Here is a 130,993-nt window from a genome sequence, read left to right as displayed (position 1 = left end):
CCATAGACTCGGGTCCTATCCGGGGGGGGGAGAGTCTCGTACTCTCAGTCGCTTCGCGCCACGGAAACCGGCAGATTTTAACTTTTTAGCCAGCCGGCCGAGCTCTCTGGGGCAGGCGAGCCTCCAAACCCTACAACAAAATCAGGATTGGGTTCATAATCCCCGGAATATTATTCCCGGGATGTCCGGACTGTCTTACGCAGAGACGTTAGAGAGACTGGGCTTGTACACGCTGGAATTAAGGAGGGTGAGAGGGGATCTGATTGCAACATATAAGATTATTAAGGGATTGGACAAGATAGAGAAAGGAAATATGTTCCAGATGCTGGGAGAGTCCAGTACCAGAGGGCATGGTTTGAGAATAAGGGGTGGGTCATTTAGGACAGAGTTAAGGAAAAACTTCTTCTCCCAGAGAGTTGTGGAGGTCTGGAATGCACTGCCTCGGAAGACGGTGGAGGCCAATTCTCTGGATGCTTTCAAGAAGGAGCTAGATAGGTATCTTATGGATAGGGGAATCAAGGGATATGGCGATGTCAGGAACCGGGTATTGATAGTAGATGATCAGCCATGATCTCAAAATGGCGGTGCAGGCTCGAAGGGCCAAATGGTCTACTTCTGCACCTACTGTCTATTAACTTAGCAGCGGCAGTTCAATGCAATATATAAATATAGAAGAAAAAATAATGAATAAAATATAAGAATATTAATAATAAATAAACAAGTAAATCAATTATGCATGTTCAATGGATTCTTTAAAAACCGTGCAAGAACGGAAATGCTGTATATTTTTTTTCAAAAGAAGTGAGGTAGGGTTGCGTTCCTCCGGGAGAAGACCGCACCCTGGACCGCTCCTGCAGGCACATGTCGGAGGAAGAGGGCTGCACGTCCTGGGAGAAGAATTTGTGGTGGCAACAGAGTTCATATTGCCGGTTGCTCACTTCGACAGCAGACTCGACTGGAAAACCAACAATAAGGCCACTGGCAGGGAGGGGGTGAGCTGACCCTAATTTCTAAGGAAGCTGAGATCTTTCACTGCGTGCAGCCGGATGTTGGAAACACCCCCGCAAGAACTCAGCAGGCCAGGCAGCATCCGCGGAAAAGAGTAAACGGTCGGGCTGGGACTCTCCATCGGGCACCGGTGTGGGACGCGACGGGAAGGCAAGGAGATGAGGGGAGGGAAGGGAAAGGGGATGGGGAATAGAGGAGGAGGTGGGGGGGGGGGTGGCGTAACCGGAAGTTCAACGAAGTCGATGTTCACGCCAGCAGGTCAGAGGTTACGCAGACGGTATGTAAGGTGTCGTTACTCCAACCCGAGTGCGGCCTCATCCCGACAGCTTGGGAGGCCGTGAACGGTCGTATCGGAAGGGGAAGCGGAATTAAAATGGGTGGAGATCTTTTACCAGTGTGTTGCCTGTTGGGTGCGGTCTTCTCTGCTGCCCCGTATCGGGGGTGTTATGCCCGCAGCCCCCTCCTTTGTGAGAATCGCAAGAGCACTAGTGGGGGGGGGGGTCAGTAGACCCAGGAAATGGGAGAGAGACGTGCCGGGTGCCTCGTTCCCCGGCGATGCAAAATAACGCGACATTGACCGTTGTCTCCTGGAGACCACGTTTGTGGATTGGGGACTATGCTACGCGCAAGCCCTCAGGCAAAGTGGGCTGGTTGAGAGAGAGATTGCATCATCCCGACCTGATTGACATCGGAGACCCCGTGAGGAAGTATAAAAGAGGGTCTGGGGGAACAACCCCTTCAGACGCACCAGAAGAAACGCTAACGATCCCGTAGTAGCGGGAAGCCATTTGAAGGAAGCCACGTGCGTTCGGTTCCCTTGCCTGGTGGCGGGTACCACAGAAACCATGTTCTTGAACTAACCCACGGGGAACCAACATTTCCCTATTCAACGGATTTGCTTCATTAAAGACCCGGGCAAGTTTCTTTTCTGACAAATCTCTCTCTCTCCAACAAGTGAAAACCCAGCGGTCCCAAAAGGCTGAAACCTGCAGGAACTGAGTGACTTTTATATTTCCATCGGACAATATATTATCCCCTAGACAAACGATCGAGCTGTTTCTTATTGATGGTTATTATTATACCCACGCTTTTAGATTGAGTAGTGACGATGTATATTATCTGAATGTTTATATTAATCTTATTTTTGTGCCCCTTTATAAATAAAGACTTTTAAAAATAGTACCATCAGACTTTGATGGATCTCTCTATCTTTGCTGGTTAGTGACCTAGTTACGGGGTACGTAACGGGGGACCAGCATTGGTGCCGGTGATGCGGAAAGACCCAGATAAACTCATCGAGAAGGCTGGATCCGTCCTCGCCTGCAACCCCGACTCTCTTCTGCATTTGTGGCGGAGGGGAGGTCACCAGACATCGCGGACGACCCGGCACGTCCTCTCCACGACCGACCGGCAGGCTCATTCAGCTCTGCCGTCAGGAGGACGGTTACAGAAAACCTTCCCCGCCAAGTGCAAGAAGTATCGACTGCAGTTCATCCCTGTGAGGCGGGGGAACACAGCACAGTGCAGTCGTCTCTGCTTTACCATCTCACACATCATAGCGGGCAGCCGTCGATTCCCGGGGATTATCGGCTCCCAATCGCCCACCATCGAGAACAACTACCACAAACGCTGCCTGTGCAGGGCGAGAAACATTATCAAGGATGCATCTCACCCTAACCGTGGACTTTGTACTCCCCTCCCATCCGGTCGGCGCTACAGGAGCCTCCGCTGCCTCACCAGCAGGCTCAGGAAGAGCTTCCTCCCTCAGGCTGTGTCCCTACTGAACCTCACATCACAGCGCTGAGCGGTATTGCACCCATATTGGACTGTCTCAGTACTTAATATTGTGTGCTGTAGTACTTACTTTTTTGTAAATAACACTATTCTTTTGCACTCCTGGTCAGATGCTAACTGCATCTCACTGGGTTTGTACCTGTGCTTGGCACAGTGACAATAAAGTTGAATCTATTCCAATCTGGTCAAGTCAAGACACTTTTTATTGTCATTCCGACCATAATTGCTGGTACAGTACACGGTAAAAATGAGACAATGTTCTTCAGGACCGTGGTGTTACATGACACAGTACAAAAACTAGAGTGAACTACGTAAAAAAACAACACAGTGTTATGAATGAGGAGCAACTCAGAGGGGCCGAAGGGTGCAAAGTCGCCCCCCCCCCCCAGAATCGCAAAATCGCTATTATTATTTCGGGTCTGATACCAAGGAAATGAGAGCGATAACACCAAAGGCAGTTGTTATTGATCACAGCTCATGTAAATTAATGAGACAGAGGCCCACAGGTTGGATTGTCTCCTATCGACAAAAGAGAGATTACTGCTATTGTCTCTTGGAGAAGGATTGTTTGTTGATTCGATTCATTGAAACCCCCCAGGGGGCAACCAGAGTGGGCGGGGTTTGATGGGTTGCATCATCCCAACCTGATTGACACCTGAGACCCCGTGAGTGGGGATAAAAGTGAGGTCTGGGGAAACACCCCTCAGACGCACCAGGAGAGACGCTACGAGACCGGTGGGGGCTTGTGTGTGTGTGTGTGCGCCCACCCTTGCCTGGGTGACGAGTCCTCCACGGAAGAACGGTCCAGCTAAAGGACGGAGGGGTCATACGTGAGTGGCCACAACAACAACGCATCGACGGATCAAGATCGTAAAGGAAAGTCGGCACGTCAATAGCTGTTACTGTTCTCTCTCTCTCTCCAACAATTCAAACACCGCGACCAACAACTACCGCAGCCTGCATGGACTGAACTGGACTTTATATTTCCATCAGACAATTCATTATCCCATAGACAACGACAGAGCTTATTTCTTATCGATTATTATTATACCCACATTTTTAGGTTTAGTATTGATGATGTATATTATCTGTATATTTGCGTTGATATTATTTTTGTGTATTTTTACTAATAAATACTGTTAAAAATAGTATCATCAGACTTCAACGGATACTCCTATCTTTGCTGGTGAGACACCCAGTTACGGGGTTCGTAACAACAGAAAAAAAACAACTACACCAGACTACAGACCTACCCCGGACTGCATAAAGTGCACAAAACAGTGCGGGCATTACAATGAATAATAAACAGGACAACAGGCACAGTAGAGGACAGTACGTTGGTGTCAGTCCAGGCTCTGGGTATTGAGGCATCTGATGGCCTGGGGGAAGAAACTGTTACACAGTCTGGTCGTGAGAGCCCCAATGCTTCGGAGCCTTTATGGGTAAGCCTAGTAATTTCTGAGGTGGGGACATGTTCAGCTCAACTTTGTGAGCTGAAGGGCCTGTATTATGCTTTTGGTTTTCTATATGTCTGTGTTTTCCACTTAATGGCCTGGTTTGGCCCAGCATTTATCGTTTTCTTTTCCCTTTCACACTGTTCGCATTAAACTCTGTGAACTATCGACCACTTCAGTGTCTCTCATTCCCTGCACCAGGGCCGTCTCCCAACCACAGAGACAAGGAGACAAACCTTATTGAATTTTTTGAAGAAGTTATGAGGAATGTTGACGAGGGTAAGGCAGTGGATGTAGTCTATATGGACTTCAGCAAAGCCTTTGACAAAGTTCCACATGGAAGGTTAGTTAAGAAGGTTCAGTCATTAGGTATTAATGCTGGAGTCATAAAATGGATTCAACAGTGGCTAGATGGGAGATGTCAGAAAGTATTGGTGGATAATTGTTTATCGGGATGGAGGCCGGTGACTAGCGGGGTGCCTCAGGGATCTGTTTTGGGCCCAATGTTGTTTGTAATATACATAAATGATCTGGATGATGGGGTGGTAAATTGGATTAGTAAGTATGCCAATGATACTAAGGTAGGAGGTGTTGTGAATAATGAGGTGGATTTTCAAAACTTGCAGGGAGATTTATGCCGGTTAGAAGAATGGGCTGAACGTTGGCAGATGGAGTTTAATGCTGAGAAGTGTGAGGTTCGACATTTTGGCAGGAATAATCCAAATAGAACATACAGAGTAAATGGTAGGGCATTGAGGAATGCAGAGGAACAGAGAGATCTAGGAATAACTGAGCATAGTTCCCTGAAGGTGGAGTCTCATGTAGATAGGGTGGTGAAGAAGGCTTTTGGAATGCTGGCCTTTATAAATCAAAGCATTGAGTACAGAAGTTGGGATGTAATATTAAAGTTGTACAAGGCATTGGTAAGGCCAAATTTGGATAATTCTGGTCACCGAATTAGAGGAAAGATATCAATAAATTAGAGAGAGTGCAGAGACGATTTACTAGGATATTACCTGGGTTTCAGCAATTAAGTTACAGAGAAAGGTTGAACAAGTTAGGTCTCTATTCATTGGAGCGTAGAAGGTTGAGGGGGGATTTTATCGAGGTATTTAAAATTCTGAGAGGGATAGACAGAGTTAACGTGAATAGGCTGTTTCCATTGAGAGTAGGGGAGATTCAAACGAGAGGACATGATTTGAGAGTTAGGGGGCAGAAGTTTAAGGGAAACACGAGGGGGTATTTCTTTACTCAAAGAGTGATAGCTGTGTGGAATGAGCTTCCTGTAGAAGTAGTAGAGGCCAGTTCAGTTGTGTCATTTAAGGTAAAATTGGATAGGTATATGGACAGGAAAGGAGTGGAGGGTTATGGGCTGAGTGCGGGTAGGTGGGACTAGGTGAGATGAAGAGTTCGGCACGGACTAGGAGGGCCGAGGTGGCCTGTTTCCGTGCTGTGATTGTTACATGGGTGCCCTGTTTCTTGTTCCGTTGGTCGTGGACTGGACATGGACAACAGTCTGGTGACCTCCCCCCTCCGCCACGAATGCAGAAGAGAGTCGGGGTTGCAGGCGAGGACGGATCCAGCCTTCTCGATGAGTTTATCTGGGTCTTTCCGCATCACCGGCACCGATGCTGGTCCCCCCCCCCCCCCCCCCGATACGGAGCAGCAGAGAAGACCGCACCCAACAAACAGCACACTGGGTAAAGATCTCCACCCATTTTAATTCCACTTCCCCTTCCGATACTGTCGGGATGAGGCCGACACTCAGGCTGGAGGGACGACGCCTGAGGTTCGGGGGAGAACTGGAATTGTTTCATCATGGTCACCTGTACGGTGCCTGAGATCCTCCAGCAGACAGAGCTGGAAGCTATGGGTGAAAGGTGAAAGTGCTGGTCCATATACCCATCCGGGCCGGGCAGCATCTACGGTAAGGAGTGAACTGTCGACGTCTCGGGCCTACACTCTTCATCGGGACTGGAGAAGAGAGATGACAGGAGCAGAGGAGGAAGATGTACAAGGCGGTAGGTGATAGGTGAAACTTAGAGGGGGAGAGGGGGTGAAGTAAAGAGCTGGGAAGTTGGTTGGTGAACGAAATAAAGGGCTGGAGAAGGGGGAGTTTGATAGGAGAGGACAGAAGTCTGATAGGAGAGCTGGGAAGTGAATGGTGAACGAGATACAGGGCTGGAGAAGGGGGAGTCTGATAGGAGAGGACAGAAGTCTGATCGGAGAGCTGGGAAGTTGGTTGGTGAATGAGATACCGGGCTGGAGAAGGGGGAGTCTGATAGGAGAGGACAGAAGTCTGATAGGAGAGCTGGGAAGTGAATGGTGAATGAGATACCGGGCTGGAGATGGGGGAGTCTGATAGGAGAGGACAGAAGTCTGATAGGAGAGCTGGGAAGTGATTGGTGAATGAGATACCGGGCTGGAGAAGGGGGAGTCTGATAGGAGAGGACAGAAGTCTGATAGGAGAGCTGGGAAGTGAATGGTGAACGAGATACAGGGCTGGAGAAGGGGGAGTCTGATAGGAGAGGACAGAAGTCTGATCAGAGAGCTGGGAAGTTGGTTGGTGAATGAGATACCGGGCTGGAGAAGGGGGAGTCTGATAGGAGAGCTGGGAAGTGATTGGTGAACGAAATATAGGGCTGAAGAAGTGGGAGTCTGATAGGAGAGGACAGAAGTCTGATAGGAGACAGGGAAGTTGTTTGGTGAACGAGATACAGGGCTGGAGAAGGGGGGTGTCTGATAGGAGAGGACAGAAGTCCGATAGGAGAGCTGGGAAGTTGGTAGGTGAATGAGATACCGGGCTGGAGAAGGGGGAGTCTGATGGGAGAGGACAGAAGTCTGATAGGAGAGCTGGGAAGTGATTGGTGAATGAGATACAGGGCTATAGAAGGGGGAGTCTGATAGGAGAGGACAGAAGTCTGATAGGAGAGCTGGGAAGTGAATGGTGAACGATATACGGGGTTGGAGAAGGGGGAGTCTGATAGGAGAGGACAGAAGTCTGATCGGAGAGCTGGGAAGTTGGTTGGTGAATGAGATACCGGGCTGGAGAAGGGGGAGTCTGATAGGAGAGGACAGAAGTCTGATGGGGGAGCTGGGAATTTGGTTGGTGAACGAAATAAAGGGCTGGAGAAGGGGTAGTCTGATAGGAGAGGACAGAAGTCTGATAGGAGAGCTGGGAAGTGATTGGTGAACGAGATAAAGGGCTGGAGAACGGGGAGTCTGATAGGAGAGGACAGAAGTCTGATAGGAGAGCTGGGAAGTGACTGGTGAACGAGATACAGGGCTGGAGAAGGGGGAGTCTGATAGGAGAGGACAGAAGTCTGATAGGAGAGCTGGGAAGTGACTGGTGAACGAGATACAGGGCTGGAAAAGGGGGAATCTGATAGGAGAGGACAGAAGTCTGATAGGAGAGCTGGGAAGTTGGTTGGTGAATGAGATACCGGGCTGGAGAAGGGGGAGTCTGATGGGAGAGGACAGAAGTCTGATAGGAGAGCTGGGAAGTGATTGGTGAACGAGATACAGGGCTGGAGAAGGGGGAGTCTGATAGGAGAGGACAGAAGTCTGATAGGAGAGCTGGGAAGTGATTGGTGAATGAGATACAGGGCTGGAGAAGGGGGAGTCTGATAGGAGAGCTGGGAAGTGATAGGTGAACGAAATACAGGGCTGAAGAAGGGGGAGTCTGATAGGAGAGGACAGAAGTCTGATAGGAGACAGGGAAGTTGGTTGGTGAATGAGATACTGGGCTGGAGAAGGGGGAGTCTGATGGGAGAGGTCAGAAGTCTGATAGGAGAGCTGGGAAGTGATTGGTGAATGAGATACAGGGCTGGAGAAGGGGGAATCTGATAGGAGAAGACAAAAGACCGTGGGAGAGAGGAAAGTGGGGAGGAGCACCAGAGGGAGGTGATGGGCAGGAAAGGAGATAAGGTGAGAGGGAAAAGCAGATGAGGACGGGTGATGGTGAGGGGGCATTACCGGAAGTTTGAAAAGTCAATGTTCATGCCATCAGGTCAACCTGAGTGTGGCCTCATCGCGACGGTAGGTGGACTTGTCGGAAGACAGTGGAGGAGGCCATTCCCACTCCATTAGGAGAGGGTCGAAGGCCATGGTAGAAAGACAAGGGGGGGAGGAGCACCAGTGTGAGGCAATAGGCCGAGGAGATAAGGCGAGGAAGGGGAAAGGCGATGGGGAGAGCCTGATCAATCTGTTACAATTGAGGTGGTACAAGGTTCAAGACTAATAAGATGCAGAATAAAGTGTAGCGGCTGGGGAGAAGATGGACAATGAAGTGCAGGGTTAACCAGGTCAGGGATCTGTCTGATGGTGCTAGAGGATCACTTAATCATCTCATGACCTGGAGTCTGGGGTGATGTGGTTTCAGGCTGACGTATACCTGGTTCTAAGGACAGCGGGGAAAGCTTTGAAGGAGGATGGATGGAGGAATGAGCTGACCGATGAAGTGGTTAGAGGGGCACAATTGCAATACCTTCAAAGACATGCCAATCGGTTGATAATATTCAGAAAGACATGGGCCAAACTGGACCAGAGCACCTAGCTGTGTTTTGCACGACACCATGAGCGTTTGCTGAACCAGTACATGGAGCACCAGGCCACAGGGGCTGCCCTTCCTTCCTTTCTTCTGTTCCAATAGACAATAGGTGCAGGAGTCGGCCAGTTGGCCCTTTGAGACAGCACCACCATTCAATGTGATCATGGCTGATCATCCACAATCAATACCCCATTCCTGCCTTCTCCCCATATCTCTTCACTCCACTATCTTTAAGATCTCTATCTAACTCTTTCTTGAAAGCATTCAGAGAATTGGCATCCACTGCCTTCTGAGGCAGAACATCCCACAGATCCACAACTCTCTGGGTGAAAAAGTTTTTCCTCAACTCCGTTCTAAATGGCCTACCCCTTATTCTTAAACTGTGGCCTCTGGTTCTGGACTCGCCCAACATCGGGAGCATGTTTCCTGCTTCTAGTGTGTCCAATCCCTTAATAATCTTATATGTTTCAATCAGATCCCCTCTCATCCTTCTAAATTCCAGTGTATACAAGCCCAGTCGCTCCAATCTTTCAACATATGACAGTCCTGCCATCCCGGGAATCAACCTCGTGAAGCTACGCTGCACTCCCTCAATAGCACGAATGTCCTTCCTCAAATTTGGAGATCAAAGCTGCACACAATACTCCAGGCGGGGTCTCACCAGGGCCCTGTACAGCTGCAGAAGGACCTCTTTGCTCCTGTACTCAACTCCCCTTGTTATGAAGGCCAACATGCCATTAGCTTTCTTCACTGCCTGCTGTACCTGCATGCTTGCTTTCAGTTCCGAGGCGTAATTGTCGGTGGAAAATCTCAAAACCGTTCTTTGATTTTACCTCGGCTTCGGTGCCATCCGCCGGATTTTAGCTTTCAGTGACGTCAATTCGATCGCCTCGTGATTGGCCGCCCGCCGCGGTGGGCAGCCAATGAGACAGTGGGAGACACGTGGGATGATGGACACGAGACTGGTGCCTGTCACCGCCGTCTCGTGATGCTGCACCCAGTGGAAGCCACGGCGGCCAATATGAGGTCGGCGACGGCCGCGACTGACCAATAGCAGCGGGCGATTCCACCCAAGTCCCGCCCATTCGTCGGCCAAGGAAGGTGGAACGCCCCTGCCCTTCTACTCCGGTTGCGTCACTGCAAGCTGAGCGAACGTTTACGGAAAGGCGCCCGAAGGAGTGGGGGCCCCGCCTACCTCGCCTGATCGACGTGGCCTTCGGTCCAATGAGGGGCGCCGCTCAGGCGGTCGGCCTGACGGACGGCCGAGCCGGGCCAATGAGACGCGGGCCCGGCCCCGAGTGACGCAGGCGCGGTCCAGTCGGCGCCGGGGGGCGGGCGCGACGGGCGGCCAATGAGCGGGCGCGGTAGGCAGGACGCGGCCTAGCGGCGGAGAGTGGAGACCGGGCGGCCGGGGGTCGAGACAGCGGAGCCGGAGGCCAGGGGACCCGGGGGTGGGGGGAGCGCAGAGCGCCCCAGCCCACCCTGCCCGCCGACAGTCACCGAGGATGACGGAGCTGAAGTCGCCGTCCGACACCTACAAGGGCTGGCTCTTCAAATGGACCAACTACATCAAGGGCTACCAGCGCCGCTGGTTCGTGCTCAGCAACGGGCTGCTCAGCTACTACAGGTCGGGGACACCGGGCCTTCGCGTCGCGGGATTGTGCGAGGGGCGGAGGGGAGCGAAGGGGGGGGTTGCAGCCTGCGGCTCGGGGGGAGGGAGGGGAGGCAATTGTGGGGGGGGGGGGGTTGGTGGGACCCTGGAGAGGGAGAGGAGGGTCCCTGTGGGGAGGGGGTCACCGAGGGGGAGAGAGCCAGCGGCAGGAGGGTAGAGGCTGGGAATGGGAGCAATACAGCTTGCAAGGAGGTGGGGGTGAGTCCCTCGGTCCTTGAGTTAATATAGGGAGGCTAGCTGGGTAGGTAGGAAGGAGGGCAGGGGACCCAGGTAGAGGTGAGGGTCCGGTTGGAGGGAGGGGGGGGGACAGGTAAAGTACAGAGTGACTGAGGTTGTAGAGGGTCAGCCCGTGGAGATAGGGTCACCTGAGGTGGGATACAGGATCAGGGAGGGTGCCCCAGAGGGACGGGCAGCGTCCCCTCCATCGGTTGGTGGTGGTGGGGGGGGGGGGGGGAGAGAAGAGACACGAGAGGTGAGTGGGAACTGGCTGGGAAAGAGGGTTTAGTCCTGGGGTGGTGGGTAGGGGGAGGGTGCTGGCCCAGAACAGGGGGAGTAGGAACCCGATCAGGGAGAGACGGGAACAGTGCCAGGCGGATGAGGTGGAGGGCGAGGGGAGAGTTTGCGGGTCTTTCTGGAGGAGGGAGGAGCTGGCGGGGGGGGGGGGCGGAATGGGGATTGGGGTAGTGTCAGCTGTGAGCCAGATGCAAGGGGCGAAGGTCGCAGTGGCTGGAGCAGGGGAGGTCGTGGTGTTGGGAAGCCCCGAATGGGAGGGGGAGGAGGGAATGTCCATGGCTGGGTGGGGGGGGGGGGGGGGTTGTCTTTGGTGTGGAGGTCAAGTCGTCGTGTGCTTTTAAAGTGGAGGTTCTGGATTGGCGAGGGCGTCAAAGTGCGTGGGGGGAGGAAGGCGGGAGAATGGGCTTGAGAGTCGTGAAGGAACTGCAGGGGAGACTCGATGGGCCGAGTTGCCTGGTTCTGCTCCTCTGACTTGAGCTGCCTTGCCGGGGCGGTGGGATGTGTCCGCAGAGGGGAGGCCGGCCTCCGCCGCGAGCTGAGCTGTGCACCACCCCTCCCAGGGTTCTCTGCGGTTTCTTGTGAAACAAAAAGTTGGCCGAGGGTCGGCGGGGCCGTTCCAAGTTTCCAGGGTCTTCTGAGGAAGTGTAGGCGAGCCTCCTCCTCCTTGCCTTCTTGAGCTGTGGAAGGTCCCTTCCTGCAAAAAGAAAGGGGAATGTCGCTTTCCCCTCGCCACTCAACTGAGTTGCCCGAGCCTCAAGCCCAGAGTTGCACCCTGCCATCTCCCGTTCCCTTCCTCTGGGTGAGGACCGGCCAACAGCTGTTTGGCTCTCAGGCGAGTGGTGTCTCCCCCAAGAGCAAAAACTCCCGTCTGTGTGGTTGTCCCTCTGCGCAGCCAAACCCCGGGGCTGTGCCGGGAGAGATTGTCATTAAAGGCAGAGCAAATTCACGGTCAGAGGACCGTGCCCTGCCCAGAGACTCAATATCCTTGGAGGCATTTTACTGGAGTGTAAAGAAATACAGGAAGGGGGGGATTTATGGAGAGCTGTGTTTAAATACTGGCAGACGACCAAAGGGCAAAACAAAACAAATTGTGCAAATGGTTTTAAAAAAAAACGAGTCCTGAGAACGTGAGGTTTGGAGAACCTGTGAGTAAGTCTGGAGGTTGCGAAATCGGCCCAGAGCTGTGGTGAGAGAAGTTAACCAGACTGGTTCATGAACCTGACGGTTGAGGGGTAATAACTGTTTCTGAACCTGCTGGTGTGGGTCCTGAGGCTCCTGTACCTCCTTCCTGATGGTTGAGGGGTAATACCTGTTCCTGAACCTGGTGGTGTGGGTCCTGAGGCTCCTGTAACTCCTTCCTGATGGTTGAGGGGTAATAACTGTTCCTCAACCTGGTGGTATGAGTCCTGAGGCTCCTGTACCTCCTTCCTGATGGTTGAGGGGTAATAACTGTTTCTGAACCTGCTGGTGTGGGTCCTGAGGCTCCTGTACCTCCTTCCTGATGGTTGAGGGGTAATAACTGTTCCTCAACCTGGTGGTGTGGGTCCTGAGGCTCCTGTACCTCCTTCCTGATGGTTGAGGGGTAATAACTATTCCTCAACCTGGTGGTGTGGGTCCTGAGGCTCCTGTACCTCCTTCCTGATGGTTGAGGGGTAATAACTGTTCCTCAACCTGGTGGTATGAGTCCTGAGGCTCCTGTACCTCCTTCCTGATGGTTGAGGGGTAATAACTGTTTCTGAACCTGCTGGTGTGGGTCCTGAGGCTCCTGTACCTCCTTCCTGATGGTTGAGGGGCAATAACTGTTCCCGGACCTGGTGGTGTGGGTCCTGAGGCTCCTGTACCTCCTTCCTGATGGTTGAGGGGTAATAACTGTTCCTCAACCTGGTGGTGTGGGTCCTGAGGCTCCTGTAACTCCTTCCTGATGGTTGAGGGGTAATAACTGTTCCTCAACCTGGTGGTATGAGTCCTGAGGCTCCTGTACCTCCTTCCTGATGGTTGAGGGGTAATAACTGTTTCTGAACCTGCTGGTGTGGGTCCTGAGGCTCCTGTAACTCCTTCCTGATGGTTGAGGGGTAATAACTGTTCCTCAACCTGGTGGTATGAGTCCTGAGGCTCCTGTACCTCCTTCCTGATGGTTGAGGGGTAATAACTGTTTCTGAACCTGCTGGTGTGGGTCCTGAGGCTCCTGTACCTCCTTCCTGATGGTTGAGGGGCAATAACTGTTCCCGGACCTGGTGGTGTGAGTCCTGAGGCTCCTGTACCTTCCTGATGGTTGAGGGGTAATAACTGTTCCTCAACCTGGTGGTGTGGGTCCTGAGGCTCCTGTACCTCCTTCCTGATGGTTGAGGGGTAATAACTGTTCCTCAACCTGGTGGTATGAGTCCTGAGGCTCCTGTACCTCCTTCCTGATGGTTGAGGGGTAATAACTGTTTCTGAACCTGCTGGTGTGGGTCCTGAGGCTCCTGTACCTCCTTCCTGATGGTTGAGGGGTAATAACTGTTCCTCAACCTGGTGGTGTGGGTCCTGAGGCTCCTGTACCTCCTTCCTGATGGTTGAGGGGTAATAACTGTTCCTCAACCTGGTGGTGTGGGTCCTGAGGCTCCTGTACCTCCTTCCTGATGGTTGAGGGGTAATAACTGTTCCTCAACCTGGTGGTATGAGTCCTGAGGCTCCTGTACCTCCTTCCTGATGGTTGAGGGGTAATAACTGTTTCTGAACCTGCTGGTGTGGGTCCTGAGGCTCCTGTAACTCCTTCCTGATGGTTGAGGGGTAATAACTGTTCCTCAACCTGGTGGTATGAGTCCTGAGGCTCCTGTACCTCCTTCCTGATGGTTGAGGGGTAATAACTGTTTCTGAACCTGCTGGTGTGGGTCCTGAGGCTCCTGTACCTCCTTCCTGATGGTTGAGGGGCAATAACTGTTCCCGGACCTGGTGGTGTGAGTCCTGAGGCTCCTGTACCTTCCTGATGGTTGAGGGGTAATAACTGTTCCTCAACCTGGTGGTGTGGGTCCTGAGGCTCCTGTACCTCCTTCCTGATGGTTGAGGGGTAATAACTGTTCCTCAACCTGGTGGTATGAGTCCTGAGGCTCCTGTACCTCCTTCCTGATGGTTGAGGGGTAATAACTGTTTCTGAACCTGCTGGTGTGGTTCCTGAGGCTCCTGTACCTCCTTAATCTACTCCACGATCAATCGAACTTTTCTCTCCCCAAAAGCCCTTCAGTTTCCTTTTACTCAGTAATAAATTTAGTAGTTAATGTTGGATTAGGATCGAAACTCTTCTCCCTCCTGCCGTCTGGGAAAAGGCTCCGAAACATTCGGGCTCTCACGACCAGACTGTGTAACAGTTTCTTCCCCCAGGCCATCAGACTCCTCAATACCCAGAGCCTGGACTGACACCAACTTACTGTCCTCTACTGTGCCCATTGTCCTGTTTATTATTCATTGTAATGCCCGCACTGTTTTGTGCACCGTATGCAGTCCTGGGTAGGTGTGTAGTCTCGTGTAGTTGTTTTCTGTGTTGTTTTTACGTTGTTCAGTCTAGTTTTTGTACTGTTTCATGCAGCACCATGGCCCTGAAAAACGTTGTCTCGTTTGTACTGTGTACTGTACTGGCGCTCAGGGAGGTGTATGGGCTGGCTGCGGCCGATGTCGGTGGGCGGAGCTTTACCTGTGATGGGCCAGGCGTAGGTCCACCACCTCTTCGAGACTTTCTCTTCCTTCGGGCATTGGAGCTTCCGGACTGGGCTGCGATTCAGTCAGTCAGATTCGACGGATCTTTGTGAAGGAGCAGCCAGCCTCTGCACAGGACCCTGGTCAGACCCCAGGTGGAGTACCGCGCTCAGTTCTGGTCGCCCCACTGCAGGAAGGGTGTGGAAACCATAGAAAGGGTGCAGAGGAGATTTACAAGGACGTTGCCTGGATCGGGGAGCGTGCCTTATGAGAATAGGTTGAGTGAACTCGGCCTTTTCTCCTTGGAGCGACGGAGGACGAGAGGTGTGTAAGATGATGAGAGGCATTGACCGTGTGGATAGTCAGTGGCTTTTTCCCAGGGCTGAAATGGTTGCCACAAGAGGACACAGATTTAAGGTGCTGGGGAGTAGGTACAGAGGAGATGTCAGGGGTAAGTTTTTCACTCAGAGTGGTGAGTGCGTGGAATGGGCTGCCGGTGACGCTGGTGGAGGCGGATACGATGGGGTCTTTTAAGAGACTCTTAGATAAGTCTAGAAGAGACTCTTAGATAAGAGCTTAGAACAATAGAGGACTGTGCAGCAAGGGGAATTCCAGGCAGCTTCTGGAGTGGGTCACATGGTTGGCATGACAACCCGCAATCAGGGTATGCTAACGTTGGTCAGAATAAAGGGCCGGGACTGGACCCCAGTCCGTGTACTTATCCGTTGCTCCGAGCCGCTGTGCAGGTCAGGAGGGGTTGCTGACCGAAATCGCCCAGAGTTCACCGTCGGAAAACGGGCTGGAAGCTGGGTGCGAGGTGGCTTCGGGGGGGACGGAGGACTGGAGCAGGTCGGCGCCGAGCTGAATTGAACCGGCTCGGCAGATCTTCCGAGGTGGCTGGCGGGCAAGCCCACCGACGCCTGCGGGCGGAGAGGGTGTCCAGTGGGACTTAATGCAGACCGGGGTGAGGGCCGGCGCTTCGGCTGGGACAGCCAGGGTAGGTCTTAGACGGCGAGAAGGGCAGTGGAACAAAGGGACCTGGGAACGCGGCTTCACGGTTCAATGAAGGCGGCGTTGCAGGTAAGGTAGGGTCGTAAAGGAAGCTTTGGCCTTGGTGAATCAGAATCAGGTTTCGTATCACCGGCGTGTGACGTGAACTTTGTTAGCTTGGCAGCAGCAGTTCATTACGATGCAGAATCCAGCAGAGAGCGAAAAAATAATAACAAACGAGTAAATCAGTTGCGTTTATTGAATAGATTTTAAAAAGTGCCAAGCCAGAAGTATTGTACGCAGGTTCCCCCCACTACCCGAAGGTCGAGCGTTCCTGTGAAACCGTTTGTAAACCAAAATGTCGTAAAGCGAAGAAGCTGTTGCCATTAATTTATTTGTGGGAAAAATTTTTGAGCCTTCCCAGACCCAAAAAATAGCCAACCAAATCAAAGCAAATAACACATAAAACCTGAAATAACACTAACATATAGTAAAAGCAGGAATGATATGATAAATATACGGTCTAAATAAAGTGGAAATATTGTATGTACGGTGTAGTTTCACTTACCAAAATCGGGAAGACACTGAGCCAAAATCGATTTGGAGGAAAAAAAATCGGCACGTACACGCGCCTATGCAATTACACGCATGCGCGCACAACTGCCCGCACGAGGCTTCACGGTCACTGTAGTCTTTCTCGGGGTAAACTCACGTATAAAGCGGGCGTCTTTTTCTCGTAAAAGCGTAAGTCCTCTTTGGTTGGCGAAAACGGGTACCGATGCGGGTCTTTTGTAACAGCGAGCTGTCAGAAAGCAAACATTCGAGAAACGAGGCCACCTGTATGGGAAAAAAAAAGTGAGGGAGTGTCCACGAGTTCAATGTCCATTCAGGAATCGGATGGCGGAGGGGAAGAAGCTGTTCCTGAATCTCTGAGTGTGTGTCTTCAGGCTTCTGTACCTCCTACCCGATGGTAGCAGTGAGAAAAGGGCATGTCCTGGGTGCTGGGGGTCCTTAATAACGGACGCTGTCTTTCTGAGACACCGCTCCCTGAAGATGTCCTGGGTACTTTGTAGGCTCGTACCCGAGATGGAGCCGACTAGATTTGCAACCCTCAGCAGCAGCTTTCAAAGTATCGAGTGCAGGAGATGGGATGTTATGTTGACGTTGTATAAGATGTTGGTGAGGCCCAATTTGGAGGATTGTGAGTGGTTTTAGTCACCCACCTGCAGGAAAGATGTAAATGAGGTTGAGAGTTGTGGAGAAGATTTACGAGGATGCTGCTGGGTCTGGAGGACCCGAGTGAAAAGGGAAGATGGGGTAGGTGAGGACTTTATCCCTTGAAGTGCAGGAGGCGAGGAGGGTCGGCCTTGCTCAGTAAACGGCAGGGCACTGAGGAGTGTGGCCAGCAAAGGACTGCAGGCCCAGAATTCATTGGAAGCAGTGTCGCGGGCAGCCAGGGCTCATAAAGAAAAGCTTTTGCCTTCGTAGATCAAAACGTGGAGTGCAGGAGATGGGACGCTGTGTTGACGTTGCACGAGACGTCGGTGAGGCCTAACGTGGAGTGTCGTCTGTGTTTTGGGTCAGCTTACCTGCAGGAAAGTTATTGGAGTTCAAAGGAAGTTTGCAAGGCTGCTGACAGGGCTCGAGGACCTGAGATATTGGGACGGGTTGAATTGATTGGGACGTGATCCCCTGGAGTGCAGGACAATGAGGGGACAGATTAATGAGGAATACAGACAGGGTAAATGCTCGCGGGCTTTTTCCCCTCCATTTGGGTGAGTAGAACTGGAGATCGTGGGTTAAGGGTGAAAGGTGAGGTAGTTAAGGGGACCCTCTCTCGCTCTCTCTCTGTCTCTGTCTCAGCCTCAGCAGGTCGGGCAGCATCTGTGGAAACAAGCAGTCAACGTTTCGGGCCGAGACCCTTCGTCAGGGCTACGTCTCGGCCCGAAACATTGACCGCTCGTTTCCACAGATGCTGCCTGACCTGCTGAGTTCATCCAGCATGTTGTGCGTGTTGCTCTGACCCCAGCGTCTGCAGTGTACTTTGTGTGTTTTTTCTCTGTCTCTCTCTCTCTCCCTCTCCCTCCCTGTCTCTCTCCCTCTCCGGGACCCTTCTCCAGCACTGGGTTGGGTTTCGGAGGGATACGATTCAAGGGGCACGGCGGTGGACTGGGCAGAAAGCTGGGCCGGCACAGACTAGATGGGCCGAAGGGTTGCGCTTCTCTGGCGGGCCCGGCTTCTGCCGTCCTGCGGTGGGTGCTCTGTGACGGCGCAGGCAAGCCCATCTGCCCCTCTGCCTGCCCGGATGTCTCCCAAGTGCTCCTGCAGTCCCTCCTCCTACCCTCCCAGCAGCCCGTACCGGCGCCGACCGCGCCCCGTGTCGGCTTCCAGGAAAGGCACACTGCCTGGTAAATGTTTAAATGTCTGCCTCAAACCTCGGCCCCCTGCTGTTTGACTCCTGCAATGCGGGAGGGAGACGGAAATAAAAGGCTCTGATTACCTTTGTTTGCTCAAGGTTCAATGCCAATTCATCAGGGTTCAGAGTCAATTTATTATCCATGCGTCACCGCACGCCAGCCTGAGAATCGTGTCCTTGCGGGCGTTCGCGGCAGAACGAGGGGGCGCAGTTCCGCTCGGTGAAAATCGGAGAGTTGACGAGCAGCCTATCTGCAAAGCTGGTGGGAGTCATCTCCCACGCCCGGTGCTCCCGGTGCGGCCTCCTGTACGTCAGTGAGACCCGACGCAGACCGGGAGACCGCTTCCCCGGGCGTCTACGCTCCCCGCCGGATTTGAGGCCTCATTTCAAGAGATGGCGAGGCCTCACCTTGAGTATTGTGAGCAGCTTTGGGCCCCTCGTCTTTGAGGAGATGTGCTGGCGTTGGAGAGGGTCCAGAGGAGGTTCACAAAGATGATTCCGGGAGTGAGAGGGTTATCACACGAGGACCGTTCGGTAGCTGTGGGGCTATACCGGCTGCAGTCCAGAAGGGTGAGGGGGGATCTCATTGAAAGCTTTCGAATGTTGAGCGGCCTAGGCAGAGTAGATGTGGAAAGGACGTTTCCCATGGCGGGAGAGTCCAGGACAAGAGGGCACAGCCTCAGGATCGAGGGGTGCCCTTTCGAAACAGAGATGCGGAGAAATTTCTTCAGCCAACGGGTGGTGAATTTGTGGAATTTGTTGCCACGGGCAGCTGCTGTTGGGTGTGTTTAAGGCAGAGATTGATAAGTTCATGATTGGACATGGAATCAAAGGTTATGGGGAGATGGCCGGGCACTGCGGTTGAGGAGGAGATTTAAAAAAAATAATAGAAGGGATCAGCCGTGGAGCAGGCTTCTTGGGCCGGATGGCCTCATGTGCTCCTATGTCTTACGGTCTAAGAAGTGGGATCTCCCGGTGGCCACCCATTTTAATTCCACTTCCCATTCCCACTCCGACGTGTCCATCCACTGTCGGGATGAGGCCACACTCGGGTTGGAGGAATAACACCACCTCAAAATCCGTCCGGGTAGCCTCCAGCCTGATGTCATGAAGATCGATTTCTCAAACTTCCGGTATTGCCCCCACCCCCCCTTCACCGTTCCCCTTCCTCTTTTTCCCTCTCTCTCACCTCATTCCCTTGCCCGCCCGTCGCCTCCCTCTTGCGCTCCTCCCCCCCTTCCTTTCTCCCACGCCCTTCTGTCCTCTCCGATTATACTCCCCCTTCTCCAGCCTCCTATCTCTCTCACCCGTCGACTTCCCAGCTCTTCACTTCACCCCACTCCCAGGTTCACCCGTCGCCTTGTGTTTCCCCCCCAACTTTTTCACTCCAGCTGCTCGCCTTCTACTCCCGGTCCTGCCGGAGGGTTTGCGCCCCGAAACGCCGACTGTTCCCCCTTTTCCGCAGATGCCGCCCGGTCTGCTGAGATCCTCCAGCGGTTTGTGTGTGTTGCAAAAGACAGAATGCAAAAAGAAAACGAACCAGTAAATAGTAGTAATGAATAAATCAGTGAACGGGACCCTTGAGATGAAACGTCCGTAGCATTGAGACCATGAGTTGTCGAGTCCTCGGCAGAGAACCCGTCGGCTGCAGAATCGGTTCAGGGTTGAGGTGAATCAAGCTATCCATGCCGGTCCAGAAGCCTGATGCCTGAGGGGAGATACCTGTCCCTGAGCCCGGTGGTGCTGGGCCTGAGGCTCCTGTATCCCCTTCCTGAGGGCAGCGGCGTTTGTAGATGTGCTCGGCGGTGAGCGGGGCTTTTCTCGCGGCAGACTCCGCCGCCTTTCGACGGCTTCTCCGCTCCTGCTCGCCGGCGTTTCCGCGCCGGGCCCTGGCGCCAGCCGGCCCCTCTCCTCTCCGCCCGTGGGAGTCGGTCGAGAGCTTTGGCTGACGTGCCGAGTTTGCGGAAGCTCCCGGGGCAGTCGGTGGTACGCGCCAGATGCCGTCTAATCCGGGCCCGTTCCGCGTCCCTGTCTGCCTTCCCAGCTGGCGTCCTGATCTTGGTGCCGACTGGGAAAGAATGGAAGACGCGGGTGTCGGGAGAGACGGGAGTGGGGCGGAGGACCAGGGAGATGGTCTCGTCCCCGCCCCCCCACCCCCGAACCTCCCCAGCGAGGGGCAGGTCCCCACGACCCCCCCCCCCCACAATCGTTCCTCCCACCATGCCAGAGCGTTGTGTTCCAGCTGTTGATGGGCTGAATGGCCTTATTCTGAGGAAGTGTTCGGTCTTGCGGTCCACGGCTTGTATTATTGTTCCTTTCCGCGCCTCGTTAGACTTCGGGCGGCATTTGTGCCACTTCCGCAGGATCTGTTTGTCCCGTTATTTAAAGCGAGGCCAAGGGGCTGGCTGGATTTGAACTCGGGACCCCTCGCCTCGAAGTCCTGGGATGATGGTGCCACGCTGCCGGCCGGCTTGATGGCCGGATTCGTTGAATGCGTCACGTTCGGAAAACGCGACCGGGAAGCGCCACGGTTAAAGTCCCCCCCGGTATCAGAAGGTGGAGCGTTCCTGTGAAAGCGTTTGGAAGCCGGAATGTCGTAAAGCGAAGAAGCTATTACCATTTATTTACGAGGGAAAAATTTTTGAGCATTCCCAGACCCAAAAAATAGCCTACCAAATTATACCAAATAACACATAAAATAACAGTAACATATAGTAAGAGCAGGAACGATACGATAAATATACGGTCTAAATAAAGTGGAAATGTTGCATGTATGGTGTAGTTTCAGGTATCAGAATCAGAAAGACGGCCAGCCAAAATCGATTTGGAGGAATAAAATCGGCACGTACACGCCCGCGCACACAACTGCCCGCACGAGGCTTCACGGTCACAGTAGCCTTTCTCCGGGTAAACACACGTATGAAGCGGGCGTCTTTTTTTTTTCCGGAGAAGCACAAGTCCTCTTTGCTTAGCAAAAGCAGGTGCTGACGTCGGTCCTTTGTAGCAGTGGGCTGTCGTAAAGCAAACGTTCGAAAAACGTGGGCCACCCGTACTTTACTGATCCCAAAGGAAATGACAGAGTCACGGCAGCATTACAAGTGCACAGAAGGGAAGCAGAAAGAGTAAAACGGAAGCGACCTCAAACAGTCTAACAGGAGGGGGGTCATCACGTCCCCGGCCGTAGGTTGACTCATTATTGAGCCTAATGGTCGCTGTATCCAAGCTCACCGCCGTCTTCGCTGGAGCAACCTGTGCTGAGCGACAGTCCATGGATATACAATCAGTCTGCGTATGTGTGCAAGTTATCCTGCGAAAGTTTCCCTGTTGCTCTGACATTTCTTTTCCCCTGTGCTGCTGCCGCGGTCCGGTCGGCGGTGTCCTCATTCTGGTTCGCGTTCCGGTCCGCGGGTTCCGCGCTCCCATTATTCCGTTTATCCCTCGTTCCGTTGGGCACCTGAATTGAGGCATCTGATCCTCGTCTCGGGCTGGTGACGTAAATGGCTCTGGGGGGTGGTTGCCGGACCGTTCCCGTCAGAACCCTGTGACTTACCCCGTCTGCGACCTGGTCAGAATCTCCGTCAGGTTAACCCGCCGGAGTGAGACTGGAGCCTTGTCGAGTCAATAAGGGACAGTCTATCGTAGTGCGGTCTTGCGGTTGCGCCCACTCCCACTGCCTCCTTGAAACAGCGGTGTCATATCCGGAGTTACAATCATTTCATCCTCCTTTACGCCCGCGTACAGCCGTCTCGAATCGAGCAGGCCGATTGCCGAGCATTTGCAGACAAACGGGCAAGTATCTGGACATTGCACTCAAGCACGCAGGAGGTTGAAAGGGCACCCGGCCCCCCCAGAAAAAAAAACACACAACTCGACGATGCGGACCCCGATCCAACATGAGGCATTCACCAACGAATTCACTACCGGAGGATAGAGAGCAGTAGGGCCTTGGGCGATTGATCTTGAAGTAGATAGAAAGGCCGCCACAACGTTGGCCCAATTAGTCCCGACGAAGGGCCTCGGCCCGAAACGTCGACCGTCCACTCTTTTCCGCAGACGCTGCCCGGCCTGCTGAGCCCCTCCAGCGCTTTGCCTGTGTCGCTTTTGATCTCCAGCGTCCGCAGAGCCTCTTGCGTTTATTCATCTGCATTGCTGTGGATTCCCAGCATCTGCAGATTTTCTCTTGCCCCGCCGAAGGTCCTGCGACGTTCTGAGTAGCTGCTGAGAAGGCAGCAGGCCTGCTTCCTCAGAAGTTCCCATCGACTGGGCGGCGTGAAAGCTGCAGTTTGAAGAAACTTGAAGAGTTGCACAGTGAAGAGCACCCTTGCTGTTTACAATTTTAATCCTCATCCAGCACTTACTAATGAAACTAAAGGGCTTTAGGGGAGAAAAAAGTTGGTGACCTTGGAGTATGTTAAGAGGTCGACACAACACTGGGCCAAAGAGGCCCTGCCCTGTTTTATGCTCCATTTTAGGGGCTGCCACCCCTTTTTCTTTTAATGCCACGGTCCCGTCCCCCCACCATTAACGGAGGGGGTTTGTGGACCCCAGATTGGGAACACCTGGGAATCTGTTTCTGCTACACTGGCTGGCTGAAGCTCCCTTTCTTTTCCTTAGCGGGAGCTCTCCCTTCCTCAGAAGTCGGCCTACGTAGGTTCGGCGTGCGGCCTGAAACTTCGACGGCGGGTGGGGTGGGGGGGGACCGTCGCTCCCCACCGCCGCAAGAGAGCTGCGCCTGACTTTGCCGACCCCCACCGCGCTGGCTTCTCGCTCCCTCCCCGTCGGGAGCCCTGGCTTCCCGCACTGTGGGGCTCAGGAAGGGTTAATCCGCCCTCAACCGCCAGGCTCCTCAGCCAGTGAGGGTAGCTTCACTGGCCTCAACTTCGAGGACTCTCGTTTTTAAAACCCTTTAAAATTATTATTATTGAAGATCAACGGAAGAAAATGCATTAAGGTAATCAAGTCAGTATGTCATTGTGTACAGTCAGGAATTAAATTAGCAAATCACTGATCATCAAAGCTAAGCAACATATCAATAATAATAAGAAAAAGTAAAATATTGAGAATTTTTATTGAAAGAAAGGGAAAAGAAACCTACTAACCAAAAAAAAACCAGGAAAAAAACCCATTGGGAGCACAACCCCGGAGCTTCCATAGACAACAGACAGTAGGTGCAGGAGTAGGCCATTCGGCCCTTCTAGCCAGCACCGCCATTCACTGTGATCATGGCTGATCGTCCACAATCAGTACCCCGTTCCTGCCCTCTCCCCATATCCCTTGTCCCCGCTATCTATAAGAGTTCTATCTAACTCTCTCTTGAAAGCATCCAGAGACTTGGCCTCCACTGCCTTCTGGGGCAGAGCATTCCACATATCCACCACTCTCTGGGTGAAAAAAGTTTTTCCTCAACTCCGTTCTAAATGGCCGACCCCTTATTCTTACACTGTGGCCTCTGGTTCTGGACTCACCCATCAGCGGGAACATGCTTCCTGCCTCTAGTGTGTCCAATCCCTTAATAACCTTATATGTCTCAATCAGATCCCCTGTCATCCTTCTAAATTCCAGTGTATATGAGCCCAGTCGCTCCAATCTTTCAACATATGACAGTCCCGCCATCCCGGGAATTAACCTCGTGAACCTACGCTGCACTCCCTCAACAGCGAGAATGTCCTTCCACAAATTTGGAGACCAAAACTGCACACAATACTCCAGGTGGGGTCTCACCAGGGCCCTGTACAGCTGCAGAAGGATATCCTTACTCAGTCTGCCAATTCAAATTCATTTAAACAAAAATTGGAAGGAAACCATATTAATTAAATCAGGTGATACTAACTTCAAGATCTCTACGTCTCAGGTTCTCAGTTTTATTTATTCGTTGTTCTTTTGTTTTTTTTTGTCTTGTGTAAGCATAGTTTCTCTCTATTTTTCACTCATTGTTTGTCGGTCTTCGCCTGTGGCTTGTCACTGGCTTGGCTGCATCTCTTTGTCCTACTGCGAATGCCTGCGAGGAAATGAATCTCGTTTGGGCGGGGTGGGTGGCGTGTACGTGCTTTGCTAACAATAACACTTTGAACCTTTGGGCGCGAGCGGCTGGCGGTCTGTGTGGACGATGGGCAGGAGGAGGATTCTCGGTGCAAATCGGCATCGGGGGCTGGCGCGTCGTTGGTGGGCCGAGAGGCCTGCCCCGTGCTCTTCCGATCTGTGCCCTATGTCGATTAAGCTGCCCCCGCCCGCTCGCAATCTATCCCTCCCCCCCCCATTCTTTGTTTCTTCCCGTGTCTGCCCGAGAGTCCCCTGAAATGCACCTCCCCCACCTCCGCACCCTCGCTAACCCTTCCCCTGGCACTCGCCGTGCCCCATTAGCCTCCTCGACCCTTGCACCCACTCCTCCGCACTCGTTGTTGCCTCTGGGACTCTGTCCCCGGGTGTGACTGACATCGTGAGTCACTGGATCTTGGCAGTCGGTACCGTGCCTTGCCCAGGTTTTGGCCAGTGTGTCTCTGTCTTTGCCTCCATCTGTTTCTCTCTCACCCTGTCTGTCTCCCTCTCTGTCCCTTCCTCTGTCTGTCTGTCTCTCTCTCTGTTTCTCCTTCTCTGCCTCACTCTTTCTTTGCCTCTCTGTCACTCTGTCTCTCTCTGTTTCTCCTTCTCTGCCTCCCTCTCTGTCTCTCTCTTTCTCTGCCTCTCTGTCACTCTGTCTCTCTCCCCCTTTCCTGTTCACGCTCCTTTCAAACGTTGCCCGAAAGTTTTGGCACGCTGGCCTTCGTGAGTCAGGGCACCGATTCAGGAGTTGGGCTGTGAGGTTGAACTTGTACCAGTCCGTGGCGAGGCCCAATTTGGAGTCTTGTGAGCAGTTTTGGGTCACTGGCTTAGAGGAAAGATATCAGTAAGATTGGAAGGGTGCAGAGAAAATGTACAAGGGCATTGACGGGACCTGAGTGGAGGGAAAGGTTGAATTAGTCAAGACTTCTGTTTCCTGATTGAGGGGAGATTGTTTCTCCTTAAGGTCTCTATTAACCCCGTCCTGAAGTTGATAATCTGGATAACACAGAAATATACATAAACGTGTTGGCGCGTGGCCGAGTGGGCAAGGCATCAGACTAGTAACCTGAAGGTCACTGGTTCGAGCCGGTGACAGCTGAGGCAGCGTGTTTGTGTCCTTGAGCAAGACACTTAACCACACATTGCTCCGCGATGACACCAGTGCCAAGCTGCATGGGTCCTAATGCCCTTCCCTTGGGCAACATCGGTGCCGTGGAGAGGGGACGGCCTGCAGCTTGGGGCAACAGCCGGTCTCCAACACAACCCTGCCCAGGCCTGCGCCCTGGGAAACTCCAGGCGCAGATCCGCGGTCTCTCGAGACCGACAGATGCCGCCACCCATACAGCCCATCGCAGGCCCTTCGGCCCGAAATGTCATGCCGACCACATATCCTACTCGAGAAGCTGCCCAGAGATTCCCTACCGCACCGCCCTCCATGTTTTGTCCATCCTCTCGGCTGTGGCCACCCATTGATCCTGTTGTGCTTTGGACTAACTGAGTACGTCCTCGAGAAAATTAGTTCCTGGCGGTGGCGCTTGGCTCTGAACTGGGAGCCACGGGACCCAGGGGCGGTGAGAAAGGTCCCGGCCTGGAGCCGGAGGCGGCCGAGGTCCGAGCTGGGGCTTGGCTCTGAACTAGGAGCCACAGGACCCAGGGGCGGTGAGAAAGGTCCCGGCCTGGAGCCGGAGGCGGCCGAGGTCTGAGCTGGGGCTTGGCTCTGAACTGGGAGCCACGGGACCCAGGGGCGGTGAGAAAGGTCCCGGCCTGGAGGCGGCCGAGGTTCGAGCTGGGGCTTGGCTCTGAACTGGGAGCCACGGGACCCAGGGGCGGTGAGAAAGGTCCCGGCCTGGAGGCGGCCGAGGTTCGAGCTGGGGCTTGGCTCTGAACTGGGAGCCACGGGACCCAGGGGCGGTGAGAAAGGTCCCGGCCTGGAGGCGGCCGAGGTTCGAGCTGGGGCTTGGGTCTGAACTGGGAGCCACGGGACCCAGGGGCGGTGAGAAAGGTCCCGGCCCGGAGGCGGCCGAGGTTCGAGCTGGGGCTTGGTTCTGAATTGGGAGCCACGGGACCCAGGGGCGGTGAGAAAGGTCCCGGCCTGGAGCCGGAGATGGCCGAGGTTCGAGCTGGGGCTTGGCTCTGAACTAGGAGCCACGGGACCCAGGGGCGGTGAGAAAGGTCCCGGCCCGGAGGCGGTCAAGGTCCGAGCTGGGGCTTGGCTCTGAACAAGGAGCCACAGGACCCAGGGGCGGTGAGAAAGGTCCCGGCCTGGAGGCGGCCGAGGTCCGAGCTGGGGCTTGGCTCTGAACTGGCAGCCACGGGACCCAGGGGTGGTGAGAAAGGTCCCGGCCCGGAGGCGGTCGAGGTCCGAGCTGGGGCTTGGCTCTGAACTAGGAGCCACGGGACCCAGGGGCGGTGAGAAAGGTCCCGGCCCGGAGGCGGCCGAGGTCCGAGCTGGGGCTTGGCTCTGAACTGGGAGCCACGGGACCCAGGGGCGGTGAGAAAGGTCCCGTCCCGGAGGCGGCCGAGGTCCGAGCTGGGGCTTGGCTCTGAACTGGGAGCCACGGGACCCAGGGGCGGTGAGAAAGGTCCCGGCCTGGAGGCGGAGGTGGCCGAGGTTCGAGCTGGGGCTTGGCTCTGAACTAGGAGCCAGGGGACCCAGGGGCGGTGAGAAAGGTCCCGGCCTGGAGCCGGAGGCGGTCGAGGTCCGAGCTGGGGCTTGGCTCTGAACTAGGAGCCACGGGACCCAGGGGCGGTGAGAAAGGTCCCGGCCCGGAGGCGGCCGAGGTCCGAGCTGGGGCTTGGCTCTGAACTAGGAGCCACGGGACCCAGGGGCGGTGAGAAAGGTCCCGGCCTGGAGCCGGAGGCGGTCGAGGTCCGAGCTGGGGCTTGACTCTGAACTGGGAGCCATGGGACCCAGGGGCGGTGAGAAAGGTCCCGGCCTGGAGCCGGAATGGCCGAGGTCCGAGCTGGGGCTTGGCTCTGAACTGGGAGCCATGGGACCCAGGGGCGGTGAGAAAGGTCCCGGCCCGGAGGCGGCCGAGGTCCGAGCTGGGGCTTGGCTCTGAACTGGGAGCCATGGGACCCAGGGGCGGTGAGAAAGGTCCCGGCCCGGAGGCGGCCGAGGTCCGAGCTGGGGCTTGGCTCTGAACTGGGAGCCACGGGACCCAGGGGCGGTGAGAAAGGTCCCGTCCCGGAGGCGGCCGAGGTCCGAGCTGGGGCTTGGCTCTGAACTGGGAGCCACGGGACCCAGGGGCGGTGAGAAAGGTCCCGGCCTGGAGCCGGAGGCGGCCGAGGTTCGAGCTGGGGCTTGGCTCTGAACTGGGAGCCACGGGACCCAGGGGCGGTGAGAAAGGTCCCGGCTGGAGCCGGAGGCGGCCGAGGTCCGAGCTGGGGCTTGGTTCTGAACTAGGAGCCACGGGACCCAGGGGCGGTGAGAAAGGTCCCGGCTGGAGCCGGAGGCGGCCGAGGTCCGAGCTGGGGCTTGGCTCTGAACTAGGAGCCACGGAACCCAGGGGCGGTGAGAAAGGTCCCGGCCCGGAGGCGGTCAAGGTCCGAGCTGGGGCTTGGCTCTGAACTGGGAGCCACGGGACCCAGGGGCGGTGAGAAAGGTCCCGGCTGGAGCCGGAGGCGGCCGAGGTCCGAGCTGGGGCTTGGTTCTGAACTAGGAGCCACGGGACCCAGGGGCGGTGAGGAAGGTCCCGGCCCGGAGGCGGCCGAGGTCCGAGCTGGGGCTTGGCTCTGAACTGGCAGCCACGGGACCCAGGGGCGGTGAGAAAGGTCCCGGCTGGAGCCGGAGGCGGCCGAGGTCCGAGCTGGGGCTTGGCTCTGAACTGGCAGCCACGGGACCCAGGGGCGGTGAGAAAGGTCCCGGCCCGGAGGCGGCCGAGGTCCGAGCTGGGGCTTGGCTCTGAACTGGCAGCCACGGGACCCAGGGGCGGTGAGAAAGGTCCCGGCCCGGAGGCAGCCGAGGTCCGAGCTGGGGCTTGGCTCTGAACTGGGAGCCACGGGACCCAGGGGCGGTGAGAAAGGTCCCGGCCCGGAGGCGGCCGAGGTTCGAGCTGGGGCTTGGCTCTGAACTAGGAGCCACGGGACCCAGGGGCGGTGAGAAAGGTCCCGGCCCGGAGGCGGCCGAGGTCCGAGCTGGGGCTTGGCTCTGAACTAGGAGCCACGGGACCCAGGGGCGGTGAGAAAGGTCCCGGCCTGGAGCCGGAGGCGGCCGAGGTCCGAGCTGGGGCTTGGCTCTGAACAAGGAGCCACGGGACCCAGGGGCGGTGAGAAAGGTCCCGGCTGGAGCCGGAGGCGGCCGAGGTCCGAGCTGGGGCTTGGCTCTGAACTGGGAGCCACGGGACCCAGGGGCGGTGAGAAAGGTCCCGGCTGGAGCCGGAGGCGGCCGAGGTCCGAGCTGGGGCTTGGCTCTGAACTGGGAGCCAAGGGACCCAGGGGCGGTGAGAAAGGTCCCGGCCTGGAGCCGGAGATGGCCGAGGTCCGAGCTGGGGCTTGGCTCTGAACTGGCAGCCACGGGACCCAGGGGCGGTGAGAAAGGTCCCGGCCTGGAGCCGGAGATGGCCGAGGTCCGAGCTGGGGCTTGACTCTGAACTGGGAGCCACGGGACCCAGGGGCGGTGAGAAAGGTCCCGGCCCGGAGGCGGCCGAGGTCCGAGCTGGGGCTTGACTCTGATCTGGCAGCCACGGGACCCAGGGGCGGTGAGAAAGGTCCCGGCCTGGAGGTGGAGATGGCCGAGGTCCGAGCTGGGGCTTGGCTCTGAACTGGGAGCCACGGGACCCAGGGGCGGTGAGAAAGGTCCCGGCCTCCACCACCGACATCGGCAGCCCGTTCCACACACTCACCACTATCTGCATAAAAAAAAACTTACACTGGCAAGAGTCTGGGCTCACCTCCCTGTGTCTGGACTGCGGCCCGCCGTACCCCTCTCCTCCGTATAGTTATCCACCCCTCCCTTCAGGTGGGATCTGCACCTGCCGGCTGTTCGTCCCGCACTCTTCGGCAAAGGCGTTCCCCCCCCCCCCCCCCCCCCGGAAAGTTCCCGCCCCGCCCAAAGCCTGGGTACGTACGCATCCCTGGTCGTTTTCTGCGCCGCTTTCACAGGGTCCGGCAGGGCTCCCGGGGGGTCGATCCGCAGGTTGAGCCTGTGGTGAAGATGTTTGTATCGGGGGAATACAATATATAAAGCAAGGGGCTGATGCTGAGGCTTTATAAGGCAAAAGTCAGGCCGCACTTGGGAGAATTGTCAACGGTTTTAGGCCCCACATCTCAGGAAGGGAGGTGTTGTCATTGGAGAGAGTCCGGGGGAGTTTCACGAGGATGATTCCAGGAATGAAGGGGTTAACGTTTGAGGAGCGTTCGGCAGCTTTGGGCCTGAACTCGCTGGAATTTAGAAGAATACGAGGGGATCTCAATGAAACCTCAGGAATGTTGGAAAGACCAGACAGGAGAGGATGTTTCCTGTGGTGAGGGTATCCAGGACTAGAGGGCGCAGCCTCAAGACTGAGGGGGAGGCCCTTTAGAGCAGAGGGGAGGGGGGGAATTGTCTTTCGCTAGAGAACCCGTGGCGTGATCTGCCACAGACTGCAGTAGAGGCCAAGTCCGTGGGCGTATTCAAAGTGGAGGTTGATACGATACCTGACTGGTCGGGGCATCAAGGGACAGGTGTACGGGGTTGAGTGGGTTCCAGGATCGGCCGTGATGAAATGACGGAGCGGACTCGATGGGCTGAATGGCCTCATTCTGCTCCTATGTCTGATCAGGAGTCTCCAACCTCTTTTTTTTTTCAAATGCCTCGGACCGATAGCAGTAAACAAGGGGTCCGTGGACCCTAGGTTGGGGACCCCTGCCCTCGAAGATTGCCCTTCGTTCTCCTGTGCTCCAAGGAAGAAAGTCTGAACCGATATCACTTTTCCCGGCGACATCCTTGTAAAATTTCCCTGTAACGTTTCAAGCCCGTCGGTACCCCTCCGGCAATGTGTGACCCGGATTAATTCATTCTGGCAGGTCAAATATGATGGCAGAATATAATATTAACGGTAAGACTCTTGGCAGTGTGGAGAGTCTGGGAGATCGTGGGGATTGTGTCCATAGGACACTCGAAGCTGCTGCGCAGGTTGACTCTGGTTAAGAAAGCAAATGGTGTATTGGCCTTCATCATTCGTGGCATTGAGTTTTGGAAACCGAGAGGTGATGTTGCAGCTATATAGGACACTGGTCAGACCCCACGTGGAGTACTGTGCTCAGTTCTGGTCGTCTCACTATAGGAAGGATGTGGAAACCATAGAAAGGGTGCAGAGGAGATTTACAAGGATGTTGCCTGGATTGGGGAACGTGCCTTATGAGAATAGGTTGAGTTAACTCGGCCTTTTTTCCTTGGAGTGACGGAGGATGAGGGGTGACCTGATAGAGGTGTGCAAGATGATGAGGGGCATTGATCGTGTGGATAGTCAGAGGCTGAAATGGCCAGCATGAGAGGACACAGGTTTAAGGTGCTGGGGAGTAGGTACAGAGGAGATGTCAGGGGTAAGTTTTTCACTCAGAGAGTGGTGAGTGCGTGGAATGGGCTGCCGGCAACGGTGGTGGAGGTGGATACGACACGGTCTTTTAAGAGACTCCCGGAAAGGTACCTGGAGCTCAGAAAGATAGAGAGCTGTGCGGTGGGGAAATTCCAGGCAGCTTCTAGAGCAGGTTGCACGGTCGGGACAAGCTTGTGGGCCGAAGGGCCTGTGATGTGCTGTAGATTTCTGTGATCCCACCTCCCACCTCCCCCATCCCCTCATTCTGAACGCCCGGCTCCCCGATCACCCTGAGCTCCACTGAGCCAGACGCAGTGGGGCCAAGTTCGCGTTCCCTCCCCCCCGCTCAGCAACGAGGAGGTGCGCCCCACCCTCTCGGCTCAAAGTCCGGAGTCAGTTTTATCGTCCGGGCGCGTGTGCACACTGCTGCCTCGGAAGTTCAAAGGGGACTTGTCAGCAGTTCCTCTTGAACCGGGTGGCCGGCTGCCTCCTGTATCCAGCAGGTCGGCCGCTGGGTGCGTGCCCGCGGCCCGTCCAGTTCCAGCTGTGACGTCCTTCCTGCCGTGAGGCGACCAGAACTGAGCACGGTACTCCCGAGTGGGCTCTGCCATCAACGGCCGTTATTTGAGTTACCGTCGCCATCCCGTCAGTGTGACCCAGCCTCTCTCCTGACCGGATATTTTCACCCACTGGACGGCTGCCCGCTGGGTGACCTCTCGCCCCCGTCCTCCGCGAAAATCCGGGGATCGATCGGCAGTCTCGGGGACACTCTGGCACCGATAACCATTCCCCGGCCGGAGTCGTCTTCGATCGCGCTTCCTCCCCGCTCCTGCCGTCTGGCCTGGGCCTTTTGACCGTGCCCGCGTGCTTTTGTGCACTGGGTCGCTGCCACGTGATTGGCCGATGAGATATCTGCATCAATGAGCAGGTGTACCCGATAAAGTGGCCACTGGGTGCGTATCTCTCCATATTCAACCCAGATAAGTGTGAGGTGGTTCATTTCGGTAGGTCAAATGTGATGGCAGAATATAGTATTAATGGTAAGACTCCTGTCAGTGAGGAGGATCAGAGGGATCTTGGGGTCCGAGTCCACAGGACACTCAAAACAGCTGCGCAGGTTGACTCTGTGGTTGAGAAGGCGTACGGTGCATTGGCCTTCATCAATTGTGGAATTGAATTTAGTTGCCGAGAGGTAATGTTGCAGCTACATAGGACCCTGGTCAGACCCCACTTGGAGTACTGTGCTCAGTTCTGGTCGCCTCACTACAGGAAGGATGTGGAAACCATAGGAAGGGTGCAGAGGAGATTTACAAGGACGTTGCCTGGATTGGGGAGCATGCCTTATGAGAATAGTTTGAGTGAACTCGGCCTTTTCTCCTTGGAGCGACGGAGGATGAGAGGTGACCTGATAGAGGTGTACAAGATGATGAGAGGCATTGATCATGTGGATAGTCAGAGGCTGAAATGGTTGCCACGAGAGGGCACAGGTTTAAGGTGCTGGGGAGTAGGTACAGAGGAGATGTCAGGGGTAAGTTTTTCACTCAGAGAGTGGTGAGTGTGTGGAATGGGCTGCCGGCGACGGTGGTGGAGGTGGATACGATGGGGTCTTTTAAGAGACTCCTGGACAGGTACATGGAGCTCAGAAAAATAGAGAGCTACGGGTAAGCCCAGGTAATTTCTGAAGTAAGTGCGTGTTCAGTACAGCATTTTGGGCCGAAGAGCCTCTATTGTGCTGTAGGCTTTCTATGCCTCTATACTGCCTGGAGACTCATTTTCTTGCAGGCTTTACAGGAAAACAAAGAATGCAATAGAATTTATCAGTCTAAAAAGAGGACAAATGGAAATAATAAGATCACAGTACACTCAGACCCCACTTAACGCTGAGGATGCACTCCACGGAGGCGGAGACCTCTGTAAATCAGCGATCTGCGGGGTCATTGCAGCATTAGCTAGATGGGTGTGTCTGAGTTTTAACAAAAAGAAATCAAACCCCAGGTATGTAATATTATTTACTGTAACTCATGGCGTCCACACTGCGCCGGGTAAATCCGTAATTGAGGCTTTTTCTCTTCGTTTTCACCCTCCGTCCACACTAAAACGGCGTTTTCGTCCCCCGAAACCGGAGCTTTTCAGAAACACTTTCCAAGGTGGATATTTTTTGAAAACGCTGCGCGGGCAGATCAGTGTGGACAGGGTACCCGGAGAAATCTGAATACGCTATCAGACGACAGCGCGCTACCTCATTGGTTTCTTGAATGCAACCTAACAATTTCAGAACAGACCGGAACGAGACTGAAGCCAGAAGAGTTAGAAATGTACTCACCAAATACTTTGACCCGTAACTTACTGAATAAATAAGTATACTCACTTTGCCCAGTTTTCTGTCCTTGCTCGTATGAAGGTGGTTTACCTATTTATGCAAGTACTTCTCTGACAATAGATGTGTAACAGCCTAATGTAACATTGTATGGAAATACAAGACAACACTGATGCAGACATGTTTTATACATTTAGCAAGGTGCCTTATTAATGCAACAGAGTTGGTCAGTTTTTCAATGTTCGTCGTCAGCCGGGTCATACTGTCCGTGAACTCCCTGTCGGTTGCCTCCGTACGCTCCAGTATTTGTTTTTTTTAGTTTTAAGTTCTCCTGCGCGAGAGCCAACAGCTGTCCGTCGTTTTAAGTTTTTCGAGTCTGTGACTACACAAACGCGCACTTTCACGGCGAGATTCGACACCAAACATGTCGCTTGTTTTCGGTAGATGTGTCCTGCGCACGCGCAGTAGGAGGAGATTCGCCGAAATATTCGCTTCAATGTGGGCAGAGGTATTTTCAAAAACGCTTAGTGTGGACGCCTATCGTTTTTACACGAAACCGGCGTTTTCAAAATTATCTGGTCTAGTGTGGATGTAGCCTGAATTTAATTGGCTTCTTTTCTTACATCCTTCATGTACACGAGGAGTAAAATTCTTTACCTTATGTCTCCATCTAAATGTGCAATGTGCAATCATAGTCATTTATAATCAATAGAATAGTCAATATAACATAGAAATACAGTTGTATCGGTGTGAATTAATCAGTCTGATGGCCTGGTGGAAGAAGCTGTCCCCGAGCCTGTTGGTCCTGGCTTTTATGCTGTGGTACCGTTTCCTGGATGGTGGCAGATGGAACAGTTTGTGGTTGGGGTGACTCGGGTCCCCAATGATCCTTCGGGCCCTTTTTACACACCCGTCTCTGTAAATGTCCTGAATAGTGGGAAGTTCAGATCTACAGATTCGCTGGGCTGTCCGCACCACTCTCTGCAGAGTCCTGCGATTGAGGGAAGTACAGTTCCCGTACCGGGCAGTGATGCAGCCAGTCAGGATGCTCTCAATTGTGCCCCTGTAGAAAGTTCTTAGGATTTGGGGGCCCAAACCAAACTTTCAGTTGCACAAGGGGGTACTGAGGCCACAGTCCGGGAGTTTACTGTTCAGCTCCGGGGGGGTGTCAGCATCGAATGCCGAGCTGCAGTCGATAAGGAGCGTCCTGGTGTTTGTGTCTTTGCTGTCCGTTGGGTGAGATGGCATCTGCTGTGGACCTGTTGCCCCGGGAGGCAAATTGGAGCGGGTCCGAGTCCCATCTTGGGCAGGGGTTGATACATTCCGCCACCAGCCTCTCAGAACACATCTCCGCCATCCCCGCGCGGGCACCTTCCCCTCTCTGAGGCACAGCGTTCCCTCGTCAGCCTTGCACATGCCCACGGCGACGTAGACCTCTTCTTCTGCCCACGAGCCTGCTTCCTTGGCGAGGACTCACCGACAGTCCCTCCTTCCACCTTTCCGTCCGTCCCCTCCCGGTTACGCGCTGCACAGTGCTGTGCACCGTTCGCGACCCCTCGGACAGCGAAGCCGTTCATACCCAAATGCAGCAGGACCTGGACAATATCCAGGCTGGGGCTGACAAGTGGCAAGTAACATTCGAACCAGGCAACGTCCGTAGAAACCCAGAAAACCTACAGCACAATACAGGCCCTTTGGCCCACAAAGTTGTGCCAAACATGTCTCTACCTGCTGGCAAGTTGATTGGTGAAAGAGATGAAGAGGTTGGAAGTTGATTGGTGAAAGAGATACAGGGCTGGGAAGTTGATTGGTGAAAGAGATGAAGTGGTTGGAAGTTGATTGGTGAAAGAGATACAGGGCTGGGAAGTTGATTGGTGGAAGGGATATGGGGCTGGAGAAGTGGAAGGCAGGGGTCTGATAGGAGAGGGCAGAAGGCCATGGAAGAAAGTAAAGGGGGGAGGGTAAGAGGACCAGAGAAAAGCAATGGGCAGGCAAGGAGATGAGGTGACGGGGGAAAAGGGGGTAGGTGGCATCTGTATCGATCTTTGTATCTCCAGTCCTATTGAAGGATCTCTGCCTGAAGTATTGACTGCTCTTTTCCATCGCTGCTGCCTGGCCTGCTGAGTTCCTCCAAATCAATAGTAAATGAGGAACTAGCAAAGCAACACAGTCCTGACGAAGGGTCTTGGCCCGAGACCTTGACTGTTTACTCTTTTCCATCGATGCTGCCCGGCCTGCTGAGTTCCTCCAGCATTTCGTGTGTGTGTGTTGCTCTGGATTTCCAGCGTCTGCACATTTTCTCTTGTTTGTGGAGGAACTAGCAAAGTTCCTCCAGGAAAACTGATGCGGAGCGAGATGGATCAAAGATCAAAGTAATTTTACTTTTGAAGTGCGTACGGTCCTGTGCAAAAGCCTTAGGCACGCAAATACAGTTGACCCTCCTTATCCATGAATTCAGCCAACTGCGAAACGAGAAAACCTGGAAGTACTCTTCCAGCACTTGTTGTTCGAGCATGTGCAGACCTTTTTACTTGTCATTATTCTCTAAACAATGCAGTATAACAACTATTTTACATAGCATTTACATTGTATTAGGTATTATAAGTAATCTAGAGATGACAAAGTATATGGGAGGATGTGCGTGTGTTATCGTGGATCGGGAGCGAAAAAATCAGAAGATCTTTTACTAATTAAGTCGGAACAGGTACATCCGGTATTATATAGCGCCAGTTAGTCAAACATTTGTCTTAGAACATAGTCTATATTTTACCTTTCTGTGCATATAAAACACTTAAGAAATGTATGTAAACACAATAATTAAACCACTGTGTTGCTTAGTAATAATTGCAGCTTTCATCGGGGCTGGGCCTTTCTGACTTTATCCTTTAAAATTGTTCCGATCGTTGACCGACTGTAGCCTAACGCTTTTCCAATGGCCGATGGTGTTTCACCTCTTTCCGATCGCTTTATTATTTCCACTTTATTTTCAATCCTGATTGTGATTATTTTCGTGAAGAGAAATACTGCGGATTCAGAGTTCGGCTGCCTGGTCCTAATGTCCACCGCACGGAGACGAGTTGAATAAGGTCCGGGGTTCCGCCGGGTCCCAATGTCCACCGCACCGAGACGGGTTGAATAAGGTCCGGGGTTCCGCCGGGTCCCAATGTCCACCGCACCGAGACGGGTTGAATAAGGTCCGGGGTTCCGCCGGGTCCTAATGTCCACCGCACCGAGACGGGTTGAATAAGGTCCGGGGTTCCGCCGGGTCCCAACGTCCACCGCACCGAGACGGGTTGAATAAGGTCCGGGGTTCCGCCGGGTCCTAATGTCCACCGCACCGAGACGGGTTGAATAAGGTCCGGGGTTCCGCCGGGTCCTAATGTCCACCGCACTGAGACGGGTTGAATAAGGTCCGGGGTTCCGCCGGGTCCTAATGTCCACCGCACTGAGACGGGTTGAATAAGGTCCGGGGTTCCGCTGGGTCCTAATGTCCACCGCACCGAGACGGGTTGAATAAGGTCCGGGGTTCCGCCGGGTCCTAATGTCCACCGCGCCGAGACGGGTTGAATAAGGTCCGAGGTTCCGCCGGGTCCTAATGTCCACCGCACCGAGATGGGTTGAATAAGGTCCGGGGTTCCGCCGGGTCCTAATGTCCACTGCACCGAGACGGGTTGAATAAGGTCCGGGGTTCCGCCAGGTCCTAATGTCCACCGCACGGAGACAGGTTAAATAAGGTCCGGGGTTCCGCCGGGTCCTAATGTCCACCGCTCCGAGCCGGGTTGAATGAGGTCCGAGGTTCCGCCGGGTCCTAATGTCCACCGTACCAAGACGGGTTGAATAAGGGACTTGATCCTCCGCGAATTTTGGTATCTGTGGGGGGGGTCCCAGAACCAATCCCTCACAGATAAGGAGGGCTGACTGTAATTTCATAACATATGTGGGTGATGATTCTGATACGGATCTCTGTTGTGGACGGAGAATGGGAAGGGGGCAGGGAGAGGGGAATCATGGGAGGGAGCAGGAAGCACCAGAGAGATGTTCTGTGAAGGTCAATAAATCGATTGTTTAGACTCAAATGACCTTCCCTGGTGTCTCAGGGTTTGGGTGCATTTGCACCCACGACACCCTCTCACTCCTGTCCCACACCCCTCCCTCGGCACTCCACCCTTGCCATTCCCAACATCCCTTGCTCCTGCCGGATTCACAAACTCGCTCTCAGCTCCACGTTGACAAAGACAGTGCTGGGCAGGAGTCTGAGGCATCCTCGATGTACAGTCAGCCCTCCTTATTCGCGAGGGATTGCTTCTGGGACCCCTCGCGGATAGCAAAAATCGCGGATGTTCAAGTCCCTTATTCAACCCGTCTCGGTGCGGTGTACATTAGGACCCAGCGGAACCCCGGACCTTATTCAACCCGTCTCGGTGCGGTGGACATTAGGACCCGGCGGAACCCCGGACCTTATTCAACCCGTCTCGGTGCGGTGGACATTAGGACCCAGCGGAACCCCGGACCTTATTCAACCCGTCTCGGTGCGGTGGACATTAGGACCCGGCGGAACCCCGGACCTTATTCAACCCGTCTCGGTGCCGTGGACATTAGGACCCGGCGGAACCCCGGACCTTATTCAACCCGCCTCGGTGCGGTGGACATTAGGACCCGGCGGAACCCCGGACCTTATTCAACCCGTCTCGGTGCCGTGGACATTAGGACCCGGCGGAACCCCGGACCTTATTCAACCCGTCTCGGTGCCGTGGACATTAGGACCCGGCGGAACCCCGGACCTTATTCAACCCGTCTCGGTGCGGTGGACATTAGGACCCGGCGGAACCCCGGACCTTATTCAACCCGTCTCGATGCGGTGGACATTAGGACCCGGCGGAACCCCGGACCTTATTCAACCCGTCTCGGTGCGGTGGACATTAGGACCCGGCGGAACCCCGGACCTTATTCAACCCGTCTCGGTGCGGTGGACATTAGGACCCGGCGGAACCCCGGACCTTATTCAACCCGTCTCGGTGCGGTGGACATTAGGACCCGGCGGAACCCCGGACCTTATTCAACCCGTCTCGGTGCGGTGGACATTAGGACCCGGCGGAACCCCGGACCTTATTCAACCCGTATCTGTGCGGTGTACTTTAGGACCCGGCGGAACCCCGGACCTTATTCAACCCGTCTCGGCGCGGTGGACATTAGGACCCGGCGGAACCCCGGACCTTATTCAACCCGTCTCGGTGCGGTGGGCATTAGGACCCGGCGGAACCCCGGACCTTATTCAACCCGGCTCGGTGCGGTGGAGATTAGGACCCGGCGGAACCCCGGACCTTATTCAACCCGTCTCGGCGCGGTGGACATTAGGACCCGGCGGAACCCCGGACCTTATTCAACCCGGCTCGGTGCGGTGGAGATTAGGACCCGGCGGAACCCCGGACCTTATTCAACCCGTCTCGGCGCGGTGGACATTAGGACCCGACGGCAGAGATCTGAATCCGCAGTGTTTCTGTTCATGAAAATAATCACAGTCATGATTGAAAATAAGGTGGAAATAATAAAGCGATTGGAAAGAGGTGAAACACCATCGGCCATTGGAAAAGCGTTAAGTTACGTCGCTCAACGATCGGAACAATTTTAAAGGATAAAGTGAGAAAGGCCCTGCCCCGATGAAAGCGACAATTATTACTAAGCAACGCAGTGGTTTAATTATTGGGCTTAGATCCTCCACATCAACCCGGCACGGTGGAGAGCGCACTGGGGAGCGGTCTGTTACTGAATCAAACTCGGGAACTTCTGTTCCCGAACCCGGTGCTGAAACATACGTTCTTTGACGAACTGATGCTAAATAATACCGGATGTACCTGCTCTGGCTTCAAATCCGACTTAAAGCCAGACTCAGGAGCGGAACTCGTTCATAACCCGGCGACTGCCTGCACTTTAAAATCACCTCTGGATCACTAATAATACCCAATACAACGTAAATAGTTGTTAAACTGCATTGTTTAGGGAATAGTGACAAGAAAAAAATAGTTTGTGCATGCTCAAGCAACGGGTGCCGGAGAGAGAACTTCCGTGTTTTCCCGATCCGCGGCTGGTTGAATCCGTGCATGTGGAACCCGCGGATGAGGAGAGTGGACTGTGTTGCTTTGGCTCCAGCAGTTCAGTGGAATGCATAAAATTACTTCAGTGCTGTGCCAAGGTCTGAGGCCGCCTAAGCTACATTTACGTGTCCGAGAGTTTTTGCACAGTATTGTACAGAAATAAAATAAATAATCTGGTCTTTCTGGATACTCTCCCTCGAGAGAGAGAGAGGGAGAGAGAAGGCAGAGGAGATTTACAAGGATGTTGCCTGGATTGGGGAGCATGCCTTATGAGAACAGGTTGAGTGAACTCGGCCTTTTCTCCTTGGAGCGACGGAGGATAAGAGATGACCTGATAGAGGTGTACAAGATGATGAGAGGCATTGACCGTGTGGATAGTCAGAGGTTGAAATGGTTAACAAGAGGAGGCACAGGTTTAAGGTGCTGGGGAGTAGGTACAGAGGAGATGTCAGGAAATGGTTAACAAGAGGACGAACAGTTTTAAGGTGCTGGGGACTAGGTACAGAGGAGATGTCAGGGGTAAGTTTTTCACACAAAGAGTGGTGAGTGTGTGGAACGGGCTGCTGGTAATGGTGGTGGAGGCGGATACGATGGGGGTCCTGAAAGAGACTGTTAGAGAGGTACATGGAGCTTCGAAAGACAGAGGGCTATGCTGTAGGGAAGGTCCAGGCAGTTTCAAGAGGAGGTTGCAGGGTCGGCACAACGTTGTGGGCCGACGTGCTGCAGATTTCTGTGGTTCTACGATTAAGTAGTGTGAATCGCCAAAGGAAAAGAGAGAAGCAGCGTTCATCCCTGTTGAGAGAGCTGACAGCAGAGGGGAAGGAAGCTGTGACGTGGTAGCGTGTTGTCTTCACGGTCCTGTTTCAGGAACCGGGCCTTCCTCCCCGCCCGCAGATTCATGGAAAGCGGCTGCACAAGGAGTGCGTTGTGTGACCCAAGTTTTACTCTGCTGCAGTCTGACTTCCTTACTCCTGTAGAGAATGCCCGCCCGAGGGGGTCGTTCCGGGGGGGGGGGGGGGGGGAAGAAAGCTGGTTGGATTTCGGGGGTCGGCAGGACCGGGACATGAAGGGCGGGTAGAGAAACGAAGCAAAGATCTGACACTCGGTTGTGGTGCAGGGGATACCTCGTAGTGCGGCCACCGGCCGCGTTTTTGGTCCAACCGTGGCCCGGTCTCCTGCAGCCCCAGCCCGTCCCGCTGCAGCCGCGTGCCACTGCGGTGATGCCCGGCTCCTTCAGGTGAACTGCCACCCCGAACTAGCGGGACGTCGGTCCGATACAAAACTGGGCTGAGAAGTGACAGATGGAGTTCAACCCAGATAAATGTGAGGTGGTTCATCTTAGCAGGTCAAATATGATGGCAGAATATAGTATTAATGGTAAGACTCTTGGCAGTGTGGAGGATCAGAGGGGTCTTGGGGTCCGAGTCCACAGGACGCTCAAAGCAGCTGCACAGGTTGACTGTGTGGTTAAGAAGGCGTACGGTGCATTGGCCTTCATCAATCGTGGGATTGAGTTTAGGAGCCGAGAGGTGATGTTGCAGCTATATAGGACCCTGGTCAGACCCCACTTGGAGTACTGTGCTCAGTTCTGGTCTCCTCACTACAGGAAGGATGTGGAAGCCATAGAAAGGGTGCAGAGGAGATTGACAAGGATGTTGCCTGGATTGGGGAGCATGCCTTATGAGAATAGTTTGAGTGAACTCGGCCTTTTCTCCTTGGAGCGACCGAGGATGAGAGGTGACCTGATAGAGGTGTACAAGATGATGAGAGGCATTGATCGTGTGGATAGTCAGAGGCTTTTTCCCAGGGCTGAAATGGTTGCCACAAGAGGGCACAGGTTTAAGGTGCTGGGGAGTAGGTAGAGAGGAGATGTCAGGGGTAAGTTTGTTACTCAGGGAGCGGTGAGTGCGTGGAATGGGCTGCCGATGACGGTGGTGGAGGCGGTTACGATGGGGTCTTTTCAGAGACTCCTGGACGGGTACATGGAGCTTAGAAAAATAGAGGGCTATGGGTAAGCCCAGTAATTTCTAAGGTAGGGACATGTTCAGCACAACTTTGTGGGCCAAAGGGCCTGTATTGTGCTGTAGGTTTTCTATGAATCTATAAGGCCGCGATCCTGGTGTAGCTTGATGGGACGAGGCGGGGTAACAAACTAAATGAGGCTAAGAGCCTGCGACGCTCTGCAAGGAATTATCCTCCGTTACCGATACGCAAGACGAGCTTCTTGCGATACCTCGATTCCAGGGAAAACAGCCCAGTCTCTCCGCCTATGTCTGGTGGGAAAGATCCCGAGGGGGAGGAGGGCTAAACCAGGAGAGGGAGGCACATTCCAGGGACCGAGGCCTGGTTTTGTCACGGACAGACACTCCCTGACGGATCCCATCGCAATCCCGCAAAGGGAGAGCGGGGTGTTGGGCACCGGAAAAGGGAGGAGGTTTGCGGAAATGATTCTGGGGAATTAAGGATTGATGTATGAGGAGTGTTTGATGTCTCTGGGCCTGTACTCACTGGAGTTTAGAAGAATGAGGGGGATCTCATTGTATGAGGAGTGTTTGATCTCTCTGGGCCTGTACTCACTGGAGTTTAGAAGAATGAGGGGGATCTCATTGTATGAAGAGTGTTTGATGTCTCTGGGCCTGTACTCAGTGGAGTTTAGAAGAATGATGGGGATCTCATTGTATGAGGAGTGTTTAATGTCTCTGGGCCTGTACTCACTGGAGTTTAGAAGAATGAGGGGGATCTCATTGTATGAGGAGTGTTTAATGTCTCTGGGCCTGTACTCACTGGAGTTTAGAAGAATGAGGGGATCTCATTGTATGAGGAGTGTTTAATGTCTCTGGGCCTGTACTCACTGGAGTTTAGAAGAATGAGGGGGGATCTCATTGTATGAGGCGTGTTTTATGTCTCTGGGCCTGCAATCACTGGAGTTCACAAGAATGAGGGGGATCTCATTGTACGAGGAGTGTTTGATGTCTCTGGGCCTGTACTCACTGGAGTTTAGGAGAATGAGGGGGATCTCATTGTATGAGGAGTGTTTGACGTATCTGGGCCTGTTCTCACTGGAGTTTAGGAGAATGAGCGGGATCTCATTGTATGAGGAGTGTTTGACGTCTCTGGGCCTGTACTCGCTCCAGTTACTGGAGTACTGGGGGAAGGGGATCTCATTAAAGTCTATCGAATATCGAAAGTCCGAGATGAGGTGAATGCTCCCTTTCGTGTGTGTGTGTGGGGGGGGGGGGGGGGGGGTGGTGAGTCCGCGACCAGAGGCCACAGCCTCAGAGTAGAAAAACGTCCCTTTGGTGCGGAGATGAGGTGTAATTTCTTTATCCGGGAGTCGGGGGCGGGGGGGGGGGGGTGAATCTGTGGACCTCGTTGCCCCGGGCGACCTGGAGGCCAAATGATTTAAAGCGGGGTTTGACAAGTTCTCGATCAGCAAGGACATCAGAGGTTACGGCAGGAAGGCGGAAGAAAGGGGCCTGAGGGGGGTAATAAATCAGCCGTGGTGGAATAGCGGGGCGGAGTCGGGGGGACGGGAGACCCCCGCGTGTGCTGGGGACCGGTGCCCTGAACCTCTCCTCTCCTGTCCCCGCAGAACCCAGGCGGAGATGGGCCACACCTGCCGCGGGACCATCAACCTGGCCACGGCCAACATCGCGGTGGAAGACTCGTGCAACTTCGTCATCTCCAACGGCGGCGCGCAGACTTACCACCTGAAGGCCAGCTCGGAGGTGGAGCGGCAGCGCTGGATCACCGCCCTGGAGCTGGCCAAGGCCAAGGCCGTCCGCATGCAGGCCGAGTCAGGTACGGCCGGGGGGGGGGGCCAGATCTCGGAGGAGGGGAAGTATAGAAATATAGAAAACTTACAGCACAATGCAGGCCCTTCGGCCCACAAAGTTGTGCCGGACATGTCCTTAACTTAGAAATGACCAGGGTTACCCATAACCCTCTACTTTTCTAAGCTCCATGTACCTGTCCAGGAGTCTCTGAAAAGACCCCATCGTATCCGCCTCCACCACCGTCACCGGCAGCCCATTCCACACACTCACCACTCTCTGAGTGAAAAACTTACCCCTGACATCTCCTCTGTACCTACTCCCCAGCACTTTAAACCTGTGTCCTCTTGTGGCAACCATTTCAGCCTCTGACTATCCACACGATCAATGCCTCTCATCATCTAGTACACCTCTATCAGGTCACCCCTCGTCCTCCGTCGCTCCAAGGAGAAAAGGCCGAGGTCACTCAACCTATTTTCATAAGGCATGCTCTCCAATCCAGGCAACATCCTCGTAAATCTCCTCTGCACCCTTTCTATGGCTTCCACATCCTTCCTGTAGTGAGGAGACCAGAACTGAGCACAGTCCTCCAAGTGGGGTCTGACCAGGGTCCTATATAGCTGCAACATTACCTCTCGGCTCCTAAACTCAATCCCACGATTGATGAAGGCCAATGCACCGTACGTCTTCTTAACCACAGAGCCAACCTGCGCAGCTGCTTTGAGTGTCCTATGGACTCGGACCCCAAGACCCCTCTGATCCTCCACACGGCCAAGAGTCTTACCATTAATACTATATTCTGCCATCACATTTGACCTACCGAAATGAACCACCTCACACTTATCTGGGTTGAATATGGAGAGATACGCACCCAGTGGCCACTTTATCGGGTACACCTGCTCATTGATGCAGATATCTCATCGGCCAATCACGTGGCAGCGACCCAGTGCACAAAAGCACGCGGGCACGGTCAAAAGGCCCAGGCCAGACGGCAGGAGCGGGGAGGAAGCGCGATCGAAGACGACTCCGGCCGGGGAATGGTTATCGGTGCCAGAGTGTCCCCGAGACTGCCGATCGATCCCCGGATTTTCGCGGAGGACGGGGGCGAGAGGTCACCCAGCGGGCAGCCGTCCAGTGGGTGAAAATATCCGGTCAGGAGAGAGGCTGGGTCACACTGACGGGATGGCGACGGTAACTCAAATAACAGGGCCGTTGATGGCAGAGCCCACTCGGGAGTACCGTGCTCAGTTCTGGTCGCCTCACGGCAGGAAGGACGTCACGGCCGGAACTGGACGGGCCGCGGGCACGCACCCAGCGGCCGACCTGCTGGATACAGGAGGCAGCCGGCCACCCGGTTCAAGAGGAACTGCTGACAAGTTCCCTTTGAACTTCCGAGGCAGCAGTGTGCACACGCGCCCGGACGATAAAACTGACTCCGGACTTTGAGCCGAGAGGGTGGGGCGCACCTCCTCGTTGCTGAGCGGGGGGGAGGGAACGCGAACTTGGCCCCACTGCGTCTGGCTCAGTGGAGCTCAGGGTGATCGGGGAGCCGGGCGTTCAGAATGAGGGGATGGGGGAGGTGGGAGGTGGGATCACAGAAATCTACAGCACATCACAGGCCCTTCGGCCCACAAGCTTGTCCCGACCGTACAACCTGCTCTAGAAGCTGCCTGGAATTTCCCCACCGCACAGCTCTCTATCTTTCTGAGCTCCAGGTACCTGTCCGGGAGTCTCTTAAAAGACCCCATCGTATCCGCCTCCACCACCGTCACCGGCAGCCCATTCCACGCACTCACCACTCTCTGAGTGAAAAACTTACCCCTGACATCTCCTCTGTACCTACTCCCCAGCACCTTAAAACTGTGTCCTCTCGTGCTGGTCATTTCAGCCTCTGACTATCCACACGATCAATGCCTCTCATCATCTTGTACACCTCTATCAGGTCACCTCTCATCCTCCGTCACTCCAAGGAGAAAAGGCCGAGTTCACTCAAACTATTCTCATAAGGCACGCTCCCCAATCCAGGCAACATCCTTGTAAATCTCCTCTGCACCCTTTCTATGGCTTCCACACCCTTCCTGTAGTGAGGCGACCAGAACTGAGCACAGTACTCCAAGTGGGGTCTGACCAGGGTCCTATATAGCTGCAACATCACCTCTCGGCTCCGAAATTCAATTCCACCTCTGACTCTGAGCACAGAAAACTGGCCTCACACACATACATCCTCCCTCGCCTCACCCCGTTACTGCCTCAGCCCGCTGAGCCAAAGCCCTGTCACCCCGCTGGATATGGCGGTCTTCTCCTTAAACCTTTTGCGCTCTACCACCTGACGTCACACCCCTGCGCAGTCTCGCCTCTCTTTTACCCAAGCAGCAAAAATCTCCCTTTGCTCCGAAAATTAACCAGTTCGCTCGCAGCCTTCTTGCTCCGAGTCGGGGGCTCGGTGTGGTGTAGGGGACAGTTCAGAGAGGCCGTGCAATTTTTTTGCCCCGGTGATCACGACGACAGACTTTTTAGCAGAAGTAAGCCCGAAGCCACTGCTGAGTCCTAACAAGCCGTTCCGCTTTCAATGGACAGCACTTCCTTTGTGCCTGGCACCGTTTGCTAAAGTTCGGACGCCAGTAACTCCGATTTAAAGCAGAGGGAGGATCAGAGGGGTCTTGGGGTCCGAGTCCAGAGGACGCTCAAAGCATCTGCGCAGGTTGACTCTGTGGTTAAGAAGGCGTACGGTGTATTGGCCTTCATCAATTGTGTAAATGAGTTTAACAGCCGAGAGGTAATGTTACAGCTATATAGGACCCTGGTCAGACCCCACTTGGAGTACTGTGCTCAGTTCTGGTCGCCTCACTACAGGAAGGATGTGGAAGCCATAGAAAGGGTGCAGAGGAGATTGACAAGGATGTTGCCTGGATCGGGGAGCGTGCCTTCTGAGAATAGTTTGAGTGAACTCGGCCTTTTCTCCTTGGAGCGACGGAGGATGAGAGGCATTGATCGTGTGGATAGTCAGAGGCTTTTTCCCAGGGCTGAATTAGTTAACACGAGAGGGCACAGGTTTAAGGTGCTTGGAAGCAGGTACAGAGGAGATGTCAGGGGTAAGTTTTTTACTCTGAGAGTGGTGAGTGCGCGGAATGGGCTGCCGGCTACGGTGGTGGAGGCGGATACGATAGGGTCTTTTAAGAGATTTTTAGATAGGTGCATGCAGCTTAGAAAAACAGAGGGCTATGGGTAACCCTAGGTAATTTATAAAGTAAGGACATAGTCGGCACAGCATTGTGGGCCGAAGGGCCTGTATTGTGCTGTAGGTTTGCTATGCCTCTGTGTTTCTCAGGTGGCTCTAAAATCTGCAGACAGATCACCACAAGCTCCACCTTGACTGCGCCGTCCAGGCCGGAAACGGGAAAAGGACACGTGATTGCGCACGATGGTGAAATATGCTGAGCACTCAGACGAGGGCAGCGAATCCTGTGCGCAGTTTCGGTTCCTTTGCAGCAAAAGCTGTGTCTGCAGACCTCAGAGGGGACGTTCCCCGGGAGTAGAGGCAGAGGTTAAAGGGACGGGAGGGGGCTAGTTTCCCCATGGGGCGGGAGAGGAGGAGCAAGGGGGAATTGAGGGAGAGGGGACGAGGAAGGGATGGAAACACAGACACGAGACAGTCTGCAGATGCTGGAAATCCCAGCAACGCACAGAACGCAGGAGGAGCTCAGCAGGCCGGGCAGCGTCCGAGGAAAAGAGTGAACGGTCGACGTAACGGGCCGGGACGGACTGGGAGTGGTGGGGGAAAGAATTTACTCCCCAGCTTCTCCTTTCTCCAGTCCTCTCGAAGGCTTTCGGCCAGAAACGTCGACTGCCCTCTCTCTCTCCCCGTGGGTGCTGCTGGGCCTGCTGAGGAAGGGAGGGAGTTTCAGAGGGGGGAGGTGGAAGGGTGCGGAGTGAAGGGGGTGGGGGGACGACAGAGGGGCAAGTCGCAGCCCTCGGAGCTCGCAAGGGCTTTCTGCGTGCACGACTATGGGGGTGGGTAGTTTCTGGGGAGAAGTGGGGGGGAAACCCGAGGAGAGGGCAGTTCCCCAGAGGCTGGGGTGGGGGGTACGGGGGCTGATGACTGAAGGGGATGGAGCGAAGGGGACGGGGAATAGAGGGGAGGGTAAATATCAGTGGTGAAGGGGAAGGGCTGAAGGGGGGCAGGATGGGGGAGAGGCGAGGGGGAAGGGAAGGGGTGCGAAGGTGGTCTTGGATGGGCGAGGGAAGTAATCCCGGGGGAAGGGGGACCGGATGTCTGAGGTCCCTCCTGTGGCAGGGAAGCGATGGCGGGGACGTCTCACCCTCTGCCCCCCCCGCAGATGACTCGGCGGACGAGGAGCCGGCCTCGCAGGCGGACAAGACGGAGGTGCAGAACACGCTGCGGACGCTGGTCTGCAAGGTGGAGGACCTGTCCACCTGCAACGACCTGATCGCCAAGCACGGCACGGCCCTGCAGCGCTCCCTCAGCGAGCTCGAGAGCCTGCGGTTGCCCGCCGACAGCGGAGAGAAGATCAAGCAGGTCAACGAGAGGGCCACGCTCTTCCGCATCACCTCCAACGCCATGATCAACGTAGGTGGCACCGTCCCTCAGTGACCCCTCCCCCCAAGGCCTGGTGTACTGACTGTATCCCCACTGACGTTAATCCAGCTCCCTCACACCGTCCCTCAGTGACCCCTCTCCCCAACGTCCTGTGTCACTGACAGTATCCACACTGACGTTAATCCAGCTCCCTCACACCGTCCCTCAGTGACCCCTCCCCCCCAGCGTCCTGTGTCACTGACTGTATCCCCACTGACGTTAATCCAGCTCCCTCACACCGTCCCTCAGTGACCCCTCTCCCCAAGGCCTGGTGTACTGACTGTATCCCCACTGACGTTAATCCAGCTCCCTCACACCGTCCCTCAGTGACCCCTCTCCCCAACGTCCTGTTTCACTGACTGTATCCCCACTGACGTTAATCCAGCTCCCTCACACCGTCCCTCAGTGACCCCTCTCCCCAACGTCCTGTTTCACTGACTGTATCCCCACTGACGTTAATCCAGCTCCCTCACTCCGTCCCTCAGTGACCCCTCTCCCCCAGGCCTGGTGTACTGACTGTATCCCCACTGACGTTAATCCAGCTCCCTCACACCGTCCCTCAGTGACCCCTCTCCCCCAGCGTCCTGTGTCACTGACTGTATCCACACTGACGTTAATCCAGCTCCCTCACACCGTCCCTCAGTGACCCCTCTCCCCCAGGGTCCTGTGTCACTGACAGTATCCCCACTGACGTTAATCCCTCTCCCTCACACCGTCCCTCAGTGACCCCTCTCCCCCAGCGTCCTGTGTCACTGACTGTATCCCCACTGACGTTAATCCAGCTCCCTCACACCGTCCCTCAGTGACCCCTCTCCCCCAGGGTCCTGTGTCACTGACTGTATCCACACTGACGTTAATCCAGCTCCCTCACACCGTCCCTCAGTGACCCCTCTCCCCCAGGGTCCTGTGTCACTGACAGTATCCCCACTGACGTTAATCCAGCACCCTCACACCGTCCCTCAGTGACCCCTCTCCCCCAGCGTCCTGTGTCACTGACTGTATCCCCACTGACGTTAATCCAGCTCCCTCACACCGTCCCTCAGTGACCCCTCTCCCCCAGCGTCCTGTGTCACTGACAGTATCCCCACTGATGTTAGTCCAGCTCCCTCACACTGTCCCTCAGTGACCCCTCTCCCCCAGGACACTGTGTCACTGATTGTATCCCCACTGACGTTAATCCAGCTCCCTCACACTGTCCCTCAGTGACCCCTCTCCCCCAGCGTCCTGTGTCACTGACTGTATCCCCAGTGACGTTAATCCAGCTCCCTCACACTGTCCCTCAGTGACCCCTCTCCCCCAGCGTCCTGTCACTGATTGTATCCCCACTGACGTTAATCCAGCTCCCTCACACCGTCCCTCAGTGACCCCTCTCCCCCAGCGTCCTGTGTCACTGACTGTATCCACACTGACATTAATCCAGCTCCCTCACACCGTCCCTCAGTGACCCCTCTCCCCCAGCGTCCTGTGTCACTGACAGTATCCCCACTGACGTTAATCCCTCTCCCTCACACCGTCCCTCAGTGACCCCTCTCCCCCAGCGTCCTGTGTCACTGACTGTATCCCCACTGACGTTAATCCAGCTCCCTCACACCGTCCCTCAGTGACCCCTCTCCCCCAGGGTCCTGTGTCACTGACTGTATCCACACTGACGTTAATCCAGCTCCCTCACACCGTCCCTCAGTGACCCCTCTCCCCCAGGGTCCTGTGTCACTGACAGTATCCCCACTGACGTTAATCCCTCTCCCTCACACCGTCCCTCAGTGACCCCTCTCCCCCAGCGTCCTGTGTCACTGACTGTATCCCCACTGACGTTAATCCAGCTCCCTCACACCGTCCCTCAGTGACCCCTCTCCCCCAGGGTCCTGTGTCACTGACTGTATCCACACTGACGTTAATCCAGCTCCCTCACACCGTCCCTCAGTGACCCCTCTCCCCCAGGGTCCTGTGTCACTGACTGTATCCCCACTGACATTAACCCAGCTCCCTCACACCGTCCCTCAGTGACCCCTCTCCCCCACCTTCCTGTGTCACTGACTGTATCCCCACTGACGTTAATCCAGCTCCCTCACACCGTCCCTCAGTGACCCCTCTCCCCCAGCGTCCTGTGTCACTGACTGTATCCCCACTGACGTTAATCCAGCTCCCTCACACCGTCCCTCAGTGACCCCTCTCCCCCAGCGTCCTGTGTCACTGACTGTATCCCCACAGACGTTAATCCAGCTCCCTCACACCGTCCCTCAGTGACCCCTCTCCCCCAGCGTCCTGTGTCACTGACAGTATCCCCACTGACGTTAATCCAGCTCCCTCACACCGTCCCTCAGTGACCCCTCTCCCCCAACGTCCTGTGTCACTGACTGTATCCACACTGACGTTAATCCAGCTCCCTCACACCGTCCCTCAGTGACCCCTCTCCCCCAGCGTCCTGTGTCACTGACTGTATCCCCACTGACGTTAATCCAGCTCCCTCACACCGTCCCTCAGTGACCCCTCTCCCCCAGCGTCCTGTGTCACTGACTGTATCCCCACTGACGTTAATCCAGCTCCCTCACACCGTCCCTCAGTGACCCCTCTCCCCCCAGTGTCCTGTGTCACTGACAGTATCCCCACTGACGTTAATCCAGCTCCCTCACACCGTCCCTCAGTGACCCCTCTCCCCCAACGTCCTGTGTCACAGACAGTATCCCCACTGACGATAATCCAGCTCCCTCACACCGTCCCTCAGTGACCCCTCTCCCCCAGCGTCCTGTGTCACTGACAGTATCCCCACTGACGTTAATCCAGCTCCCTCACACCGTCCCTCAGTGTTTACCGGGAAAAGCGCGATTCAGGACGTATTTAGATGTTCCCGTTGCCTCATTGGCCAGAGCTCGCTCTGAATCGCCAGCGCCGTCACTGGGCAGGGTAATACAGTAGGATTAATAATGTACTCAATGGTGCAGTCGGCCCTCTTTATCCGTGGGGGAGCGGCTCCGGGACGCCCCGCGGATAGCAAAAAACGTGGGTGCTCGAGTCCCTGATATAAAATGGTGTAGTGTTTGCATATAACTACGCACAACCTCCCGTATACTTTAAATCATCTCTAGGTTACTTATAATAACTAATACAGTGTAAATGCTGTGTAAATAAATTTGTATCCCTTCTGCCAATCAACTTTCCAGCTCTTAGCTTCATCCCACCCCCTCCTGCCTTCTCCTATCATTTTGGGTCTCCCCCTCCCCCTCCCACCACTACTTTCAAATCTCTTACTATCTTTTCTTTCATTTAGCCCTGACGAAGGGTCTCGGTCCGAACGTCGACAGTGCCTCTCCCTGCAGACGCTGCCCGGCCTGCGGCATTCCACCAGCATTTTGCGTGTGTGGCTTGAATTTCCAGCACTTACAGATTTCCTCGTGTTTCAGTTGTCACACTGCATTGTTTGGGGAGTAATGACGAGGAAATGTACACGTTCGGTTCAGACACGACCATCGTAGCTCTTCGGGGAACACTGACGCCGCCTCGGCATCAGCCGGTCCCGATTCTCCCCCTGGTCTTTGAAGTTCTTGAGGCTGCAGCGCTCTCGCCAGCCACCCATCCCTTACGGGCCTTAAACTCCTTCCTCTCACGCGCAAGGCGAGCGAACCAGACGCGAGGCATCCGGGTTTTCCCGATCCGCGGCTGGTGGATCCCGCAAGGGCAGCCCCCCGGGAAGCCCGGGGGGTGCAGTCATCGGCCCAGCCAGACTGAGTGTTGAAATTTGTGTGGACGCTGTGTGTTGTCCCCACCATGCCAAATAACAAGACAGTGCACCAGATGCGATTAAGTGATTACACTTTACAACTGTTACTTTGACCGTGTAGATAGTAAAGGAACAAAATTGTTAGTGTGAGGTGCTACATTTTGGTAGGAATAATCAAAATAGGACTTGCATGGTAAATGGTAGGGCTTTGAGTAAAACAGAGTGATCTAGGAATAATGGTGCATAGTTCCCTGAAGGTGGAATCTCATGAGGATAGGGTGGTGAAGAAAGCTTTTGGTATGCTGGCCTTTATAAATCAGAGCATTGAGTATAGGAGTTGGGATGTAATGTTAAAATTTTACAAGGCATTAGTAAGGCCGAATTTGGAGTACTGTGTACAGTTCTGGTCACTGAATTATCGGAAAGACAAAATAGAGAGAGTACAGAGAAGATTTACTAGAATGTTACCTGGGTTTCAGCACCTAAGTTACAGAGAAAGGTTGAACAAGTTAGGTCTTTATTCTTTGGAGCGTAGAAGGTTGAGGGGGGGGACGATAGAGGTATTTAAGATTATGAGGGGGATAGATATTGACATGGATTAGGCTTTTTCCATTGAGAGCAGGGGAGATTCAGCCGAGAGGACATGAGTTGAGAGTTGGGGCAAAAGTTTAGGGGTAACACAAGGGGGGAGCTTCTTTACTCGAAGAGTGGTAGCTGTGTGGAATGAGCTTCCAGTAAAAGTGGTAGAGGCAGGTTCGGTATTGTCATTTAAAGTAAAATTGGATAGGTGTATGGACAGGAAAGGAATGGAGGTGTAACCCCCTGGGTCGCCTTAGGCTTGCTCAGCTCATTCTCGTCTACGGGGAGCAGCCTTCGGCCCCGCCAAACTGGGGAATCAGCTGGTGTGGATGCTGTGTGATGTCCCCGCCTCGCCCAGAAACAGACAGTACACCAGATGTGATTACATGAGTACAATTTATAAAGATTGCTATAACTAAGTGATTAATAACGATACAGTATACATGAAGGAAAAAAATAAACAAAAGGCACCAAAACTTATCAAAGTCCGAACCACTTCGTGCACAACCGTTGGAGCTCAATTACTGAAGTCTTCTGACCACCGTTCGATTCCCTCCGAACTCCTCGATTCGCAGCTCAGGACCCTCCCGAGTGGTCAACCAAGCACATCTAGCTTCATCCCCCCCCCCCCTCCACGGAGTACCTCCTGGCCTTAAACCCCCGCTTGGGGTCCGTTCCTCGCCCAGTTTACAGCATCGTGCCCTCTCTCTCTCTCTCTCTCTCTCTCTCTCACCCCCTTGCGCTGACCTCCCCAAAAGCTCGCCAACAATAGTTCACAGACTCAGAAGAAAGAACAACATTAATCCCAATTGGTTTACAAAGGAATACAATTCTCGTTATCAGTAAATTTTAACCCAAACAAGCTTCCAGCACTCTCTCGCAACAAAAAAGCATTCCTACTTTTAACAAAGAAGCCATTTTGATTAACTTGCGCAGTAAGAAAGAGAAGAAACTCCCCCCTTTACAGAGGGTTATGGGCTGAGTGCGGGTCAGTGGGACGAGGTGAGAGTAAGCGTTTGGCGTGGTTTGGAAGGCCGAGAAGGCCTGTTTCCGTTTTGTAATTGTCATATGGTTAAAATCAGAACTGTTCCACTGTTTTTTTTTTAAAAAAGAGAGGAACAGGCGCCATTATTATTAACCGGTTTGTGCACGAGTCGTTGGAGCTCTTACAGAACTGGGTCCCCCTTCCTCCAGTCGATGTCCTCCGAACTCCGCCGACCCACGAATGGGCACGCCCTCAGTGTTCGACCAAGCGCTGCACTCGGGCCTGCCCTCCCCTCCTCGCCTGCGACCCCGGGCCTTGGACTCCCGCCTGGGGTCTGCCCCGTCGCCCGGCTGACGGCATCGCGTCGGCTCTCTCTCGGTCCCCATCGCGCCTCCTTACCCCAAAGCCCGCGAGAAGCGAGAGCTTACGGGCACACGAGAAAGAAGAACGTCTGTCCCAATTGGTCAGCAAATGAATGCAATTTTCTCTCTCATTTATCATCACCCAAGCAAGCTGCGAGGCAGAAGCACTTCCTCAGTGGCTGACAAGCCAGAGAAGCCGTTTCATTAGCCTGAACAGTAACACGAAAGAAGAACCCCCTTGTGCGCGGATGAGGAAGGCCGGCTGTAATTTATCTTCGTGTTTCTGTCTCCCCCCCCACCAGGCGTGCCGGGACTTCCTGCTCCTGGCGCAGGGCCACAGCCGCAAGTGGCAACGGGCCCTCCAGCACGAGCGGGAGCAGCGGATCCGGCTGGAGGAGACCCTCGAGCAGCTGGCCAAGCAGCACAACAACCTGGAGCGGGCCTTCCGCGGGGCCACCCTCCTCCCGTCGAGCACCGTCCCCCACGCCGGATCCGCCAAGGGTGAGCGTCGGGGGCCCGGGGTCTGAGGGGGGAGGGGAGCGGCACACAGGGGAGTTTTCCCCCACGCGCGTGGAACGGGGTAAAGGCAGGTATGACCGGGGCACTTGTGAGACAGAGACGGGGGGGGGGGGGGGGGGGCAGAGGTAGGACAGGGTCACTGGGGTTGCCGGGTCGATGCCAGAGACGAGGGGGTTGGACTGCGAGGAGGGATTTGAGTCGCCGAGGGCCATACTCACTGGAATTTAGAACGGTGAGAGGAGGTCCTATGGAGACAGGTGAAACTATGAAAGGGGGTAGATAAGACGGAGGCAGGAAAGTCGTTTCCATTGGTGGGAGGCACAGCCTCAAGATTTGGAGGGGTAGGTTACGGACGGTGATGAGGAGGGACTGCTTTTCCCAAAGAGAGGAGGATCTGTGGAATTCTCTGCCCGATGAAGCAGTGGGGAGTTAGAGATCAAGTTAGGCTTTAGTGACAGTTGTGGGGAGTTAGAGGCCTGATTAGTGTTCAGGGACAGGGATGTAGGGAGTTAGAGCCAGATTTGGGTTCACGGACAGGGATGTGGGGAATTAAGGCCAGATTAGGGTTTAGGGACAGGGATGTGGGGAGTTAGAAGTCAGATTAGGGTTTAGGGATGTGTGGTCGGATTAGGGTTTAGGGACAGGGATTAGGAGAAAGACATTCCCCCACCGGTGGACCACATCTCCTTGTCAACCCCTCCCCCATCCCTGCCCCTCTCACACTGATGCCTGTCCCCTTGTCCCGCAGGGAGCGGGAACAGCCGGGATCTCAGCGACGAGGATGACGAGAATGAATTCTTTGACGCCATGGAGGACGTGGCAGAGTTCATCACTGTTCAGGCCGATGCCCGATACCACAGGTGGGTGTCTGCCCTGCCAGAGGCATCTGGCCATGGGGCGGGGTGGGGGGGGGAAACGGGGGCACAGATGCAACTTCCCACCACCAGTGGTATCCCATCCCTTCCAGAGTTCCTGTGGGGAGGACAATTCTCCATGTCACCCCACCCCGTCTGTCTCAGTCCCCCACCCACTCCATCTCCGTCTTTCTGTTCGTCCGTCTGACTGTCTTAATGTATGTGTGTCAGTCTGACTGTCTCCCTTTCTGTGTGTCAGCCGGACTGTATCTCTGTCTCTTTGTGTCTGTCATTCCGACTGTCTCTCTGTCTGTCATTCTGACTGTTTCTCTGTCCGTCAGTCTGACTGACTCCCTTTCTGTGTGTCTGTCATTCCGACTGTCTTTCTGTCTCTGTGTGTCTGTCATTCCGACTGTCTTTCTGTCTGTGTGTGTCTGTCATTCTGACTGTCTCTCTGTCTGTCAGTTTGACTGACTCCCTTTCTGTGTGTCTGTCATTCTGACTGTCTCTCTGTCTCTGTGTGTCTGTCATTCTGACTGTCTGTCAGTCTCACGGACTCTCTCCCCACAGGCGGACCGGCAGCAACATCAGTGGTGCCAGCAGCGAGGGTGGCTTCGACGATCAGGTGAGTGGTCCCGCCGAGATCTGTGTGGGGTCTGAGCGGGGTGGGGGGGCTCCCCCCGGCCCCCGTGGGGAGGGGTTCCTCTCCTGGGCTGAGTGAGGGGATACGCTTTCTGGCGTCTTGAAGGGTCGGTTTTCGGCTGAGTGTGCGGTGAGCGTGTGGAATGAGCTGCCGGTGCAATTGGATGCAGTAACTACCTTCAAATGGCAGTCGGAGAGGTGCATTTACTTGGAAAGGATCGGGGGCCTGTCCCCGCCATTCAGTAAGATCGAGGCTGATCTGGCCACGGACTCATCTCCACCCACCTGCCTTTTCCCCATAACCCTCAATTCCCCTACCGTGAAAAAAACTATCCAACCTTGTCTTAACTATATTTACTGAGGCAGCCTCCACTGCTTCATCGGGCGGAGAATTCCACAGATTCTCCACTCTCTGGGAGAAGCAGTTCCTCCTCATCTCCGTCCGTAATCTACTCCCCCCGAATCTTGAGGCTACGTCCCCTCGTTCTAGTCTCACCTACCACTGGAAACAACTTTCCTGCCTCTATCTGATCTATCCCTTTCATAATTTTAAATGTTTCCTCTCATCCTAAATTCAAGTGAGTACCTTCCCAGGCAAATCAATCTCTCCTCACAGTCTAACCTCCTCGTCTCTGGAGTCAACCTGGTGAGCCTCCCCTGCACCGCCTCCAGAGCCAGTCTATCCTTCCTCAAGTGAGGAGACCAGAACCGCACGCAGTACTCGTCGAAACCTACTGAATATTATACGGCCTGGATTGAGTGCACGCAGATGGGATGTTTCCTGCAGTCTCGGACCAGCGGCACGGGCACAGAATAGAGGCCCGTCCGTTTAGGACGGGGACGAGGAGGAATTCCTTTAGCCAGGGGCTGGTGAGTCTGTGGAATTCATTGCCGTGGGGAGGCAGGTCATTGAGATTGATGGCTTCCTGATCAGTCAGAGGTTACGGGGAGAAGGCGGGAGAATGGGGTTGAGAGGGAAACGGCAGAGCAGACCGGACGGGCCGAGTGGTCTGATTCCCCCCTCACGGTCCGAAGTGGCCGGAGGGATTCGGCAGGCCGGGCTCCGTCGCCGGACGGGAATCAGCGGTCGATAGTGGGGGGCTGGGAGATGAAGTAGGAGTAAGGAGGTCTCCGGAGAGAGGGGGTATGAGGTCGGCAGGTGGGGGGGGGGGGGGGGGGTGGGGTACCAGGGATGAAGCGAGAGGCTGGGAGGCGATGCGCGGAAGAGGTGACGGCTTGCAGAAGGGAGGAGTCCGAGAGGAAAGGGGAAGGAATGGAGTTCAGGAGCCGAGAGGTAACGTTGCAGCTTGTGCAGGACCTCGGCCGGACCCCACTCGTTCTGCTCTGGTCGCCTCGCCACGGGAAGGACGTGGCTCTGGCAGGGAGAGTGCAGAGGAGATCTACAAGGACGTTGCCTGGATCGGGGAGCGTGCCTTATGAGAATAGGTGGAGTGAACTTGGCCTTTTCTCCTCGGAGCGACGGAGGATGAGAGGTGACATGATAGATGATGAGAGGCATTGACCGTGTGGATAGACAGAGGCTGAAATGGTTGCCACAAGAGGACACAGGTTTAAGGTACTGGGCAGTAGGTACAGAGGGAGATGTCAGGGGTAGGTTTTTACCCAGAGAGTGGTGAGCGCGTGGAATGGGCTGCCGGCGACGATAGTGGAGGCGGATACGATAGGGCCTTTAAAGAGATATGGTGGCATCCGTTAGTCTTGTGAGACCATGGATTTGCACCTTGGAAGGTCTCCAGCACGCAGGCCTGGGCTAGGTTGTATGGGAGACCGGCAGTTGCCCGTGCAGCGAGTCTCCCCTCTCCATGCCACCGGTGTTGCCCAAGGGAAGGGCAAGGGCTGATACAGCTTGGCACCGGTGACGTCGCTGGAGTTGCCAGGACGAGGTTGAAGGAAACGTCGGACTGCCTTAGGGACTCCAGCTCCGGATTTGTCCTCAGGGTTCACTCCCGAAGCCTTTCCCATGAGTGGGTATGGCCACAAGGCAGCGGAGGTTTGAAATCAAGAGTTTCCCCTCTCCTAGGTGGACTGCCTTCCCAGGCTGACGAGCTCCATCTCCAGGGCCCGGACGTCCAATCCCTCCCCACAATGGCAGACCTCCATCTCCACTCCAGACCGCTCACCAGTGCTCGGGTGGGGAGTCGGGCATTGGTCTGACCCTACAGGACGGGAATTGGAGTGTGCCCACACCCACTGACAGCGCCGGTCCACAGATACGATCAATGACCTGTCTGGGACAGGACGTTGTGGGAATGGGGAGATGCGAGGCCTGCTCACGATATTGGGGCTGGTTCTGCTGTTCAGGGTGAAGCCTCAGTGCAACCTTCACCTCCGTGCCTCTCACGTCCCGCCGTTAGATACCAGGATCTGTGTCTGACCTCTTTTACTCTGTCTCCCCTCCCCGAACCTCTGTCCCCCTGTCTTCTCCTCTTGCTCTCCCTCTCTCCCTTGATCTCCCCTCATCACAACCTCCCTCTCTCCTCATCCTGCCCTCCCCCTCCCCTTGTCACACCCTCCCTCTCTCCCTCGATCTCCCCTCATCACAACCTCCCCCTTTCCTCGTCCTGCCCTCCCCCTCCCCTCGTCACACCCTCCCTCTCTCCCATGATCTCCCCTCGTCACACCCTCTATCTCTCCCATGATCTTCCCTCGTCAATCTCCCTCTCCCCTTCGATCTCCCCTCATCACACCCTCCCTCTCTCCCATGATCTCCCCTCGTCACAATCTCCCTCTCCCCCTCGATCTCCCCTCGTCACAACCTCCCTCTCTCCCACGATCTCCCCTCGTCACAATCTCCCTCTCCCCCTCGATCTCCCCTCGTCACACCCTTCCTCTCTCCCACGATCTCCCCTCATCACAATCTCCCTCTCCCCCTCGATCTCCCCTCGTCACACCCTGCCTCTCTCCCACGATCTCCCCTTGTCACAATCTCCCTCTCCCCCTCGATCTCCCCTTGTCACACCCTCCCTCTCTCCCACGATCTCCCCTCGTCACAATCTCCCTCTCTGCCCATCCCCCTCCCCCCTCCTCGTCACACCCTCCCTCTCTCCCACGATCTCCCCTTGTCACACCCTCCCTCTCTCCGATCTCCCCTCGTCACAATCTCCGTCTCCCCCTCGATCTCCCCTCGTCACACCCTCCCTCTCTCCCACGATCTCCCCTCGTCACACCCTCCATCTCTCCCACGATCTCCCCTCGTCACAATCTCCCTCTCCCCCTCGATCTCCCCTCATCACACCCTCCCTCTCTCCCTCGATCTCCCCTCGTCACACCCTTCTTGATCTCCCCTCGATCTCATAACCCCACTCTCTCCCCCCGTACCACTCTGTTTCTCTCGCTACCCTCCCTCCCCTTCTCTGTCTTTCTTCCCCTGCATCCTCTCTCTCTCCCTCGCTCTCGCTGCCTCTCCCCCTCCCTCCCTGCCTCCGCGCTCTCCCCAGGCCTTGGAGGACCCGCTGTCAGCAGCGAGCAGCTCCACCACCCTGGAGGGCTCCTTCAAGGAGATGGCGGTTAAGCGGAACCGGCGGACGAGGATCCCGGACAAGCCCAACTACAGCCTCAACCTCTGGAGCATCATGAAGAACTGCATCGGCAAGGAGCTGTCCCGTATCCCCATGCCGGTGAGGAGAGAGCGAGGGAGGGATAGGGGAGCTGTCCCGTATCCCCATGCCGGTGAGGAGAGAGCGAGGGAGGGATAGGGGAGCTGTCCCGTATCCCCATGCCGGTGAGGAGAGAGCGAGGGAGGGGTAGGGGAGCTGTCCCGTATCCCCATGCCGGTGAGGAGAGAGCGAGGGAGCGAGGGAGGGGTAGGGGAGCTGTCCCGTATCCCCATGCCGTTGAGGAGAGAGGGAGGGAGGGGTAGGGGAGCTGTCCCGTATCCCCATGCCAGTGAGGAGAGAGCGAGGGAGGGGTAGGGGAGCTGTCCCGTATCCCCATGCCGTTGAGGAGAGAGGGAGGGAGGGGTAGGGGAGCTGTCCCGTATCCCCATGCCGGTGAGGAGAGAGCGAGGGAGGGGTAGGGGAGCTGTCCCGTATCCCCATGCCGTTGAGGAGAGAGGGAGGGAGGGAGGGGTAGGGGAGCTGTCCCGTATCCCCATGCCGGTGAGGAGAGAGCGAGGGAGGGAGGGGTAGGGGAGCTGTCCCGTATCCCCATGCCGGTGAGGAGAGAGGGAGGGAGGGATAGGGGAGCTGTCCCGTATCCCCATGCCGGTGAGGAGAGAGTGAGGGAGGGAGGGAGGGATAGGGGAGCTGTCCCGTATCCCCATGCCGGTGAGGAGAGAGTGAGGGAGGGAGGGAGGGATAGGGGAGCTGTCCCGTATCCCCATGCCGGTGAGGAGAGAGTGAGGGAGGGAGGGAGGGATAGGGGAGCTGTCCCGTATCCCCATGCCGGTGAGGAGAGAGCGAGGGAGGGGTAGGGGAGCTGTCACGTATCCCCATGCCGGTGAGGAGAGAGCGAGGGAGGGATAGGGGAGCTGTCCCGTATCCCCATGCCGGTGAGGAGAGAGTGAGGGAGGGAGGGAGGGATAGGGGAGCTGTCCCGTATCCCCATGCCGGTGAGGAGAGAGGGAGGGAGGGGTAGGGGAGCTGTCCCGTATCCCCATGCCGGTGAGGAGAGAGGGAGGGAGGGGTAGGGGAGCTGTCTCGTATCCCCATGCCGGTGAGGAGAGAGTGAGGGAGGGAGGGAGGGGTAGGGGAGCTGTCCCGTATCCCCATGCCGGTGAGGAGAGAGTGAGGGAGGGAGGGAGGGATAGGGGAGCTGTCCCGTATCCCCATGCCGGTGAGGAGAGAGCGAGGGAGCGAGGGAGGGGTAGGGGAGCTGTCCCGTATCCGCATGCCGGTGAGGAGAGAGGGAGGGAGGGGTAGGGGAGCTGTCCCGTATCCCCATGCCGGTGAGGAGAGAGGGAGGGAGGGGTAGGGGAGCTGTCCCGTATCCCCATGCCGGTGAGGAGAGAGGGAGGGAGGGATAGGGGAGCTGTCCCGTATCCCCATGCCGTTGAGGAGAGAGGGAGGGAGGGGTAGGGGAGCTGTCCCGTATCCCCATGCCGGTGAGGAGAGAGGGAGGGAGGGAGGGATAGGGGAGCTGTCCCGTATCCCCATGCCGGTGAGGAGAGAGCGAGGGAGGGGTAGGGGAGCTGTCTCGAATCCCCATGCCGGTGAGGAGAGAGTGAGGGAGGGAGGGAGGGGTAGGGGAGCTGTCCCGTATCCCCATGCCGGTGAGGGATGGTTTGTGGCAAATTTCTGGTGTTCCCAAGGCGGACGAGGCGTTTGGGGAGTGGAGGTGGGGTACAGCATGTGCCCCGCTTCTCCTGGTCGATGCAGTTTACCCGGGTGGGGCATTAGGAGGGGGCAGGATGAGGCGTCGTTGCAGGGAGGGGAAGCGGGGGAGATTCCCCCCCCCCCCCCGTGACCGCCCGGGTTTCCTCTGGTCACTCCCAAGGCTTACCGGTTGATCGGTCCCCGTGAGTTGTCCCGCCTCTGGGATCGGGTATCCTCGGGGTTGAAAGGGCGGGAAGCGCCGCCTCCGCGCTGTATCTCGATAAACGATTAAATCGCTGGTTGCAGCGAAGATAGCGGCAGGGGAACGGGAGTGGGGGGGGGGGGGAGAGGGCAGGAGGCGTACCGTGACCTCGGTGAGGAGCGAGCAAGCGGTGGAGGGAGGCGGGGAAATGCAGGGGCTTCGCGGGAACCGCTTTGCCGGCGACTGGCGCTGGGAAACGGTGGGGAGGGGAGGGTGTGCGGGGCCGGGACCGCCAACGAGAGCGAGAGGCCGAGGCCCGATCCTGGGGAGGTCGGAGGCTGGAATCTGCGAGTCCATGACGGAGGCTGGAGGCCCAGCCTGCTCCAGAATTGGAGGGCAGTGGCGGGGGGGAAGGGAGGGAGGGACCGGGCCGCGTTCTGCTGTTCCCGCTCCGCCGCCGGTTGATCTGCCGAGCCGCGGTCGGGCGTTGACGCAGCACGGCGGATTTTGCCGCGTGGGGCGAGTGAGCTTGAATCTTCGGTCGTGGACCCTGCCGGGTTGTCCCTCAGGCCTGGTCTGGTCTGGGCCACAGGGAACCCAGAGAGCAGAGAGAAGCTCTTCGGGACTTTGGCCTTCGTGAACCGACGTACGCAGGCGAGAGCGACTCTGCAGACGCTGGAAATCCAAAGCAACGCACGCATGCACACACAAAATCCTGGAGGAACTCAGCAGGCCGGGCAGCGTCTGTGTGGCGGGGGGTGGATAAAAGCACACACAGTCGACGTTTCAGGCACAAGGCCCTTCAGTCACCTCCTGACGAAGGGTCTGGGCCCGAAACGTTCGACCCTTTTACTCTTTCCCACCGATGCGGCCTGGCCTGCTGAGTTCCTCCAGCATTTTGTGCGTGTGTCGCTTGGACTTCCAGCGTTGGCCGATTTTCCCCTGCGAGGGAGATTAAACTCCGATCCTCTTCACGACGAGCCGTTTCCAAGGGCCCGAAACGACGCCTTCGGCTGTGCGCTTCCCGACGCGAGTAGCATAAATAAACTCTTCAAATCTTTTTATTATCATCGTTATGGAAAATAACAGGAGTACGTCGAAGTTAGTGACACTGACAATGTCTCAAAAGGGAAAAGTTAAGGATTGAAAGATATGGTGACACAAAAAAAACCCTTAATAAAGCAAGAAAAAAGTGAGGGGGAAAATAAAGGACCCGTGAGGTGTTGCGTCACCCCGGAGCCGTGCGTCACACAAAAAGCTTCTGAAGATCAACATCAAACCAGCAGCATAAAGCAATTATACCAAAATTTACAATTAGGTCGTGGAGGAGATCTACCAGCTAACTCAAGCGATAGTAACCAGCAAACGAACCCCGCCTTTTCTCAAAATCAAACACAGGGTCAAAGGTTTGACTTCTAATTTTCCCCAAACTAAGACGTTACGTCGCCTGAGAGAAGCACCGTGACAGAGTGGGAACCGACGAGTCCTCCCACTTCGACAAGATGGCCCTCCTCGCTATCAGTGTGACATATTGACTGGAATTGAGGAGATTGAGAGGGGATCTGATTGAAACGTTTAAGATAATTAAAGGATTTGATAGGATTGAGGCAGGAAATATGTTCCAGATGTTGGGAGAGTCCAGTACCAGAGGGCATGGATTGAGAATAAGAGGTCAGTTATTTAAAACAGAGTTGAGGAAGAGCTTCTTCTCCCAGAGAGTTGTGGAGGTGTGGAATGCACTGCCTCGGAAGACGGTGGAGGCCAATTCTCTGGATGCTTTCAAGAAGGAGCTGGATAGATATCTGATGGATAGGGGAATCAAGGGATATGGGGATAAGGCAGGGACTGGGAATTGATAGTGAATGATCAGCCATGATCTCAGAATGGCGGTGCAGACTCGAGGGGCCGAATGGTCTACTTCTGCACCTATCGTCTATTGTCTATAACATGTTGGTCAGACAAAGAAATACCGCGGGCACTTTGAGGAATCATCCCAAAGAGCGCAGTTGATCCGTTAGGTTGTAGGTTAATTCTGAGGGCCTCGATAAACGAGGGAGAGGGAGATGGCTGAACGGAATGAATTGTTTCCCCTCGCGGTGCAGGTGAACTTCAACGAGCCGCTGTCCATGCTCCAGCGGCTGACCGAGGACCTGGAGTACCACGACCTTCTGGACCGAGCCTCCAAGTGCGAGAGCTCCCTGGAGCAGCTCTGCTACGTGGCGGCCTTCACCGTCTCCTCCTACTCCACCACCGTGTACCGCACCGGCAAACCCTTCAACCCCCTGCTGGGCGAGACCTTCGAGCTGGACCGGCTCGACGAGGAGGGCTTCCGCTCCATCTGCGAGCAGGTGAGGCGGGGGACCCCCCCTTCCCCGACCGAGGAAACCCCTTCCCCCATTCCTCCCTGGGAAAGTCCTCCCTCCACGGGAACCCTTCCTGTCCCCCCACAGGACATCTTCCCCTCCCTCCCTCCACAGGAACCCTTCCTGTCCCCCCACAGGACACCTTCCTGTCTTCCCCTCCCTCCCTCCCTCCCTCCCTCCACGGGAACCCCTCCTCTCCCCCCACAGGACACCTTCCTGTCTTCCCTCCCCTCCCTCCCTCCCTCCACAGGAACATCTCCTTTACCCCCCGGCCTCCTCCGCAGGACACCTTCCTGTCTTCCCTCCCCTCCCTCCCTCCCTCCGCAGGAACCCCTCCTCTCCCCCCACAGGACACCTTCCCCTCCCTCCCTCCCTCCACAGGAACCCCTCCTCTCCCCCCACAGGACACCTTCCCCTCCCTCCCTCCACAGGAACCCCTCCTCTCCCCCCACAGGACACCTTCCCCTCCCTCCCTCCACAGGAACCCCTCCTCTCCCCCCACAGGACACCTTCCCCTCCCTCCCTCCCTCCCTCCCTCCACAGGAACCCCTCCTCTCCCCCCACGGGACACCTTCCCCTCCCTCCCTCCCTCCCTCCCTCCACAGGAACCCCTCTTCTCCCCCCACAGGACACCTTCCCCTCCCTCCCTCCACAGGAACCCCTCCTCTCCCCCCACAGGACACCTTCCCCTCCCTCCCTCCCTCCACAGGAACCCGTCCTCTCCCCCCACAGGACACCTTCCCCTCCCTCCCTCCCTCCACAGGAATCCCTCCTCTCCCCCCACAGGACACCTTCCCCTCCCTCCCTCCCTCCACGGGAACCCCTCCTCTCCCCCCACAGGACAGCTTCCTGTCTTCCCCTTCCTCCCTCCCTCCACAGGAACCTCTCCTTCACCTCCACCCTCCTCCGCAGGACACCTTCCCCCTCCCTCCTTCCACCGGAAGCCCTCCTCCCTCTGTACCTTCCCTCTCCCTCCCTCCACAGCAGCCCATCCTCTCCCTCCCCCCAAGCACCAGGGAACTCCCTCCTTGAGAAGGTCTTCTCCCTCCCTCCATGTGACGCCCACCACCCACTTCCCCCCTCCCTCCACGGGAAGCCCTCCTTTCCCCCTCCCTCCTCTTCACAGCAGCCCATCCTCTCCCTCCGTGGGTCACTTTCCTCCCTTCGCCCTCCCTCCCCGCTGCCCTCCCTCCAAGCAGCAGACGACTCCTTCCCTCCGTGGCTCATGTCTCTCCCTCGCCCTTGCCCTCTCCCTCCCCTCCCCCTCGACCAGTCTTCCTCCCTGCAACATGCCTCTACCTTCCCCCCTCTCTCCACGGGATACACCCTCTCCCTCCCTCCCTCCCTCCTCCGTGCCGCACCTTTCCCTTTCCCTCCAACCTCCAGTGTACCTCGGGGGAATCTCTGACCTCCCTCTCCCCCCAACCTCCTCCTCCCCTCCCTCTCTCTCTCCCCCGGCCCCAGAAACCGAGTGACTGACCTGTCCACCCCGCAGGTGAGCCACCACCCCCCTGCGGCCGCCCACCACGTGGAGTCCAAGTGCGGCTGGACCCTGCGGCAGGAGATCGCCATCGCCAGCAAGTTCCGCGGGAAGTACCTCTCCATCATGCCCCTGGGTGAGTCGGGGAGGGGAGCCGCCGCCTCGTTTCCCCGGGGGCTGGGGTGGGGGGGAGGGTCAGGGGTCGGCCGGTTCTGAGGTAGGAGAGGAGGGACTAAAACGGGGTGGAGGGGGAGGGGGCTCCCGTGGGCGGCGAGAGGAGTGATCCCCCTCAACCCCGTACACCTGCCTTCTCGCCATGTCCCGACCGATCGGGAAACGGATCGACTTCTGCTTTAAGTACACCCGCGGACTTGGCCTCCACTGCCGTCTGTGCCAGGGCCTTCCACGGATTCACCGCTCCCTCCTTACCCCTGTTCTAAAGGGTCGCCCCTCAGTCTCGAGGCTGTGCCCTCTGGTTCTGGGTACCCCCACCGTAGGAAACATCCTCTCCACATCCACCCTATCCGGTCCTTCCAACATTCGGGAGGTTTCAATGACCCCCCCCCCCCCACACACATTCTTCTAAAGTCCAGTGAGTCCAGGCCCAAAGCTGCTGAACGCTGCTCACGTGTTAACCCCTTCGTTCCCGGAACCGTCCTCGTGAACGTCCCCCGATGACAACACATCCTCTCTGAGATACGGGGCCCAGAACCGTCGGCAGCACTCCCACGTGCGGCCCGGCTACTGCCTTACACAGGCTCAGCATCGTCTCCTTGTTTGTACGTGCCATTCCCCTCGGGATGAATCCCAACGACTGCCTTCTTCGCCGCAGACTCGGCCGCTAAATTAACCCCCTGGGAGCCTCGCACGTGAGCCCCCAAGTCCCCTGGTACCTCTGTCGTTTGAACCTTCTCCCCGGTGAGATGATAATCACACTATTGTTCCTTCTACCAAAACGTTTTTCCCAACGCCGTTCCATCTGCTGCTTCTCCGACTTGCCCCTGCCGCAATCGCGTTGCCTCCTCAGCCCCTCCGCCTGCCCTCTGCAAACTTTGCCAGAAAGCCTGCGACTCCACACCCCACGTCCTTGATGGCGGGATCAGCCGGCGTTTCCGAGGCACTTGCACAGGCTTGTTCCGAGAGGGGGTGCAGGCGGCGTGGCGGCATCGGCCGCGGACTTCGAGCCGAGAGGCCCCAGGTTCGCTCGGGTCCGGCCGGCTCCCTCGTGCCGGTTCGAGCTGGCAGTAAAACGCACAAAAACGCTGAAGAGGCTGCGGGGACGCGGCCCGCCGCGCCGCAAAGGCACGGAGAGGAGCAACGACAGCGAGGCCAGGCACGAGCAAACGGGGTCCGGCGACGGGTGCTTCTAGCCGTCCGATTACGGTGGGGGGGGGGGGGGGGTTGCGGAAAAGATTAGGGCGGCCCGGTAGTGGAGCGCAGCCTGGGTTCAATTCCCGCCACTGCCTGTTAGGGGTTTGTGTGTGTTTCCGCCTGGGTTGGCTCCCGCTGGTCACCGTAAATTGCCCCGTGATGAGGCTGGGGTTGGATCGGGGGGGTTGCTGGGCGGAACGGAGGGGACAGCTCGTGAGAAATAGGAGCAGGAGTCGGCCATTCGGCCCGTCGAGCCTGCCCCGCCGTTCAATAGTATCGCGGCTGATCTGGCCACGGACTCATCTCCACCTGCCTGCCTTTCTCCCCCCCCCCCCCCCCCCACCCTGTTCCCTCCCATAAGGCAGCAAATTCCATAGATTCTCCACTCGGTTCCTCCTCACCTCCGTCCTAAATCTACCCCCCTGAATCTTGAGCCAATGCTGCCCCGGTTCTGGTCTCACCTGTCACTTCCCGGCCTCTTATCTCGCGTATCCCTTTCATAACTTTATATGTTTCTGTACGATCCCTCACTTAAATGCGAGGGTTAGCGAGGTCGTTTCGCAGGGAGGTGGCCAGGAATGGAGGATTTGAGTTATGAGGAGCGATTGGACTGGCTGGGGCTGTTTCCCCTGGAGTGGAGGAGGCTGAGAGGATGACTTGAGGGGGGTTTATAAACTCATTGGTGGGGTTGGGGGGGTAGCTAAGCTGGACGGTCGTAATCTCTTTCCGAAGGCACAGGTTTCATGTGAGCGGGGGTGGGGTAGGATCGAAGAGACCCGAGGGGCAAATGTTTTCACCCAGAGAGGGGTGGGGCAGTGTGTGTGTGGGATTGAGACGGGTCTGTGAAGGAGAGGGGCGAGTGTGTTTGTTTTTTTAAAAAAACAGAGGGGCTGGCAGAAGAATTGTTACAAGCAGGCACGATTCCAACGTGTAAAAGGCATACTCAGATGGGGCTGGGGAACGCACTTTGGTTAAAAGAATAGAGCGGACTGTTATCTAAATGGGGAGAAGGTTCGAACGTCAGAGGTGCAGAGGGACTTGGGAGTCCTCGTACAAGATTCCCAGAGCGTTAGTTCACAGGTTGAGCCTGAGGTAAAGAAGGAAAATGCGATGCTGTCTGTCATTTCACGGCCTGTTTCTGAGCCGAGTGGCTGTGTTGGGCATATCCTGGTCACCCAGCCACGGGGTGGGGTAAGGGAGACTGCGGAGCACAAGGTCAAACGCAGGCAGGTGAATCGGTACGACGCTCTGCAGGCCCTTCGGCCCACGGAGTTGGTGCTGACCCGCTCCACGATGGATCTGACCCTTTGCAGCTGCACAGCCGACTGCCCTCAACAATCCTTCCGCCCACGTGCCTAAGAGTTTCTGAAACGTCCCAAACATACCTGCCTCCGCTGGTGCGTCCCAGGCGGACCCTGTGCGTTTAGAATGTAAAATGAAGTAATTAGCTCCGGCGTTCTCCCCCCGCCGCCACACATCTGCGCGGGTTTCCTCCGGGGGCTCCGGTTTCCTCCCACGGTCCGGAGGTCGGCCGTCGTATGTCGTCCCGTGACTGGGCGAGGGTCCGATCCTGGGGGTGGGGGTCGGCTGGGGCCGGTGGCACTGACTGTTCGCCCGCCCCCTGCAGGCAGCATCCACTGCACCTTCCACCAGAGCGGAAACCACTACACCTGGAAGAAAGTCACCACCACCGTCCACAACATCATCGTCGGCAAGCTCTGGATCGACCAGGTAAGCCGCCGCCACCTCTCGGGACCTCCTCCCCTCCCGCCCCATCCTCTCTCTTGTAATGTTCCCCCCCTTCCCCACCTCAGTTCTCACCCGCCGCACTCTCCCTCCTCTCCTGGCTGTCTCGTTCCCCCTCTCTTGGTCCCCCATCTCTCTCGTTCCCCCTCTCTGTCCCCGTCTCTCTCGTTCCCCCTCTCTGTCCCGTCTCTCTCGTTCCCCCTCTCTGTCCCGTCTCTCTCGTTCCCCCTCTCTCAGTCCTGTCTCTCTCGTTCCCCCTCTCTGTCCCATCTCTCTCGTTCCCCCTCTCTCAGTCCCCTGTCTCTCTCGTTCCCCCTCTCTCCGTCACCTGTCTCTCTCATTCCCCCTCTCTCCATCCCGTCTCTCTCATTACCCCCTCTCCATCTCCATCTCTCTCGTTCCCCCTCCCTCCATCCCGTCTCTCTCGTTCCCCCTCTCTCCCGTCACCTGTCTCTCTCATGCCCCCTCCCTCCATCCCATCTCTCTCATTTCCCCTCTCTCCGTCCCGTCTCTCTCCGTCCCGTCTCTCTCCGTCCCGTCTCTCTCCGTCCCGTCTCTCTCCGTCCCGTCTCTCTCCGTCCCGTCTCTCTCCGTCCCGTCTCCCTCCGTCCCGTCTCCCTCCGTCCCGTCTCTCTCTGTCCCGTCTCTGTCCGTCTCCTGTCTCTCTCAGTCCCGTCTCTCTCGTTCCCCTTCTCTCCGTCCGTCTCCTCGTTCCCCCTCTCTCCATCCCCAACTCTCTCGTTCCCCCTCTCTCAGTCCATCTCTCTCAGTCCCCTGTCTCTTTAATTCCCCCTCTCTCTGTCCCCTGTCTCTCATTCCCCTGTTCCCCCTCTCGTCATTCCCCCTCTCTCTCATTCCCCCTCTCTCTCATTCCCCCTCTCTCTCATTCCCCCTCTCTCTCATTCCCCCTCTCTCTCATTCCCCCTCTCTCTCATTCCCCCTCTCTCTCTCATTCCCACCTCTCTCTCATTCCCCCTCTCTCTCATTCCCCTCTCTCCGTCCCCTGTCTCTCTCATTCCCCCTCTCTCCATCCCCCTCTCTCCGTCCCGTCTCTCTCGTTCCCCCTCTCTGTCCCGTCTCTCTCGTCCTCTGTTCCCCCTCTCTGTCCCGTCTCTCTCGTTCCCCTCTCCCGTCTCTCTCGTTCCCCCTCTCTCCATCCGTCTCTCTCATTCCCCCTCTCTCCATCCCCCTCTCTCCGTCCCGTCTCTCTCGTTCCCCTCTCTCCATCCCGTCTCTCTCATTCCCCCTCTCTCCATCCCCCTCTCTCCGTCCCGTCTCTCTCGTTCCCCTCTCTCCGTCCCGTCTCTCATCGTTCCCCCTCTCTGTCCCGTCTCTCTCGTTCCCCCTCTCTCCGTCCCGTCTCTCTCGTTCCCCCTCTCTCTGTCCCGTCTCTCTCGTTCCCCCTCTCCGTCCCCGTCTCTCTCGTTCCCCCTCTCTGTCCCGTCTCTCTCGTTCCCCCTCTCTCTGTCCCGTCTCTCTCGTTCCCCCTCTCCGTCCCCATCTCTCTCGTTCCCCCTCTCTCCGTCCCGTCTCTCTCGTTCCCCCTCTCTCCGTCCCCGTCTCTCTCGTTCCCCCCCTCTCCGCCCCGTCTCTCTCCGCCCCGTCTCTCTCCGTCCCGTCTCTCTCCGTCCCGTCTCCCTCCGCCCCGTCTCCCTCCGCCCCGTCTCCCTCCGCCCCGTCTCCCTCCGCCCCGTCTCCCTCCGCCCCGTCTCCCTCCGCCCCGTCTCCCTCCGCCCCGTCTCCCTCCGCCCCGTCTCCCTCCGCCCCGTCTCCCTCCGCCCCGTCTCCCTCCGCCCCGTCTCCCTCCGCCCCGTCTCCCTCCGCCCCGTCTCCCTCCGCCCCGTCTCCTGTCTCTCTCAGTCCCGTCTCTCTCGTTCCCCTTCTCTCCGTCCCTCGTTCCCCCTCTCTCCATCCCCAACTCTCTCGTTCCCCCTCTCTCAGTCCCTTCTCTCTCAGTCCCCTGTCTCTTTAATTCCCCCTCTCTCTGTCCCCTGTCTCTCATCATTCCCCCTCTCTCTCATTCCCCCTCTCTCCATCCTCCTCTCTCCGTCCCCTGTCTCTCTCATTCCCCCTCTCTCCATCCCCCTCTCTCCGTCCGTCTCTCTCGTTCCCCTCTCTCTCGTCCGTCTCTCTCGGTCCCCCCCTCTCTCCGTCCAGTCTCTATCGTTCCCCCTCTCTCCGTCCCGTCTCTCTCGTTCCCCCTCTCTCCGTCCCGTCTCTCTCGTTCCCCCTCTCTCTGTCCGTCTCTCTCGTTCCCCTCTCTCCGTCGGTCTCTCTCGTTCCCCCTCTTCTCCGTCCGTCTCTCTCGTTCCCCTCTCTCAGTCCCGTCTCTCTCGTTCCCCCTCTCTCAGGTCCCGTCTCTCTCGTTCCCCCTCTCTCAGTCCCGTCTCTCTCGTTCCCCCTCTCTCAGTCCCGTCTCTCTCGTTCTCCCCTCTCCGCCCCGTCTCTCTCCGCCCCGTCTCTCTCCGCCCCGTCTCTCTCCGCCCCGTCTCTCTCCGCCCCGTCTCTCTCCGCCCCGTCTCTCTCCGCCCCGTCTTCTCTCCGCCCCGTCTCTCTCCGCCCCGTCTCTCTCCGCCCCGTCACTCTCCGCCCCGTCTCTCTCCGCCCCGTCTCTCTCCGCCCCGTCTCTCTCCGCCCCGTCTCTCTCCGCCCCGTCTCTCTCCGCCCCGTCTCTCTCCGCCCCGTCTCTCTCCGCCCCGTCTCTCTCCGCCCCGTCTCTCTCCGCCCCGTCTCTCTCCGCCCCGTCTCTCTCCGCCCCGTCTCTCTCCGCCCCGTCTCTCTCCGCCCCGTCTCTCTCCGCCCCGTCTCTCTCCGCCCCGTCTCTCTCCGCCCCGTCTCTCTCCGCCCCGTCTCTCTCCGCCCCGTCTCTCTCCGCCCCGTCTCTCTCCGCCCCGTCTCTCTCCGCCCCGTCTCTCTCCGCCCCGTCTCTCTCCGCCCCGTCTCTCTCCGCCCCGTCTCTCTCCGCCCCGTCTCTCTCCGCCCCGTCTCTCTCCGCCCCGTCTCTCTCCGCCCCGTCTCTCTCCGCCCCGTCTCTCTCCGCCCCGTCTCTCTCCGCCCCGTCTCTCTCCGCCCCGTCTCTCTCCGCCCCGTCTCTCTCCGCCCCGTCTCTCTCCGCCCCGTCTCTCTCCGCCCCGTCTCTCTCCGCCCCGTCTCTCTCCGCCCCGTCTCTCTCCGCCCCGTCTCTCTCCGCCCCGTCTCTCTCCGCCCCGTCTCTCTCCGCCCCGTCTCTCTCCGCCCCGTCTCTCTCCGCCCCGTCTCTCTCCGCCCCGTCTCTCTCCGCCCCGTCTCTCTCCGCCCCGTCTCTCTCCGCCCCGTCTCTCTCCGCCCCGTCTCTCTCCGCCCCGTCTCTCTCCGCCCGTCTCTTGTCTCTCTCAGTCCCGTCTCTCTCGTTCCCCTTCTCTCCGTCCCGTCTCCCTCGTTCCCCCTCTCTCCATCCCCAACTCTCTTGTTCCCCCTCTCTCAGTCCCGTCTCTCTCAGTCCCCTGTCTCTTTAATTCCCCCTCTCTCTGTCCCCTGTCTCTCTCATTCCCCCTCTCTCCATCCCCCTCTCTCCGTCCCGTCTCTCTCGTTCCCCCTCTCTCCGTCCCGTCTCTCTCGTTCCCCCTCTCTCCGTCCCGTCTCTGTCGTTCCCCCTCTCTCCGTCCCGTCTCTCTCGTTCCCCCTCTCTCCGTCCCGTCTCTCTCGTTCCCCCTCTCTCCGTCCCGTCTCTCTCGTTCCCCCTCTCTCCGTCCAGTCTCTCTCGTTCCCCCTCTCTCCGTCCCGTCTCTCTCGTTCCCCCTCTCTCCGTCCCGTCTCTCTCGTTCCCCCTCTCTCCGTCCCGTCTCTCTCGTTCCCCCTCTCTCCGTCCCGTCTCTCTCGTTCCCCCTCTATCTGTCCGGTCTCTCTCGTTCCCCCTCTCTCAGTCCCGTCTCTCTCGTTCCCCCTCTCTCAGTCCCGTCTCTCTCGTTCCCCCTCTCTGTCCCGTCTCTCTCGTTCCCCCCTCTCCGCCCGTCTCTCTCCGCCCCGTCTCTCTCCGCCCCGTCTCTCTCCGCCCCGTCTCTCTCGTTCCTCCTCTACGTCCCCGTCTCTCTCGTTCCATTCTCTCCGTCTCTCTCTGCCCACCCCCCCCCCCCCCCCCAGCTCGCTCTAACAGCCTCACCGACTCTCCCTCCTGTCCGCAGAGCGGGGAAGTTGACATCGTCAACAAGACCACAGGCATTCCCCCTCTCTCTATTCCCGTCTCTCTTGTTCCCCCTCTCTCCGTCCCGTCTCTCTCGTTCCCCCTCTCCGTCCCCTGTCTCTCTCATTCCCCCTCTCTCCATCCCCGTCTCTCTCGTTCCCCCTCTCTCCGTCCCCTGTCTCTCTTGTTCCCCCTCTCTCCATCCCCGTCTCTCTCCATCCCCGTCTCTCTCGTTCCCCCTCTCTCTGTCCCCTGTCTCTCTCATTCCCCCTCTCTCCGTCCCCGTCTCTCTCGTTCCACTCTCTCCGTCTCTCTCTGCCCACCCCCCCCCCCCCCCCCCAGCTCGCTCTAACAGCCTCACCGACTCTCCCTCCTGTCCGCAGAGCGGGGAAGTTGACATCGTCAACAAGACCACAGGCGACAAGTGCCACTTGAAGTTTGCACCATACAGCTATTTCTCCCGGGACGTGGCTCGAAAGGTAGGGGGCTCCCCGTGTCCTGTGTGCGAGACACCATCTCCCAGTCCCGTCTCCTCGCTCCCTGTGTTCTGTGTGTGTGAGACACCATCTCCTCGCTCCCCGTGTTCTGTGTCTGAGACACCGTTTCCCAGTCCCGTCTCCTCGCTCCCCGTGTTCTGTGTGTGAGACACCGTCTCCCAGTCCCGTCTCCTCGCTCCCCGTGTTCTGTGTCTGAGACACCGTTTCCCAGTCCCGTCTCCTCGCTCCCCGTGTTCTGTGTGTGAGACACCGTCTCCCAGTCCCGCCTCCTCGCTCCCCTTGTTGTGTGTGTGTGAGAGACCGTCTCGTAGTCCCGTCTCCTCGCTTCCCGTGTTCTGTGTGTGAGACACCGTCTCCCAGTCCCGTCTCCTCGCTCCCCGTGTTGTGTGTGTGTGAGACACCGTCTCCTCGCTCCCCGTGTTCTGTGTGTCTTAGACACCGTCTCCCAGTCCCGTCTCCTCACTCCCTGTGTTCTGTGTGTGTCTGAGACACCGTCTCCCAGTCCCGTCTCCTCACTCCCTGTGTTCTGTGTGTGTGGGACACCGTCTCCCAGTCCCGTCTCCTCGCTCCCCGTGTTCTGTGTGTGTGACACCGTCTCCCAGTCCCGTCTCCTCACTCCCTGTGTTCTGTGTGTGTGAGACACCGTCTCCCAGTCCTGTCTCCTCGCACCCCATGTTCTGTGTGTGTGTGAGACACCGTCTCCCAGTCCCGTCTCCTCACTCCCTGTGTTCCATGTGTGTGAGACACCGTCTCCCAGTCCCGTCTCCTCGCTCCCCGTGTTCTGTGTGTGAGACACCGTCTCCCGGTCCCGTCTCCTCGCTCCCCGTGTTCTGTGTGTGTGAGACACCGTCTCCCAGTCCCGCCTCCTCGCTCCACGTGTTCTGTGTGTGAGACACCGTCTCCCAGTCCCGCCTCCTCGCTCCCCGTGTTCTGTGTGTGAGACACCGTCTCCCAGACTCGCCTCCTCGCTCCCCGTGTTCTGTGTGTGAGACACCGTCTCCCAGTCTCGCCTCCTCGCTCCCCGTGTTCTGTGTGTGTGACACCGTCTCCCAGTCCCGTCTCCTCGCTCCCGGTGTTCTGTGTGTGAGACACCGTCTCCCAATCCCGTCTCCTCGCTCCCCGTATTGTGTGTATGAGACACCGTCTCCCAGTCCCGTCTCCTTGCTCCCCGTGTTCTGTGTGTGTGAGACACCGTCTCCCAGTCCCGTCTCCTCGCTCCCCGTGTTCTGTGTGTGTGAGACACCGTCTCCCAGTCCCGTCTCCTCACTCCCTGTGTTCTGTGTGTGTGAGACACCGTCTCCTCGCTCCCCGTGTTCTGTGTGTGAGACACCGTCTCCCAATCCCGTCTCCTCGCTCCCCGTATTGTGTGTATGAGACACCGTCTCCCAGTCCCGTCTCCTTGCTCCCCGTGTTCTGTGTGTGTGAGACACCATCTCCCAGTCCCGTCTCCTCGCTCCCCGTGTTCTGTGTGTGTGAGACACCGTCTCCCAGTCCCGTTTCCTCGCTCCCGGTGTGGGGGCTGCTGGAGGTCGTGCCAGGGGCCATCGCACAGGCGGTTAATTCATTTGCTTTTCATTACTGTTGTCTTGCTTCCCATCATTTGGAGACTTTTAATTCTTTGAGTTTTTAAAGTCTTGGGCACATATATATACTTAGCAAGGTTCTTAACAATACTATATATTGTGTCTTGCTAGTTACCAAATAGCACTCCTGACCTAATACAAGCCAGCTTTCTATTTCTAACCCTTCCCTGGCGCTGGGATGGAAAATTGGGTCAGCCATGATGAAATGGCGGGGCAGACTCAATCGGTCAGCTGGCCTAATTCTGCTCCTTCTCCGTACGGTCTTACCCCTTCGTTCCCTGTCTGATGGGGTAAACGGAGTCGAGGGTAGATATAGGACCAATAGGAAATGACGCCGGAGAATCTGTAATGTGAGACGCAGAGGTGGCAGAGGAACTGAATGCGCGTGTAGCATCAGTCTTCACAGTGGGAGACGTCTGCACTACACCGGGCATTCAAGGGTGCCGGGGAAGTGAGGTTTGCGCAGTGAAAATTACGACTGAGAAGGTGGTCAGGAAGCTTAATGGTCCGAGTGTGGATAAATCTCCTAGACCTGATGGAATGCAGCCTCGGGTTCTGAAGGAAGTAGCTGGAGAGATTTCGGAGGCATTAACGATGATCTTTCAAGAATCGATAGATTCTGACATTGTACCGGATGTCTGGGAAATTGCAAATGTTACTCTGCTGTTTAAGAATGGTGGGAGGCAGCAGGAAGGAAACTGCAGACCTGTTGGCTCGACATCAGTGGTTGGGAAGTTGTTGGAATCGATTGTTGGGGATGGGATTACGGAGAACCTGGAGGCACAGGACAAGACAGGCCAAAACCAGCATGGCTTCCTGAAAGGAAAATCTTGCCTGACAATCCTAGTGCAATTCTTTGAGGAAATCACGAGCAGGGTAGACAAAGGAGGTGCAGTAGACGTGGTGTACTTGGATTTTCAGAAGGCCTTTAACACGGTGCCACACGTGAGGCTGCTTAGCAAGATAGGAGCCCATGGAATTCCCGGGGAAGTTACTAGCGCGGGTGGAGCATCGGCTGAGAACCCCGTCTCTGTACCTCTGACTGAGCGGTCTCCCATCAACGTGCCTACCCACTGTCGATGCTATTGGCCCCGCCTCCCGACAGCTCATTCCGTGCGCGGGAGAGGCAGCCCCCCCCCCCCACCGGGGGACCCTTTCAAACCTTTCCCCTCTCACCCCCAAATGTGCTGACGCCGGAGGGGCTTCAAGGCAGCTTCGCGAAAGAGTCTGGGCCCGAAACGTCGACAGCACTTCTCCCTGCAGACCAGGGGTGTCAAACTCATTTCAGGTCACGGGCCGGATTGGGCAAAATGCAGCTTCACGCGGGCCGGATCAGTCGGGCGCGGGCGAACGCGGCTTTCAATGCCTCCGTTTTTTCAGCCTGTTCTCATGTGTCTCAGTCTCTGCTATAACTCCAAAGTGTTTTACTTCGCAAATTCCGTTTCTTATGAAGACTGCTGAGCAAGCATTATTTTTATGATTGGTATTAACACAATCATAGGCTTCGTATCGCCGGGCCATTAATAATTAAAATAATAGATCTATCTAAAATGATCTCGCGGGCCGGATAGAATTGTACGCCGGGCCGAATATGGCCCGCGGGCCTTGAGTTTGACACCTACGCTGTAGATGCTGCCGGGCCTGCTGCGTTCTGCCAGCATGTTGTGTGTGTGTGCAGAGGCCCTGTCTTGTGAAGAGCGTTGGAGGGGGGGACCTCACTGGAACCTAGTGAAAGGCCTCGATAGAGTGGATGCGGGGAAGACGTCTCCTCTGGTGGGGGAGTCTAACACCGAGGGTACAGATTCAGAATAGAGGGGAGTCCTTTCAGCACGGAGACGAGGAGGGATTTCTTTAGCCACAGAGTGGTGATTCTGTGGAATTCGCCGCCACAGGCGGGTGAGGAGGACGAGTGTCAAGGCAGAGGCTGACACGTTCTCGATTGGACCATGAGATATTGGTGCAGGGCAGGCCATTCGGCCCATCGAGTCTGCTCTGCCATTCAATCACGAGCTGATCCAATTCTTTCAGTCATCCCCACTCCACTGCCTTCACCCCATAACCCTTTCATCCCATGTGCAATCAAGAACTTATCAATCTCTGCCTTAAATACCCCCAACGACCCGGCCTCCACAGCTGCTCGTGGCAACAAGTTCCACAGATTCACCACCCTCTGGCTAAATTTCTCCACATCCCTGTTGTAAATGGACGTCCTTCAGTCCTGAAGCCGTGCCCTCTTGTCTGAGACTCCCCTGCCATGGGAAGTAACTTTGCCATCTCTAATCTGTTCAGGCCTTTTCACATTCGCAGTGTTTCCCTGTGATCTCCTGGACGCCAGGGATTACTGTCCAAGAGCTGCCAGACGTTCCTCATACAGTAACCCTTTCATTCCTGGAACCATTCTTGCGAATCTTCTCTGAACCCTCTCCAATGTCAGCATGTCCTTTCTAAAATAAGAAGCCCAAAACTGCACACAGGACTCCAGGTGTGGTCTCACGAGTGCCTTACAGAGCCTTAAATACTTATTCTCTTCATCACGAGTGCTGTACTGTTCTGTCTGCAAACTGAAAGTCAACAAGTCACCTGGACTGGACGGGAGACACCCCAGGGTTCTGAAAGAGGTGGCTGAAGAGGTTGTGGGGGTATCAGTAATGGCCCTTCATGAATCACCAGAGTCTGGAATGGTTCTGGAAGACTGTAAATGTCGCTCCGCTCTTCCAGCAGGGCGAGAGGCAGAAGAAAGGAAACTAGGCCAGTTGCTCTGACCTCGGTGGCTGGGAAGATGTCGGAGTCGACCGTTAAGGGAGTGGTTTCGGGGTACCTGGAGGCACGTGAACCTCGCCTGACAAATCTGTTGGAATTCGGTGAAGGAACAGCAAGCGGTAGACAAAGGAGAATGGGTTGATTTTCAGGAGGCCGCGCATGAGTCTGCTCAACGAGCTAGGGGCCCGTGGTATTACGGGCGGGATCCCAGCGTGGATAAAGCGGCGGCTGATGGGCAGGGGGCAGAGAGCGGGGATAAAGGGAGCCCCTTCCGGCTGGCAGCTGGTGGCGAGCGGCCTTCCACTGGGTTCGCTGTTGGGACCGATTCTCTTTCCGTCATGCGCCAGTGAGTTGGATGGTGGAACTGATGGCTTTGTGGCCAATAATGCTGACGATATGAAGATGAGTCGAGGGGGCAGGGAGTGTTGAGGAGGTGGAGAGGCTGCTGCAGGGCTAGGAGAGATTAGGAGAATGGGCAGAGAAATGGCAGATGGAGTACAGTGCCAGGACGTGTTTGGTCATGCTCTTTCGGGAGAAGAAATGAAAGGGTCGATTATTATTCTGAATGGGGAGAAAATACATAAATCTGATGCACAAGGGGACGTGGGAGTCCTTGTGCAGGATTCCATGAAGGTTAATTTGCAGGTTGAGTCTGTGGTGGGGAAGGCACAAGTGATCTGGCTATTCAAGGGGACTGGAATATAAAAGCCAGGACGTAACGTTGAGGCTTTATGAAGCACTGGAGAGGCCTCACTGGGAGTATTGTCAGCAGTTTTGGATCCCATGTCTCCGAAAGGATGCGCTGAACCTGGAGAGGGGTCAAAGGAGGCTCACGAAAATGATGTCAGGAGGAAGCGGATTATATGAAGAGCGTTTGATGGTTCTGGGCCCGTATTCACTGGAATTCAGGAGAGTGATGGGGGGGGGGCCTAATGGAGACCCATCGAACGGTGAAAGGCCTCGATAGAGTGGATGTGGGGAGGATGTTTCCTGTGGCGGGAGAGTCGAACACCAGAGGAGATGGCCTCAGAATAGAGGGGCCTGCGTTCAGAACGGAGATGAGGAGGAATTTCTTCAGCCAGATGGCGGTGAATCGGCAGAGGCCTAGTCACCGGGTGTGTTGAAGACGGTGGATGATTCTTAATTGGCCGGGGCACGAACGGATACGGGGAGAAGGCTGGAGACCGGGGCCGAGAGGGAAAGTGGATCAGAACGGACTTGATGGGCCAAATGGCCTGGTGGTGGGGCTCAGAGCTGGTCTGAGCTTGGTGGCATGGGGTCTTGCTGACGCAGGCTGGGACGGACGGGCCGGGGTGAAGGGTGGGTCTCTGTGCGGTGTTCCCCCCCCCCCCCGAGGCCTGGCGCTCACTGTAATTCTGCCGGGCAGGTCACCGGAGTGGTCACGGACAGCACGGGCAAGGCGCACTACATCCTGTCGGGGACCTGGGACGAGAAGATGGACTACTCCCGCGTCCTGCAGAGCAGCAAGGGGGTGAACGGCACCGAGGGGCGGCAGAAGACCGTCTACGAGACCCTCCGGGGCAAGGAGTTGTGGAAGAGGCACAAGATCCCGTGAGTAACGCCCCCCCCCCCCCCACCCCATCCCGACACAGTGTGGAGGGAGATTCCCTCTCCGTCTGACCCTGGGAGTGTGTGATGGGACAGTGTGGAGGGAGATTCACTCTGTGTCCGACCCCGGGAGTGTGTGATGGGACGGTGTGGAGGGAGATTCACTCTGTGTCTGACCTCGGGAGTGTGTGATGGGACGGTGTGGAGGGAGATTCACTCTGTGTCTGACCCCGGGAGTGTGTGATGGGACGGTGTGGAGGGAGATTCACTCTGTGTCTGATCCCGGGAGTGTGTGATGGGACGGTGTGGAGGGAGATTCACTCTGTGTTTGACCCCGGGAGTGTGTGATGGGACGGTGTGAAGGGAGATTCACTCTGTGTCTGACCCCGGGAGTGTGTGATGGGACGGTGTGGAGGGAGATTCACTCTGTGTCTGACCCCGGGAGTGTGTGATGGGACGGTGTGGAGGGAGATTCATTCTGTGTCTGACCCCGGGAGTGTGTGATGGGACGGTGTGGAGGGAGATTCACTCTGTGTCTGACCCCGGGAGTGTGTGATGGGACGGTGTGGGGGGGATTCACTCTGTGTCTGACCCCGGAGTGTGTGATGGGACGGTGTGGATGGAGATTCACACTGTCTCTGAACCCGGGAGTGTGTGATGGGACGGTGTGGAGGGAGATTCACTCTGTGTCTGACCCCGGGAGTGTGTGATGGGACGGTGTGGAGGGAGATTCACTCTGTGTCTGACCCCGGGAGTGTGTGATGGGACGGTGTGGAGGGAGATTCACTCTGTGTTTGACCCGGAGTGTGTGATGGGACGGTGTGGAGGGAGATTCACTCTGTGTCTGATCCCGGGAGTGTGTGATGGGACGGTGTGAAGGGAGATTCACTCTGTGTCTGACCCCTTTTTTTTTTTTTATTACAAAATCCTTTATTACAAATTTTGGTGCTATACAGTATATACAAAACAGTGGCAAACACAATTACTGCACTACAAATAGACAATAGACATTACACCAGAATGTTGCCATCCCTATCCACGATGGCATTTACACCCCGCGGAGCCCAACGGTCTCGAAACTCCTCCAAGGCCGCTGTGGACTGCGCGTGTTCCTTTTCAATAGTTACCCGAGCACGAACATACCCCCTAAACATTGCCAGGCAGTCTGCCCGGGGAGATCCTCCCGCCACCTGTTTCCAAGACCCTCGGATGGCGGATTTCGCCAGCCCCAGGAGCAAGTTGACTAGGACATCCTCATCCCTCCGTGCCCCCTTCCTTACTGGATGACCATATGTCTGACCCCGGGAGTGTGTGACGGGACGGTGTGAAGGGAGATTCACTCTGTGTCTGACCCTGGGAGTGTGTGATGGGACGGTGTGGAGGGAGATTCACTCTGTGTCTGACCCCGGGAGTGTGTGATGGGACGGTGTGGAGGGAGATTCACTCTGTGTCTGACCCCGGGAGTGTGTGATGGGACGGTGTGGAGGGAGATTCACTCTGTGTCTGATCCCGGGAGTGTGTGATGGGACGGTGTGAAGGGAGATTCACTCTGTGTCTGACCCCGGGAGTGTGTGATGGGACGGTGTGGAGGGAGATTCACTCTGTGTCTGACCCCGGGAGTGTGTGATGGGACGGTGTGGAGGGAGATTCACTCTGTGTCTGATCCCGGGAGTGTGTGATGGGACGGTGTGGAGGGAGATTCACTCTGTGTCTGACCCCGGGAGTGTGTGATGGAAGGGTGTGGAGGGAGATTCACTCTGTGTCTGACCCCGGGAGTGTGTGATGGGACGGTGTGGAGGGAGATTCATTCTGTGTCTGACCCCGGGAGTGTGTGATGGGACGGTGTGGAGGGAGATTCATTCTGTGTCTGACCCCGGGAGTGTGTGATGGGACGGTGTGGAGGGAGATTCACTCTGTGTCTGTCACTGGGAGTGTGTGATGGGACGGTGTGAAGGGAGATTCACTCTGTGTCTGACCCCGGGAGTGTGTGATGGGACGGTGTGGAGGGAGATTCACTCTGTGTCTGACCCCGGGAGTGTGTGATGGGACGGTGTGGAGGGAGATTCACTCTGTGTCTGATCCCGGGAGTGTGTGATGGGACGGTGTGAAGGGAGATTCACTCTGTGTCTGACCCCGGGAGTGTGTGATGGGACGGTGTGGAGGGAGATTCACTCTGTGTCTGTCACTGGGAGTGTGTGATGGGACGGTGTGGAGGGAGATTCACTCTGTGTCTGATCCCGGGAGTGTGTGATGGGACGGTGTGGAGGGAGATTCACTCTGTGTTTGACCCCGGGAGTGTGTGATGGGACGGTGTGGAGGGAGATTCACTCTGTGTCTGACCCCAGGAGTGTGTGATGGGACGGTGTGGAGGGAGATTCATTCTGTGTCTGACCCCGGGAGTGTGTGATGGGACGGTGTGGAGGGAGATTCACTCTGTGTCTGATCCCGGGAGTGTGTGATCGGACGGTGTGGAGGGAGATTCACTCTGTGTCTGACCCCGGGAGTGTGTGATGGGACGGTGTGGAGGGAGATTCACTCTGTGTCTGACCCCGGGAGTGTGTGATGGGACGGTGTGGAGGGAGATTCACTCTGTGTTTGACCCGGAGTGTGTGATGGGACGGTGTGGAGGGAGATTCACTCTGTGTCTGATCCCGGGAGTGTGTGATGGGACGGTGTGAAGGGAGATTCACTCTGTGTCTGACCCCGGGAGTGTGTGATGGGACGGTGTGGAGGGAGGGTCACTCTGTGTCTGACCCTGGGAGTGTGTGATGGGACGGTGTGGAGGGAGGGTCACTCTGTGTCTGACCCTGGGAGTGTGTGATGGGACGGTGTGGAGGGAGGGTCACTCGGTGTCTGACCCCGGGAGTGTGTGATGGGACGGTGTGGAGGGAGATTCACTCTGTGTCTGACCCCGGGAGTGTGTGATGGGACGGTGTGGAGGGAGATTCACTCTGTGTCTGACCCCGGGAGTGTGTGATGTGACAGTGTGGAGGGAGGGTCACTCTGTGTCTGACCCTGGGAGTGTGTGATGGGACGGTGTGGAGGGAGGGTCACTCGGTGTCTGACCCCGGGAGTGTGTGATGGGACAGTGTGGAGGGAGATTCACTCTGTGTCTGACCCCGGGAGTGTGTGTTGGGACGGTGTGGAGGGAGATTCACTCTGTGTGTGACCCCGGGAGTGTGTGATGGAAGGGTGCGGAGGGAGATTCACTCTGTGTCTGACCCCGGGAGTGTGTGATGTGACAGTGTGGAGGGAGGGTCACTCTGTGTCTGACCCTGGGAGTGTGTGATGGGACGGTGTGGAGGGAGGGTCACTCGGTGTCTGACCCCGGGAGTGTGTGATGGGACAGTGTGGAGGGAGATTCACTCTGTGTCTGACCCCGGGAGTGTGTGTTGGGACGGTGTGGAGGGAGATTCACTCTGTGTGTGACCCCGGGAGTGTGTGATGGAAGGGTGCGGAGGGAGATTCACTCTGTGTCTGACCCCGGGAGTGTGTGATGGGACGGTGTGGAGGGAGATTCACTCTGTGTCTGACCCCGGGAGTGTGTGATGGGACGGTGTGGAGGGAGATTCACTCTCTGTCTGACCCCGGGAGTATGTGATGGGACGGTGTGGAGGGAGATTCGCTCTGTGTCTGACCCCGGGAGTGAGTGATGGGACGGTGTGGAGGGAGATTCACTCTCTGTCTGACACCGGGAGTGTGTGATGGGACGATGTGGAGGGAGATTCACTCTGTGTCTGACCCCGGGAGTGTGTGATGGGACGGTGAGGGAGATTCACTCTCTGTCTGACCCCGGGAGTGTGTGATGGGACGGTGTGGAGGGAGATTCACTCTGTGTCTGACCCCGGGAGTGTGTGATGGGACGGTGTGGAGGGAGATTCACTCTGTGTCTGACCCCGGGAGTGTGTGATGGGACTGTGTGGAGGGAGATTCACTCTGTGTCTGACCCCGGGAGTGTGTGATGGGACGGAGTGGAGGGAGATTCACTCTGTGTCTGACCCCGGGAGTGTGTGATGGGACGGTGTGGAGGGAGCCTCACTCTGTGTCTGACTCCGGGAGTGTGTGATGGGATGGTGTGGAGGGAGATTCACTCTGTGTCTGACCCCGGGAGTGTGTGATGGGACGGTGTGGAGGGAGATTCACTCTGTGTCTGACCCCGGGAGTGTGTGATGGGACGGTGTGGAGGGAGATTCACTCTGTGTCTGACCCCGGGAGTGTGTGATGGGACGGTGTGGAGGGAGATTCATTCTGTGTCTGACCCCGGGAGTGTGTGATGGGACGGTGTGGAGGGAGATTCACTCTGTGTCTGACCCCGGGAGTGTGTGATGGGACGGTGTGGAGGGAGATTCATTCTGTGTCTGACCCCGGGAGTGTGTGATGGGACGGTGTGGACGGAGATTCACTCTGTGTCTGACCCCGGGAGTGTGTGATGGGACGGTGTGGAGGGAGATTCACTCTGTGTCTGACCCCGGGAGTATGTGATGGGACGGTGTGAAGGGAGATTCACCCTGTGTCTGACCCCGGGAGTGTGTGATGGGACGGTGTGGAGGGAGATTCACTCTGTGTCTGACCCTGGGAGTGTGTGATGGGACGATGTGGAGGGAGATTCACTCTGTGCCTGACCCCGGGAGTGTGTGATGGGACGGTGTGGAGGGAGATTCACACTGTGTCTGACCCCGGGAGTCTGTGATGAGACGGTGTGGAGGGAGATTCACTCTGTGTCTGACCCCGGGAGTGAGTGATGGGACGGTGTGGAGGGAGATTCACTCTGTGTCTGACCCCGGGAGTGTGTGATGGCACGGTGTGGGGGGAGATTCACTCTGTGTCTGACCCCGGGAGTCTGTGATGAGACGGTGTGGAGGGAGATTCACTCTGTGTCTGACCCCGGGAGTGTGTGATGGCACGGTGTGGGGGGAGATTCACTCTGTGTCTGACCCCGGGAGTGTGTGATGGGACGGTGTGGAGGGAGATTCACTCTGTGTCTGACACTGGGAGTGTGTAATGGGACGGTGTGGAGGGAGATTCACTCTGTGTCTGACCCCGGGAGTGTGTGATGGGACGGGGTGGAGGGAGATTCACTCTGTGTCTGACCCCGGGAGTGTGTGATGGGACGGTGTGGAGGGAGATTCACTCTGTGTCTGACCCCGGGAGTGTGAGATGAGACGGTGTGGAGGGAGATTCTCTCTGTGTCTGTCACTGGGAGTGAGTGATGGGACGGTGAGGAGGGAGATTCACTCTGTGTCTGACCCCGGGAGTGTGTGTTGGGACGGTGTGGAGGGAGATTCACTCTGTGTCTGACCCCGGGAGTGTGTGATGGGACGGTGTGGAGGGAGATTCACTCTGTGTCTGACCCCGGGAGTGTGTGATGGGACGGTGTGGAGGGAGATTCACTCTGTGTCTGACCCCGGGAGTGTGTGATGGGTCGGTGTGGAGGGAGATTCACTCTGTGTCTGACCCCGGGAGTGTGTGATGGGACGGTGTGGAGGGAGATTCACTCTGTGTCTGACCCCGGGAGTGTGTGATGGGACGGTGTGGAGGGAGATTCACTCTGGAGGATGAGCAGGATATGTCTCCTGACCCCAGACACTGATGCCCTTTCCCCTCCTCGGTAGGGAGCACGCTGAGTTGATGTACTACTTCTCGGAGCTGGCCCTGACGCTGAACGAGCCCGAGGAGGGCATTGCGCCCACCGACAGCCGCCTGAGGCCCGACCAGCGGCTGATGGAGAACGGGCGCTGGGATGAGGCCAACATGGAGAAGCAGAGGCTGGAGGAGAAGCAGCGCGCGACGAGGAGGCGGCGGGAGGCGGAATCCTGCCGCTCGGTGGAGGAGGGTGAGAGGGCGGGGCGGGGGCAGGGGTCGGATTGACCGGAAACGGTGGGGCAGGGGTCGGATTGACCGGAAACGGTGGGGAGTGTTGTGGGTCAGAGATTGACCGGAAACGGTGGGGAGTGTTGTGGGTCAGAGATTGACCGGAAACGGTGGGGAGTGTTGTGGGTCAGAGATTGATCGGAAACGGTGGGGAGTGTTGTGGGTCAGAGATTGATCGGAAACGGTGGGGAGTGTTGTGGGTCAGAGATTGATCGGAAACGGTGGGGAGTGTTGTGGGTCAGAGATTCACCGGAAACGGTGGGGAGTGTTGTGGGTCAGAGATTGACTGGAAACGGTGGGGAGTGTTGTGGGTCAGAGATTCACCGGAAACGGTGGGGAGTGTTGTGGGTCAGAGATTGACCGGAAACGGTGGGGAGTGTTGTGGGTCAGAGATTGACCGGAAACGGTGGGGAGTGTTGTGGGTCAGAGATTGACTGGAAACGGTGGGGAGTGTTGTGGGTCAGAGATTGACCGGAAACGGTGGGGAGTGTTGTGGGTCAGAGTGTCAGAGATTCACCGGAAACGGTGGGGAGTGTTGTGGGTCAGAGATTGACTGGAAACGGTGGGGAGTGTTGTGGGTCAGAGATTGACCGGAAACGGTGGGGAGTGTTGTGGGTCAGAGATTCACTGGAAACGGTGGGGAGTGTTGTGGGTCAGAGATTGACCGGAAACGGTGGGGAGTGTTGTGGGTCAGAGATTCACTGGAAACGGTGGGGAGTGTTGTGGGTCAGAGATTGATCGGAAACGGTGTGGAGTGTTGTGGGTCAGAGATTGATCGGAAATGGTGGGGAGTGTTGTGGGTCAGAGTGTCAGAGATTGACCGGAAACGGTGGGGAGTGTTGTGGGTCAGAGGGTCAGAGATTGAGCGGAATCGGTGGGGAGTGTTGTGGGTCAGAGATTGACCGGAAATGGTGGGGAGTGTTGTGGGTCAGAGTGTCAGAGATTGACCGGAAACGGTGGGGAGTGTTGTGGGTCAGAGATTGACTGGAAACGGTGGGGAGTGTTGTGGGTCAGAGATTGACCGGAAATGGTGGGGAGTGTTGTGGGTCAGAGTGTCAGAGATTGACCGGAAACGGTGGGGCTGTTGTGCGTCAGAGTGTCAGAGATTGACCGGAAACGGTGGGGAGTGTTGTGGGTCAGAGATTGACCGGAAACGGTGGGGAGTGTTGTGGGTCAGAGATTCACCGGAAACGGTGGGGAGTGTTGTGGGTCAGAGATTGACTGGAAAAGGTGGGGAGTGTTGTGGGTCAGAGATTGATCGGAAATGGTGCGGAGTGTTGTGGGTCAGAGATTGATCGGAAATGGTGCGGAGTGTTGTGGGTCAGAGATTGACTGGAAACGGTGGGGAGTGTTGTGGGTCAGAGATTGATCGGAAACGGTGGGGAGTGTTGTGGGTCAGAGTGTCAGAGATTGATCGGAAACGGTGGGGAGTGTTGTGGGTCAGAGATTGATCGGAAACGGTGGGGAGTGTTGTGGGTCAGATAATGACCGGAAACGGTGGGGAGTGTTGTGGGTCAGAGATTGACCGGAAACGGTGGGGAGTGTTGTGGGTCAGAGATTCACCGGAAACGGTGGGGAGTGTTGTGGGTCAGAGATTGACTGGAAAAGGTGGGGAGTGTTGTGGGTCAGAGATTGACTGGAAACGGTGGGGAGTGTTGTGGGTCAGAGATTGACCGGAAACGGTGTGGAGTGTTGTGGGTCAGAGATTGATCGGAATCGGTGGGGAGTGTTGTGGGTCAGAGGGTCAGAGATTGACCGGAAACGGTGGGGAGTGTTGTGGGTCAGAGGGTCAGAGATTGATCGGAATCGGTGGGGAGTGTTGTGGGTCAGAGTATCAGATAATGACCGGAAACGGTGGGAAGTGTTGTGGGTCAGAGATTGACCGGAAATGGTGGGGAGTGTTGTGGGTCAGAGGGTCAGAGATTGACCGGAAACGGTGGGGAGTGTTGTGGGTCAGAGATTGATCGGAAACGGTGGGGAGTGTTGTGGGTCAGATAATGACCGGAAACGGTGGGGAGTGTTGTGGGTCAGAGTGTCAGAGATTGACCGGAAACGGTGGGAAGTGTTGTGGGTCAGAGGGTCAGAGATTGATCGGAAACGGTGGGGAGTGTTGTGGGTCAGATAATGACCGGAAACGGTGGGGAGTGTTGTTGGTCAGAGTGTCAGAGATTGACCGGAAACGGTGGGAAGTGTTGTGGGTCAGAGATTGACCGGAAATGGTGGGGAGTGTTGTGGGTCAGAGATTGACCGGAAACGGTGGGGAGTGTTGTGGGTCAGAGATTCACCGGAAACGGTGGGGAGTGTTGTGGGTCAGAGATTGACCGGAAACGGTGGGGAGTGTTGTGGGTCAGAGATTGACCGGAAACGGTGGGGAGTGTTGTGGGTCAGAGGGTCAGAGATTGATCGGAAACGGTGGGGAGTGTTGTGGGTCAGAGATTGATCGGAAACGGTGGGGAGTGTTGTGGGTCAGAGATTGATCGGAAACGGTGGGGAGTGTTGTGGGTCAGAGATTGATCGGAAACGGTGGGGAGTGTTGTGGGTCAGAGATTGACCGGAATCGGTGGGGAGTGTTGTGGGTCAGAGATTGACTGGAAAAGGTGGGGAGTGTTGTGGGTCAGAGATTGACCGGAATGGGTGGGGAGTGTTGTGGGTCAGAGATTGACTGGAAACGGTGGGGCTGTTGTGGGTCAGAGATTGACCGGAAACGGTGGGGAGTGTTGTGGGTCAGAGTGTCAGAGATTGACCGGAATCGGTGGGGAGTGTTGTGGGTCAGAGATTGACTGGAAACGGTGGGGCTGTTGTGGGTCAGAGATTGACTGGAAACGGTGGGGAGTGTTGTGGGTCAGAGATTGACCGGAAACGGTTGGGAGTGTTGTGGGTCAGAGATTGACTGGAAACGGTGGGGAGTGTTGTGGGTCAGAGATTGATCGGAAACGGTGCGGAGTGTTGTGGGTCAGAGGGTCAGAGATTGATCGGAAACGGTGGGGAGTGTTGTGGGTCAGAGATTGATCGGAAACGGTGGGGAGTGTTGTGGGTCAGAGATTGATCGGAAACGGTGGGGAGTGTTGTGGGTCAGAGATTGATCGGAAACGGTGGGGAGTGTTGTGGGTCAGAGATTGACCGGAATCGGTGGGGAGTGTTGTGGGTCAGAGATTGACTGGAAAAGGTGGGGAGTGTTGTGGGTCAGAGATTGACCGGAAACGGTGGGGAGTGTTGTGGGTCAGAGGGTCAGAGATTGATCGGAAACGGTGGGGAGTGTTGTGGGTCAGAGATTGATCGGAAACGGTGGGGAGTGTTGTGGGTCAGAGATTGATCGGAAACGGTGGGGAGTGTTGTGGGTCAGAGATTGATCGGAAACGGTGGGGAGTGTTGTGGGTCAGAGATTGACCGGAATCGGTGGGGAGTGTTGTGGGTCAGAGATTGACTGGAAAAGGTGGGGAGTGTTGTGGGTCAGAGATTGACCGGAATGGGTGGGGAGTGTTGTGGTTCAGAGATTGACTGGAAACGGTGGGGCTGTTGTGGGTCAGAGATTGACCGGAAACGGTGGGGAGTGTTGTGGGTCAGAGTGTCAGAGATTGACCGGAATCGGTGGGGAGTGTTGTGGGTCAGAGATTGACTGGAAACGGTGGGGCTGTTGTGGGTCAGAGATTGACTGGAAACGGTGGGGAGTGTTGTGGGTCAGAGATTGACCGGAAACGGTTGGGAGTGTTGTGGGTCAGAGATTGACTGGAAACGGTGGGGAGTGTTGTGGGTCAGAGATTGATCGGAAACGGTGCGGAGTGTTGTGGGTCAGAGGGTCAGAGATTGATCGGAAACGGTGGGGAGTGTTGTGGGTCAGAGATTGATCGGAAACGGTGGGGAGTGTTGTGGGTCAGAGATTGATCGGAAACGGTGGGGAGTGTTGTGGGTCAGAGATTGATCGGAAACGGTGGGGAGTGTTGTGGGTCAGAGATTGACCGGAATCGGTGGGGAGTGTTGTGGGTCAGAGATTGACTGGAAAAGGTGGGGAGTGTTGTGGGTCAGAGATTGACCGGAATCGGTGGGGAGTGTTGTGGGTCAGAGATTGATCGGAAACGGTGGGGAGTGTTGTGGGTCAGAGATTGACTGGAAACGGTGGGGCTGTTGTGGGTCAGAGATTGACCGGAAACGGTGGGGAGTGTTGTGGGTCAGAGTGTCAGAGATTGACCGGAATCGGTGGGGAGTGTTGTGGGTCAGAGATTGACTGGAAACGGTGGGGCTGTTGTGGGTCAGAGATTGACTGGAAACGGTGGGGAGTGTTGTGGGTCAGAGATTGACCGGAAACGGTGGGGAGTGTTGTGGGTCAGAGATTGACTGGAAACGGTGGGGAGTGTTGTGGGTCAGAGATTGATCGGAAACGGTGCGGAGTGTTGTGGGTCAGAGGGTCAGAGATTGACTGGAAACGGTGGGGCTGTTGTGGGTCAGAGATTGACCTGAAACGGTGGGGAGTGTTGTGGGTCAGAGATTGACCTGAAACGGTGGGGAGTGTTGTGGGTCAGAGATTGACCGGAATCGGTGTGGAGTGTTGTGGGTCAGAGATTGATCTGAAATGGTGGGGAGTGTTGTGGGTCAGAGGGTCAGAGATTGACTGGAAACGGTGGGGCTGTTGTGGGTCAGAGATTGACCGGAATCGGTGTGGAGTGTTGTGGGTCAGAGATTGATCGGAAACGGTGGGGAGTGTTGTGGGTCAGAGTGTCAGAGATTGACCGGAAACGGTGGGGAGTGTTGTGGGTCAGAGTGTCAGAGATTGACCGGAAACGGTGGGGAGTGTTGTGGGTCAGAGATTGACCGGAAACGGTGGGGAGTGTTGTGGGTCAGAGATTGACCGGAAACGGTGTGGAGTGTTGTGGGTCAGAGGGTCAGAGATTGACCGGAATCGGTGGGGAGTGTTGTGGGTCAGAGATTGATCGGAAACGGTGGGGAGTGTTGGTGGGTCAGAGATTGACCGGAATCGGTGTGGAGTGTTGTGGGTCAGAGATTGACCGGAAACGGTGGGGAGTGTTGTGGGTCAGAGATCGATCGGAAACGGTGGGGAGTGTTGTGGGTCAGAGATTGACCGGAAATGGTGGGGAGTGTTGTGGGTCAGAGATTGACCTGAAACGGTGGGGAGTGTTGTGGGTCAGAGTGTCAGAGATTGACCGGAAACGGTGGGGAGTGTTGTGGGTCAGAGATTGACCGGAAACGGTGGGGAGTGTTGTGGGTCAGAGATTGACCGGAAATGGTGGGGAGTGTTGTGGGTCAGAGTGTCAGAGATTGACCGGAAACGGTGGGGAGTGTTGTGGGTCAGAGATTGACCGGAAACGGTGGGGAGTGTTGTGGGTCAGAGATTGACTGGAAACGGTGGGGAGTGTTGTGGGTCAGAGTGTCAGAGATTGACCGGAAACGGTGGGGAGTGTTGTGGGTCAGAGGGTCAGAGATTGACCGGAAACGGTGGGGAGTGTTGTGGGTCAGAGATTGACCGGAAACGGTGGGGAGTGTTGTGGGTCAGAGATTGATCGGAAACGGTGGGGAGTGTTGTGGGTCAGAGATTGACCGGAAATGGTGGGGAGTGTTGTTGGTCAGAGATTGACCTGAAACGGTGGGGAGTGTTGTGGGTCAGAGATTGACCGGAAACGGTGGGGAGTGTTGTGGGTCAGAGATTGACCAGAAACGGTGGGGAGTGTCGTGGGTCAGAGATTGACCGGAAATGGTGGGGAGTGTTGTGGGTCAGAGATTGACCTGAAACAGTGGGGCTGCTGTGGGTCAGAGATTCACTGGAAACGGTGGGGAGTGTTGTGGGTCAGAGATTGACCGGAAACGGTGGGGCTGTTGTGGGTCAGAGATTGACCGGAAATGGTGCGGAGTGTTGTGGGTCAGAGTGTCAGAGATTGACCGGAAACGGTGGGGAGTGTTGTGGGTCAGAGGGTCAGAGATTGATCGGAAACGGTGGGGAGTGTTGTGGGTCAGAGATTGACTGGAAACGGTGGGGCTGTTGTGGGTCAGAGATTGACCGGAAACGGTGGGGCTGTTGTGGGTCAGAGGGTCAGAGATTGATCGGAAACGGTGGGGCTGTTGTGGGTCAGAGATTGACCGGAAACGGTGGGGAGTGTTGTGGGTCAGAGGGTCAGAGATTGACTGGAAACGGTGGGGAGTGTTGTGGGTCAGAGATTGACTGGAAACGGTGGGGCTGTTGTGGGTCAGAGATTGACCGGAAACGGTGGGGCTGTTGTGGGTCAGAGATTGACCGGAAACGGTGGGGAGTGTTGTGGGTCAGAGGGTCAGAGATTGACTGGAAACGGTGGGGAGTGTTGTGGGTCAGAGATTGACCGGAAACGGTGGGGCTGTTGTGGGTCAGAGATTGACCGGAAACGGTGGGAAGTGTTGTGGGTCAGAGATTGATCGGAAACGGTGGGGAGTGTTGTGGGTCAGATAATGACCGGAAACGGTGGTGAGTGTTGTGGGTCAGAGGGTCAGATATTGACCGGAAACGGTGGGGCTGTTGTGAGTCAGAGATTGACCGGAAACAGTGGGGATTGTTGTGGGTCAGATAATGACCGGAAACGGTGGTGAGTGTTGTGGGTCAGAGGGTCAGATATTGACCGGAAACGGTGGGCCCCTGGGGAGTGTCGTGGGACAGTGCGATCTGGCATTCGATATGCACGGTTCCCCAAGTTCGATTTTGCAGGTGGATAGGGAATTGATGAATCAGATGCTAATTTATTTATGCGGTCTGTCGTTGAGCGAGGAGGGATCGATCAGCTGCCAACATGAAGGCAGGCAGTCTCTGCCCTGAGGTCCGGAAATCAATACTGGTTGTGTTGAAGTTGAGAGGTGGGATGGAGTGACGAGAGGTCAGAGGGCCAGTCGTGGTGGGACAGAGGGTGTGAGAAGCAGGCAGAGCAGACGTCGAAGATGTTATGGTGAGGTTGTATAAGACATTGGTGAGGCCGAATTTGGAGTATTGTGTGCAGTTTTGGTCACACAATTACAGGAAGGATATTAATAAGGTTGAAAGAGTGCAGAGAAGGTTTACAAGGATATTGCCGGGACTTGAGAAACTGAGTTACAGAGAAAGGTTGAACAGGTTAGGACTTTATTCCCTGGAGTGTAGGAGAATGAGGGGTGATTTGATAGAGGTGTATAAAATTATGACGGGTATGGATAGAGAGAATGCAAGCAGGCTTTTTCCACTGAGGCCAGGGGAGAGAAAAATACCAGAGGACATGGGTTAAGGGTGAAGGGGGAAAAGTTTAAAGTGAACATTGGGGGGGGGGGGCTTCTTCACACAGAGGGTGGTGGGAGTGTGGAATGAGCTGCCAGATGAAGCGGTGAATGCGGGCTCACTTTTAACATTGCAGAAAAACTTGGAGTTGTACATGGATGAGAGGGGTATGGAGGGATATGGTCCAGGTGCAGCTCAGTGGGACCGGGCAGAAAAATGGTTCGGCACAGCCAAGAAGGGCCGAAAGGCCTGTTCTGTGGTTGTATGTGGAATTGCCGGGAGCAGCAATGGGCACGGGCAAAATGCTGGAGAAACTCAGCTGGGCCCGACGAAAGGCTCGCGGCCCGAATTGTCGGTCTGCCGAGCCACTCCCGGCGCGGGTGGCGCAGATTTTCCAACGCCCGCAACTTCTGTGAGCGACGGGAACTCCTAACGCCCGTCTCTTTCCCCGCCCCGCAGGCCAGAGCCCGCTGGAGTCCACCTACCGGCCGCTGTGGTTCGAGAGGCACGAGGACCCGTACACCAAAGAGCAGGTTCACGTCTACAAGGGCGGCTACTGGGAGGCCAAGGAAAGACAGGACTGGGCCCAGTGCCCCGAGATCTTCTGAGATCCCCTGCCGTGTGCGTGCGTGCGTGCGTGTGTGTGTGTGTGTGTGTGCGCGTGCGTGTGTGTGCGTGCAGTTTGAGGGCCCCGGGCTCGGTCCGTTGCCGTCTGCCTGGGACGGGACCGACTTGGGTGGGGGGGGAGTGGGTGGCTCACCTTCCTGCTCGGTCTGGCCTCTCCTCGTCCTCCCTGCTCGGCGGGAGCCCTCACTTACCAGGGGGTGGGGGGGGTGTTTGTTTGGGTGTTTGGGGAAAAGTTGTCCTGGACAGGTCTGGCTTCCCCCCACCCCCTTCCCCTCATCCTTTCAGCAGCCTCCTCCCTCCTCTCCCCTGGGTCCCATTGCCCCTCCCTATTTTCTCTGGGTCCATCTCCTCCACCTCCCCCTCTGGGTCTCAGAGCTGCTCTGCTCTCCCCTGGGTCCTACTGCCCCCCTTGTTCCCGCTACCCCTTCCTCCCCCTCCTCCCCCCCCCCGAAGATGTCAGCTGCCCCTCGGGGGGCAATTCGGGGCGGAGGATCCTGTTTGTGTGCCTCGTCCTGTCGTGGAATCTTGGTGTGGTTTTTGGGGGGTGTGGGGTGGGGTGGGGGGGGGCCACTGAGGGGAGCGTTAATCTGTGTGGGGCAGGTCCATGGATAGGGGAGCGTCTCCCCGTGGGAGAAGGCAGTCTCGCCCGGGTATCAGGCTGGGGTCTGTACTGAGGGGGCGCATCGCACTGAGAGTGGGCCGAGGGAGGAGGGAGCAGACTGCCCTCCTACTGGCGGTTTGCCCCCTTCTGAGAGACAGCATGGTACAGGGTGCCTTTTGGGGGTGCGGGGGTGGGAGGCTGGACGTTAGCGAGCCCTCCCGAGGGGAGTGGAGGGTAGGGTGCAAGTTTTAATCTCTCTTCCTGTCCCGGACCAATATTTAATCTGCTGAGGGACGCCACTGTGATCTTATCCGGCCCGACGGGACTCGCGTTGCAGTGTGTGGGGTCTTTGCTGTGCACAGCCTGTCTGCTGCCTTTCTGACACTACCACGCCGATTACACTTCAATAAAGGAAATTGTTGGCTGTTCGCATGGAATCGTGACTCCGGGAAAGAGGAGCCGGGGTCACCTCGCCCCCGCCCAGGGATACTGCCCTTTACTTCCCCGGTGGGGGGGGCAGCCTGGAGAATTTGGTGGGGAGGTGGCGAGTGGGGTGTGTGTGGGCCAGGGAAGTTATTTCGGCTATCTGTGGGGCTCAAACTCCGCGGGGATTGCGGGGGGCGTGACCCAGCCCCTCCCGCAGAGCGGTGACGCGTGCTCGCTGGCCGCACTTCCTGCCCATGAACGCAGACACGGGGACGGGAGAGAGAGAGGGGGATGAACCCGCACACACTTTACACGATTGTATGCACTCTCACTTTTGCACTTGCTCTCGCTGTCCTGCGCTGTGACTCACCCAAAGTCTCGCCCTGAATCTGATCAGAGGCAGAGAGAGAGAGAGAGAGACACACACCAGGAGAGACACCTCCATGAAGGCGTGCCCATACAAAGGCGGAGGAAGGTGCAGACAGACACACACGCACACCCACACACACAAAACACACGCACACCCACACACACACAGAATACGCACAAAAACAAGCACACACACACAGAAAGCGCGCACACACACAAAACACACACACACCCACACACGCACAAAACGTGCACAAAACCACACGCACAAAAAGCGCGCACACACACGAAACACACACACACCCACACACGCACAAAACATGTACACAAAACACACATGCACAAAAAGCGCGCAAACACACGAAACACACACACACCCACACACGCACAAAACATGTACACAAAACACACATGCACAAAAAGCGCGCACACACACGAAACACACACACACCCACACACGCACAAAACATGTACACAAAACACACACGCACAAAAAGCGCGCAAACACACGAAACACACGCACATAAACGTGCACACACCCACACACGCACAAAACCACACACACAAAACACACGCACAAAAAGCGCGCAAACACACGAAACACACACACACCCACACACGCACAAAACATGTACACAAAACACACATGCACAAAAAGCGCGCACACACACGAAACACACACACACCCACACACGCACAAAACATGTACACAAAACACACACGCACAAAAAGCGCGCAAACACACGAAACACACGCACATAAACGTGCACACACCCACACACGCACAAAACCACACACACAAAACACACATGCACAAAAAGCGCGCAAACACACGAAACACACGCACATAAACGCACACACACACACACACAAAACACCCGCACAAATTGGTATACCAGCTACTCCTCCTGGCCGGGTGGGGGCAACATTTGGGGAAGAGTGATCACAGCTCGGGCTTTGAGGTGCTCCTGGAGCTACCAGACTGCAGGGTGGACACATGAAGGGACTGCTCCCCTCCTCACACGTCCACCCCCTTCTCCACCTTCCCTTTCTCCCAGGCCCGCATTCCCCTTTGGAGAGGTTCCTCCCTCACCCCTTTACCTCTTCCACCTCCCAGCTCCTCTCTTCGTCCCTCCTCCCTCACCCACCTGCCAGCTTGCACCCCATCCCCTAGCCCCACCTTCTTATTCTGGGTTCTGCCCCCTTCCTCTCCTCTCTCGATGAAGGGTCTTGACTCAAAACAGTGACTGTTTATTCCCTCCCCTTGATGCTACCTGACCTGCCGAGTTCCTCCTGTACTTTGTGTGCTGAATGGCATAGTTTGATGCACCTGTGCCCAAAAAATCTAATCTCTTAACTCGGCCCTGCAAAATCTACTTTAAACCTCCTCTTTCTCACCTTAAAAATAACATGTCCTTATCACTCTAAAAAAAAACATCTCCCTCACGTCTACCTTAAACCTGTCCTCTTGTACCTTTTTTAAAAAAAACATTTTGCTCCAAACATGTTTAAATTTCAACCCTCTCACTTTATAAGAACTTGCCCCTGTGATTTCTTTAGAAGTTCCCCCACTCCCCTTAAAATAATCTTGCCCCATACAGCTCCTTTACAGTCACCCCCGTCACCTTGCAAAAACTTGCCCTAATCTTTACAGGTGCCCCCCCATTTTACGGGTGTTTGCTGTACACCGCTTCACTTTTACCAAAGATCTACACTAGTAACCTGTTTCTGCATCACAAAGAGGATTTTTGCTTTTACGAAAATTTTTCCCAAATAAATTAACGGTTCTTCGCTTTACGCCATTTCGGCTGAAGAAAGTTTTCATCGGACCGCTCTACCTTTGTAAAGGGGGGAGGGTGCACCTGTACCCTTAAAATTTCCTCATTCTATCCCTCAGAAGAAAACCTTCCCTCTCGCGTCTCCTTTCAATCTTCCTCCTTGCATCTGAAAAAACTTGCCTCTCACACCCCCTATCAACCATACCTCTGCCATCTTTTAAAAAAAACTTGCCTCTCACACCTCCTTTCAACCTTCCCTCAAAAAGCTTTGCCCTAAAACCTCCTTTCAACCTTCTCTCGACTTAAAAAACTTGACTCTCGCCCCTCCTTTAAATTTTCCCTCTCATCTTAAAAAAAACCTTGCCTCTCACCCCCTCCTTTAAACCATCCTTCTCCCATCTTAATAAAACTTGCCCTTCAAACCTCCTCTAAACCTTTCCTCTCCCATCTTTAAAAACTTGCCTCTCACACCTCATAGAAATCCTGCAGCACAATACAGGCCCTTCGGCCCACAAAGTCGTGCCGAACATGTCCCTACCTTAGAAATTACTAGGGTTACCCATAGCCCTCTATCTTTCTAAGCTCCATGTACCCGTCCAGGAGTCTCTGAAAAGACCCCATCGTATCCGCCTCCACCACCGTCACCGGCAGCCCAGTCCACGCACTCACCACTCTGAGTGAAAAACTTACCCCTGACATCTCCTCTGAACCTACTCCCCAGCACCTTAAACCTGTGCCCTCTTGTGGCAGCCCTGGGGAAAAGCCTCTGACTATCCACACGATCAATGCCTCTCATCATCGTGTACACCTCTCTTCATAAGGCACGCTCAACGATCCAGGCAACATCCTCGTAAATCTCCTCTGCACCCTTTCTATGGCTTCCACATCCTTCCTGTAGTGAGGCGACCAGAACTGAGCACAGTACTCCAAGTGGGGTCTGACCAGTGTCCTATATAGTTGTAACATTACCTCTCATCTCTTAAACTCAATCCCACGATTGATGAAGGCCAATGCACCGTTCGCCTTCTTAAACACAGAGTCAACCTGCGCAGCTGTTTTGAGTGTCCTATGGACTCGGACCCCAAGATCCCTCTGATCCTCCACACGGCCAAGAGTCTTACCATTAATACTATATTCTGCCATCATATTTGACCTACCAAAATGAACCACCTCACATTTATCTGGGTTGAACTCCATCTGCCACTTCTCAGCCCAATTCTGCATCCTATCAACGTCCCGCTGTAACCTCTGACAGCCCTCCACACTATCCACAACACCCCAAACCTCCTTTAAACCTTCCCTCTCCCACCTTAATGAAACTTGCCTCTCACTCCTCCTTTCAACCTGCCCTCAAAAAAACTTGTCCCTCAAACCCCCTTTCAACCTCCTCTCTCATCTTAAAAAAAATTTGCCCCACACACCGCTTTGAAACCTTTCCTCCGCCATATCTTAAAAAATTTGCCCCACACACCACTTTGAAACCTTTCCTCCGCCATATCTTAAAAAATTTGCCCCACACACCACTTTGAAACCTTTCCTCCGCCGTCTTAAAAAATTTGCCCCACACACCACTTTGAAACCTTTCCTCCGCCATGTCTTAAAAAATTTGCCCCACACACCACTTTGAAACCTTTCCTCCGCCATGTCTTAAAAAATTTGCCCCACACACCACTTTGAAACCTTTCCTCCGCCATGTCTTAAAAAATTTGCCCCACACACCACTTTGAAACCTTTCCTCCGCCATGTCTTAAAAAATTTGCCCCACACACCACTTTGAAACCTTTCCTCCGCCATGTCTTAAAAAATTTGCCCCACACACCACTTTGAAACCTTTCCTCCGCCATGTCTTAAAAAATTTGCCCCACACACCACTTTGAAACCTTTCCTCCGCCATATCTTAAAAAATTTGCCCCACACACCACTTTGAAACCTTTCCTCCGCCATATCTTAAAAAATTTGCCCCACACACCACTTTGAAACCTTTCCTCCGCCATATCTTAAAAAATTTGCCCCACACACCACTTTGAAACCTTTCCTCCGCCATGTCTTAAAAAATTTGCCCCACACACCACTTTGAAACCTTTCCTCCGTCACGTTAACAAAACTTGCCCTTCGAGACTCCTTTAAAACCATCCCTCACCCATCTTAAAAAAAACTTGCCCTCGCCCCACCTTTAAACCTCCTTTCTCATGTTACGTACCCTGCAGGGGGTTAAAAAGGAGCCGGAGAAATGGACACAGCTGGAGTCGGAGTCTTCCGTTATAAACTCGATTAGCAACGACGTGATAAAGTGATAGGAAACGAGATGAGGGAAACAGGTTAGCCGAGTATATGCACAGATAAGTGAGTAAATGTTCCCAAGCTTCTCCCGGCCCAGGCGATTAGATGATACAGTCTTATGGTGTTAGTTAGTTATTATTATTATTAGTTAGTTCAGTTCTGGGATTTGATTTGGAGAGAGAGAGGTTTTGTGCCGGTGCCGTCAAGTCTACCACGTCGTCGTCCTGCTCCCGAAACTTCCTTAAAGTCACCGACAGTGACCACCAAAAAGGAGACCGGCTTCTGCGGTGGGGTTACCAACCCAGGCCAGGGTTGGACACACCGATAGCTCCTTTGTCCACATTGTGAGCCAAAAACAACCCCACCTTTGCCGTGGGGACACTACCAGTGTCAGCGTCTCCCTTGTCTCTGGTGTCTGATCACAGGCCCAGTATAGATTCCACAAGTGCCGAGCACCAGCTGTCCGCCGGGTAGTTCCGCCTTCCAGTTTCCAAGGCAACTCCCTCTCCCGGAAATAACACACTCCCTCTCTTTTCAAAGGAAGTCCACTTTGGATATTCCTTCAGATCTGGCCACACTCAGCTTTTAAAAATACACTTAACCCTCACACCTGCTTTAAACCTTCTCTCTCATTTTTTTTAAAAAAAAGACCTGCCCAATCGCCTCCTTTGAGCTTCTCCCACTCCAGAAATACTTGCCTCTGGCGTCTCGTTTAAAACTCCGCCCCCAGCCCTTTTAAACAGCTTGCCTGGGTCATCCAGAAGCCCCAAAGCGTCCCCAGTGAAAGCTGCTGCGCCACCCGCTCAAGATGCTGGTGGACCCCCGACGTGGGCGCTTCGTACCCAGACCTTGCTCTCCGCGGGTGCTGCCCGGCTTCCTCCTGCTTGGCATTCCCAGCATCCGCGGGCTCTCTCCTGTTCATGTTTATATAAACCTTCTCACCTCAAAAACCCAACCTCGCCCTCAGCATCACCTCTCCCTCCTTCTCACCTGAGTGACGTTTGAGGCAAGCTCTCATCAGTGGCTGGGAATCCAGAGACAAGTTCTTTTAATGACAGTGTCAAGTCACTTTTATTGCCATTCCGACCATAACTGCCGGGACAGTGCACAGTAAAAACGAGACAACGTTTTTCAGGACCATGGTGTTACAGACTGAACAATGTAAACAACACAGAAAACAACTACACTAGACTACAGACCAACCCTAATGCAATAAATATTAAGCAGGACAATGAGACAACGTTTTTCAGGACCACGGTGTTACATGACACGGTACAAAAACTAGACTGAACTATGGGAAATCAACACAGAGAAAAAACTACACTGGACTACAGACCTACCCAGGACTGCATACGGTGCACAAAACAGTGCAGGCATCACAATAAATAATAAACAGGACAATAGGGCAGTAAGGTGTCAGTCCAGGCGCTGGGGATTGAGGAGTCTGATGGCTTGGGGGAAGAAACTGTTACACAGTCTGGTCGTGAGAGCCCGATTGCTTCGGAGCCTTTTCCCAGACGGCAGGAGGGAGAAGAGTTTGTATGAGGGGTGCGTGGGGTCCTTCATAATGCTGTTTGCTTTGCGGATGCAGCGTGTGGAGTAAATGTCCGTGATGGCGGGAAGAGAGACCCCGATGATCTTCTCAGCTGACCTCACTGTCCGCGGCAGGGTCTTGCGATCCGAGACGGTGCAATTCCCGAACCGGGCAGTGATGCAGCCGCTCAGGATGCTCTCAATACAACCCCTGTAGAATGTGATGGGGATGGATTATTTCCCGAGAAATAATGGACCTATATTCCCAGCCATTCAGTCGTATCCATTCTTCAACTCTTCACGTCGAGGCCGCCGACAGAAATTCGCCAGAGACTTCCACCCTGGTCCAGTCTTTGAAGCTGTCCCCGTTTCTAAGCTCTTCTTTGAAGACCCTTCCTCTCCCGGGAATGAGGTCTTCTGGGCTTCTGTTTTGGGAGCACCCTTTTATGGGATGGGGTTGCTGCGGGGAATAACGTCCTGACCTACTCAGCCCTTCTGCCCCGCGCTCAAGTCACCGAGAAACGTCCTTGCGCGCACGGGAGTGTCTGCAAGTCCGAGCGACGCCCACAAGATTTCCTCAGCCGGTCGGCCAGCAGCTACCGAGAAAGAATCCCAAACGCTGCCTGCCCTGCTGAGTGTCTCCGGCGTTTCGTGTGTGTGTGTGTGCGTGCTGCCCCCTCCCCATTCCTCTCCAAACCACTCTCTCCAACTGCTCCTGCACTTGAGCGTCGGCTGACAGCTTTGACCGCCCCGGCCCAGGCGATACCACCCGCATGCCGGCGACAATGCACGCGCGATTTGCACCTCTCCCCCTCACCTACCCGCAACGGGAGAGGAGTTCCTCCTCACCCGGCGAGCCCCCCCCCCCCCCCACGGGAGCAGGCAAGAGAGCAGCCGGCGGGGGGGTGGGAGAACAATCCAGACTCGATGCGCGCACAGGGACGGCGCCGGAGGTCGGGTGGGTTGATTCTGCACTCCCCGGAGCGATGAGGCAGCGGCACTCCTCCCGCCTCGGCGGCCGCGGAGACCTCATCGGCAGCCCGAGAGACGCAGGTGGAGCAGACACCAGCCCAGTATCCGTTGCACCCACCCCCAGAGCGGAAAAAAAATTAAAAATGCCAAAGGGCGTGTAATTCAAGGTGGGGTTGAAAGGAGTGTTAAAACACACACACACAGACACAGGGAGTGATGGGTGCCTGCGGTGCGCTCGGCTCGCGGTGGTCTTGGAGATAGATACGACGGGGGCAATTTAGAATCTGATCGGCCTGGATACCCCTTTAAGTCCCTCACTGTTTGATTTGGCCATGGAGTCGCTGTGCTGAACTGACGGGGATTTGGAGGGGGAAGTCTCTCTTTCTGCCGACGGTCCTTCACCTTTTATATCAAATCCCGCTACTTCCTTACCCCCAACATCTGTGCTTCTTGATCAATTTAGTCGGCTTTCCGGTTACAAACTTAATTTGCGCAAGAGCGAACTCTTCCCCCATTAATGAGAAGCAGAAGCATTAGGATTTCAAGCCCTCCCGTTCACAACAGACAATAGGTGCGGGAATAGGCCGTTCGGCCCTTCTAGCCAGCACCGCCATTCACTGCGATCATGGCTGATCATACACAATCAGTACCCCGTTCCTGCCCTCTCCCCATATCCCTTGACCCCGCTATCTATAAGAGTTCTATCTAACTCTCTCTTGAATGCATCCAGAGACTTGGCCTCCACTGCCTTCTGGGGCAGAGCATTCTACATATCCACCACTCTCTGGGTGAAAAAGTTTTTCCTCAACTCCGTTCTAAATGGCCGACCCCTTATTCTCAAACTGTGGCCTCTGGTTCTGGACTCACCCATCAGCGGGAACATGCTTCCTGCCTCCAGCGTGTCCAATCCCTTAATAATCTTACATGTTTCAATCAGATCCCCTCTCATCCTTCTAAATTCCAGTGTATACAAGCCCAGTCGCTCCAATCTTTCAACATATGACAGTCCCGCCATTCCGGGAATTAACCTTGTGAACCTACGCTGCACTCCCTGAATAGCAAGAATGTCCTTCCTCAAATTTGGAGACCAAAACTGCACACAATACTCCAGGTGGGGTCTCACCAGGGCCCTGTACAGCTGCAGAAGAACCTCTTTACTCCTGTACTCAATTCCTCTTGTTATAAAAGCCAGCATGCCATTAGCTTTCTTCACTGCCTGCTGTACCTGCATGCTTGCTTTCATTGACTGATGTACAAGAACACCTAGACCTCGTTGTACTTCCCCTTTTCCTAACTTGACTCCATTTAGATAGTAATCTGCCTTCCTGTTCTTGCCACCAAAGTGGATAACCTCACATTTATCCACATTAAACTGCATCTGCCATGCATTTTCCCACTCACCCAACCTGTCCAAGTCACCCCGCATTCTCATAACATCTTCCTGACATTTCACCCTGCCACCCAGCTTTGTGTCATCAGCAAATTTGCTCATGTTACTTTTAATCCCTTCACCTAATTCATTAACGTATATTGTAAGCAGCTGGGGTTCCAGCACCGAACCTTGCGGTACCCCACTGGTCGCAGACTGCCATTCCAAAAGGGACCCGTTAATCACTACTCTTTGTTTCCTGTCAACCAGCCAATTTTCAATCCATGTCAGTACTCTGCCCCCAATACCATGTGCCCTAATTTTGCCCACTAATCTCCTATGTGGGACTTTATCAAAAGCTTTCTGGAAGTCCAGGTACACTACATCCACTGACTCTCCCTTGTCCATTTTCATAGTTACATCCTCAAAAAACTCCAGAAGATTAGTCAAGCATGATTACTATCCTCCATATTCTTGGCTAGTTTACCTTCGTACCTCATTTTTTCTTGGTGTATTGCCTTTTTTGTTGTCTTCTGTTGCTCTTTAAAAGCTTCCCAGTCCTCTGGTTTCCCGCTCATCTTTGTTATGTTATACTTCTTCTCTTTTATTTTTATCCTGCCCTTTACTTCCCTCCTCAGCCAGGGCGGCCCCGTACTCCCCTTAGGATCTTTCTTCCTCTTTGGAATGAACCGATCCTGCACCTTCTGCATTATTCCCAGAAATACCTGCCATTGTTGTTCCACTGTCTTCCCTGCTAGGGTATTGTTCCATTGAAATTTGGTCAGCTCTTCCCTCATAGCTCCATAGTTCCCTTTGTTCAACTGTAATATTGACACATCCGATTTCCCTTCTCCTTCTCAAATTGTAGGTTAAAACATATCATATTATGGTCACTACCTCCTAATGGCTCCTTTACCTCGAGTTCCCTTATCAAATTCGGTTCATTACACAACATTAGATCCTGAGTTGCCTTCTCCCTGGTAGGCTCCAGTACAAGCTGTTCTAAGAATCCATCTCAGAGGCACTCCACAAACTCCCTTTCTTGGAGTCCAGTACCATTCTGATTCTCCCAGTCTACCTGCATGTTGAAATCCCCCATGACAACTGTATCAATACCTTGGCGACATGCCAATTTTCACTCTTCATTCAACTTACACCCTCCATCCAGACTGCTGTTTGGGGGCCTGTAGATAACTCCCATTAGGGTCTTTCTACCCATAGAATTTCTCTGTTCTATCCATACTGACTCTACATCCCCTGATTCGATGTCCCCCCTCGCAAGGGACTGAATATCATTCCTCACCAACAGAGCCACCCCACCCCCTCTGCCAGTCAGTCTGTCCTTTCGATAAGATGTATATCCTTGAATATTCATTTCCCAGGCCCTGTCCGCTTGAAGCCATGTCTCAGTTATTCCCACAACATCGTACTTGCCAATTTCCAAGTGAGCCTCAAGCTCATCTACTTTATTCCTTATACTTCGTGCATTCATATATAATACTTTTAATTCGTTACTCCCCTCTCCTTTCATATCAATTCCTATTTCACTTGCCCATACTGTATGATCTCTTCTTGAGCTTTCTGCTGCATTGATTCTGTTGTCCTTTTTAACTTTTCTTATTTTCACGTTCCCTTTAACTCCATCCTTATATTCCCAGTTCATCCCCTCCCCCCCCCCCACTACTTAGTTTAAACACATCCGTGTTGCAGTGGCAAACCTGTCTACCAGAATGCTGATCCCCCCGCCTATTAAGGTGCAACCCGTCCCTTTTGTACAATTCATCCCAACCCCAAAACAGATCCCAGTGGTCCAAGAATGTAAATCCTTGCTTCCTGCACCAGTTCCTCAGACACACATTCAGATCCATTATCTCCCTGTTCCTGCCCTCTCCAGCACGAGGAACTGGGAGCAAACCAGAGATAACCACCCTGGAAGTCCAGCTTTTCAGCCTTCTTCCGAGTTCTCTGAAGTCCCGCTGCAGAATGTCCTTCCTCTTCTCCCCGATGTCATTTGTGCCGACATGCACTACCACTTCCGGCTGTTCACCTTCACCCTTGAGGATTCCCTGCAATCGGTCCGTGATGTCCTGGATCCTAGCACCAGGGAGGCAACACACCATCCTTAAATCTCGCCTGTTGCCGCAGAAACCCCTTTCCGTACCTCTTACTATGGAGTCCCCTACTACCACGGCCCTTCCTGATGTCTGACTCCTCGGCTCTGCTTCTGCACCAATTTTCGGCTCAGGCACCTGTCTGCCTCTCAGACAGGCAGTGTCTTCTGTCCTGACAGCTTCCAAGAAAGTGAACCTGTTTACGAGAGGTACATCCCCTGGGGTCTCCTGTACTTCAAGCATCCTTTCCGTCCTCATCGTCGCCCCCTTTCTCTCTTCCGGTATCCTCGGTGTAACGACCTCACTGTAGGTCCTTTCCAGAAAACTCTCGTTCTCGCGGATAAACCTGAGGTCATCCAGTTCTTTATTCAGTGCTGCAACATGCTCCTTCAAAAGCTGAATCTGGACACACTTTCCACAGCTGTAGCAGCCGGGGGCACCATCAGTGTCCCTGCCCTCCCACATCATGCAGGTAGCACACTGAATCAGCTTAGGGGTCGTGTCTTCACCCTCTCCAATTGTGCCTGGCGGAGTCTCCTCGCCGAAGACTCTCGAGCCAAAGACGAGCACTTCCCTAGATCAGGCCGCTTCCCTGATCATCCATTCACCTACCCTGGTATTACAGTAACAAAGAACTTCGCGAATCTTCTTTGAGAAAATTTTGCTAACCTTTTAAAATTCTACAAAACAGAGTTTGACACGGTGGTCACCCTCGTTCATATTGTGTACAGTTCTGGTCACCGAATTATAGGAAAGATGTCAACAAAATAGAGAGTGCAGAGAAGATTTACTAGAATGTTACCTGGGTTTCGGCACCTAAGTTACAGGGAAAGGTTGAACAAGTTAGGTCTTTATTCTTCGTACAGAGGAGATTTACTAGAATGTTACCTGGGTTTCAGCACCTAAGTTACAGGGAAAGGTTGAACAAGTTAGGTCTTTATTCTTTGTACAGGGGAGATTTACTAGAATGTTACATGGGTTTCAGCACCTAAGTTACAGGGAAAGGTTGAACAAGTTAGGTCTTTATTCTTTGTACAGAGGAGATTTACTAGAATGTTACCTGGGTTTCGGCACCTAAGTTACAGAGAAAGGTTGAACAAGTTAGGTCTTTATTCTTCGTACAGAGGAGATTTACTAGAATGTTACCTGGGTTTCGGCACCTAAGTTACAGGGAAAGGTTGAACAAGTTAGGTCTTTATTCTTTGTACAGAGGAGATTTACTAGAATGTTACCTGGGTTTCGGCACCTAAGTTACAGGGAAAGGTTGAACAAGTTAGGTATTTATTCTTTGGAGCGTAGAAGGTTGAGGGGGGACTTGATAGAGGTATTTAAAATTATGAGGGGGATAGATAGAGTTGATGTGGATAGGCTTTTTCCATTGAGAGTAGGGGAGATTCAAACAAGGGGACCTGAGTTGAGAGTTAGAGGGCAGAAGTTTAGGGGTAACACAAGGGGGAACTTCTTTACTCAGAGTGGTAGCTCTGTGGAACGAGCTTCCAGTAGAAGTGGTAGAGGCAGGTTTGGTATTGTCATTTAAAGTAAAATTGGATAGGTATATGGACAGGAAAGGAATGGAGGGTTATGGGCTGAGTGCGGGTCGGTGGGACTAGGTGAGAGTGAGCGTTCGGCACGGACTAGAAGGGCTGAGGTGGCCTGTTTCCGTGCTGTCATTGTTATGTAGTTATATGGACACAGTGATCACCCTCGTCCCTGTCTCTGGTAGGTCGAATTAATGCTATTAAAGTGTATATCCTCCATAAATTCATATAATTCATAATCCTCCATAAGTGCATATCCTCGGTGAAGCAGCCAGTATCAACAACCCCACACTCTCCCCAGCCATCCTCTCCTTGCCTCTCTCCAATCGGACAGAAGGTACAAAAGCCCGAAAGCGCGTTCCCCCCCCCCCCCCCAGGCTCAAGGGCAGCTTCCCCCGCCCACCCCACATACACACACCTCCTCCCCGCCGTTGTCACTCTCTTTGTACCCGCGCAGCCCTCTCACCCGGGGCACACGATTCGGCGGCCGCGCAGGCCACTTTCCGCGAACCACACGCGGCCGGTGCCAGTACGACCTCGGGTTCAACCGAACGGGAGGGGAGCTCGGCTGGAGCCAGGGCCGTAAGCATGCAGGCACAGCGGGCAGTGAAGAAAGCTAATGGCATGTTGGCCTTCATAACGAGGGGAGTTGAGGCCAGGAGCAAAGAGGTCCTTCTGCAGCTGTACAGGGCCCTGGTCAGACCCCACCTGGAGTATTGTCCTGACGAAGGGTCTCGGCCCGAAACGTCGACAGTGCTTCTCCCTATAGATGCTGCCCGGCCTGCTGCGGGCCACCAGCATTTTGTGGTTGTTGTTGTTTCCAGCATCTGCAGATTTCCTCGTTTGCTCTGGAGTATTGTGTGCAGTTTTGGTCTCCAAGTTTGAGGAAGGACATTCTTGCTATTGAGGGAGTGTAGTGTAGGTTCACGAGGTTAATTCCCGGGATGGCGGGACTGTCATATGTTGAAAGATTGGAGCGACTGGGCTTGTATACACTGAAATTTAGAAGGATGAGAGGGGATCTGATTGAGACATACAGGATTATGAAGGGATTGGACACACTGGAGGCAGGAAACATGTTCCCGCTGATGGGTGAGTCCAGAGCCAGAGGCCACAGTTTAAGAATAAGGGGTCGGCCATTTAGAACGGAGTTGAGGAAAAACTTTTTCACCCAGAGAGTTGTGGATCTGTGGAATGCTCTGCCCCAGAAGGCAGATGAGGCCAAGTCTCTGGATGCATTCAAGAGAGAGTTAGATAGAGCTCTTATAGATAGCGGGGTCAAGGGATATGGGGAGCGGGCAGGAACGAGGTACTGATTGTGGATGATCAGTCATGATCACATTGAATGGGGGTGCTAGCCCGAAGGGCTGAATGGCCTACTCCTGCACCTAAAGTCTATTCTCTGTGCGCGCACCGCCCGGGAGCCGATATCGGTCGGCCGGAAATCACAGATCGTACACCAGCATATCATCGTAAAGGAAGTATATCTCCGCCTTGAGCTTCACCTTTGTCCAGACAGTTGACAAGGAAAATTTAAAAAAAAAAGGCTCGCTACGGCCAAACCAGCCCAGCGTGCGCACAGACGTTGGAGTATTCGCATCTCTTACTGACGAGCCAGTCTGAATGAAAAGCAGCCGTCACGTCACGAACTCCCCTCGACCGAACTGGCTCTCCCTCGCTCCTTGGAGCCGTTCATCCCCTGCGCAGACGGGGCCTTCTTCCCCAATGGCACACCCCGCTCCGCAGCTCCCGCCGGAAGACCCAGGTCCTTCGGGAAACTCTTCCCCCCTCTTCCCTGGACCCTCCTCTCTCGTCCCACAATCCCACACGTCCCTCTTTATTTTGTAATTTATTTTTTTATTGAAATTCAGCATCATACAAACCTTTCCACACGATGTATTTCAGATACTGTATGTATATATATCATATACGCCACGAACCTCCGCATAGAATTTATCTGAGGTAGAAACACTGACGGAAAAGAGAGGAAAGAACGAACGAGCGAAAGGAGAAAACTATGTCCAAGTAGGGAGTGATATGTTTTTTTAAAACACCATATTCATTGATTTGTGAGGATAAAATCAGGCCTATGAGGGGTTATGTCGATTAACCATTTTTTTTCACAGAATGAATCAAATAGTTCCAACTTAGGGTCGGCATAACATTGTGGGCCGAAGGGCCGATACTGTGCGGTATTGTTCTATGCTTCTATTATGATTAACAGATGCTGTTGTCTTCTCCATTTTGTAAACGTCCATTGTAATTTCCATCCGTGCATTTAAAGTTGGGCTCTCCTGTGATAACTATTTCCTGGTAAGAGTCTTTTTACCAGCCACCAACAGTATATTCATTAAATATTTATCTCTTTTCAACCACTCTCGAGGTATATATCCAAAATATATGGTCTGACTCTCTCAGGGTATTTCACATTTACAGCTGTCTTGCAGGGCGTTGTGTATCCCCCCCCCCCACTCCAATCGTCTTTGATGACGGGGCAGTCCCAGAAAACAGGATGATGGTTTGCATCTCGATCTCCACGATTTGGCTGACTCACGTTCCGAAGCTGGACGAGGCGGCTCCTCTTGTCTTAGCCGAGGCTGAAACAGTTCTCTCCAGCATGCTACTCCGCTAATGTAACCTACCCCACAGCACAGCAGTGGAAATCTGGCACAGCTGGTTCGACCCGGATGCACTGTGCACGAATCCGGTCTGCGGGAGTTCAGGAGGAGGACCGATCTTACTGAAACATCTGAAATTACGAAGGGGATGGAGAAGACAGAGGCAGGAAAGTTGTTTCCATTGGTAGGCGAGACCAGAACTAGGGGACATAGCCCAGATCCGGGTTGGGGGGCGATGCGGAGAAATTGCTTTTCCCGGAGAGTGGAATTCTCTGCCCCATGAAGCAGTGGAGGCTGCCTCAGTAAATACGAGGGGTTCATCGCGCAAGGCCTGAAAACCGAGCGCATTTATTTTTCAACACAGTCCCCTCCGACGTTGACACACCGAGTCCAGCGGTCGTGGAGCCTACGGATCTTGGACCTCCAGAAAGGGCAGAAGGGGATGAGTTGTACAGCTCTCGTTATGGGCACGTGCGGTTCAATGCTTTGTGATTATGCAGAAAGTTTGAAGTTAATAACTCATCCGGGCGATTGATAAATTCGTGGCCTGAGGTAGAAGGAGACGAGTTATTAACTTGAAACTTTCTGCGTAATCGCTCAAAGAGTTGAACTGCAGGTGAATGTAACGAGAGCTGTATAACTCATCTCCGTCTACCCTAGGCCACGAACCTGTCAATCAGCCCCCCCCCCCACCCCCGCCGTGGACACTTTCTGGGGGTCCAAGATCCGTAGGCTCCGCGACCGCTGGACTAAGTGTGTAAATGTAGGATGGGACTGTGTTGAAAAATAAAATGTGCTAGGTTTTCTGAAATTGACTCCTTCCACCTTAGTCCACAAACTCATCTGTCACCCCTCGTATATTTAAGACAAGACTGGATAGATTTTTTGCACAGACGGGGAAAAGGCGGGGAGGTGGAGATGAGTCCGTGGCCAGATCAGCCGTGATCCTATTGAATGGCGGGGCAGGCTCGACGGGCCGGATGGCCGACTCCCGCTCCCGTTTCCTCCGAGTGCAGGACAATCTTCGCCCTCCGTCTCGGGGCAGCCGACAACCATGGAAACCGACACGTCAGTTCCACTGCGTTGGCAGAAAAGGGTTCGGTCAGCTTGGGCGTTTAATTTCTCGCCCGCCACCACATCGCTGATGTCTCACTGTGTCGGCCCCCGTCCCCGCGGGTGTTGGGGAGGTGCCGACCTGCCTCCGCCTGCGGTTTCAGATATTCAAAGTAGATTTATATCGAAGTCCGTGTGTGTACCATATACAGCAGCTGGGTGACAGGGAGGTGAGGGGGGGGGGGGGTACGTCTCTACCAAAGGAGCTGTAAGGCGCTCCTTCCCTCTGCTCGCCTGCGGGTCACCCTCGGGCAAGTCCGCCCCCGGATCAGGGTCACGCGAAGCCACGGGACTGGTGGCGGGCGGTCGCACGGGCAGCCGGGGCTTTATCACAAGTCCTGTGACCGCTGACGCCGGAAGAGTCTTGATAACGTTACCTATCCAAGTCTCTGAAAAGACCCCCATCGCGCTTCTGCCGAGAAGCTTGAACAGTCGCGGCCCTGGGAAGACCACGCCCGCGTCCTGTGACGTGTCGACGGCGTCGTATGACGTGCGCATAATGAAGAAGCCAAGAGCGGGGTCTGACGGGGCGGGGGTTGCCGGGCTGCCCCGGACAGGGGCACGGATGGCGTGCTAGCGGGTCCGCACCAGCTGATTAACCATAAGGCAAAGGAGCAGAAGCCGGCCATTCGGCCCATCGAGCCTGCTCCGCCATTCCATCATGAGCTGATCCAATCTCCCCTTCAATCCCCCCCCCCCCCCGCCTTCTCACCATAACCTTCGATGCCCTGACTACTCAGATACCTATCGATCTCTGCCTTAAGTACACCCAATGACCCGGCCTCCACTGCCGCCCGTGGGAACAAGTTCCACAGATTCACCACCCTCTGGCTAAAAAAGAATTTTTCGCATCTCTGTTCTGAATGGGCGCCCTGCAATTCTCAAATCACGTCCTCTCGTACTAGACTCCCCCACCACGGGAAACAACTTTGCCACATCCACTCTGTCCGTGCCTCTCAACATTTGAAACGTTTCTATGAGGTCCCCCCCTCATTCTCCTAAACTCCAAGGAGTACAGTCCAAGAGCGGTCAAACGGTCCTCATATGTTAACCCTCTCATTCCCGGAATCATTCTAGTGAATCTTCTCTGAGCCCTCCCCAATGTCAGCACACCCTTTCTTGAATAAGGAGCCCAAAACTTCACACAGTATTCCAAGTGAGGTCTTCCCAGTGCCTTATAGAGCCTCAACATCACATCCCTGCTCCTGTAGACTATTCCTCTAGAAATGAATGGCAACATTGCATTCGCCTTCTTCACCCCCGACTCAACCCGGAGGTTGACCTTAAGGGTATCCTGCACGAGGACTCCCAAGTCCCTCTGCCTCTCTGCATTTTGAATTCTCTCCCCCTTTAAATAATAGTCTGCCCGTTTATTTCTTCTACCAAAGTGCGTGACCGTACACTTTCCGACGTTATCTTTCATTTGCCACTTCTTTGCCCATTCCCCCAATCTATCCAGGTCTCTCTGCAGTCTCTCCGTTTCCTCAGCACTACCGGCCCCTCCACCTGTCTTTGCATCATCAGCAAACTTAGCCACAAAGCCAGACGCGATCGCCTTCGGAAGGAGGGAGGAAAGCGGCGCGCCTGGACAGCACCCACGGAGAGCGGCGGGAACTGATCCGCTCACAGGGCCACCTAACGCCTTCCCCCTCGGCTTCACGTGACCCCGACCCGGGGGGTCCTCAGCACCTTGCCCGAGGGTGACCCGCGGGCCAGCGGAGGCCTTCGGCGGGGACCCGTCTCCCTCCACCCCGTCTGCACCAGTTGCCCCTTTCGGACGTTGGCTCTCTGCCGGTCCGTTTGCGCACGTTGCATTTCTTCACCTTCCCGTGAAGAGACGAACCTCAAGGCGGCGCACGGTGGCGCCCCGGGCTGTCGTGAAATTCCGCGCGGCCTCGCCCGCCAGCCACCGCTCGAAGCCCGCCGAAACTCCGTTTCATTTCTTCGTTTTCCTGCAAGAAAAGAAAGAAAGAAAAAACCCTCTTGGTAGTATCGGCCAGACAAAGGAGGTGGCGATGGGCTTCAGCGAGACCAAGCCTGCACTGCTCCTGTTAGTACTGATGGGGAGGGCGGGGATGGGGTGAGGTCTGGGGGCGCGCCCGGATGAGAGACTCGAGCGGAGGCCGTGTACAAGAAGGGCCAGAGTCACCTCTACTTCCTGAGGTCCTTTGGAGTGCGCAGGCCTCTCCCTCACATGTTCTCCCAGTCTCGTGTCGCCAGGACAGTCTTCCCTGCGGTGGTGTGCTGGGGCAATGGCGTCAACACGGCGGGGGGGATGCCAACAGGTTCAGTACACCGAGTAGAAAGGCTGGCTCCGTTACAGGAGTCAAACCGGACTCGCTGGAGGCCGCGGCAGGACAAGGGACTCCACCGGGGGAAATCCTGGCGATTCCGGGCAACGTTTCTCGCCCTCTGGCCGAACAGGGGAGCACTTTCGGTAACAGACTGAGACAGCGGCGCCGCGCCAAAGGGCACTGTGTGACGTCATTGTTACCCTCGGCCGTGAGGCGCCAGAGTGAGTCAACCGCTAGCCGGGGAAGTGTTGACTGTTTGAGGTAACATTTTCAATGCTTTCTGCTTCCCTTCTCACATTTGCGTATCTGTGCACTTGTGATGCCACCGTGACTCTGCAATTTCCTTTGGGATCAATGAAGTATCGATCGATCCACACGGGGTGGGGGCAGATCGGGGCTTCGATAATGAACTTACTTTGAACTTCGGCAGGGCGGGCCTGCGCCACGACGCTGGGTCCTGCGGGCGCTGCCGGGGAAGGGGGCCAGCTCCGGGCCGCCCCCTGCACGGGAGCGGACCTCGCTCACACTGGATTGGGGCAGGCAACACGAGGGGCTCCCTCAGCCATCTTCCGCGACGCTCCCGATGGGATAGCATCAACCCCGTTTGACAAATTCGACGCGGGGCCGCGTGTGCACTCCGAAGGGGTAAAGTGGCACTTGCTTCATTAATCATTCAGCTGGCAGCTCCTATTCCCGCGCTGTATGTCTTGTAATCCTTCTTTTGGAACTGGAATTGACTCTACGACTTGCACTCTTCACACACAGGAGTAAAAACCTTTACGTTACGTCTCTGTCTGAAGGGGCAATGTGTAAATTGCAGTAATTTGTAATAAATAGTATGTACACCAGGGCAGTCAATATAACATAGAAATACAGTTGTATCGGTGTGAATTAATCAGTCTGATGGCCTGGTGGAAGAAGCTGTCCCGGAGCCTGTTGGTCCTGGCTTTTATGCTGTGGTACCGTTTCCCGGATGGTAGCAGCTGGAACAGTTTGTGGTTGGGGTGACTCGGGTCCCCAATGATCCTTTGGGCCCTTTTTACACACCTGTCACTGCAAATGTCCTGAATAGTGGGAAGTTCACATCCACAGATGCGCTGGACTGTCCACTGTGGTGAACTACATATACCTGTCAGGACATGCCCCCCCCCCCACCCCCGCCCCGCTGACTGCTCCTGTGGCTCCTCCCACAGACCCCGGCATAAAGGCGGCTGGAGGCACTGCTCCCCCCTCAGTCTCCAGGATGTTGTGCGGTGCTCTCTTGCTGCTAATAAAAGCCTATCGTTCGCCTCCCGTCTCCGAGAGTTACTGATGGCGCATCATCCGCACCACTCTCTGCGGAGTCCTTGCGACTGGGGGAAGTACAGTTCCCGTACCGGGCAGTGACGCAGCCGGTAGGGTGCTCTCAGCCGTTTGGGCATTGGCTGATTATGGTCAGATGCAGGGAAATGCTGTGAGAAGCTTGCTTTGCAATCTGTCCACACTGATCAAATCATCAGACAGCGCCAATAATCTTCTAACATGACAAGCAGCCGATGCCAGAACATTTCTCTGTACCGATCAGTCAGTTTATCTGTATCCCGTGTCTGGGTCGCAAGGCGGAGCGATGTCCCGTCCAGTGGAGGTGTAGGGCGCCAGTTCCCTCCGCTGTAGGTGTAGCACCTGCTTAGCCCCCGATCAGGGTCACCCGAAGCCGTGGCGGCGGACGGTCGCTACCGGCAGCCGGTGCAAATCGCAAGTCCCGGTTATGCGACCACTGACGCCAGGCAGGCATTCTCCGAACGGTATCGATATTGGTCTGCGGGGCGGGGCGGGGCGGGGGGGGGGGGGTCACCCGTCTTGTAAAGTCACCGCCCAGAAGAGGCGACGATGGCCAACCGCTTCTGCAGAGAAGATTTGGCCAAGAGCAGTCGCGGGCGGGGGAAGACCACGACCGCCCACCCTCATGCCACGACAGACCACGAGAGGTGGGAGCGGAATTGGGCCATTCAGCCCATCAATTCCGCCCCCCCCCCGCCATTTCGTCCTGGCTGACCCTGGATCTCACTCAACCTGCCCTCTCGCCATATTCACTGATGCCCGGACCCATCAGGGATCTATCAAGTTCTGCTTTAAATATACGAGGGGAATGAACCCCCGGGCTCGGCCGGCGGTGTTAGTCCGGGGGAAGACCGTCTCCGGCCGTGGCAGACGTGGGAAATCTCATTTGTGTAGATGCCGCGTGGCGTGTCCCCTGTTACACATCAGTACGTCGAAATAACAGACAATACACCATATGGGATTAAATGATTGAGCTTAAAAATTCTTAGTTTGACTGTAGGGTTAATAAAGTAAACAAAAAGAGAAAGGGCCCATTTTAGTGAAGCAGTCTTAACAGGCACGTTGGAACTCACGGATTTCCCGTCCGTCCGCTCTCCGTCATCGACTCCCGACCCCATTCCGTGTCCACTCCGTCCTGCTGTCTACGGCCTCTCTCCGTCCTGGCATCTTCTCCCCCCCATCTCCCGCCGAGCAGAAGCCGGTGAATCCCTCTCCCTCGGGGCACGCAAGGAAGGGAGAGAGAAAGCACCCCCCCCCCACCCCCGTTGGACGGCGCACATTCCAAAGCCCCCCCCCCGTTACCTCCGGCCGTGACCCGAACACCCGCGGCTGCGGAGAAACCTTTCCCAGGAAGTAGCCGTTTCTGAAGCGCCGAGTGTGGGTCTTCGGGCTCCAGCGAGAATTCCCCCTGAGCCCGCGGCCTCTGGTTGCAGTCCCACCCAGCCTCGGTGGGGGAAGTCTTCGTGCGTCTACCCGATCGGTACCCCGCACAATCGTGCCGCCGTCGCGGCTAGCCCTCCACGTCGAGGATGACGGTCTCCGCTCCGTTGATGAAGAAGTGGCCCACAGAGCGAAGACGGCTGTGCGTGTATTTGCTGAACGTGTACTTGATGCCGCGCTCCGAGAAAACACAGGACACTGTCACAAGTCAACCAGCCGATTCCAGTGACATGGGAACCACGACGATCGGAGCTGACGGATTTGTTGCTGCCTTCATCCGCCTTCACCGCCGTTGAGTTCCGAGTCACTTCGCCCGCCTGTTCCCCCGCTGAGGCCTTGGTTGCGTTGTACTTTGTCAGGGGCCTCACCGCCATGGGTGACCCTACCAGGAGCGTAGCTCCAGGCGGCATCGCTCTCGGGACCACACCGCGACAAGGTGGCAGTCCACGGATTTTGACCTAATTGTGTTATACCCCTATTAAATCTCCACTCAATCTTCTGTGATCCAAGGAGTGACGTCCCGACCTGTCCAATTCTCACCCCAGACCCGGCAACGTCCTTGTAAATTTTCTCGGCACTCTTTCGACCTCGTTTACACCTTCCCTGTCGGCAGGCGACCAAAACCGCTCACAACCCTTCGGGTTAGGCCTCAGCAATGTCTCGTACAGATTCGACATGAAATTCCCATCTCCCGTACTCGGTATCTACGAAGGCCAGCGTGCCGAAAGATTTCCTCGCCGCCCTACCTTACCTGTGACGGACACTTCCGACAAATTATGGACCTGCGCTCCCAGATCCCGTTGTTCCACCTGTTGCATACCCCGGGGGGTATCTTGCGACCGTGACGTGATTCAGTACCTTGTGAGGGTGACGTAATGAATGAGCAAGTGCAACAGGCAGTGAAGAGGGCAAATGGAATGTTGGCCTTTGTTACAAGGGGAATTGAGTACAAGAGCAAGGATGTCCTTTTGCATTTGTACAGAGCCCTGGTGAGACCACACCTGGAATATTGTGTACAGTTTTGGTCTCCAGGTTTAAGGAAGGACATTCTGGCAATTGAGGAAGTGCAGCGTCGATTCACTAGGTTGATTCCTGGGATGGCAGGGCTGTCTTACGCAGAGAGATTGGAGAGATTGGGCTTGTACACACTGGAATTGAGGAGATTGAGAGGGGATCTGATTGAAACGTTTAAGATAATTAAAGGATTTGATAGGATTGAGGCAGGAAATATGTTCCAGATGTTGGGAGAGTCCAGTACCAGAGGGCATGGATTGAGAATAAGAGGTCAGTTATTTAAAACAGAGTTGAGGAAGAGCTTCTTCTCCCAGAGAGTTGTGGAGGTGTGGAATGCACTGCCTCGGAAGACGGTGGAGGCCAATTCTCTGGATGCTTTCAAGAAGGAGCTGGATAGATATCTTATGGATAGGGGAATCAAGGGATATGGGGACAAGGCAGGGACTGGGTATTGATAGTGAATGATCAGCCATGATCTCAGAATGGCGGTGCAGGCTCGAGGGGCCGAATGGTCTACTTCTGCACCTATTGTCTATTGTCTAATCGTCTTGCGATGGTGGGCTGATGTAATTTTCCCGCCGGCGTGAGGTCACGTGAGGACATGCTCCAACGGGCTGTAATAATAAGGGGTTGGTTCGTTCGTCAGTTCCGCTGCGTATGGGTCCCAGGACACTGTTCCGTTTTAAAGCGGAGCTTGGCTTTCTATTTTAAGGTGGAAACGTTATTGCCGGCAGTCTCGCCAATCGCTGCCGGTTTTTGTTTGGTTTCGCCGCTGCAGTCCGGCATTGGAGAGCGAAGACCTCACCAATGTGCGGGAACCTGAAGGTTTGAGTGAAGTTGGTGTGGCTTGGCGGTTTCGTTAAGGATCGACCTTATTGAATCTTCGTTCAGGAACACTGACCCGCATCTGCACTATCAGGAGTGTTCACCCTCCAGGGAAAAAGATCAGTTCATTAAAGCCGTTTTATTCCCTTCATCGTGAATCCTTTGGACAAGGCGTCTCTCGGCTGGGATCAGCAGGAACGTCACGTCTTCAAAGAAATCAGCTGGCAGGGGAGTCTCTCCTTACTGGCTGTATAAATCACTTGGACTTCCGAATTTACCACTTTAAGACTGCGCTCGAATTTACCACTTTAAGAACTGTTCCAGAGTTGGGCTGTTTGTTGAATGGCAGTACAGCAGTCAACTTCTGGTTAAGTTAGTCGCTTGTTCACCTTTCACTTTGGTCGCGCAGAGTTTGGTCAGTGTTTAATGTTTGTTTGTCAAACCTGACCCGATCGTTGCCCACCACCGTGCACCGCGGGACACCTACCCTGGCCCGGAGTGCGTTCGGTGAACGCCCCGGTCTTACCGAGGCCAGGGGCGGGGGGTCGTCGTGGCGGTAGCACTCAGCCAGCAGATCCGTCTCGCTCCTCATCGACTGCCACTCTGTAGCCTTCGGGGGAGTGAAGTGGTTGGGGGCGGGGTTCCAAACCCAAACTCTTCGTTCACGGTGGCCCCCACGCACTCGGGAAACTCCGGGCGAGAGAGAGAGAGAGAGAGAGAGAAATTGCGGCGGGGGGACGCGGGGTGATCGCCTTACACCGCTCCCCGCCCCGCCCCCCCCCCCGCGACCTCCAAGGTGGGTGACCCACCTCCCAATGCCTCCAGCCCTCCAGATGTCCCAGCGACTGTTACGGGCGTCCCGAACGATGACACAACCGTGGTGGGTCTCATCAGCAAGAACGACGAGTCAGCTTACAGAGAGGAGGTGCAGCGGCTAACAGACTGGTGCAGAGCCAACAACCTGTCTCTGAATGTGAACAAAACAAAAGAGATGGTTGTTGACTTCAGGAGGGCACGGAGCGACCACTCCCCGCTGAACATCGACGGCTCCTCTGTAGAGATCGTAAAGAGCACCAAATTTCTTGGTGTTCAGCTGGCGGAGAATCTCACCTGGTCCCTCAACTCCAGCTCCACAGCAAAGAAAGCCCAGCAGCGTCTCTACTTTCTGCGAAGGCTGAGGAAAGTCCATCTCCCACCCCCCATCCTCATCACATTCTACAGGGGTTGTATTGAGAGCATTCTGAGCAGCTGCATCACTGCCTGGTTCGGAAATTGCACCGTCTCGGATCGCAAAACCCTGCCGCGGACAGTGAGGTCAGCTGAGAAGATCATTGGGGTCTCTCTTCCCGCCATCACGGACATTTACACTACACGCTGCATCCGCAAAGCAAACAGCATTATGGTGGACCCCACACACCCCTCATACAAACTCTTCTCCCTCCTGCCGTCTGGGAAAAGGCTCCGAAGCATTCGGGCTCTCACGACCAGACTGTGTAACAGTTTCTTCCCCCAGGCCATCAGACTCCTCAATCCCCAGAGCCTGGACTGACACAACTTACTGTCCTCCACTGTGCCCATTGTCCTGTTTATTATTTATTGTAATGCCTGCACTGTTTTGTGCACTTTATGCAGTCCTGGGTAGGTCTGTAGTCTCGTGTAGTTGTTTTCTGTGTTGTTTTCACGCAGTTCAGTCTAGTTTTTGTACCGTGTCATGTAACACCATGGTCCTGAAAAACGCTGTCTCATTTTTACTGTGTACTGTCCCGGCAGTTATGGTGGAGATGACAATAAAAGTGACTTCAGCTAACTGGCCGGGAAGGTGGAGTTCCTGGGTTGGGAGACACATCTTCAGGACGGGCGGCGGGGGGCGTGGAGACCCATGGACTCAGGCGTACGGTGCGAGGCGGGGCACGACGGGGAGCGGAGTGGGGGGAGGATGAGTGGCGTGCGGGAGGGGGGGGGAGTGAGAGGGGGTGGAGGGGGTTGGTGATGGAGGAATGGTGGGGAGGTGAGGAGAGAGGGAGAGAGGGGGTTTTGAAGGGAGGGGAAAGGGATGGACGGAAAGCAGGTTTGGATGAAGGGGAGAGGGGGTGATGAAATTGAATTGAATTGACTATTCCTTACATCTTTCACAGACACGGGGAGTAAAAATCTTTACATCTCTGTCTAAACGTGGAATGTGTAATTTGTAATAAATAGTATGTACACCAGTACAGTCAATATAACATAGAAATACAGCTGCGTCAGTGTGAATTAATCAGTCTGATGGCCTGGTGGAAGAAGCTGTCCCGGAGCCTGTTGGTCCTGGCTTTTATGCTGTGGTACCGTTTCCCGGATGGTAGCAGCTGGAACAGTTTGTGGTTGGGGTGACTCGGGTCCCCAATGATCCTTCAGGCCCTTTTCACACCCCTGTCACTGTAAATGTCCTGAATAGTGGGAAGTTCACATCTACAGATGCACTGGGCTGTCCACACCACTCTCTGCAGAGTCCTGCGATTGAGGGAAGTACAGTTCCCATACCGGGCAGTGATGCAGCCAGTCAGGGTGCTCTCAATTGTGCCCCTGTAGAAAGTTCTTATGATCTGGGGGCCCAGGCCAAACTTCTTTAACCTACCTTGGACCCACCCTCCCCCCTTTCCCGTGCCGGCGGGCCAGGAAGCCCCAGAGACGTCGGTTTGATCCTGACCTCGGCCACGACCTGCCCGTCGAGCCTTGATCTCCCCCCCCCACACACTGGGGTCTCCCCGATGCACCTCGAGCCGGAGTGCAAGCGCTCTCCGGTCCGTTGTGGTCGCGGACGGGTCATGGCCGTGTTCCTCGTGCCCGATGAGGTGTGGGAAGTTGGGGCGGCGGGGGAGATGGAAAGAGAGAATACCAAACGGAGGTGGGGAGTGGGGGGGGGGGGGAGCCGTACCAGGAACGTGGTGCATCGACATTTTAAGGGATGGTCACTCTGAAATGCCCAAGAACCTCTTAATTGCCTCTATCATATCCGCCCCCACCCACCTCCGTCTGTCCAGAATTGCACCTTCTCTGGCATTAGAGTCTTCGATCCGACTGATCGCGAAGACGAAACCGCAGCGTGTGTGGACACGGCTCGTAAGGACGGGAGAGACCGCAGCGGGAGTCGGCCATCCGGCCCGTCGAGCCTGCCCCGCCGTTCAATCAGATCGAGGCTGCTCTGGCCACGGACTCATCTCCACCTACCTGCCAATAACCTTGATTCCCCTCCCGTGCAAAAATCTATCCAACCTTGTCTTAACTATATTTACTGAGGCAGCCTCCGCTGCTTCATCGGGCAGAGAATTCCACAGACTCTCCACTCTCTGGGAAAAGCAGTTCCTCCTCATCTCCGTCCGTAATCTGCTCCCCCGAATCTTGAGGCAATGCCCCCTCGTTCTAGTCTCACCTACCACTGGAAACAACTTTCCTGCCTCTATCTGATCTATCCCTTTCACACTGCTACGTGTTTCTATAAGATCTCCTCTGATCCTGCTGAATTCCAGCGAGTACAGTCCCAGGCGACTCAATCTCTCCTCACAGTCTAACCCCCTCATCCCTGGAATCTACCTGGCGAGCCTCCCCTGCATCAACTCCAAAGCCGGTCTATCCTTCCTCGGGCGAGGAGCCCCCGGCTTCCTGCCGAAGGGCCTCGGCCCGAACCGACGACGGTCGACCCTTTTCCGTGGATGCGGCCCGGCCTGCCGAGTCGTCCCTCGGAAAGACGGTGCCCAAGAGGACGGGCAGACAAGCAGAAGACGGGGTGGGGGGGGGGGCTGTGCCGATGCAGAAGAGGGGTGGGGGGGGGGGAAGAAAAAGGTCAATGAGTAAGCAACGAATATCGACAACACGAGACGAAGGTGGTGGGGACGTTGCTTGGTGGTGAAATGAAATGAAATATCTTAATTGCCGCTGCATAGTACAGTCTGTCACGCAGCGAAAGTGAGTCTGCAACCCTCGCACTCAGTGCTATAAATCAACCAATAAAATAAATAAGCAATAACTGAGATGGAGTAACCAGCCGGTACAATCAATGCCCAGCGGTACAGAAGCACAACTCGGGTCCGTGACAGCCAACAAAGCCGGTGTTAAAAATAGCAATATAACACACTTATGGATGATGCTTGATCGACCGGTCCGGAGCGATTATAGCTCTGAGGGGCAAAGGCTGTGTTTCAGTCCGGAAGTGCGGGCATGATAACGTCTGCCAGATGGAAGAAGTTCAGACAGATGATTGCACGGGTGAGTATCGTCCTTGCGGATGCCTGCAGCTTCCCTCGGGAGCCGTGTCCCCCAGGGCTGGGAGCCGTGTCCCCCAGGGCTGGGAGCCGAGTCCCCCAGGGCTGGGAGCCGCGTCCCCCAGGGCTGGGAGCCGAGTCCGCCAGGGCTGGGAGCCGCGTCCCCCAGGGCTGGGAGCCGCGTCCCCCCAGGGCTGGGAGCCGCGTCCCCCAGGGCTGGGAGCCGCGTCCCCCAGGGCTGGGAGCCGAGTCCGCCAGGGCTGGGAGCCGTGTCCCCCAGGGCTGGGAGCCGAGTCCCCCAGGGCTGGGAGCCGCGTCCCCCAGGGCTGGGAGCCGCGTCCCCCAGGGCTGGGAGCCGAGTCCGCCAGGGCTGGGAGCCGTGTCCCCCAGGGCTGGGAGCCGCGTCCCCCAGGGCTGGGAGCCGAGTCCGCCAGGGCTGGGAGCCGTGTCCCCGATGGTCTTCTGGGCGCGGGAGACGACCCGCTGAAGTGCTCCCCTATCAGCTGCTGGACAACGGAGGTACCACACAGAGAGATGCAGTATGTTCAGATGCTCTCTGTGCTGCAGCGGCGGAAGGTCACCAGCATCCCAAGTCAAGTCAGTTTTATTGTCTTTCCGACCATGACTGCTGGTACAGTAGACGAGACGGCGTTTTTCAGGACCGTGGTGTTACATGACACAGTACAAAAACTAGACTGAACTATGTAAAAACAACACAGAAAACAACTACACTAGACTACACACCTACCCAGGACTGCATAAAGTGCACAAAACAGTGCAGGCATTACAATGAATAATAAACAGGACAACAGGCACAGTAGAGGGCAGTAAGTTGGTGTCAGTTCAGGCTCTGGTTATTGAGGAGTCTGATGGCTTGGGGGAAGAAACTGTTACACAGTCTGGTCGTGAGAGCCCGAATGCTTCGGAGCCTTTTCCCAGACGGCAGGAGGGAGAAGAGTTTGTATGAGGGGTGTGTGGGGTCCTTCATAATGCTGTTTGCTTTGCGGGTGCAGCGTGTAGTGTAAATGTCCGTGATGGCGGGAAGAGAGACCCCAATGATCTTCTCAGCTGACCTCACTGTCCGCGGCAGGGTCTTGCAATCCGAGATGGTGGGATTCCCGAACCGGGCAGTGATGCAGCCGCTCAGGATGCTCTCAGTACAACCCCTGTAGAATGTGATGGGGATGGGGGGTGGGAGATGGACTCTCCTCAGCCTTCGCAGAAAGTAGAGACGCTGCTGGGCTTTCTTTGCTGTGGAGCTGGAGTTGAAGGACCAGGTGAGATTCTCCGTCAGAAACTTGGTGCTCTTTACGATTTCTACCGAGATCTGATCGGGTAGACCAGCTTTCTTCAGCGTCCTGAGGGAGAACCAGCGTGGCTGTGTTTGGAGCTTCCCTACGACAGAGCTCCGTGGTGGGGAGGGCCTGACCCGCGACAGACTGGGCTCACCGCCCTCTGTAGGGCTTTCAGTCCGAGGGCATCGGCGTTCCCAGACCGGTCGATATACTCTCCAGCGCAAACCGATAGAAGTTTGTCAAAGTCTTAGCCGACGTGCCTGGGCAGGGGTCATGGGGACACTTCAGTGACGGGGGGGGGGGGGTGGCGAGTGAAGATTGAAGAGCCTGGTGGTTGAAGGAAAGTGACTGTTTCCGATCCTGCAGGAGTGGGTCCTGAGGCCCTTGTATCCCCCTTCCTGATGACAGCAACGAGGAGAGAGAGAGGGAGAGGGAGAGGGAGAGAGAGTGAGTGAGGGGGGAGAGAGGGGGAGGGGAGAGAGAGAGAGGGAGAGGGAGTGAGGGGGGAGAGAGAGAGAGAGAGTGAGGGGGGGAGAGAGAGGGAGTGAGGGGGGGAGAGAGAGGGGGAGAGGGAGAGAGAGTGAGAGTGAGTGAGGGGGGAGAGAGAGTGAGTGAGGGGGGAGAGAGAGAGGGAGAGGGAGAGAGAGAGTGAGAGGGGGAGGGGGAGGGAGAGAGTGAGAGTGTGAGAGTGAGAGAGAGGGAGAGAGAGTGAGAGTGAGAGAGAGAGAGAGGGAGAGAGAGAGAGTGAGTGTGAGAGAGAGAGTGAGAGAGTGAGTGAGAGAGAGAGTGAGAGAGTGAGTGAGAGAGGGAGAGTGAGTGAGAGTGAGAGAGAGAGAGAGAGTGAGAGAGAGAGTGAGTGAGAGAGGGAGAGAGTGAGAGAGAGCACATACTGGCTAGATGGTGGGGTCCTTTGATGATGGATCCTGCTTTATGGTAACACCACTCCTTGTAGATGTGCCTAGTGGAGGGGAGGGTTCCACCCATCTTGGACTGAGCCCTATCCACAATTCCTGCAGGATTTTTCCTTCAAGGGCATTGGTGTTTCCATGTCAACCGTGATGCAGTGTTCTCTCCGTCACATGGCTGTAGAACCACAGAACATCACAGCACAGAAACAGGCCTTTTGGCCCTTCTTGGCTGTGCCGGACCATTTTTCTGCCTGGTCCCGCTGACCTGCACCATATCCCTCCATAACCCTCTCATCCATGTGCCGATCCAAGTTTTTCTTAAATGTTAAAAGTGAGCCCGCATTCACCGCTTCAACTGGCAGCTCATTCCACACTCCCACCACTCTCTGTGTGAAGAAGCCCCCCCCCAATGTTCCCTTTAAACTTTTCCCCCTTCACCCTTAACCCATGTCCTCTGGTATTTTTCTCCCCTGGCCTCAGTGGAAAAAGCCTGCTTGCATTCACTCTATCTACACCCATCATAATTTTATACACCTCTATCAAATCTCCCCTCATTCTCCTACGCTCCAGGGAATAAAGTCCTAACCTATTCAACCTTTCTCTGTAACTCAGTTTCTCAAGTCCCGGCAACATCCTTGTAAACCTTCTCTGCACTCTTTCAACCTTATCAATATCCTTCCTGTAATTCGGTGACCAAAACTGCACACAATACTCCAAATTCGGCCTCACCAATGTCTCATACAATCTCACCATGACATTCCAACTCTTATACTCAGTACTTTGATTTATACAGGCCAATGTACCAAAAGCTCTCTTTACAACCCTGTCTACCTGTGACGCCACTTTTAGGGAATTTTGTATTTGTATTCCCAGATCCCTCTGTTCTACTGCACTCCTCAGTTCCTACCATTTACCTTGTATGTTCTACCTTGGTTTGTCCTTCCAAAGTGCAGTACCTCACACTTGTCCGCATTAAACTCCATCAGCCATTTGTCTGCCCATTTCTCCAGCTGGACCAGATCCCTCTGCACGCTTTGAAAACCTTCCTCGCTGTCCACTACACCTCCAGTCTTTGTATCATCAGCAAATTTGCGGATCCAATTTACCACATTAAGTTCCAGAAAGTTTTTAATGACACGCCGAATGTCATCATGCCTCCTTCATAATGGCAGTGAGCTGCTGGGCCTGGGACAGTGGTAATGTTACCTGTCCCGTGAGTTTCTCGGGAGCGTGATGTAATTGTGTTGTGATGATGTAATCGTCTCCTGACAGTAGGGTGATGCGATGTCACGTGACGGCATGTTCCAGCCGGTATAAAAAGGGAGTCCGCGGTTTGTTGTGTAGTTGTTTCGTCGGGGAGTCACAGTCGGTGGTTGACCAATCGTAGAAGGGGAGAGAGAGAGAGAGAGAGAGTGAAGAATTGCCAGCTTCGTGTGAACCCAAAGCATTGGGTAGGAGCGAACGGTGTTCTGTCTGTCTCGAACGTGATTGACGTGGATGTGGCACACATTTTCGGTTAACCCCTGCATGGTCTCGGGTGTGGTGTGGTGACCATCAGCGGCGAAAGGTCCTATTCTTCGGGACCTCTTCGGCAAAGGCCGGGATCCGCGTCAGCAGTCTCGTCTTTTCTTCAAGGATTGTTTCAAGCTGGTTCGGGGAGTCACTCCTCTCACTTACTTTATGAATCATAGAGTGGCATGCAAAAGTTTGGGCACCCCTGGTCAAAATTTCTGTTGCTGTGAATAGCTGAGCGAGTAAAAGATGACCTGATTTCCGAAAGGCATGAAGTTAAAGATGACATGTTTCTTTAATATTTTAAGCAAGATTACTTTTTTTTATTTCCATCTTTCACAGTTTCAAAATAACAAAAAAAGGAAAAGGGCCCGAAGCAAAAGTTTGAGCACCCTGCACGGTCAGTACTTTGTAACACCCCCTTTGGCAAGTACCACAGCTTGTAAACGCTTTCTGTAGCCAGCTAAGATTCTTTCAATTCTTGTTTGGGCGATTTTTGCCCATTTTTCCTTGCAAAAGGCTTCTAGCTCTGTGAGATTCTTGGGCCGCCTTGCATGCACTGCTCTTTTGAGGTCTATCCACAGATTTTCAATGATGTTTAGGTGGGGGGGACTGTGAGGACCATGGCAAAACCTTCAGCTTGCACCTCTTGAGGTAGTCCATTGTGGATTTTGAGGTGTGTTTAGGATCATTATCCTGTTGTAGAAGCCATCCTCTTTTCATCTTCAGCTTTTTTACAGACAGTGTGATGATTGCTTCCAGAATTTGCTGGTATTTAATTGAATTCATCCTTCCCTCTGCCAGTGAAACGTTCCCCGTGCCACCGGCTGCAACACAAGCCCAAAGCATGATCAATCCACCCCTCTGCTTAACAGTTGGAGAGGTGTTCTTTTCATGAAATTCCGCACCCTTTTTCTCCAAACACACCTTTGCTCATTGAGGCCAAAAAGTTCTATTTTAACTTCATCAGTCCACAGAACTTGTTTCCAAAATGCATCAGGCTTGTTTGGATGTTCCTTTGCAAACTTCTGACATTGAATTTTGTGGTGAGGATGCAGGAAAGGTTTTCTTCCGATGACTTTTCCATGAAGGTCATATTTGTGCAGGTGTCACTGCACAGTAGAACAGTGCACCACCACTCCAGAGTCTGCTGAATCTTCCTGAAGGTCTTTTGCAGTCAAACGGGGGTTTTGATTTGACTTTCGAGCAATCCTACGAGCAGTTCTCTCAGAAAGTTTTATTCGGCTTACAGACCTCAACTTGACTTCCACCGTTCCTGTTAACTGCCATTTCTTAATTACATTACAAACTGAAGAAACAGCTATGTGAAAACGCTTTGCTATTCTCTTCTAGCCTTCTCCTGCTTTGTGGGCATCATTTATATTAATTTTCAGAGCGCTGGGCAGCTGCCTAGAGGAGCCCATGGCTGCTGATCGTTGGGACGAGGTTTGAGGTGTCAGGGTATTTATAAAGCTTTGAATTTTGCATCAGCTGGCCTTTCCTAACGATGACTGTGAACAAGCCATAGCCCTAACAAGCTAATGAAGGTCTGAGACCTTGGTAAAAGTTATCTGAGAGCTCAAATCCCTTGGGGTGCCCAAACTTTTGCATGGTGCTCCTTTCCTCTAAAATTGTACAAGACAAAAATAATACACCAATCTTGCTTAAAAAGTTGAAAAGAGTGTTTCACCGTTAACGTTATGACTTTTGGAGATCAGGTCATCTTCCACTCACTTAACTATTCACAGGAACAGAATTTTGACCGGGGATGCCCAAACTTTTACATGCCACTGATCAGGTTTACTAACTTGAGACTGTGCGTGAGTAAGCTCTGTTCAGAACGATCCCTAAGTTCGACTGTTTGAGAACTATCGACGCATGACGCTGTTAACTGAGTTAGTTGCTTGTTTACCTTTCGACGGTCTCGAGTAGAGGTTGATAAATCCCGTCGTCTGTTTGTGAAAACCCGACTCAATGTCACCTCCGCCGTCTCGCTGCGCTCGGAAGTGTAGAGAGAGCAGAGCGGTGGGCTGGGGGTGGGGGGTCCGAGCGCACAGACGTCGCTGCCAATCCGAACTGTCCGGGCTCGCCAAGTGAGGGGGAGATCCGAGGACCCAGTTGCACGAGGGGGTAACTGAGCCCACAGTCCAGGAGTTTACTGATCTGCTCCGAGGGGGTGGGAGGGTGCCGAGCTGCAGTCAATAAGGAGCGTCCTGGTGTTTGTGTCCCGGCTGTCCGGGTTGGGCTGAGCGAGGAGCCGGTGAGGCGGCATCTGCTGTGGGCCTGTTGCCCCGGGAGCCAAATGGGAGCAGGTCCGAGTCCCATCTCGGGCAGGGGTCGATGTGGTTCATCCGCGAACATCCCAAGCAGAATCAGCCGTTCGACCGCGTCTCGCCCGGGCCGACTCCTGACGACAGATCAGCGTCTGGCTCAGGCGTTCTTTGAAACACAGAAATCTGCATCACCATCACAGGCTCTTCACGAGATCACAAGACAAGGGAGCCATTCGGCCCGTCGAGTCTGCTCCGCCACTCCGCCGTCAGCTAAACTATTCTCCCATCCAGTTCCAATTTCCGGCTTTCTCCCCCCCCATTTCCCTTGAAGCCCTGACTAATTAGATGCCTGTCAATCTCCTCCTTAAACACCCTCAATGATCGGGCCTCCACAGCTGTATGTGGCAACGAATTCAATAAATCCACGACCCTCTGGCTAAAAAAATTTCTCCTCACCTCTGTTTTAAGTGGGTACCCTCTAATTCTAAGACTGACCTCTTGTTCTAGACTCACCCACCAAGGGAAACAGCCTTTCCATATCTACTCTGTCCAACCCTCTCAACGTTCAAAATGTTTCTATTAAATCCCCTCTCATTATTCTACACTCTAGTGAATACAGTCAAAGACACACAAGGTTGTGCCAACCGTGTACTCTACTCTAGACACTGGCTGGAATTTCCCCACCGCACCAGCCCTCTATTCTTCTCAGCTCCATGTACATATCGAAGAGTCTCTTAAAAGACCCCATCGTATCCGCCTCCACCACCGTTGCCAGCAGCCCATTCCACACACTCACCACTCTCTGTGTGCAAAATTTATCCATACAACCATATAACAATGACAGCACGGAAACAGGCCATCTCGGCCCTTCTAGTCCGTGCCGAACGCTCACTCTCACCTAGTCCCACCGACCCGCACTCAGCCCATAACCCTCCATTCCTTTCCTGTCCATATACCTGTCCAATTTTACTTTAAATGACAATATCGAACCTGCCTCTACCACTATAGCTCGTTCCACACAGCTATCACTCTCCGAGTAAAGAAGCTCCCCCTCGTGTTACCCCTAAACTTTTGCCCCCTAACTCTCAACTCATGTCCTCTCGTCTGAATCTCCCCACTCTCAATGGAAAAAGACTATCCATGTCAATATCTATCCCCCTCATAATTTTAAATACCTCTATCAAGTCCCCCCCCTCAACCTTCTACGCTCCAAAGAATAAAGACCTAACTTGTTCAACCTTTCCCTGTAACTTAGGTGCCGAAACCCAGGTAACATTCTAGTAAATCTCCTCTGTACAAAGAATAAAGACCTAACTTGTTCAACCTTTCCCTGTAACTTAGGTGCCGAAACCCAGGTAACATTCTAGTAAATCTCCTCTGTACGAAGAATAAAGACCTAACTTGTTCAACCTTTCCCTGTAACTTAGGTGCCGAAACCCAGGTAACATTCTAGTAAATCTCCTCTGTACAAAGAATAAAGACCTAACTTGTTCAAGCTTTCCCTGTAACTTAGGTGCCGAAACCCATGTAACATTCTAGTAATTGTATCCCTGACATCTCCTCTGTTCCTACTCCCCAGCACCTTAAAACTGTGCCCCCTCATGTCAGCCATTTCAGCCCTGGGAAAAAGCCTCTGACTATCCACACAATCAATGCCTCTCATCACCCTGTACACCTCTATCAGGTCACCTCTCATCCTCCGTCGCTCCAAGGAGAAAAGGCCGAGTTCACTCAACCTGTTTTCATAAGGCACGCTCCCCGATCCAGGCAACATCCTTGTAAATCTCCTCTGCACCCTTTCTATGGCTTCCACATCCTTCCTGTAGTGAGGCGACCAGAACTGAGCACAGTACTCCAAGTGGGGTCTGACCAGTGTCCTATATAGCTGCAACATTACCTCTCGGCTCCTAAACTCAATCCCACGATTAATGAAGGCCAATACACCGTACGCCTTCTTAACCACAGAGTCAACCTGCGCAGCAGCTTTGAGCGTCCTATGGACTCGGACCCCAAGACCCCTCTGATCCTCCACACGGCCAAGAGTCTTACCATTAATACTATATTCTGCCATCATATTTGGCCTCCCAAAATGAACCACCTCACATTTATCTGCGTTGAACTCCATCTGCCACTTCCCAGCCCAGTTCTGCATCCTATTGATGTCCTGCTGTAACCTCTGACAGCCCTCCACACTATCCACAACACCCCAAACCTCCTTTAAACCTTCCCTCTCCCACCTTAATGAAACTTGCCTCTCACTCCTCCTTTCAACCTTCCCTCAAAAAACTTCCCCCTCAAACCCCCTTTCAACTTTCCCTCATCTTAAAATACTTTCCCCTCAAACCTTTCAAAAACTCGCCTCAACACCTCCTTTCAAGCTGCCCTCAAAAAAACCTCCCCCTCAAACCCTACAACGTCCTCTCTCATCTTAAAAAGAACCTTGCCTCAACGCAGCACCTTTGAAACCTTCCCTCTCCCCTCTTCATAAAACTTGCCCCAACACTTCCTGTCAATCTCCCCTCAAATGCGCCAATGGCCCGCTCAGCCGATTGGATACAGGGCTGGAGATGGCGCAATCTGATCGAAGAGGGTACAAGACCAGAGAAGAGAGGGGGCGGCGGGGGGAGATACACCTGCGGTGTTGAGGGTCAGGTTAGGAGATGAGGTGAGAGAGCGGAGCATATAGGGGACGTGTTGGCGGAGGAGGGGGGGCATTAACGGAACTCAGAGAAGCCGATGTTCACGCCATCGGCTCGGAGGCGACCCAGACGGGATATAAGGTGTTGTTCCTCCGACCCGAGGGTGGCCCCGTGGCGGAAAAGGGGAAAGGGACGGTGGAATTGGGAAATCCCGCTTTCTCCCGGCGGGCGGAGCGGCGCCGGACTCGGGCTGAAAACCCGTGCCGCGAATGAAGCCCTGCTCCTCGGCGACTCCCTTCATGCCCGCCGCTTCCTCCCCAGTCCCCGAGGAGCCCCGCCCGGAATGCCCCGGGCGTACCGGCTCACCAAGCACCCCCCCCCCCCCACGCCCACGACAGCTGTGATAAACATCTCTCCCCACCTGACAATCTGTCGCCGCGGCTCCGCAACCAGCCACCGGGGAAATGAAAAGGGCGGCCTGCGGCCAAATCTTTTGTCTTCACCAGAGAGCGGCCACACCCACGCCCGCCCCGCGGGGAGGGATTGCTAGAGTCGTTGAATCGCAGAAAACAATCTCCTCCTGTCACTGTGTTCGGGTACTACTCTCTCTCTATCTCTCTCTCTCCCTTTCTCTCTCTCAATATCTCTCTCATTCACGATTTCACGCTCTCTCTCTTTGATAGATCTGTGAACCTGGCGATCTGTCCTTGCAAGTAAACGTGATTGTTATTCATTTTGCTCCACGTTTTCAAATGGGATGCGTCCCTTCTCCGCCCCGTGTGTATCTGTGATTCTCTCTCTCCCTGTGTGTATCTGCGATTATCTCTCCGTCCCTGTGTGTATCTGTGATTCTCTCTCTGTCCCTGTGTGTATCTGTTAATTTCTCTCTCTGTCCCTGTGTATATCTGTGATTCTCTCTCTCTGTCCCTGTGTGTATCTGTGATCCTCTCCCTAAGTCCCTGCGTGTTCTTGTGATTCCCTCTGTCCCTGTGTGTATCTGTGATTCCCTCTGTCTGTCCCTGTGTGTGTCTGTGGTTCTCTCTCTCTGTCCCTGTGTGTGTCTGTGATTCTCTCTGTCCCTGTGTGTATCTGTGATTCTCTCTCTCTGTCCCTGTGTATATCTGTGATTCTCTCTCTCTGTCCCTGTGTATATCTGTGATTCTCGCTATCCCTTTGTGTATCTGTGATTCTCTCACTCTGTCCCTGTGTGTATCTGTGATTCTCTCCCTTTGTCCCTGTGTGTATCTGTTAATTTCTCTGTCTGTCCCTGTGTATATCTGTGATTCTCTCTCTCTGTCCCTGTGTGTATCTGTGATTCTCTCCCTTTGTCACTGTGTATCTGTGATTCTCTCCCTTTGTCCCTGTGTGTATCTGTTAATTTCTCTGTCTGTCCCTGTGTATATCTGTGATTCTCTCTCTCTGTCCCTGTGTGTATCTGTGATTCTCTCCCTTTGTCCCTGTGTGTATCTGTGATTCTCTCTCTCTGTCCCTGTGTGTATCTGTGATTCTCTCCCTTTGTCCCTGTGTGTGCCTGTGATTCCCTCTGTCTGTCCCTGTGTGTGTCTGTGATTCTCTCTCTCTGTCACTGTGTGTATCTGTGATTATCTCTCTATCCCTTTGTGTATCTGCGATTCTCTCTCTCTGTCCCTGTGTGTATCTGAGATTCTCTCCTTTTGTCCCTGCATGTTCTTGTGATTCCCTCTGTCCCTGTGTGTGTCTGTGATTCCCTCTGTCTGTCCCTGTGTGTGTCTGTGATTCTCTCTCTCTGTCACTGTGTGTATCTGTGATTATCTCTCTATCCCTTTGTGTGTCTGTGATTCCCTCTGTCTGTCCCTGTGTGTGTCTGTGATTCTCTCTCTCTGTCACTGTGTGTATCTGTGATTCTCTCTCTATCCCTTTGTGTAACTGCGATTCTCTCTCTCTGTCCCTGTGTGTATCTGAGATTCTCTCCTTTTGTCCCTGCATGTTCTTGTGATTCTCTCTGTCCCTGTGTGTGCCTGTGACTCCATCTGTCTGTCCCTGTGTGTCAGTGATTCTCTTTCTGTCCCTGGGTGTATCTGTGATCTCTCCCTTTGTCCCTGCGTGCTATTGTGATTCCCTCTGTCTGTCCCTCTGTGTGTCAGTGATTCTCTTTCTGTCCCAGTGTGTATCTGTGATTCCCTCTCTGTCCCTGTGTGTATCTGTGATTCTATCACTCTGTCCCTGTGTGTGATTCCCTGTGTCCATCTGTGATTCTCTCTCTCTGTCCCTGTGTGTATCTGTCATTCTTTCTCTCTCTGTCCCTGTGTGTGATTCCCTGTGTCTGTCTGTGATTCTCTCTGTCCCTGTGTGTACCTGTTATTTTCTCTCTCTTTGTCCCTGTGATTCTCTAAATCTGTCCCTGTGTGTGTATCTGTCATTCTTTCTCTGTTTGTCCCTGTGTGTATCTGTCATTCTCTCTCTCTTTCCCTGTCTGTAGCTGTGATTATTTCTCTGTCACTGTGTGTGAATCCCTGTGTCTATCTGTGATTCTCTCTCTCTGTCCTGGTGTGTATCTGTGATTCTCCACTCTGTCCGTGTGTGTATCTGTGTTTCTCTCTCTGTCCCTGTGTCTATCTGTGATTCACTCTCTCTCTGTCCTTGTGTGTATCTGTGATTCTCTCTCTCTCTCAGTCCCTGTGTATGTCTGTGATTCTCTGTCTCTGTCCCTCTGTGTATCTCCGATTCTCTCTCTGTCCCTGTGTCTATCTGTGATTCTCTCTCTCTGTCCC

General features: G+C 55.0%; 2 protein-coding genes across 2 annotated transcripts; one reads left to right on the top strand and one right to left on the bottom strand.

Annotated features, from left to right (window-relative positions):
• The first annotated feature begins 10,170 nt into the window (after positions 1-10,170).
• Positions 10,171-92,806, top strand: LOC132388882 (oxysterol-binding protein 1-like). The gene is made up of 14 exons (XM_059961316.1): positions 10,171-10,432; positions 42,624-42,832; positions 47,142-47,392; positions 53,345-53,543; positions 54,310-54,421; positions 54,986-55,040; positions 58,516-58,695; positions 62,635-62,880; positions 64,391-64,511; positions 67,374-67,477; positions 72,035-72,130; positions 77,879-78,063; positions 83,673-83,893; positions 91,610-92,806. The coding sequence occupies exons 1-14, from the start codon at positions 10,311-10,313 to the stop codon at positions 91,756-91,758; spliced, it is 2,250 nt and encodes a 749-aa protein (XP_059817299.1). The 5' UTR covers positions 10,171-10,310; the 3' UTR covers positions 91,759-92,806.
• LOC132388883 (uncharacterized) lies at positions 92,532-97,706 on the bottom strand. Its single transcript, XM_059961317.1, has 2 exons — positions 96,532-97,706; positions 92,532-96,483 (listed from the first exon to the last, which is right to left on the bottom strand). The coding sequence occupies exon 2, from the start codon at positions 94,170-94,172 to the stop codon at positions 93,198-93,200; it is 975 nt and encodes a 324-aa protein (XP_059817300.1). The 5' UTR covers positions 94,173-96,483; positions 96,532-97,706; the 3' UTR covers positions 92,532-93,197.
• Between the last annotated feature and the right edge of the window lie 33,287 nt (positions 97,707-130,993).

Source organism: Hypanus sabinus, unplaced genomic scaffold (genome assembly GCF_030144855.1).
Source record: "Hypanus sabinus isolate sHypSab1 unplaced genomic scaffold, sHypSab1.hap1 scaffold_43, whole genome shotgun sequence".
NCBI classification, from domain to species: Eukaryota; Metazoa; Chordata; class Chondrichthyes; order Myliobatiformes; family Dasyatidae; genus Hypanus; species Hypanus sabinus.
Note: the sequence above shows the minus strand (reverse complement) of the source record. Positions and strands in the feature narration are given on the sequence as shown.

What these genes read in the sequence shown, in the direction of transcription:
- LOC132388882 (XM_059961316.1), top strand. Translation starts at nt 10,311, where the DNA reads ATGACGGAGCTGAAGTCGCCGTCCGACACCTACAAGGGCTGGCTCTTC. An exon ending in CCTCTCCATCATGCCCCTGG is followed by an intron (nt 64,512 to 67,373) that starts GTGAGTCGGGGA and finishes CGCCCCCTGCAG; the next exon opens with GCAGCATCCACTGCACCTTC. An exon ending in GCAAGCTCTGGATCGACCAG is followed by an intron (nt 67,478 to 72,034) that starts GTAAGCCGCCGC and finishes TCCTGTCCGCAG; the next exon opens with AGCGGGGAAGTTGACATCGT.
- LOC132388883 (XM_059961317.1), bottom strand. Translation starts at nt 94,172, where the DNA reads ATGTGTCCACCCTGCAGTCTGGTAGCTCCAGGAGCACCTCAAAGCCCG.